This window comes from Pseudophryne corroboree, chromosome 8, assembly GCF_028390025.1.
Source record: "Pseudophryne corroboree isolate aPseCor3 chromosome 8, aPseCor3.hap2, whole genome shotgun sequence".
Taxonomy (NCBI): Eukaryota; Metazoa; Chordata; class Amphibia; order Anura; family Myobatrachidae; genus Pseudophryne; species Pseudophryne corroboree.
The window spans coordinates 202,732,873-202,877,051 of NC_086451.1; the positions used below are offsets into that span (position 1 = coordinate 202,732,873).

The 144,179-nt window shown below is 45.9% G+C and overlaps 1 protein-coding gene across 1 annotated transcript; it reads left to right on the plus strand.

The window, feature by feature from the left end:
- The first annotated feature begins 37,941 nt into the window (after positions 1 to 37,941).
- LOC134947613 (uncharacterized) lies at positions 37,942 to 85,173 on the plus strand. The gene is made up of 11 exons (XM_063935613.1): positions 37,942 to 38,087; positions 40,992 to 41,225; positions 42,807 to 44,243; positions 44,645 to 44,737; positions 50,651 to 50,755; positions 51,987 to 52,096; positions 53,209 to 53,400; positions 53,873 to 54,035; positions 64,623 to 64,788; positions 72,904 to 72,998; positions 84,243 to 85,173. The coding sequence occupies exons 2-11, from the start codon at positions 41,078 to 41,080 to the stop codon at positions 84,335 to 84,337; spliced, it is 2,604 nt and encodes an 867-aa protein (XP_063791683.1). The 5' UTR covers positions 37,942 to 38,087; positions 40,992 to 41,077; the 3' UTR covers positions 84,338 to 85,173.
- The last annotated feature ends 59,006 nt before the right edge of the window (positions 85,174 to 144,179 follow it).

The window sequence follows — 144,179 nt, forward strand, 5'->3', positions numbered from 1 at the left end:
CTATCACCTGGCCACTTGCTGGCATCGGAAGCAATGACCTTCTGACCAGTGGTGGGACTAGTGAGCAGTGGGCCCAGGAGCAACAAAATGCTTTGGGCGCCCACCCCCTCCCCTCATCCTGTTCAAGTCCACCCCTTCACCCCTGGAGAGGATCTGGTAAGGGGGACCTGCTCAGGGTCAGGGCAATGGATACCTAGCAACAGTGCCGTAACTAGACATTTTAGTGCTGTGTGCAAGAAACAGCATCAGAGCCCCCCTCTATGTAAAACAGGGGCAGTGCACGCCTTAGGCGCGCGCAAAAAATATAGGGGCATGGCTTCATGGGGAAGGGGTGTGGCCACAAAATATTACCAATTCATATAACGGTGCACAGTAGTCTGCATTATTCAAATTATGCGGCACAGTAGCGCCACTACACCAGGTAGAGCCCCTTTTACACATTACGGCGGACAGATTCCCCTTTTTACACATTACGGCAGACAGCGTCCCCTTTTTACACATTACGGCAGGCAGAGTCCACCTTTTACACATTACGGCAGACAGCGTCCCCTTTTTACACATTACGGCAGAAATGGTCCCCTTTTTTACACATTACAGCAGACAGTCCCCTTTTTTACACATAACAGCAGACAGCGTCCCTTTTTTACACATTACGGCAGACAGAACCCACAGCGTCTGCTGCAGCCGGGGAGCGGAGTGTGGGTAGGCGGCGGTGCATGCGGGGTGACTGCGGCTGCTCCCCCAGGCCGCAGCGCCCAGGGCGCAGGCACTGCTTGCCCGCACCAAGAACCGCTCCTGTCTGCACCCTATGCAAAGCTTCAGCCTAGCGTTCCCTAACCTGCAAACCCTGCCACCACCACCTCTCAGAGGGGAGATGCAGGTGGCCACTAGGTGGGCTGGGGTGAATTGCATCATTATATTTACAGAGAAAAGGGACAACACTTAAGTACTTTTAAAGTGAAAAAATATATTGTAAACAGAGTTACAAAATTTACTGCCTTTGTTCACAATACACTGTACTTTCACTTTCAAATCCTTTAGTGACGACAATCCTTTGTGTCTATGTATACATACTAGCTGCCATGTTAGGAATTGTATAGAACACTGAGGCCAATTTCACATTTTTGTTGAATGCCGGTATAATATATACATGGTCCAGTCACACTATTATGACCACATCCTACATTTGACGTTGAAAGCACGTAAACCACGAAGTAAGTCATGTGTCGTGCGCTGGCCCTGGTGACTATATAAGGTGTGCAATAAGTTATTGACATTTCTATAATGAATGCAATGTGTGCGGCGCACATGGGCCCCTTGGTCTAGGGTGCCCCACACCACACACACTGCACCCATATTTTAATACTTACCTTTCCGTGGCGCTGCAGCTGATGGAAAATCACACCCAAAATGGTGCCTGCACATGTGCAGTAGTGAAATTGGTCTCCGGAACATGACGGAGACCTGTGTATGTGCAGTAGACACCGGCACAATGCCAGAGACTACTGCGCCGTAAAGAGGTGTCTGCACAGGGGCCCCCTTCTCTGTTAAAACAACCCTGCGATAGGCTGTAGGCAAAAATATCACTCATTGCTGTTATGGGCAATCTATCCGAGTTGCAAAAAGGGATGATTATCAGCTTTCAGGCCAAGGGCGCCAGTTTTTCTGAAACAGCACAGTTTATCAACTGTTCGCGTGCTGCTGCAGTGAAGGTGTACTGTGACTGGAAAAATGGCACCATTGTGATAAACCAACGTGGAAACTATGGACCACCACGTGCCATTGATGTGAGATGTGAGAGGTGAACAAACTACATTTAGCAGCATGACGTGCAATATAATGTGTTGCCAACAAACAGTAATGCAAATTCATTTTACGCTATTAGTTCTTGACTAATGGCAAAACATTCTATGTGGTTTCATGATTTGTTATACTGCCATCTGTCTGTCAGGCGGTGCCGCCAGGTTTCATAGAAGTGCCATATTCTTTTAAACTGCTTTGTGTTTGTTCCTCTGCTCTGTCACTTAGTCAGCCAGCGCACTACAACCTTTGGCCAGTATGGTGAAAACAACATAATGAGCTGTGAGGTAACTTAGTAACATAGTTAATGGGGTTGAAAAAAGGACAAGTTGTCCATCGAGTTCAACCTGTATTATATTTCCTACACTATTCTGTATGTAACTATAATTTAACTATAATAACCCAGATGAAGTTATGTTTTTAGTCTAATTTATTAAATGCTATATCCTTGGATATATTTTTCAGTTAGGTATTTATCTAACCAATTTTTAAACATATTAACTGAGGGGGTAATTCAGACCTGATCGCTCGCTAGCGTTTTTTGCAGCACTGCGATCAGGTCAGAACTGCGCATGCGTATGTACCGCAATGCATAGGCACGTTGCACGGGTCCAAAGCGGATCATTGCTGTGCGATGGGTTTTACGAAGAATCCATTCGCACAGCCGATCGCAAGGAGATTGACAGGAAGCAGGCGTTTGTGGGTGGCAACTGACCGTTTTCAGGGAGTGGTTGGAAAAATGCAGGCGTGTCCAAGCGTTTGCAGGGAGGGTGTCTGATGTCAATTCCGGCCCCGGACAGACTGAAGTGATTGCAGCGGCTGAGTAAGTCTTGGGCAACTCAGAAACTTTCCAAAGTTTTTTGTACCACTCGGCTGCACATGCAATTGCACACTTGTTCAGCTAAAATACACTCCCCGGTGGGCGGTGACTATGTGAACGCAGGACTGCAAAAACCAGCTAGCGAGCGATCAGGTCTGAATGGCCCCCTGAGTCCGCCATTACTACCTTCTCTGGCAGATAGTTCCAAATCTTTACTGCCGTTACTGTGAAGAACCCCTTCCTTTGCTAGGTATGTCTTCTCCTCTAACCTCAGATGGTGTCCGCCTGTCCTGAGTAGAGATCTCTCAATAAACAAATCACCTGATAGCTCCATGTATTGTATTATATTTCATAGTGAGGTGCTCAGAACTGTACACACAGGCCCGGCGCTACCCGCTCAGCAAAGGGATGCAGTGCAAGTAGGCGCCGGGCAGGAGAGACGCCTTCACTGCTCTGCATCCCTGCTGAAGCGCCGTCCTGTCCCCCTGCTGCTGGCTGCTGCACCTGCCCTGTCACACTGACAGGCAGCCGCAGCAGCGCCGGCAGCATGACTCCTTCTCCTCTGTCCCATGTGACAGAGAGAGGAGTATCAGTGTTTGCTCTGACGAAAGGGGGCGGAGCTACATGAACCAATGGGGCGGAGCTACATGGACCAAGGGGGCGGAGCTACACGGACCAGGCTAGCAGACTGTGGAAGATCTGGCCAGCAAGATTGTGGTAAGGGAATGTAAAAAGAGTGTGAGAGAGAAAGTGTGTGTGTGTGTGTGTGTGTGTGTATGTTTGTTTGTATTTAAAAAGTGGTCACTCTCTGCCGTAATATGTAAAAAGGGGGACGCTGGCTGCTGTAATGTGTAAAAAGGGGGACGCTGGCTACCGTAATGTGTAAAAAGGGGACTCTGTCCGCCATAATGGGTAAAAAGGGGACTCTGTCCGCCGTAATGTGTAAAAAGGGGGACGCTGTCTGCCATAATGTGTAAAAAGGGGGACGCTGGCTGCCGTAATGTGTAAAAAGGGGACTCTGTCCACCGTCATGGGTAAAAAGGGGACTCTGTCCGCCGTAATGTGTAAAAAGGGGGACGCTGTCTGGCGTAATGTGTAAAAAGGGGGACGCTGTCAGCTGTAATGTGTAAAAAAGGGACTCTGTCCGCCGTAATGTGTAAAAAGGGGACGATGTCTGATGTTATGTGTAAAAAGGGGGACGCTGGCTGCCATAATGTGTAAAAAGGGGGACGCTGGCTGCCGTAATGTGTAAAAAGGGGACTCTGTCCATCGTAATGGGTAAAAAGGGGACTCTGTCCGCCGTAATGTGTTAAAAGGGGGATGCTGTCTGCCGTAATGTGTAAAAAGGGGGACGCTGTCAGCCGTAATGTGTAAAAAAGGGACTCTGTCCGCCGTAATGTGTAAAAAGGGGACGATGTCTGATGTAATGTGTAAAAAGGGGGATGCTGTCTGCCATAATGTGTAAAAAGGGGGATGCTGTCTGCCGTAATGTGTAAAAAGGGGGACATTGTCTGCCGTAATGTGTAAAAAGGGGAATCTGTTGGCTGTAATGTGCAAAGGGGGCTCTACCTGGCGCTACTGTGTGGCATAATTTGAATAATGGAAACTACTATAATATGTACTATGAATTGGTATTTTGTGGCCACACCCCTTCCCCACGAAGCCATGCCCCTATATTTTGGGCGCGCGCTTGCGGCGCGCACTGCCTCTATTTTACGTACAGAGGGGGTTGATACCCTCTCTTGCACACAGCGGTAAAATGTCTAGTTACAGCACTGTGTGCAGAGCCGTAACTAGCGCTGCACAGAGTGTGTGTGGGCAGAGAGTTCACATCCATAGGCTTGCACGGATCTCCTGCAGCTCAGGGGCCCAAGAGGCCATGGTAACCCCCCGGCCCTGCATGTATTTATATTTTGCAGGAGGGCGCCGAACACCCTAGCACCGTCCCTGTGTACACAATATTCAAGACGCGCCCGTACCAATGATTTATACAGTGAATGGATTACACTCTAATCCCTTGTCTCAATTCCCTGTTCATGCGTGCTAATACCTTATTTGCCTTCGTTGCTGCACTTTGACATTGGGTGCTGCTGCTAAGCCTGCTATCAATGGGGATGTAGTTATGTGACCGGCTGGTCACAATACTGACGCCTACATCCCGTCCCTTCACAATCCTGACAGTCGGCATGCTGACTAACAGGGACTATTCCCACTCATGGGTGTCCACGACACCCATAGAGTGGGAATAGACTCATCACTGAGGAGCCTGCAGCTTGGCGAGCGCAGCGAACCCACAAGGGGCTTCCTTGCACTGGGATACGGTCATTAGGTCGACCACACTTAGGTCGACAGTCATTAGGTTGAACACTATTGGTCTACATGCATTAGGTCGACACGGTCATTAGGTCTACATGGAAAAAAAGTCGACATGCGTTTTTCACTTTTTTGAATTTTTTTTAAATTTTCATACTTTACGATCCACGTGGACTACGATTGGGAATAGTACCCTGTGCCGTGCGCAGCGGTAGCGGAGCGAGGCACCTTGCCCGAAGCATGGCAAGCAAAGCCAGCCATGCGAGGGGACACGGTGCACTAATTGCGGTTTCCGATTACTTTACAAAGAGAACAACACCAAAAAAAGTTTAAAAAAAACCTTGGTGACGCTTTCCCATGTCGACCTTGTTCATGTCGACTTAATGACCATGTCAACCTAATGCATGCTGACCAATAGTGGTCGACCTAATGACTGTCGGCCTAAGTGTGGTCGATCTAATGACCCGTACCCCTTGTACTCACCCTTACCCCCCTCTGGGCATCTAAAAGCCCGGGATCTCCGAATCAGTATGGTGACCGCCAGTCACATGATACCAACCCCATCAATGAACACCCCCAAAACGTTTTCTATTACCGTTACCCAGGGCCGGATTGGCCATATAGGTGACCGGGAACTTCCCCGGGAGGCTGGCAGCACTGTGGGGCCGATTGATGCAGCTGGCCCGCCGCCAGTACTGAGTTACTCACATCCTTTCTGACAGGCAGAGGCAGCTGGCCAGTGCCTGTCAGCAGCCCCGTAGCCTGGAGGAGCTCTGTGTTTTTGACATCGCAGGAAGAGGCTGTTCTGACAATGCTCCTCCCAGCCAGCAGGGGACTAGATAGACCAATGTTTTTTTAAAATATTTGCTGACCGTAGCCCACTCGCGGCATTAGGCCACGCCCCCAGCTGCATTATGCCTTCAATTCGCCAGGCTGTTGGGAGGGGAGTCTTGCTGGAAGGTGCCCAAATGTTGGTTAGGAAGAAGGAGCTCATCACCAGGCTTCCCAGCAAGAGCCCGGCCCCAACAGAAGGACAGGAAATCCATCCAGCAGCACTGCAAAAGAACTGTGGCTCCTGGGGCTCTGTATGTTCTTCCTCCACAGCTACTGCAGGCAGTCTGACAATGGGCAAGACAGACCTTTAGTGACCAGGTAAGAGGAGTGCGCACCCACACCGATGCTACCACAACAGTGTTAAAAAGGGTTTGTTTTTTTACTGGTGTCAACATAATGAACGCAGGGCCGACACTTCCTTTAGGTAGCTTAGGGGCCTTGGGGCCTGAGAGGGCGGCCCGCTGTGGCTGCCTGGTGGCCCAAGTCTCCCCTCCGAGAAGGACAGCGCAACATAAATCCTTCCACACTGGGCCATCTCCCAACCCTCTCCCCCCGTAGCTTGCTAATAGCCGCCACCTCCGGGCCCACATAACCTCTACTGCAGCCGCGACTGGTGTATCCCATTGCAGGTGGGACTCACTCGTCGTGTAAGCAAGTAGCCCGGACTGTTCCCCCAGTGAGAGGAGGCCCAGGACACATTCAGCCTGACATCTGCCCGGAAATGGACCCACTTAAAACCATTCAGCCCAGCTTTCCGCTCACAGAGCCACCCTTCAAATGCTAATTTCTGGGCCCCTTACCCGGGGGCCACATCCTGGGAGGAGCTCCCCCCTCACTGCTGCGTTTCCCTGACGGGCAGAGTTTTTTTATTGACTCACTGTATCTTCCGCAGTCTTGGCAGCCCCTCAGCCTTAGCTCCGCGCATTAACAGGTGTGCAGATGGTGCAATGGTTGCCTCACAGCCAGGACCGGTAACAGAAATCATGGGGCCCCATACACTGATATTGCTGTGACCCCTATTTAGGGAAGCTCATACGGAAAGACAGAGACTGGTGCTCACACTGGGACTGGCGCGCACACACACTCAGATGGGGACTGGCGCCCACACAGAGACACAGAGACTTGCGCACATACAGATACACAGAGACTGGCGTACACACACAGAGACACAGAGACTTGCGCACATACAGATACACAGAGACTGGCGTACACACACAGAGACACAGAGACTTGCGCACATACAGATACACAGAGACTGGCGCCCACACACAGAGACACAGAGACTTGCGCGCATACAGATACACAGAGACTGGCGTACACACACAGAGACACAGAGACTTGCGCACATACAGATACACAGAGACTGGCGTACACACACAGAGACACAGAGACTTGCGCGCATACAGATACACAGAGACTGGCGTACACACACAGAGACACAGAGACTTGCGCGCATACAGATACACAGAGACTGGCGTACACACACAGAGACACAGAGACTTGCGCACATACAGATACACAGAGACTGGCGTACACACACAGAGACACAGAGACTTGCGCACATACAGATACACAGAGACTGGCGTACACACACAGAGACACAGAGACTTGCGCGCATACAGATACACAGAGACTGGCGTACACACACAGAGACACAGAGACTTGCGCACATACAGATACACAGAGACTGGCGCCCACACACAGAGACACAGAGACTTGCGCACATACAGATACACAGAGACTGGCGTACACACACAGAGACACAGAGACTTGCGCGCATACAGATACACAGAGACTGGCGCCCACACACAGAGACACAGAGACTTGCGCGCATACAGATACACAGAGACTGGCGTACACACACAGAGACACAGAGACTTGCGCACATACAGATACACAGAGACTGGCGTACACACACAGAGACACAGAGACTTGCGCACATACAGATACACAGAGACTGGCGTACACACACAGAGACACAGAGACTTGCGCGCATACAGATACACAGAGACTGGCGTACACACACAGAGACACAGAGACTTGCGCACATACAGATACACAGAGACTGGCGTACACACACAGAGACACAGAGACTTGCGCGCATACAGATACACAGAGACTGGCGTACACACACAGAGACACAGAGACTTGCGCACATACAGATACACAGAGACTGGCGTACACACACAGAGACACAGAGACTTGCGCACATACAGATACACAGAGACTGGCGTACACACACAGAGACACAGAGACTTGCGCACATACAGATACACAGAGACTGGCGTACACACACAGAGACACAGAGACTTGCGCACATACAGATACACAGAGACTGGCGTACACACACAGAGACACAGAGACTTGCGCGCATACAGATACACAGAGACTGGCGTACACACACAGAGACACAGAGACTTGCGCACATACAGATACACAGAGACTGGCGTACACACACAGAGACACAGAGACTTGCGCGCATACAGATACACAGAGACTGGCGTACACACACAGAGACACAGAGACTTGCGCACATACAGATACACAGAGACTGGCGTACACACACAGAGACACAGAGACTTGCGCACATACAGATACACAGAGACTGGCGTACACACACAGAGACACAGAGACTTGCGCACATACAGATACACAGAGACTGGCGTACACACACAGAGACACAGAGACTTGCGCGCATACAGATACACAGAGACTGGCGTACACACACAGAGACACAGAGACTTGCGCACATACAGATACACAGAGACTGGCGTACACACACAGAGACACAGAGACTTGCGCACATACAGATACACAGAGACTGGCGTACACACACAGAGACACAGAGACTTGCGCACATACAGATACACAGAGACTGGCGTACACACACAGAGACACAGAGACTTGCGCGCATACAGATACACAGAGACTGGCGTACACACACAGAGACACAGAGACTTGCGCACATACAGATACACAGAGACTGGCGTACACACACAGAGACACAGAGACTTGCGCACATACAGATACACAGAGACTGGCGTACACACACAGAGACACAGAGACTTGCGCACATACAGATACACAGAGACTGGCGTACACACACAGAGACACAGAGACTTGCGCACATACAGATACACAGAGACTGGCGTACACACACAGAGACACAGAGACTTGCGCGCATACAGATACACAGAGACTGGCGTACACACACAGAGATGCAGAGCTGTCACTGTCGAGATGAGTGCTGCTGTCACTGTAACTTACCACACGCTGCCAGTTAGTTGCTTTCACTCTTATGTAATGCCAGCCAGGGTGTCTGTAGCGAGTCGGATAGTAATGGGAATGCTGCAGCTGCTTATAGTTTCTGTGCCGGCGATTCACTTCCAAACCTGGCTGTTCCTCTTCTTAAGTGGCCGCGCTGCGAACCGCGGCAGCAAGGACAAGCAGTTAACAGCCGGCGCAATAAATTACTTCACAACGTCATTCAAATTATGAGCAATGGCCGGGATAGTGAATGAGGGAGGAAGAGGGTGGCGGAACAGTTTCACCTAAATTGCTGGCAGTGTGGATGTGTGAAATATACTATTAGGCAATGTGCTGCTGTTTTTCTGCCCCTGACCCGTGGGGTCCCTCTGAACCTCGGGGCCCAGCACGACTGTACCCTTTGACCCCCCCCCTGTCGGCAGGCCTGCTCACAGCACTGAGGTCATGGGTTTGATTCCCATGTCCATAACTGTATGGAGTTTGTATATTCTCCCCGTGCTTGTGTTGGTTTCCTCTGAGTACTCTAGTTTTCTTCCACAATCCAAAATTATACTGGTAGGTTAATTGGCTCCCGACACAAAGTTTAACCCTAGGGTGTGTGAGCATGTACATGGGTAGACTACATAGGCCAAATTCTTATCTGCCATCAAATTCTATACCTGTCATCTGCTGGATGCCTGACTGCTGCTGCTCAAGCCTCTAATAATACAGTAATGAGGTATGTCTCTCAATCAGGCAGAAATATAACCGGACATAGGGCCAGATGCATCATAGGTTGGAAAGTGATAAAATGGAAAGTGAAAAAGTGCCAACCAATCAGCTTCTACAGTAACTGCCATCTTTTAAACACAGCCTGTAACAGTACTTTTTCTTTCTCCATTTTATCACTCTCCAAGTGATGATACATCTAGCAAACAGTCTTTTCTGTTGCCAACGTTCCAACGTCTCAGGGATCTATTCCCTTTGGCAAGACATGACTAAGGGCCTCTTTCAGATCTGATCGCTGCAATCAGATCTGAAATAACCCCTTGGCCTGATTCAGAGTTGCAAGCAAAGCCAAAATGCACACAGCTGGGCAGGGAGTGTTTCAACTGAAATCTAAATTGCAGTGTAAAAATAAAGCTGTCCAGTATATGTGGGATACATGCAAAATCAGCCAGTATTTACCCTGCACAGACACAATATAACCCACCCAAATCTAACTCTCTCTGCACATGTTACATCTGTTCCCACCAGCAGTGCACATGGTTTTGCCCAGTTGTGTGCCTTTTGACTTTGTTTTCAAATCTGAATCAGGTCCTCTGTCTGTTTTTACTCTACCTGATTGAAAGACTCTGAGTAATGCCACCACTTCCATATACTATAGCATGCTAGGCCAACCTGTGGCTCTCTGGCTGATATAAAACTACTAGTTCCAGCATGCTTTACCAGCTGATTGGTAAGAAGGTATGCAGGGACTTGTAGTTTCACAACAGCTAGACAGCCACAGGTTGTCCAGGCCTGTACTATTGGATTCATTGGACGGACACCAGAACATGTTGGCCAAATATTGAGTAGTGCCAGACTGCATTTGTCTATATATAAAAATGTGAACGTATATATGTATGGATTAATGGTGTGCGCCGGACCATTTTTGCTGGTCTCGGTTCTAATTCATCATCCGGTTTTGGTTTAGCAAAAATGCTGTGACTGGTTATGGTTTTTTATTTTTCCCAAAAATTGAGAAAACCCTCCCACTGAATTTGGATTGTTTTGTTCCTAGAGTATTACTAACCTCAATAACATTAGTTTTAATTTATTAATAAACCATAGTTGTTTTTTTTGTTTTTTTTAGACAGGTGGTGTATGCTTTACATAAGCAAAGAGGGGAGGGTAAAGGAAGGTGGGTAGCTATGCCAACCATGGTGCTAGTCACACCCCATGGCATAGACCACACCCCCATATCAGTAGTCACACCCCCTGTGGCTGAGCACAATTGGCTCTTGATAAGTTTCTGCTCCAGGCCCATCAGGACCTTAATCTGGCACTGCCTGCATGGTTTTAAAATGTCAAAGTTGGAGGAGTCAGAACTAGGTTCGGACTAGAGGGGCGGAGCCAGGCATGGTTCGGGGGAGGAGCCTTTATCAGAGGCAGTGTATGATTCTCACTGAATGTGAATGGACTTTACAAGGTACTGAGCATGGAAGCTTTAGCTGTTAAAGACAGGTTAATTGGTGTTTAAAGGCTGTGCTGGGAATGGCAGACATTGAAAGTGGGGACAAGTGCTTGGAATGGCGGGCAGTGACAGTGGGGACAGGAGCTGGGAGTGGCGGGCAGTGACAGTGGGGACAGGAGCTGGGAGTGGCGGGCAGTGACAGTGGGGACAGGAGCTGGGAGTGGCAGGTAGTGAAAGTGGGGACAGGTGCTTGGAATGGCGGGCAGTGCCAGTGGGGACAGGAGCTGGGATTGGCGGGCAGTGACAGTGGGAACAGGTGCTTGGAATGGCAGGCAGTTACAGTGGGTTACAGGAGCTGGGCAAGGTGGGCAGTGAAAGCGGGGATTGGAATGGTGGGCAGTGAAAGTGGGGGCAGGTGCTTGGAATGGCAGGCAGTAAAAGTAGGGACAGGAGCTGGGAATAGCAGGCAGTGACAGTGGAGACAGGAGCAGGGAAATGGATGCATTGAAAGTGGGGACAGGAGCTGGGAATGGCAGGCAGCAAAAGTGGGGACAGGTGCTTGGAATAAAAGGCAGTGACAGTGGGGACAGGAGCTGGGAATAGCAGGCAGTGAAATTGGGGACAGGAGCTGGGAATAGCAGGCAGTGACAGTGGGGAGAGAAGCTGGGAATAGCAGGCAGTGACAGTGGGGACAGAAGCTGTGAATAGCAGGCAGTGACAGTGGGGACAGGAGCTGGGAATAGCAGGCAGTGAAATTGGGGACAGGAGCTGGGAATAACAGGCAGGGACAGTGGGGACAGAAGCTGGAAATAGCAGGCAGTGACAGTGGGGACAGAAGTCGGGTTAGCAGGTATTGAAAGTGGGGACAGGAGCTGGGAAAGGTGGTCAGTGAAAGTGGGGACAGGATCTGGGAAATGCATGCAGTGAAAGTGGGGACAGAAGCTGGTAATGGTGGACAGTGAAAGTGGGGAAAGGAGCTGCGAGTGGCAGGCAGTGAAACTGGGAACAGGAGATGGGACCGGCAGGTAGTGAAAGTGAGGACAGGAGATGGGTATGGTAGGTGGTAAAAATGGGAACAGGAGCTGGGAATGGTAGGCAGTGAAAGCGGGGACAGGAGCTGTGAGTGGCTCTCAGTGAAACCGGGGACAGGAGCTTGGGGTGGCAGGCAGTGAAAGCGGGGACAGAAGATGGGAATGGCAGGTAGTAAAATTGGAGACAGGAGCTGGGAGTGGCAGGTAGTCAAAGTCAGCACATGAGCTGGGTTTGGTGAAAGTGGGGACTTGATCTGGGAGTGGCAGCTAGTGAAAGTGGGGACATAAACTGGGAATAGCAGCTCTGCCCCTTCACCATCTCTCTCCTCTTCACCGTATTTCTTTCTGTTCTCTTCTCATACCATATTTCTCTCTCTCTCTCTCTCTCTCTCTCTCTCTCATTCTTATACTGTCTTTCTCACTCCTCTTTCCTATCTGTCCTCATCTTTTTTTCTTAATAATATGTCTTGAGGATATGCTATTTCAAATTGATGCCCAATCGTAGTTAATTGTAAAATGATATTACTATATTCTAAAATAATTACTAGTCAACATAAATATTAGGTCATGGAAAATTAACATGTTGCATCATAACATGCAGCATGTTAAAATGTCAGTAAAAATGCTGTCCGTAAATTTTAATAACGTGGTCAGTTGAAATATTTTTTAAGTGCTGGCAGAATGTTGTCCAAAGGAAGATAAACTATTCTCTTTAAGAGAGACTGCATGTACCCAAGTATAGAACAGTTTTAAAGGGATTCCATTTTTTTATTTGCCCTGTGTGCCATCAGCCCTAGCTATGCCTCTGCTTTCCTTACTTATATGCAGAGGATTTTATTTAAATTGTTACCCTGTTATGTTATCCTCCCTATATAAACTAGAGGAACCGAACCCCCCCGAACTCAACGTGTCAAACACGGGTCCGAGCCAGGCTCGGTTGTTCCCGCCTGACTTGGAAAACCCGAACGAGGCAAAACGTCATCATCCCGCTGTCGGATTCCCGCGAGATTCGGATTCCATATAAAGAGCCACGCGTCGCCGCCATTTTCACTCGGGCATTGTAGAAGGTACAGAGAGGACATGGCTACGTTCTCTCAGTGTCAGTTCTCAGTATCAGTGCTTAGTATCAGTGCTTATTGCTGCTCAGTAATACTAGTACAGTGTCTCTCTTGTGCTGCATCTTGCTGCTGTAGGGTGCTATGGTAGTAGTGTCCTGTGACTGTGCATCAGTCATCATCATTCCAGTCACAGTGGTATCTGGGGGGTGACAATTCCAGAGTGCTTTTGTGCTGTTCATTAATACTAGTACAGTGTCTCTCTTGTGCTGCATCGTGCTGCTCAGTGTCAGTTCTCAGTAGTATCATCAGTGCTCAGTGTCAGTTCTCAGTAGTATCATCAGTGCTCAGTATCAGTGCTCAGTATCATCAGTGCTCAGTATCACTGCTCATTGTCTGGGCAGCATAAAAGATCCTCATACAAGCTGGCAAAGTGGATAAGAGGTGCCAAGGCACAAAAACCTGACCCCCGCCAGCGTTGTTATATTATAAAATAGCGGGCTGAAGCACGCCATTAAGGGGGCGGGGCTTAGCCCTCACAGCTTTTAGCGCCATTTTCTCTTCACAAAAAAGCTGTAGAGACACTGGTCCTCGCCTCCACACTGTTGTAACATGTAACAGAGTGCAAAACGGGGGGGCACAGTTTATTTGGCTAATATAAGTTATAAAAGCGCTAGAAACAGGTCTGGGCTTTATATTAAGGCTTCAATACTGTGTTTGAGCACTAGGTTGTGAGCTGGCAAACTCCCTCTGTGTTTCTCTGACAGGCTTTGCTGTGGGTCTGTCCCCTATCTGCCCAGAGTGTCAGTGGGTGTCGGTACACGTGTGCCAGCATGTCTGAGGCTGAGTGTTCTTCCCAGGAGGAGACTGTGTTAGGGACAGAAACGGCTGTGGGAGTGACCATGTCGGCACCGCCGACTCCTGATTGGGTAAATGTGTTGAATGCCTCGAATGCTAATATGGCTCTTATTAATAAAATCTGAATCTCAGAACCAGGCATGGTTGAAATCTGTGGAGGATGTGTTATCACAGGTCCAGACCCCCTCGGGGTCACAAACGTTCATTTGCTCAATTAGCAGACAGATACCGACACGGACACTGATTCCAGTGTCGACTATAGTGATGCCAGATTAGACCCAAAATTGGCAAAGAATATTCAGTACATGATTGTGGCAATAAAAGACGTGTTAAATATCACTGAGGACCCTGCTGTTCCTGATACTAGGGTCTGTATGTATAAGGGAAAGAAACCTGAGGTAACATTTCCGCCCTCTCATGAACTGAATACTTTTTTGAAAAAAATGTGGGAAAATACTGAAGAAAAAAAAAAGTTTCTGATTCCCAAGAGGATTCAGGTGGCGTATCCGTTCCCCTCTGGGAATAGAGGAAAGTGGGAGTCTTCCCCCATTGTGGACAAGGCCCTATCACGGTTGTCTAATAAGGTGGCTTTACCGTCTCTTGACACGACAGCCCTTAAGGATCCTGCGGATCGTAGACAAGATAGTATGTTAAAATCCATTTACGTCACCACAGGTACACTGCTCAGACCAACCATTGCATCGGCGTGGGTGAGTAGTGCTATCGAAAAGTGGGCAGATAATTTGGCATCTGATATAGATACCCTAGATAGGGATAGCATCCTGTTAACTCTGGGTTATATCAGGGACGCTGCGGCCTACGTAAAGGAGGCGGCGAGGAATATTGGCATTTTGGGAGCAAAAGCCAATGCCATGGCAATTTCAGCTAGGAGGGCATTGTGGATTCATCAATGAAATGCTGATGCTGACTCTAAGAAAGCTATGGAGTCGCTCCCATATAAAGGTGGTGTCTTGTTTGGTGATGGTCTCACTGAGCTGGTATCTACGGCTACCGCGGGTAAGTCGTCTGTTTTGCCTTATGTTCCTCCACAACAAACAAAAGGCCATTTTCAGATGCAGTCCTTTCGGCCAAATAAATACAAAAAAGGCAGAGGTTTTTCCTTCCTCGCTAATAGGGGAAGAGGTAAAGGTAAAAGATCTCCGGCCGTCGCAGGTTTCCAGGAGCAGAAGTCCTCCCCGGCTTCTGCCAAATCCACTGCATGACGCTGGGGCTCCACTGAGGGAGTTCGCACCAGTGGAGGCACGTCTCAAGCTCTTCAAGCAATTCTAGGCTTGTTCGGCCGTGGACCCATGGGTTTTAGAATTATTGTCCCAGAGGTACAAACTGGAGTTTCAAGACGTTCCCCCTCACCGATTTTTCAAATCGGCCTTACCAGCTTCTCTTCCGGACAGGTATGAGATGCAATACAAAAATTATGCCTAAATCAGGTCATTATCAGGGTTCCCCAGTCTCAACAGGGAGAAGGCTTTTTTTCCAGCCTGTTTGTGGTCCCAAAGCCGGATGGTTCGGTCAGACCAATTCTGAACCTAAAGTCCCTCAATCTTTACCTAAGTGAATTCAAATTCAAGATGGAATCTCTCCGAGCAGTGATCTCCAGTCTGGAGGAAAGGGATTTCATGGTGTCGGTCAACATAAAGGATGCCTACTTACACATCCCCATATATCCTCCACATCAGGCTTACCTAAGGTTTGCTATTCAGGATTGTCATTACCAATTTCAGACGTTGCCGTTTGGTCTGTCCACGGCTCCGAGGATTTTCACCAAGGTAATGGTGGAAATGATGATTCTCCTTCGCAGGCAAGGAGTCACAATTATCCATTACTTGGATGATCTCCTGATAGAGGCGAGATCCAAGGACAAACTGGTCCAGGACATTACGCTATCCCTGACAGTTCTTCACAACATGGTTGGATCCTAACTTGCCAAAGTCACAGTTGAATCCGACAAAACGGCTGTCGTTCTTGGGAATGATTCTGGACACAGAATTACAGAGAGTGTTTCTTCCATAAACTCTGGAAATCCAGGGTTTGATCAAACAGATTCTGAAACCGGCGAGAGTGTCGATCCATCAATGCACTCGTTTGCTGGGGAAGATGGTGGCGGCCTACGAGGCCATTAAATTTGGTAGGTTCCATGCCAGAGTGTTTCAGTGGGACCTGTTGGACAAGTGTTCCGGATCCCATCTACACATGCACCGGAAAATAATCCTGTCCTCCAAGACCAGAATCTCACTTCTGTGGTGGCTGCACAGCTCTCACCTCCTAGAGGAACGCAGGTTCGGGATCCAGGACTGGATCCTTGTAACCATGGATGCAAGTCTCCGGGGCTGGGGAGCAGTCACACAGGGGGAAAACTTCCAGGGAAGATGGACAAGTCAGGAAGTTTTTCTACACATAAACGTTCTAGAGTTAAGAGCCATTTACAACGGTCTTCTTCTAGCGGAACGTCTCCTTCGAAACCTGCCCGTACTAATCCAGTGGGACAATATAACAGCAGTAGCGCACATAAAAGAGGCCACAAAAGTTCTCCGCTGGGTGGAAAGACATACAAGCGCTCTGTCAATGATCTTCATTCCAGGAGTGGACAACTGGGAAGCAGACTTCCTCAGCAGACACGATCTCCATCCGGGAGAGTGGGGTCTTCATCAAGAGGTCTTTGCAGAAGTGACAAGTCTTTGGGAAATTCCTCAAATAGACATGATGGCGTCTCGCCTCAACAAGAAACTTCAGAGATATTGTTCCAGGTCTAGAGACCCTCAAGCAATAGCAGTGGACGCTCTAGTGACACCGTGGGTGTTTCGGTCAGTGTACGTTTTTTCTCCGCTTCCACTCATTCCAAAAGTGATAAAGATCATAAGAAGAACAAAGGTTCAGGCGATCCTCATTGTTCCAGATTGACCAAGGAGGGCTTGGTATCCAGATCTTCAGAAATTACTCATAGAAGATCCCTGGCCTCTTCCTCTACAAGAGGATCTGTTACAGCAGGGACCGTGCGTATATCATGACTTACCGCGACTGCGTTTGATGGCTTGGCGGTTGAACACCGGATCCTAGCCCGAAAGGGTATTCCAAGTCAAGTCATTCCCTGACTTCTTCAGGCTAGAAAAGAAGTAACGGCAAAACATTGTCACCGTATTTGGAGAAAATATGTGTCTTGGTGTGAATCCAAGAGAGCTCCTACGGAAGAATTTCAGCTGGGGCATTTTCTCCATTTTCTGCAAGCAGGCGTGGATGCGGGCCTGAAGTTAGGCTCCATAAAAGTACAAATTTCGGCCTTATCAATTTCCTTTCAAAAAGAATTGGCTCCCTTCCAGAAGTTCAGACTTTCGTGAAGGGTTTTTGCGCATCCAACCTCCTTTTGTGTCCCCAGTGGCACCATGGGAACTTAATGTGGTGTTGCAGTTCCTTCAATCTCATTGGTTTGAACCCTTACAGAAGGTAGAGTTGAAATGACTCACTTGGAAAGTGGTCATGTTATTGGCCTTAGCAGCCGCAAGGCGGGTGTCTGAGTTGGCGGCTTTGTCTCACAAGAGTCCGTATTTAATCTTCCATGAAGATAGAGCAGAGTTGAGGACTCGTCAACACTTTCTGCCGAAGGTGGTTTCATCGTTCCACATGAACCAGCCTATTGTGGTGACGGTGGCTACTGACGTCTTTGCTGAATCAAAATCTCTTTATGTGGTCAGGGCTTTACAGATTTATGTCACCAGAACGGCTCCACTTAGGAAAACTGAAGCTTTGTTTGTCCTGTATGCTTCCAACAAGATTGGAAATCCTGTTTCCAAGCAGACTATTGCGCGCTGGATCTGTCATACGATTCAGCAGGCTCATTCGACGGCTGGATTGCCATTACCGAAATCAGTGAAGGCCCAATCTACCAGAAAGGTGGGCTCATCCTGGGCGGCTGCCCGGGGAGTCTCGGCATTGCAACTCTGCCGAGCAGCTCCTCGGTCGGGTTCAAACACTTTTGGGAAATTTTACAAGTTTGATACCCTGGCTGAGGAGGACCTCATGTTTGGTCAATCGGTGCTGCAGAGTCATCCGCACTCTCCCGCCCATTCTAGAGCTTTGGTATAAACCCCATGGTTTATGAAGTGTCCCCAGCATCCTCTAGGACGCATGAGAAAATAGGATTTTAATACCTACCGGTAAATCCTTTTCTCTTAGTCCGTAGAGGATGCTGGGCGCCCGTCCCAGTGCGGACTCTATCTGCAGTTATTGCTTCTTAGATATTGGTTAGGTTACACACAGGTTGTGTTTCTGTTATAGTCAGCCTGTTGCTGACATGGTTCAGGCCGTTGACTGGTTTTCTGTTAAATGCCATGTTGTATGGCGTGTTTGAGGTGTGAGCTGGTATGTATCCCACCTTAGTTAACAATAAATCCTTTTCCTCGAAATGTCCGTCTCCCTGGGCACAGTTCCTATAACTGGAGTCTGGAGGAGGGGCATAGAGGGAGGAGCCAGTTCACACCAATTCAAAGTCTTAACGTGCCCATGTCTCCTGCGGATCCCGTCTATACCCCATGGTTCTTGAAGTGTCCCCAGCATCCTCTACGGACTAAGAGAAAAGGATTTACCGGTAGGTATTAAAATCCTATTTTTCTTCCAGTGATTTGGACCAATAATTCCATTGATTAGAACAAATAATTCCAGTGATATTGCCTTATAATTCACATGATACTGGAGTCTAATTCTAGATGGGCAAGGTGTTTGTGTCGCTTAGCTTAGCCATCCAGCGACCTTGGTGCACCTCTTTTTTTCTTTGCATCATGTGCTGTTTGGGGACTATTTTTTTAAGTGCCATCCTGTCTGACATTGCAGTGCCACTCCTAGATGGGCCAGGTGTTTGTGCCGCCCACTTGGGTCACTTAGCTTAATCATCCAGCGACCACGGTGCAAATTTTAGCACTAAAAATAATATTGTGAGGTGTGAGGTGTTCAGAATAGGCTGAAAATGAGTGGAAATTATTGTTATTGAGGTTTATAATACTATAGGATCAAAATTACCCCTAAATTCTATGATTTTAGCTGTTTTTGAGTGTTTTTTTTAAAAATCACCCGAATCCAAAACGCATCTGAATCCAAAACCTGAAAGGGTGTTTTTGCCAAAACGCGTCTGAATCCAAAACACGACCCGAATCCAAAACCAAAACACAAAACACGAAAAATGCCAGCTGCACATCTCTAATATAAACATACCATTTCCCAGGTATAGTGAAGCATTAATCTCATCTACATTGATGTTGGCTCCGCCTACAGTTGATTTGGTTTTACCCACATGAGGCCACTTCCAGAAGTTTTTACAGGGCCACTTTTAGTCCCCAATCCGTCCCTGCCGTTACCCCTACATTTTCCCATTTAATTTGTAGGTTGCGTGTTTATTTTTAGTCCCAAAGTGCATAACTTTACATTTATCTATATTAAACCTCATTCTCCATTTAGCTAGCATCCACATCTGAGTTAATTACCCTACACATTTTAGTATCATCTGCAAAAACTGACACTGTGCTTTCTAGACCTTCTCCTAGGTCATTAATAAATATGTTAAACATTAGTAGACCGAGTCAGGACCCTTGCGGTATTCCACTGAATACTGTGGCCCAGTTGGAAAACATCCCATTAACCACCACTCGCTGTTCTGAATCGGGCTCTACAATCAGGCCCAAACCACAATGTCTATCAAAAAGTAGACACAATAATTTTGTTTTTCACAATGTCAGCATGTTTCAAATGCCCAATATATATGTATTATACACACATATATATGTGTATATATATATATATATATATATATATATATATATATGTATACACTGCTCAAAAAAATAAAGGGAACACTTAAACAACACAATGTAACTCCAAGTCAATCACACTTCTGTGAAATCAAACTATCCACTTAGGAAGCAATACTGATTGACAATCAATTTCACATGCTGTTGTGCAAATGGAATAGACAACAGGTGCAAATTATAGGCAATTAGCAAGACACCCCCAATAAAGGAGTTGTTCTGCAGGTGGTGACCACAGACCACTTCTCAGCTCCTATGCTTTCTGGCTGATGTTTTGGTCACTTTTGAAAGCTGGTGGTGCTTACACTCTAGTGGTAGCATGAGCCGGAGTCTACAACCCACACAAGTGGCTCAGGTAGTGCAGCTCATCCAGGATGGCACATCAATGCGAGCTGTGGCAAGAAGGTTTGCTGTGTCTGTCAGCGTAGTGTCCAGAGCATGGAGGCGCTACCAGGAGACAGGCCAGTACATCAGGAGATGTGGAGGAGGCTGTAGGAGGGCAACAACCCAGCAGCAGGACCGCTACCTCCGCCTTTGTGCAAGGAGGAACAGGAGGAGCACTGCCAGAGCCCTGCAAAATGACCTCCAGCAAGCCACAAATGTGCATGTGTCTACTCAAACGATCAGAAACAGACTCCATGAGGGTGGTATGAGGGCCCGACGTCCACAGGTGGGGGTTGTGCTTACAGCCCAACACCGTGCAGGACTTTTGGCATTTGCCAGAGAACACCAAGATTGGCAAATTCGCCACTGGCGCCCTGTGCTCTTCACAGATGAAAGCAGGTTCTCACTGAGCACATGTGACAGACGTGACAGAGTCTGGAGACTCCAAGGAGAATGTTCTGCTGCCTACAACATCCTCCAGCATGACCGGTTTGGCAGTGGGTCAGTAATGGTGTGGGGTGGCATTTCTTTGGGGGGCCGCACAGCCCTCATGTGCTCGCCAGAGGTAGCCTGACTGCCATTAGGAACCGAGATGAGATCCTCAGACCCCTTGTGAGAACATATGCTGGTGCGGTTGGCCCTGGGTTCCTCCTAATGCAAGACAATGCTAGACCTCATGTGGCTGGAGTGTGTCAGCAGTTGCTGCAAAACGAAGGCATTGATGCTATGGACTGGCCCTCCTGTTCCCCAGACCTGAATCCAATTGAGCACATCTGGGACATCATGTCTCGCTCCATCCACCAACGCTACGTTGCACCACAGACTGTCCAGGAGTTGGCGGATGCTTTAATCCAGGTCTGGGAGGAGATCCCCCAGGAGACCATCCGCCACCTCATCAGGAGCATGCCCAGGTGTTGTAGGGAGGTCATACAGGCACGTGGAGGCCACACACACTACTGAGCCTCATTTTGACTTGTTTTAAGGACATTACATCAAAGTTGGATCAGCCTGTAGTGTGTTTTTCCACTTTAATTTTGAGTGTGACTCCAAATCCAGACCTCCATGGGTTAATAAATTTGATTTCCATTGATAATTTTTGTGTGATTTTGTTGTCGGCACATTCAACTATGTAAAGAGCAAAGTATTTAATAAGAATATTTCATTCATTCAGATCTAGGATGTGTTATTTTAGTTTTCCCTTTATTTTTTTGAGCAGTGTATATGTATATGTATATGTATATATATATATATATATATGTATGTATGTAGATATGCTATTCCTGATGAAACAGTCGAATCAAAGGTAACTGATCCACTGATACGTTGAAGTATTTGGGAATTCTGTGCAGTGTCTTCATTTATTGTCCACAGAGCCACTGTTCTATTGAATCATGTATCAGCTGCAGCCAGAGCCGGCGGAACCCACTCAGCAAAGGGATGCAGTGCAGGGAGGCGCATGCCTGGAGAGGCGCTCTCACTGCTCTGCATCCCTTTGATGTGCGCAGTTGCTGCCGGTTGCGCCTATCACTGTAAATGCATACCGGCTCTTCAAGTCCCCACTCCCACGCTGCTGATGTAATATGCTCCCACGCCGCTGATGCAGTAGCGGCTCTTGCCATGGGCAATCAGGCTTTTTGCCCGGGGCGCCGCTATCCTGAGGGCGCCGCTGTGGCAAGAGCCGCTACTGCTCCTCCTTCCCTCCCCGCTCCCCGGCTGCAGCGAGCATTGTGTGCGCCCGCTACAGCCGTCATCACTGACTGACGCTAGAGGTCAAAATTGACCCCTAGTGTCAGTGCGGCGCTGCTATGGGAGAGACGTCATTACGTCTCTCCCATAGAGCGGAGCTCGCGCCCGGAGACAGCAGCAGCGGCAACAGCGGTCCGGAAACAGGAGCGAGGCTGGTAAGTATTTTCTTTTTTCTTTTAGGTTTTGAAAGCGTCGCTACTACTGGGGGCACATATAGGGGGCACAGCTACAAGGGGCCCTATCACTGGGGGCACAGCTATAAGGGGCACAACTACAGAGGGCACATACTGGGGGCACTGCAACAGGGGGAACAACTACTGGGGGCACTACTACAGGGGGCACATACTGGGGGCACTACTACAGGGGGCACATACTGGGGGCACTACTACAGGGGGCACATTCTGGGGGCACTACTACAGGGGACACAGCTACAAAGGGCACAGCTACTGGGGGCACTACTACAGGGGGAACAGCTACAGAGGGCACATACTGGCGGCACTGCTACTGGGGGCACTACTACAGGGGGAACAGCTACTGGGGGCACTACTACAGGGGGCACAGCTACTGGGGGCATATCTACAGGGGGCACATGCTGGGGCACTGCTACTGGGGGAACAGCTACTGGGGGCACTGCTACAGGGGGAACAGCTACTGGGGGCACAACTACAGGGGGACCAGCTACTGGGGGCTAATTAACTGGTGGCACAGCTACTGGGTGCAAATCTACAGGGGGCACAGCTACAGGGGGAAAATCAACTGGGGGGCACAACTACTTGGGGCAGATCTGGGGGCACAGCTACTGGGGGCATTATTGTGGCCACGACCCTCCCCTAGGAAGCCATGCCCCTATTTTTTGCAAAATAACTTTTGCCGCGGGGGGGGGGCGCCAGTGGAAACTTTCGCACTAGGCACCGCAAGGTGTAGAACCGGCCCTGCGCTGATGTAATCTCCTCCCGCAGTGGCGCTAGCAGTGGGAGGTGTGTGGGCGGGACTGTCGGACAAAGGATGGCCTCGGGAGCAGAGAGCTGCCCTACTGTACTTTCAGAACCACAAATTCTGAGTAGTCCACAAGCGCTACCAAAAAAAAAAAAAAAGGCTGAGCACAATACAAACGATTTTATATATATATATATATATGAGAATCTTTACGAGACTCAGAGTCCTCAAGGTGTTAAATGAACTCCTTCTTGCTGTTCGCACCTCTGGACTGACCTCCTCTCAGTGGGGGACGTTCATCAAAAGGTTTCTTTTCCGCACCCCTTAGTACGTCTGGTCCCTGGGATCTCACCCCTCCTAAATAAAGGACGCTCACCTCATATATGTGCCCTATGTGCCTTGAATGGTTTCTTTACTTTACTTCGTTTTCCATGTGACACTCTGCATATATATTATCTGAGCAGATCCTATCCCATATACACCGTGCTCACCTTGGAGTAAGGCCCTATGTGCCTTGAAAGGTTTCTTTCTCCGTGTGTCCTCAGGGTTCTCTTCAGCGCCCCAGGAAATCCTCATCCAGTATATCAGAAGGTAAAAAACCCCAAAGTCCAAAATTTCATAATTTTTTTTATTTCCAACATGACATAAAATTCCATAAAAAATGGTAAGAAGTATATACTATTAAAATGTACCCCTAAACAATGGTGGCCAAAGGTTCATCCCACAATATACCCCTCGGAACCCGTCAGGGAATGGTATATTGCCCTGAATCAAAAACGGATCTCAGGAATTCCTCCTAAAGTTCCGGTTCCTTACCCAGGGGAAAAGATGAGAAAAACCTTACCATTTGGGGTCAAAAAAGTAGTGCCAACGCGTTTCGGATAACAAATCCTTCCTCAGGGCATAATGTGGGACCAACCCAGTAGGCCTTTTATACTCTACTGAAGTCTCCCCTGACTCCCCAAACCAATCAGGAATCACAATAGTCTAATCTTCATAAAAAAACGCATCCAATTCCCAAACTTCCATTATAACTTTTCCCTATATTAACAACTTGCTCAATAAATCAAAAATGCTTGAAAAACATACATAATTCATATGATAAATGCATTTAAAAATTAATTGGTATAATCCAATATCAGGTCCAGAATAACGGATCTTAAAGTCCCAATGATTTTCTTTCATGGGCATGGCCCCGGATCCGAGTTCATTTATCCATATTTTTACCATCCGTTCTGATCGTATTGCAGCCTATAGTTTTCGGTTATTACATCACTTCCCGTGTGCGTGTCCGTCACTTTTTTAGTCCCCTCATACGACTACAAGGTTCCCATCCACATCGGAGGTATGATGTCCCCCGTCATTAGCGGCTGTGACGCACTTCCTGTCTTTGACACGCAAACAGGAAGACTGCCTGGAACGCAACGGTAAATCCTCATTGTCACTGCGCCGGGATTCTTGCACAGGGGTATATAAATAGATAGAAAACAATTTGTTAGGGAGAGATATTACCAAATGGCTTCATATCCTGTCTTATATACCATTCCATCACTTAATAATGCATATTTTTAAACAGGACATAATAATGGGTTCAAAAGATTTACAAGAGATGGCGCCCTGATGTACTTAGTATATTATATGCCTTAATTACTTTACCAAACCTCTCCTTTAACGTTTACCATTATTCCTTTAAATCCAACCCTATCAGCAAATATAGATAATATATAGGCAGACCTGTGGTTGAACCTTTATTATTAAATACCCCACAGTAATTGGGTCTAACAGTACTTGGATACACTTCCCCTATGTATTTCTTGCCATTCAAAGGAACCACTTGATCTCAAAATCAATATTCAGCCCTTTTGGGGCCAGGGTTCCCAATTCATAGATGGCTCTCATCTCCGTCCTTGCTAAATGTGCTTCTCCATTTTTTATTCTCCAACTTGGTGTTACTACTTTAATGCCACAGAACCTGACTAGATGACCAATACTACATTCGTGGGTTTTGCTGAAGTGAGATGAAACACTATGGGATTCGAGGCCTTTTTTAATGTTACGGACATGCTACGCCATTCTTACTTTGAGCATCCGTGTGGTTCTCCCCACATATTGCAACCCACACGAACACTCTAGTAGGTATATACAGTTCTTACTGTTACAGGTAATAAAGTCTTTAATACTGTAAACCTTATTAGTTTGTGTGGACCTGTATTGTGTTACTTTACTCTCTTTGCTTTTGCACGCCTTACACATAGTACACAGACCGCACCTAAAAAAGCCCTTGGATACATTTCTGGTGGGCATCCTAGGGGCCGTCACTACACTGCTCACCACGTTTTCTTTTAGGTTCTTTGCCCTCCTATAAATAAATCTAGGGGTCCGTGTTATTGATCCTTTCAAAGCAGGGTCCCTATCCAAGATGGACCAGTGTCTTCTTATTATACATTCAACCTGTTTATGTTGGCTGTTGTATGCTGTAATAAATGGTACTTCCCCAAACAACTTGTCTCCTTTCACTGGTTTTTACTTAACATATCGTTATAATTACCAGTGGTTTCCATACCCAACTGGACCGTTTTTTGATCATACCCCTTAGCCTTAAATTGTTCTTGTAAAATCTGCGCCTGTTCCCAATACACTTCAATATCCGTACAATTTCTTCTGACTCTTTGAAATTGACTAGCTGGAATACTCCGTAACCAGTTTTGATGGTGATTACTGGAGTAATCTATAAATGAATTGCAATCTGTCAATTTCGTATAGTTACTGGTTTTAATTCTATCTTCTTCTATGTAGATACGCAAGTCTAGGAAATTTACCTCTACTTCACTGATGTTAAAAGTTAAATGTATATTGTTTTATTAGCGTTCAAATGTTCACAAAAATTATCCAATGAAGGGCGATCCCCACTCCATATAAAGAGTACATCGTCAATATAACGATTCCATGACACCAGGCTGGCGCCAAGCTCATGGCCACTCCACACTTGTTGATCTTCCCAGTGTGCCATGAACAAATTTGCGTAGCTTGGCGCCAACCTGGTGCCCATTGCGGTACCCATCAGTTGTAAATAAAACGAACCATTAAACCAAAAAAAGTTGTTATGTAAGATTAATGATGTCCCTTCCAGTACAAAGTTACTCCTTTCGGGTGAAAAGCTCTCTTTTTCCATGAAATAAGCTAGAGCCTCCAAGCCTGTCTGATGGTCAATCACCGTATATAGAGACGTGACGTCGGCAGTCACCAGCAGATAGCCCGGCTTCCAATCCACCGTCATTAATTTATTAATGGTGGTGATGGTGTCCCTTAAATAGGAACGGGTGGTATTAACCATAGGTTGTAACATATGGTCTATGAAGCATGATAGGTTGGACAACCCAGAGTTAGTCCCCGCCACAATGGGACGTCCAGGGGGTGTCTCTCTACTTTTATGTATCTTGGGCAAGATATAGAACACAGGTATAGACGGGTTTTCTATAATCATATACCTGTGTTCATCTTCAGTAATTGTTCCCATTGCAAGGTAAAGCCCCCCAAAAAACTCAAATTTTTTATCTATACTGTCACTAGGATTTCCCCTTAGTTTCTGGTAGGTGGTGCCATCCACTAGTTGCCTCATGATCTCCTTATTGTAGTCATCGAGATTCATGATAATAATACTGCCCCCCTTATCGGCTGGTTTTATTACTATCTCCTTGTTGTTTCTCAAAGAGGAGATTGCTTTTCTTTCTTCCTTTGTGAGGTTAGTTTTCCTACTAGGTTTGAATGTAACACTCTCTAAGTCCGCTTTTACTGCCTTTTCAAAGGATTCTATAAAGCTTCCCTTCTTATGCTTCGGGTAGAATTTGGATCTTCTTTTAAATTTAGATCCAATACTGGTACCCCCTCCAGTGTCACCATCTGGTGTTTCACTGAAGAATCTCTTTAAAGTCAATCTTCTGACTAACTTCTCTACATCAATAAGTACCTCAAATTTATCACATCTATTTGTGGGAGCAAATTTGAGTCCTTTTTCAAGGATGGCTTTCTCATGTATTGAAAGTGTATACCCACTTAAATTATAAATCTTAGTAACACCTGATCTGCTCTCCTGTGGGACTTCCTGACTTGTTTCTATGCCGACAGTCGTGTTGCCTTCTATATTATCCTCATTCTGTTTTTTCCTATCTCTTCTTTTCTTATTGAGGGATCTGTTTTTACCTCCTCTCTTTCCTCATTTACTAGGTATTACCTTCTTCTTGGAGGTCTTTATGTACCCTTCTCTAAAAAAGATGAGGTGGTAGGGTTTTGTGGCCTATGGAATTCTTCATAGTGCCTGCCATTATCTTCCCTTCTCTGATCCTTATAGGTTATCCCCGATATATCCTCCCTTTCTCTACGTGCGTTCCTTCCCCATTCTGTGGACCTTAATTGTCCATCTTCATACTCGTTATGTTCAATCCTTCCTCCCAGGTATCCCTTATTTTTTCTATGTATATCTTCCTCTCTCCTAGGTATTGAATCCCTCTGTTTATCCGTATAGTCATTCCTTTGATTTATGGTATTGGGATTTGGCCTTTCTCTCATCCTATTGGATTCAAAGGAGGCGTCCCTTCTCCTAAAGTATCTTCTGTTATTCCTCCGTGGTGATCTTCTAGGTAAAGCTTGGTATGACACAGTGGTGTCAAACATCACTTCTCTAGGAGGTTCTCTCAATTTCTCCTCTTTATCTTTTTTATCCCTATTATATTTTTTCTGTTTTTTATTCCTAATCTCTCTCTCATTCCTCATAATTTTTGTAGTAATGACCTCCTCCATATCTTTATATTCCTTTGAACCTATGTATGGTTCTTCCAGAGACTTATAGGTTTCTATTTCTCCCTCAACTTTTTGTAATTCTCTTTTTTTCTCACAAATGATCAATTCCATTAATGAGAAAGAGCATGCATCAATGGTTTTTTGCCATGATTTAATAAATTCACCCGACTCCCTCTGGAAGGATGGGAGTTTATTTATCCTTAGCCCTCTGGGTATCTATCTATCAGTACAGTACCTCTCAAGGGAAACCACCTCCCACCATAATTTTCCCTCCTGAATCAATAGTTTTTCTAGTTTATACATGACTTTGTCTAAGTTAGTATCCACTAGATCATGGTTATTATCACTCCCAAAAACATCGTCCATCTGGGCTTTTCTCTGGGCCCTATGAACAAACATTCTATAATCAGGTTGCAAGACACACCCCAATCGGTGTATATAGAATACCAAACAAAAAAAAAACAAAGAAGGATGTAACTTGCGCCTATGGAGCCGCTTTGTACTAAAACTCTCGGATACACCACATCCAATTTTACATTCACAACCACCATTGTTTAGGGGTACATTTTAATAGTATATACTTCTTACCATTTTTTATGGAATTTTATGTCATGTTGGAAATAAAAATTTTTAGAAAATTTTGGACTTTGGGGTTTTTTACCTTCTGATATACTGGATGAGGATTTCCTGGGGCGCTGAAGAGAACCCTGAGGACACACGGAGAAAGAAACCTTTCAAGGCACATAGGGCCTTACTCCAAGGTGAGCACGGTGTATATGGGATAGGATCTGCTCCGATAATATATATGCAGAGTGTCACATGGAAAACGAAGTAAAGTAAAGAAACCATTCAAGGCACATAGGGCACATATATGAGGTGAGCGTCCTTTATTTAAGAGGGGTGAGATCCCAGGGACCAGACGTACTAAGGGGTGCGGAAAAGAAACCTTTTGATGAACATCCCCCACTGAGAGGAGGTCAGTCCAGAGGTGCGAACAGCAAGAAGGAGTTCATTTAACACCTTGAGGACTCTGAGTCTCGTAAAAATTCTCATATATATATAAAAATTGTTTGTATTGTGCTAAGCTTTTTTTTTTTTTTTTGGTAGCGCTTGTAGACTACTCAGAATTTGTGGTTGTGAATGTAAAATTGGATGTGGTGTATCCGAGAGTTTTAGTACAAAGCGGCTCCATAGGCGCAAGTTACATCCTTCTTTGTTTTTTTTGTTTGGTATTCTATATACACCGATCGGGGTGTGTCTTGCAGCCTGATTATAGAATGTTTGTTCATAGGGCCCAGAGAAAAGCCCAGATGGACGATGTTTTTGGGAGTGATAATAACCATGATCTAGTGGATACTAACTTAGACAAAGTCATGTATAAACTAGAAAAACTATTGATTCAGGAGGGAAAATTATGGTGGGAGGTGGTTTCCCTTGAGAGGTACTGTACTGATAGATTGATACCCAGAGGGCTAAGGATAAATAAACTCCCATCCTTCCAGAGGGAGTCAGGTGAATTTATTAAATCATGGCAAAAAATCATTGATGCATGCTCTTTCTCATTAATGGAATTGATCATTTGTGAGAAAAAAAGAGAATTACAAAAAGTTGAGGGAGAAATAGAAGCCTATAAGTCTCTGGCAGAACCATACATAGGTTCAAAGGAATATAAAGATATGGAGGAGGTCATTACTACAAAAATTATGAGGAATGAGAGAGAGATTAGGAATAAAAAACAGAAAAAATATAATAGGGATAAAAAAGATAAAGAGGAGGAAATGAGAGAACCTCCTAGGGAAGTGGTGTTTGACACCACTGTGTCATACCAAGCTTTACCTAGAAGATCACCACGGAGGAATAACAGAAGATACTTTAGGAGAAGGGACGCCTCCTTTGAATCCAATAAGATGAGAGAAAGGCCAAATCCCAATACCATAAATCAAAGGAATGACTATACGGATAGACAGAGGGATTCAATACCTAGGAGAGAGGAAGATATACATAGAAAAAATAAGGGATACCTGGGAGAAAGGATTGAACATAACGAGTATGAAGATGGACAATTAAGGTCCACAGAATAGGGAAGGAACGCACGTAGAGAAAGGGAGGATATATCGGGGATAACCTATAAGGATCAGAGAAGGGAAGATAATGGCAGGCACTATGAAGAATTCCGTAGGCCACAAAACCCTACCACCTCATCTTTTTTAGAGAAGGGTACATACAGACCTCCAAGAAGAAGGTAATACCTAGTAAACGAGGAAAGAGAGGAGGTAAAAACAGATCCCTCAATAAGAAAAGAAGAGATAGGAGAAAACAGAATGAGGATAATATAGAAGGCAACACGACTGTCGGTATAGAAACAAGTCAGGAAGTCCCACAGGAGAGCAGATCAGGTGTTACTAAGATTTATAATTTAAGTGGGTATACACTTTCAATACATGAGAAATCCATCCTTGAAAAAGGACTCAAATTTGCTCCCACAAATAGATGTGATAAATTTGAGGTACTTATTAATGTAGAGAAGTTAGTCAGAAGATTGACTTTAAAGAGATTCTTCAGTGAAACACGAGAGGGTGACACTGGAGGGGGTACCAGTATTGGATCTAAATTTAAAAGAAGATCCAAATTCTACCCGAAGCATAAGAAGGGAAGCTTTATAGAATCCTTTGAAAAGGCAGTAAAAGCGGACTTAGAGAGTGTTACATTCAAACCTAGTAGGAAAACTAACCTCACAAAGGAAGAAAGAAAAAAGCAATCTCCTCTTTGAGAAACAACAAGGAGATAGTAATAAAACCAGCCGATAAGGGGGGCAGTATTATTATCATGAATCTCGATGACTACAATAAGGAGATCATGAGGCAACTAGTGGATGGCACCACCTACCAGAAACTAAGGGGAAATCCTAGTGACAGTATAGATAAAAAATTTGAGTTTTTTGGGGGGCTTTACCTTGCAATGGGAACAATTACTGAAGATGAACACAGGTATATGATTATAGAAAACCCGTCTATACCTGTGTTCTATATCTTGCCCAAGATACATAAAAGTAGAGAGACACCCCCTGGACGTCCCATTGTGGCGGGGACTAACTCTGGGTTGTCCAACCTATCATGCTTCATAGACCATATGTTACAACCTATGGTTAATACCACCCGTTCCTATTTAAGGGACACCATCACCACCATTAATAAATTAATGACGGTGGATTGGAAGCCGGGCTATCTGCTGGTGACTGCCGACGTCACGTCTCTATATACGGTGATTGACCATCAGACAGGCTTGGAGGCTCTAGCTTATTTCATGGAAAAAGAGAGCTTTTCACCCGAAAGGAGTAACTTTGTACTGGAAGTGACATCATTAATCTTACATAACAACTTTTTTTGGTTTAATGGTTCGTTTTATTTACAACTGATGGGTACCGCAATGGGCACCAGGCTGGAGCCAAGCTACGCAAATTTGTTCATGGCACACTGGGAAGATCAACAAGTGTGGAGTGGCCATTAGCTTGGCGCCAGCCTGGTGTCATGGAATCGTTATATTGACGATGTACTCTTTATATGGAGTGGGGATCGCCCTTCATTGGATAATTTTTGTGAACATTTGAACGTTAATAAAACAATATACATTTAACTTTTAACATCAGTGAAGTAGAGGTAAATTTCCTAGACTTGCGTATCTACATAGAAGAAGATAGAATTAAAACCAGTAACTATACGAAATTGACAGATTGCAATTCATTTATAGATTACTCCAGTAATCACCATCAAAACTGGTTACGGAGTATTCCAGCTAGTCAATTTCAAAGAGTCAGAAGGAATTGTACGGATATTGAAGTGTATTGGGAACAGGCGCAGATTTTACAAGAACAATTTTAAGGCTAAGCGGTATGATCAAAAAACGGTCCAGTTGGCTATGGAAACCACTGATAATTATAACGATATGTTAAGTAAAAAACCAGTGAAAGGAGACAAGTTGTTTGGGGAAGTACCATTTATTACAGCATACAACAGCCAACATAAACAGGTTGAATGTATAATAAGAAGACACTGGTCCATCTTGGCTAGGGACCCTGCTTTGAAAGGATCAATAACAAAGACCCCTAGATTTATTTATAGGAGGGCAAAGAACCTAAAAGAAAACGTGGTGAGCAGTGTAGTGACGGCCCCTAGGATGCCCACCAGAAATGTATCCAAGGGCTTTTTTAGGTGCGGTCTGTGTACTATGTGTAAGGCGTGCAAAAGCAAAGAGAGTAAAGTAACACAATACAGGTCCACACAAACTAATAAGGTTTACAGTATTAAAGACTTTATTACCTGTAACAGTAAGAACTGTATATACCTACTAGAGTGTTCGTGTGGGTTGCAATATGTGGGGAGAACCACACGGATGCTCAAAGTAAGAATGGCGGAGCATGTCCGTAACATTAAAAGAGGCCTCGAATCCCATAGTGTTTCATCTCACTTCAGCAAAACCCACGAATGTAGTATTGGTCATCTAGTCAGGTTCTGTGGCATTAAAGTAGTAACACCAAGTTGGAGAATAAAAAATGGAGAAGCACATTTAGCAAGGACGGAGATGAGAGCCATCTATGAATTGGGAACCCTGGCCCCAAAAACGCTGAATATTGATTTTGAGATCAAGTGGTTCCTTTGAATGGCAAGAAATACATAGGGGACGTGTATCCAAGTACTGTTAGACCCAATTACTGTGGGGTATTTAATAATAAAGGTTCAACCACAGGTCTGCCTATATATTATCTATATTTGCTGATAGGGTTGGACTTAAAGGAATAATGGTAAACGTTAAAGGAGAGGTTTGGTAAAGTAATTAAGGCGTATAATATACTAAGTACATCAGGGCGCCATCTCTTGTAAATCTTTTGAACCCATTATTATGTCCTGTTTAAAAATATGCATTATTAAGTGATGGAATGGTATATAAGACAGGATATGAAGCCATTTGGTAATATCTCTCCCTAACAAATTGTTTTCTATTTATTTATATACCCCTGTGCAAGAATCCCGGCGCAGTGACAATGAGGATTTACCGTTGCGTTCCAGGCAGTCTTCCTGTTTGCGTGTCAAAGACAGGATGTGTGTCACAGTCGCTAATGACGGGGGACATCATACCTCCGATGTGGATGGGAACCTTGTAGTCGTATGAGGGGACTAAAAAAGTGACGGACACGCACACGGGAAGTGATGTAATAACCGGAAACTATGGGCTGCAATACGATCAGAACGAATGGTAAAAATATGGATAAATGAACTCGGATCCGGGGCCATGCCCATGAAAGAAAATCATTGGGACTTTAAGATCCGTTATTCTGGACCTGATATTGGATTATACCAATTAATTTTTAAATGCATTTATCATATGAATTATGTATGTTTTTCAAGCATTTTTGATTTATTGAGCATGTTGTTAATATAGGGAAAAGTTATAATGGAAGTTTGGGAATTGGATGCGTTTTTTTATGAAGATTAGACTATTGTGATTCCTGATTGGTTTGGGGAGTCAGGGGAGACTTCAGTAGAGTATAAAAGGCCTACTGGGTTGGTCCCACATTATGCCCTGAGGAAGGATTTGTTATCCGAAACACGTTGGCACTACTTTTTTGACCCCAAATGGTAAGGTTTTTCTCATCTTTTCCCCTGGGTAAGGAATCGGGACTTTAGGAGGAATTCCTGAGATCCGTTTTTGATTCAGGGCAATATACCATTCCCTGTCGGGTTCCGAGGGGTATATTGTGGGATGAACCTTTGGCCACCATTGTTTAGGGGTACATTTTAATAGTATATACTTCTTACCATTTTTTATGGAATTTTATGTCCTGTTGGAAATAAAAAAAATTATGAAATTTTGGACTTTGGGGTTTTTTCCTTCTGATATACTGGATGAGGATTTCCTGGGGCGCTGAAGAGAACCCTGAAGACACACGGAGAAAGAAACCTTTCAAGGCACATAGGGCCTTACTCCAAGGTGAGCACGGTGTATATGGGATAGGATCTGCTCCGATAATATATATGCAGAGTGTCACATGGAAAACGAAGTAAAGTAAAGAAACCATTCAAGGCACATATATGAGGTGAGCGTCCTTTATTTAGGAGGGGTGAGATCCCAGGGACCAGACGTACTAAGGGGTGCGGAAAAGAAACCTTTTGATGAACATCCCCCCCTGAGAGGAGGTCAGTCCAGAGGTGCGAACAGCAAGAAGGAGTGCATTTAACACCTTGAGGACTCTGAGTCTCGTAAAGATTCTCATATATATATAAAAATCGTTTGTATTCTGCTCAGCCTTTTTTTTTTTTTTTTTGGTAGCGCTTGTGGACTATTCAGAATTTGTGGTTGTGAATGTAAAATTGGATGTGGTGTATCCGAGAGTTTTAGTACTAAGCGGCTCCATAGGCGCAAGTTACATCCTTCTTTGTTTTTTTTGTTTGGTGCCCTACTGTACTTGACTGCAGTACTGCCAGGAGCAACTAGATGACCCCATATCCATGGAGCCATTTCATCACCTACCAGGACTGAGGAACAATAGAGAGACTGCCCGGGAGGCTGTGTCTATCAGAGGAACTAAGTGAGTATTTGGATGGTTTGATTATCTGTCTATCTGTCTCTGTCTGTCTGTCTGTCTGTCTATCTATGTGTCTAGTTTTTTTTCACTCTGTCTCTCTTTGTTGAAGGGGTCTCTGCCTGTTATAATGTGTAAAATGGGGACACCTGCCTGCTATAATGTGTAAAATGGGGACTCTTGCCTACCATAATGTGTAAAATGGGGACACCTGTCTGTCGTAATGCGTAAAATGGGTGCACCTTCCTGCTGTAATGCGTAAAATGGGGACACCTGCCTGCCGTAATGTGTAAAATGGGGACACCTGCCTGTCATAATGTATAAAATGGGGACTCTTGTCTGACGTAATGTATAAAATGGGGACTCTTGCCTACCGTAATGTGTAAAATGGGGACACTTGCCTGCCGTAATGTGTAAAGTGGGGACTCTCGCCTGCCGTAATGTGTAAAGTGGGGACTCTTGCCTGTTGTAATGTGTAAAATGTGGGTCTCTTGCCTGCCGTAAAGTGTAAAATGACAGTCCGAGTACCGACAGCAGTGAATCGAGTTCCCTCTGTGCGCTATGCGCGGTGTAAATGTTAACAAGATTGTGCTACTGTATGGAGTAATTTGAATTGGTACTATTGTGTGACCACGCCCCACCTGTTTTTTTGCGGCATGAGACTTCATACTGCATTGTCTCTTTATTAAGTATGGGAGAGAGGGCGCAAATTTATAGTTTGCAGGAGGGCGCCGAACACCCTTGCACCGGCCCTGGCTGCAGCAACTGGTACATCTAATGGAAGGCATAGTTATTCATATCTGTTCTTTTAAGTGTTGGTGTGGCTGCTGTTATATATATCTCTGTGACCTGTGGCTTGCGCAGGTATTAGAACCGAAAGTCAATTTGTAGCCAGGACAACTGTATATCGGAAGAGCTTTCTCTGTGGGTAAGAATTGCTGCATACCTGTGTTGACAACTGAGAGATATGCAAACAAATATAGGCTATATTGCAATGTATTTGACATACATTTGCATCCCACCCTTAAGCTGAGTACACACTGGCCCTCATTCCGAGTTGATCGCTCGCTAGCTGCTTTTAGCAGCAGTGCAAATGCTAAGACGCCTCCCTCTAGGAGTGTATCTTAGCAGAAGTGTGAATGAAAGATTAGCAGAACTGCACAGGAATAATTTCATGCTGTTTCTGAGTAGCTCCAGACCTACTTCTATCTTGCGATGACTGCAGTCTGTTTAGTTCCTGGTTTGACGTCACAAACACGCCCTGCGTTCGGCCAGCCACTCCCCTATTTCTCCAGCCACTCCTGCGTTTTTGCCTGGCAGGCCTGCGTTTTTTAGCACACTCCCTGAAAACGCTGAGTTGCCGCCCAGAAACACCCACTTCCTGTCAATCATACTACGAACACTCGAGCGACTGAAAAACGTCGCTCGAGCTTGGGTAAAACTACAAAGTTTTGTGTGAAAGTACTTAGCGCATGCGCGCTGCGTACCATGCGCAGATTTGCTGCTTTTTCACTTGATCGCCGCGCTGCTAGCGGATCAACTCGGAATGAGGGCCACTGAGCGATATGTCGGTCCAATCCGCCAGGCAACATATTGCTCAATTTTTTGCTTAATATCTCTACACATGTTACATCTGCCGCACCAGCAGCGCAGCATGGTTTTGTCCATTAGTGTGCTTTTTTGGTTTACTAACAAACCTCAATCACCCCCAATGCCTGCAATTTCCAAATTCCCAGAGCCAGAAACTGGTACTACACCTGAATGACCAATTTACCAGAACCTGGCACAATGCCTGTAATAATTAACTTACCACAGCCAGAAACTAGCATTACACCTGTAATTACTGCCAGGAACTGCTGTGCTGTCTGTGGTTATCAATTGCCCAAATCCAGGACTAGCACTGTACTTGTATGTGACAACTGCCTGGAGGCAAGAATTAGCACAGTGGTTGTATCCACGAACAATGACTGGATATTCCACTACTTTACATACCAAAGCTTTAACTGATTGTAAGCTCATTTGGGCACGGTCATCTTTATCTTCTGTTTCATGTCATTGTATGTTATTTGTTTATTTCACAATGCACAGCACTGAGTACTACTTTGTATAAAGAAAATAATATTTTTTCAGTGACTATTAATATATCATTGTATAGTATAAGCAGTGCTTTTTCTATGAGGACAAGGTGCCACTACTCATCTAAAGATACAAGTTGATCCATGATCCACTGGTGTATTTATAGTGAGTTCAGTGTGTGCGGTGCACACGGGCCGCCTGGAGTCCAGGGGGGGACCACCCCGCACACTCTGCACCCATTTTTTTCCCCTCCGTAGTCCCGTGGTGCAGCTGCAGCGGTGCAGAAATTACTGGGAAAATGGCGTGGCACCATGTTCCCGGAGATCTGCGCATGTGCTGTAGCCTCTGGGACAGAGCTAGGGTCCCCTAGGGACCCTAGTGCCCAGAGCTAAGTGCTGCCACTGGCTAGAGAGGAGGGAGTCCAGATGGAGCCTGCACATGGGACTCATCCTCTCTAGAAATTCCCCTGCCATAACCCATAGTAGGATGCACACCCTAGCTAATTATGCACATACATTTGTTATTCATTTCTGAAATGATGTCACAGAATATAATTTGGATCCCCCCAAAAAAGATCAGGCACTGTGTAACCCTGAGTACACCACCTAAATAGCATGGAGTATAACAGACAGGGAATAAGGAACAAGATTTTGGCCTAATACTCCTAATTCTGCACACAATTCAGTTCTAATTACAGTTTCCATGTATATGGTAGTACATACTTGCCGATATTCTAGCTGCCCCATCCGGGCAGCCATGTCAGGATATTGGAGGCCACGACAGGGATGAATGATAGTGTATAGGGGCAGAACAGGGGGCATGGCAGCGTATTCACGTCATCGTGGTCCGCAATTCAATGCCAAAATTACCGGTTTTGTGAGGCAGGGGGAGGGGCTACAATGATGGGATTAAGCTCAAATTGCATCATTGGACCCCTTGGACTGCAGCGTGAGGGTATTGTTGGGGATACCTCTATGTCTGTCTGTTTTTACCCAGTTTTGTTCTATTACTGTTGCTCTAATTGTAAAGCGCAACAGAATATGCTGCGCTATATAAGAAAGTGTTAATAAATAAATAATAAATGTCGCCCAGCTGGGAGACTTGGCCCCTCTTCCAGGAGGCCAGGAGCGCCACCCGAATTTCGGGAGGCTCTCAGCCACACTAGGAGTGTGGGCAAGTATGTGGTAGTTGTGATTACCAACACAGTTTATTCCTGTAATGATAAACATGTTAGGTTGAGAAATAAGTAAAGGAATGAAAGAAAAAAATCATATTAAAAATAAACCCATCATTGCCTCATTTAATTGCTGTCTCTCCCAGAATAAAACTATTATACTATAAAAAAACTCCTCAGATCGGTGATATCATAGATTAGCATAGTCACACAGTATGAGGAAATCTCTGGAGATATATTATTGAGTAAGGTTATCTGCAGCAGGAAACAATAACACTTTGGAAATTCTAAAGATTTGAGAAAGTCTCCACCCTCAGAGGTACTGTAGTAGAGACTATAAAACCTGTCTCTCCAGCACAATCACTCAGCAAGCAGTGGATGCTGTACAAGAGAAGAGAGCACCTGTTCCCTGGAAAACAGGTCCCAAATACATTTCTGCATCTTGCATTTTAAGGTAGGACTTTGCTCTTGGTGTATTGCTATGTATATATGTGCAATGTTCAAATTACATCACTGCAATATTTCCTGATGAATAGTTTGTATGACCTGGTTTGTCTGCCTTTAGTTTAGATTCAGTCATTGTTTTTATGAAAGAATTTGGGGATTAATGTTATCTCTAGATACCAATAACGACAAAAAGCATGCATGGTGTGGCAGAAACAGTATAGTGTGCCCCATTCTCAGGCAGTGTGACATGCCAGTGGTGCACGTGGGACCAAGGCCCCTTTAGGATTTTCATTGGTCCAAGGCAAATTAGTTTCTCCACAATTCAGAGGCAAGAACACATACACCTGCTGCAATGGTTTCCCAAAAGTAAGAAGTTCTGAGTTATATTGAGAGCAAAATTGATCCCACTGCCACAGATTATTCTGTAGTGAGAGATCAGAGCATTAGGGTTCCAGAAACATCCACAGTCTCAGTTAGGTTTATGTCATATGTATTTCTGTTAAGGCTACAACTGCACTTAGATATAGACCTATGGTTTTTAGCTACTGTTAGGGCAATGTAAGTGATAGTATTTATATTAAAAGCCACAGCCTATAATATATTTTGTTTGGCCTTTCTAGCTTTACATCCAGTGTGAAAGAGGAGCGTCTCCCTATTATCTGTTGTGTGTCTTTAACCATATTATTATTATTCCTAAATACTAGGAACAGTAATATTCCTAGTATGGGGAATGGAAGTTTGCCTCGTTTGACCTGTAATTAAAATGGGTGTGGATCATAGGGTCAACCACACTTAGGTTGACAGTCATTAGGTTGACGACTATTGGTCGACAGTGACTAGGTTGACACCTGAAATAGGTTGACCTGGTCTTTAGGTCGACATGAACAAGGTTGACATGGAAAGAGGTCAACATGAGTTTTTTTTTTTTTTTTAAATGGTGTCGCTTTCTTTGAAAAGTGACTGGGAACCCCAAGTTTCTTCACTCCCCCGTCACCCGGCTCCATAGAAGTGCAGGCAAATATGGACGAGCTCGTCCATATTGGCCTGCATGCACAGGCGACGGGGCACCCGCGATGAACGAGCGCGGGCCGCGCATCGTTCATCGCTGGTGCCTCCACACTCAAAGATATGAACGGTATCTCGTTCATTAATGAACGAGATCGTTCATATCTTTGAGTATTATCGCCCAGTGTGTAGGGTCTATAAGTGATTGCATGGACACCTGTCTTGTGAACAAGTTAGACAAAGGATCTGCTGATAATGAGTTAATATAAGATGATCTCGTAGCCCAGTGGTTTCCAAACTTTTTTGAATCACGGCGTCCTAGAATATCAGAATTTTTTTCACGGCACCCCTAGGCCAAAAATTTCTTATTGAGAAATTTAGAAAGAAATATTACATTAAGTAGATCGAGTTTATATGTCATCCTTAGGGTCAGTTGTGTGGTGAGGGACAAGATTTGCTTCTGTTTGGCCACATACTTTATGACTGGCAGCCACCAGCACTGGTTTTGCCTATTATATTGACCATGAATAATTTGACTTGGTCCTGGACCACCAACCCAGGGCACCTCTGCAAGTGTCCCGAGGCACCCCAGGGAGCCACGGCACACAGTTTGGGAACCTCTGTCGTAGCCAGTATATCACAACTGTACATAGAACAATCATTTCCTCCTGCCTTGTGTCCGTGTAACCATGGCTCCCAAACTGCGTGCTGTGGCACCCTGGGGTGCCTCAGTGCAGTTGCAGGGGTGGTCCAGAACTAATTCAAATTAATTATGGTCAATGTAACAGGCAAAACCAGTGCTTGTGGCTTCCAATCATGAAATATTTGGACATAAAAAAAACAATCCTGTCCCTCACCTCATAACTGAACCTAAGAATGACATATAACCACAACTTACTTTTAAATAGACAACTGCCTTGATTGATTGATTGATTGATTGATTGATTGAAGCAAGCTCCAGGTATGGATGTCTTTATTTATGCAGAATCGTTGATCATGCCCTGACCCTCTGCCTGGTCATGATTGCCTACCTTTTGTATCTTTTGTATCAATTACACTGCGACGCTGCCCCTCTACAGGCCAGTACTCACGGGCCGATGTGTGCTGAGTGTGCGGGGGGAGACGGGGGAAGAAGGGGGGCGCTCATTTCACCCAGCGGCATGGCAGGCCAATCTAGCACCAGCGATAGCGATGCGCGGGGCTGCGCATTGCTATCGCTATGGGGGGTACACACGGAGCGATCATGCTTAAAATCTAAGCAATCTAGTCAGATTGCTTAGATTTTAAGCAGCGATCGCTCCGTGAGTACCCCCCTTACCTCTACCACCCCTCCCCTTTATTTTTATTTGTCCCTGTTATGTCCCCATGTCCTGGTTTTGACATTCCTGTGTACTATTACTTTGAAATTATGGGATTTCTTTTTGATTTTATTTTTGGTGCTATAAGACCATCATTTGAAGTGGGACTAATGTTTTGTTTCCTAGATGGATTTCTTTAGCACTGACTATATAAGCATGTATGATCTTTAAATTTATCATTGCACAACCATTGAATGTTCTATTTTGATGTTTTTGACATCTGTCTGTAATAATTTTCCCTACTTGTTTAACAAAACAAAATAAACCAATCTTTAAAGAAAGCACAACTTTTTTAATTTAATATTTTTTTCTGAATTTCTCCGTAACAAAGTTTTGGCCTAGAGGTGCTGTGAAAAAAATTCTGATACTCTAGGGCGCCGTGATTCAAAAAAGTTTGGCAGCCACTGCCATATGGTATCACAGAAATGTAATATACTGATACAGTATTTTTTCCTGACTGTATGCACATAAACACAGTTCTAATATACAACAGCTAATATTTAATGCTGGCTTATGGTAATAATGATGGATCAAACCTTTTTTCCCAGGACATTTAATGGAATACATATTTGGATGAATACATATATTGGTGAAGAACAGTTTTCAGCAAGTCATTTCTATAGAGCATATTATCATGGAGGGATTTCCTGCAGTATTTTACAGTGAACCTGCTGCGCTGGGGCTCCTTGCAAATGCCGTTAGTGCTTTCCTCGTTTGTATGCAAAACTTCTCTCTGTTTAACACCTCTATTACTGCTGGAGGAGTGGAAAACATTCTCGCAGGTAAGGTTCCAGCAGGATGATTTAAATGAAATTTAAATACTAAAATGTAATACAGGTTGAGTATCCCTTATACAAAATGCTTGGGACCAGAAGTATTTTGGATATCGGATTTTTCCGTATTTTGGAATAATTGCATACCATAATGAGATATCATGGCAATGGGACCCAATTATAAGCATAGAATGCATTTATGATTCATATACACCTTATACACACAGCCTGAAGGTCATTTTAGCCAATATTTTTAATAACTTTGTGCATTAAACAAAGTGTGTGTACATTCACACAAATCATTTATGTTTCATATACACCTTAAACACACAGCCTGAAGGTCATTTAATACAATATTTTTATTAACTTTGTGTATTAAACAGAGTTTGTGTACATCGAGCCATCAGAAAACAAAGGTTTCACTATCTCACTCTCACTCAAAATATTCTGTATTTTGGAATATTCCGTATTTCGGAATATTTGGATATGGGATACTCAACCTGTATAGGTTTTTGTTCATTTATTTTTGTTTCAGAATCCTCCTAATATAGATTTTTTGTCTCTCACATATGATTTCGTGATTTGGTTCTTCTAGGCTACTATATAATTTTGTAAAAGAATGATTGCAATATTAATTTTAAGTACTGTGTATTAGATGGAGGGACAAATAAATCTTGGAAAGAGATAAAGTGGAGAGAGGTAAAGTCTCAACCAATCTGCTCCTGTCATTTTACAGGCTGTGTTTGAAAAATAATAGGAGCTGTGTGGTTGGTACTTTATCACTCTCCACTATATCTCTCTCCAAGCTTTGATAAATCTCCCTCACTGTGGCTTCAGTCGTGCCAAACACCCCATCTTGAAGCGCCAGGTCCTGGATTTTCAACCAAATTTCAATCTGGCATGAAAAGTCTGAGCCTCTCTACTCAGTATACACGTTTAGAGACTTTTCCGCATAGATTGACTGGGCCACATTTCATGATGGCATAGGCATTGTCTATATAGATCACTATCAGATTTACACTATCACTATAATCATGTTCTAGGTGCCTCTAAAACTAGCACTGAAAAAGGGCGGTGAACTCCGTGTTTAAAAAAATAATAATATTCAATAATTTCTGTGAGACTAAAGGTGCATACACACAGTGCGATTCTGCCTAAAGGCCGATTTTGACTTTGCGATTTCCCTTGCACTCCCTGGAGCCTGGTCTCGGTGTGACCACTCTCCTACCTAGCAAAACCATGCCTTTGACGTGCACTGGTTCTATTTAAAATATGGGGGGTGGGCGCTGATGCTCTTGGTGGCCGGCCCTCTCCTGGCAGGTTTGCTGAGGTACCATGTTCTTTCCACTAGATTGTACACAATATAGTCAAAATTGCCTATCAGTACTGCAAGCTGTATACACACGGTGTGATATGTGCTCATTTTTCATACGATTTTGACTATATAGTCAAACTCATAAGCACACATCGCACCGTGTGTATGCACCTTAAGGCGTTCTAGATTATGGAGTCTCTGAAAGACTTCAGACAGCATTAAGCATTTCATATATAATCTAAAATGTCATTTCCTTTCTCATTTAAACCTTGCAGGTGTTCACTTGATCCTAATTGGAGGTGTAACTCAGCTCATTGCGGGATTCCTGTCATTTCGAAAGTATGACCATTTAAGTGGCACCTCATTCCTGGCCTTCTCTGCCTTGTGGAGCAGCTATGGGGCTACTCGTATTATTGTGGGCTCAGAATCAGTTTCCCACAATAGCTCAGCTGTGCCAACTCTTCCTCAGATTCCAGTTAATGAGGGTGCAGTGGCCGGGTTGGTAGCTTATATTTTCATCGCGTTCATCCTGGCTTTCTGCTCAGCGACGGTCAACTATATTATGCCTTTTGTATTTGGGGCCATTACACTAACACTAGTTTTTGAGGCGATAGGGCTGTTTGGTCGCTGGGCCCTGGTAGTCTCTGGTGTACTGGAGTTAATAATAGTGCTATGTGGACTTTATGGTGCAGGAGCTCTTCTACTAAAAGGCATCACTCAGAAATATGTTCTTCCAGGCTTTGGCAATTCTCTTTTCAATGTCCTGCTTCTGGGTTCTGCCAATCGCAACTCTTCAAAAAATACTGGAGAAGAAAAGAAAAAAAATACAAAGTATGCTGAACCAATGGCACTAGGTTACCTGTGTGACACCATTTCTCCTTTCATTATGGCATTCTACTGCTTTGGATACATGAAGACATTCTATGTAGGTTCCATATGGATCAGCATCATTGTCCTCTCTCAGTTGTGTTCTAGCTACTACAGTTATCTACGGGATGATGTTTACCATGCTACGAAATTTGCTTTCCATGGTACCTTCTGGCTGGTGAAGTCATGGGAAGAGTTTACCGTTACAGTTGTCCTCACACCTGGAAATGTCTCCAATAGCAGACAGTTGATGGTTGGTGACTGGTTCTTTTTGGCTGCTGCATGTCTATTCTGCTTTTTATCATTAAATAAAGACATTCTAGAAGTGACTCACAATACTGCATTTGCCCTCATGACTATATCCACAATCCAGCAGATACCAAGTGCAGCTGCTTACATATTCTTTGGAGTGACTTGCAGCATATTTACTGTACTTTCCCTTTACACATCATTTGCCAGTCTTGTTAATTCAATTGCAGAGAAAGTACTAATACCCATTGGGAACATAGTGATATCAAGTGCCAAGTTTCAGGATGCCTTGGTTTGGTGCAGACGAAACCTACAAAAGTCTGAGCAGGAATTGGACATCAAGGAAAATCTCAGTTCTTGCTCCTCAGATCCCCTGTTCTACATCTGCAATGGATTAGCAGCACTGGCTGCTATCCAGAGTTCATTGGACCATAACATCCAAGCACATTTGTCTATTCCTTGGGTACTTATACCTGGTGCTATCATGCAGCTGTATGTCTGTAGAATTGATGTACAAGGAGGTCGAAGATTTGGCTCAGTTCTGCCATTTTGTTATGCTGCTATCTGGGCGACATGGGTATGGCTGCGTTTTGCAGGTAACAAATCTAATAAGTAAAGGCAGAAATAGACATTGCATTTTTAAGGTACTCAGATTAGACTCTTCTACATATAAACAGCCCATGGCAAAATGTATACATACTATAATATTTATATACTGCAATTCTATACACTAAATAATTTCCTTAAAGTATCAGCTATAAAGTGTTCCTCGTCCATAATTGCCAGCCAGTTTATCAACTTTCTGTGGAGAATTAATCAGTAATATCAAATATTATCAAAATACCATCGTAGTTTTCACATTTCATTGTAACTTTGTGGAGAAATTTCAAAAAGCAGATTGCTTTAGTATGAGTGTAATACGGATAATACTGCAAGGCCTACTTACAATGATCTTTCTCTGTGATTTATGTAGCCTGATATATATTATTTTTCCTAGGTTCTTTGCTCGGAATCGCTACAAATAATGATGGAGGATTCACAGTCGGTGCAATTGCTTTTTTAATTGTCAACATATTTTTAGTTGCCATTGGTAAGTGCAATTTAAAAATAATTAGCATCTGCAGGAAATTGTAAATTGGGGCTATGTTTAGAAGTAAGCAGGATATACTGTATATAGGTGAGGCTGGGATTATAGAGGGGAATATTTTTTGCCACTAGCAGACTTCCTGTCCATGGGAGTTCATTGCAGCCACTGCCTTCCTAGAGGTATAAAATACCTGGTAATGTAGAACAATAACTTTCACTGAAAACAACAGCAAATGGTAATAAAAATGACCCAGATGGGAAGTTCAAGTGGCTGCAAGGGCGCAGTTCCGCCTCCTCCGGCTCACCTAACCCGATGTAAGCCCGGCGCCGCAGGGAGATGTCGGGCGCCCGCTGAGATTGTGTTACCAGCTGGCGCCCGTCTCTCTCTCCACAGTGGAAGTCGGAGCTCACTACTGAGCTTCAGCTTCCGGCTCTGTCAGTGTGCGCTAAGGGAGAGACGTCATGACGTCTCTCCCATAGCGCACAAGTGCCAAGGAGCGAACGCCAGGAAGACTGCAGCGGTCGGACGCGGGAGAGGGTCTTGGTGAGTATGGTGTATTTCTCATACGTCCTAGAGGATGTTGGGGACCACATCAAGACCATGGGGTATAGGCGGTTCCGCAGGAGTCATGGGCACTCTTAAGACTTTTCAATGGGTGTGAACTGGCTCCTCCCCCTATGCCCCTACTCCAGACCTCCGTTTTAGAAATGTGCCCAGGCAGACTGGATGCACTCGGAGGAGCTCTACTGAGTTTCTCTGAAAAGACTTGTTAGGTTTTTTATTTTCAGGGAGATCTGCTGGCAACAGACTCCCTGCTTTGTGGGACTGAGGGGGCAGGAGCAGAACCAACTTCCTAAAGAGTTTCATGGCTCTGCTTCTGGCTGACAGGACACCATTAGCTCCTGAAGGGTACTGAACGCTAGCTGTGCCTAGATGCTCACTCCCACAGCACGCCGTCACCCCCCTCGCTGAGCCAGAAGTCAGAAGACAGGTGAGTATCAGAAGAATGAACTTCTATCAAGTAAGTGATGGCTGAGGTCCGGCGCGGCTGGCGGGAGCGCAGCGCACCATTGCTGCCCACAAATACAGGCACTGCAGGGTGCAGGGCGCGGGGGGGCACCCTGGGCAGCAAAAATATACCTCAAAACTGGCTAAAAGGGGGCATAAAGTGCCGCTGGCACAGCCCTACCCCCGCCAGTATAAATATTACTGTGATTACTGAGTGTAAGGACGCGCCATTGCGGGGGCGGAGCTTCTTCCCCAGGCAGCCAGCACACTGCTCAGCGCCATTTTCTCTTTGGCCTCTCCACAGTGCCGAGGGTATTCACCAAGGTGATGGCGGAGATGATGGTCCTCCTTCATCATAAAGGAGTCAATATAATTCCTTATCTGGACGATCTCCTGATAAAAGTGAGATCCAGGGAGCAGTTGTTACAAAAAATCTCGCTCTCTCTGTCGATACTCCAACAACACGGGTGGATCATAAATTATCCAAAGTCACAGTTGGAACCGACGACAAGGTTGTCTTTCCTCGGGATGATTCTGGACACAGAAGTTCAGAGGGTATTTTTGCCATTAGAAAAGGCTCTGGAAATACAGAAAATGGTAAAACAGATACTGAAACCATCCTGGGTGTCGATCCATCAGTGCATTCGGTTGTTGGGGAAGATGGTGGCGGCCTACGAGGCCATACAGAGTATTCCAGTGGGACCTGTTGGACAAGTGGTCGGCATCACAGCTGCACATGCATCGAAAGATAATCCTGTCGTCAAAAACCAGGATTTCGCTCCTGTGGTGGTTACACAGCTCTCACCTACTAGAGGGACGCAGGTTCGGGATTCAGTACTGGATCCTGGTAACCACGGATGCAAGTCTCCGAGGCTGGGGAGCTGTCACTCAGGGAGAAAACTTCCGAGGACGTTGGTCACATCAGGAAGCCTGCCTTCACATAAACGTGCTGGAGCTGAGAGCCATTTACAACGGCCTTCAACAAGCGGTACTTCTTCAAGACCGTCCCGTGCACATCCAGGCAGACAATGTAACAGCAGTCGCGTTCATAAACAGGCAGGGGGCGGAACGAAAAGCAGAGCGGCAATGGCAGAGGTGACAAAAATCCTCCGCTGGGCAGAAAAACATCTACAAGCTCTGTCGGCAATATTCATTCCGGGAGTAGAACACTGGGAAGCAGACTTCCTCAGCAGACACGATCTCAATCCGGGAGAGTGGGGCCTCCACCAAGAAGTCTTTGCAGAAGTGACAAGTCTTTGGGGAGTTCCTCAAGTAGACATGATGGCATCTCACCTCAACAAGAAGCTTCAGAGATACTGTTCCAGGTCGGGAGACCCTCAAGCAGTAGCAGTGGATGCACTAGTGATCTAGTCGGTTTTCCCGTCAGTGTATGTCTTCCCTCCACTTCCGCTGATCCCAAAGGTACTCTGGATCATAAGAAAAACAAGGGTTCGAGCAATCTTCATTGCCCCAGACTGGCCAAGGAGGGCTTGGTACCCAGATCTTCATGAGTTGCTCATAGAAGATCCTCGACCTCTTCCTCTTCGCGAGGACCTGCTGCAGCAGGGGCCGTGCGTATATCAAGGCTTACCGCGGCTACGTTTGACGGCATGGCTGTTGAGCGCCGGATCCTAGCCAGGAAGGGTATTCCCAAGGAAGTCATCCCCTCTCTTATTCAGGCCAGGAAAGGGGTAACGTCGAAACATTACCACCGTATTTGGAGAAAATATGTGTCTTGGTGTGAATCCAAGAAGGCTCCTACGGAAGAGTTTCACTTAGGACGTTTCCTCCATTTTCTACAGGCTGGTGTGGAAGCAGGCCTCCGATTGGGCTCAATCAAGGTTCAGATTTCGGCCTTGTCAGTGTTCTTCCAAAAACAATTGGCCTCTCTTCCAGAGGTTCAGACCTTCATGAAAGGGGTTCTGCACATCCAGCCTCCATTTGTGCCGCCAGTGGCACCATGGGACCTTAACGTGGTGTTGCAGTTCCTTCAATCAGATTGGTTTGAGCCTCTACAAGAGATAGAGTTGAAGTTTCTCACTTGGAAAGTGGTGATGCTTTTGGCATTGGCATCCGCGCGGCGGGTGTCTGAATTGGGGGCCTTGTCTCACAAGAGCCCTTACCTGATCGTCCATGAAGATAGGGCAGAGTTGAGGACTCGTCAACATTTTCTTCCGAAGGTGGTTTCATCTTTCCACATAAACCAACCTATTGTGGTGCCATTAGTTACTGACACATTCACTGAATCAAAGTCTCTAGATGTGGTTAGAGCTTTGAAAATCTATGTGGCTAGAACGGCTCATATACGGAAAACAGAGGCCCTGTTTGTCCTGTATGCTCACAACAAAATTGGATATCCTACTTCCAAGCAGACTATTGCACATTGGATCAGAAATACGATTCAGCAAGCTCATACTACGGCTGGATTGCCGTTACCAACATCGGTAAAGGCCCACTCCACTAGGAAGGTGGGCTCATCCTGGGCGGCTGCCCGGGGGGGTCTCGGCATTACAACTGTTCCAAGCAGCTACTTGGTCAGGGTCAAACACGTTTGCAAAGTTCTACAAGTTTGACACCTTGGCCGATGAGGACCTAAAGTTTGGTCAATCGGTGCAGCAGGGTCATCCGCACTCTCCCGCCCGTACTGGAGCTTTTGTATAAACCCCATGGTCTTGATGTGGTCCCCAGTATCCTCTAGGACGTATGAGAAAACAGGATTTTGATACCTACCGGAACAGGGCATACAGAGTTTCTCCCCCAAGAATGGCAGAGACACACAGAGATTGGAGCCAACCCACACACAGCGCTATACAGGTATAAGGAGACCCTTAACCAGCGCTGACTGTGTCCCTTAATAGGTGACACAGTCTATACACAGCCTCCCCTCCCTTCTACAACCCCCTGGTACCGTACAGATAGCTGGAGTTGCTCTGGAGGGACTGCTCTTCACAGGCAGCGTGTCTGCAGGCAGGAAAAATAGGATTGTAATACCTACCGGTAAATCCTTTTCTCCTAGTCCATAGAGGATGCTGGGCGCCCATCCCAGTGTGTACTTTTCATGCAGTTTTAGTTATTAGAGTTACACAAGTTGTGTTATCTTAGTTCAGCATGTTGCTGCAATTAGTTCATGCCTGTTGGCGTGTGTTATGTTAAATGCCATGTGTGTGGCATGGTTGAGGGTGTGAGTTGGTATGTATCTCACCACTAGTATTAAAGTAAGTCCTTCCCTCGAAATGTCCGTCTCCCTGGGCGCAGTTCCTATAACTGAGGTCTGGAGGAGGGGCATAGGGGGAGGAGCCAGTTCACACCCATTGAAAAGTCTTAAGAGTGCCCATGGCTCCTGCGGAACCGCCTATACCCCATGGTCTTGATGTGGTCCCCAGCATCCTCTACGGACTAGGAGAAAATGATTTACCGGTAGGTATCAAAATCCTGTTGTTTTTTTTAAATATGTGTGAGTGCTTCTACTGGGGGCAAACTACAAGGGGGCTAACTACAAGGGGGCTAACTACAAGGGGGAAAACTACTGGGGGTAAACTACAGGGGGGCATTACTACTGGGGGCATAACTACAGGGACATTACTTCTTGGGGCATTACTACGTGGGGGCATTACTGCTGGGGGCAAACTACAGGGGGCTAAACTACAGGGGGGTATTACTACTGGGGGCATTAATACGAGGGGGCAAACTACAAGGGGGAAAACTACTGGGGTTAAACTACTGGGGGCATTACTACTTGGGGGCTTAACTACAAGGGGGCAAACTACAAGGGGCAAACTACTGGGGGTAAACTAAAGGGCGGCATTAGTACTGGGGGCTAAGCTACAAGGGGGCATACTACAAGGGGGCTAAACTACTGGGGGCATGACTACAGGGGGCAAACTACATGGGGGCTAAGCTACAGGGGGCATTACTACTGGGGGCTAAACTACAGGGGGCATTACCACTGGGGGATAAACTACAAGGGGGGCTAAACTGGGAGGGACAAACAAGGGGGACGAACTACATGAGGGCTAAACTACAGGGGCTAAACTACTGGGGGCATTACCTTTGGGAGGCTAAACTAAAGGGGGGATAAACTACTGGGGTCATAACTGCAGGGGCATTACCACTGGGGGCATAACTACTGGGGCTAAATGACTGGGGCATTACTAAAGGTGACATTACTACTGGGGGGCAATACTATACAGGGGCATTACCATTAAGGGCAATACTAATGGGGGCACTACTAATGAGGGCATTGTAAAGGGGGCACTTCATAAGGGGCATTACTCCTGGGACATAAGGGGCACTACTACTGGGGGCATTGCATAAGGGGCACCACTACTATGGGCTCTATATAAGGGGCACTACCACTGTAGGTACTACCAGTACAGTGGACATTGCATAAGGAGCACTACTACTGTGGGCATTGTATAAGGGGCACTACTGCTGTGGGTATTATGTGTATTACTACTACTACTGTGGGCATTATGTGTATTAGGGGTGCTTCTACTGTGGGCATTATTACTATTGTGTGACCATGCCCCTTTTTGAGACCACGCTTCCTTGCATGGGCACCGGGGGGAGGGTGGGTGAGTTCCACCACCTCTCTAGGACCACTTTAAGCACTGATTACAGCTATATTACTGTTTCTCTTGTGATCATGATGTTGGGGAAGGGTCTTTGCCGCATATCATGTCATGAAACCCCCATCCCGCCTACTTCATTAGGAAGGAGAGGCAGGTGGGATCCGAGAATGTTTCCTGCTCTCCCAAGAATCGAGTAGAGTACGCAAATATAATATGAATAATATTAATGAATAGGTTCTCTGTGACAAGCAACTTGTGTTTCAATGTTAATGGCTATCATATGACCCTGTCTCTATAAATAGTCAAATCTGAAGGTTTTATTTTTCCCTTTATCCAGCTTCTTATGCTAATACAGTCCTGATTCTTCTAACCCTTATGATGGAGGCCGTGGTTGTCAGTTTCCTTCTCTTCACATTGGAAAGACTTCCTCTTGAGCTTGAAAGTAAGTGTTGAGTGTTTCCTTGGACTAATATAATTGTTAACATTTGAAAATAAATTCCAAAACGTTGCAGGTAAGCAGATTATGCAGAGTGTGGTGCAATCATGTAGTTCCCAACCATACAAGCTTCAGCAGAACTGTTTCAAGATTTCTTCAGATGGTGTAAACTACTTTAAGCCTATGGAGGCATATTCACAAGACTGAGATCTTCCGATGCCTCTTCTGCAGCCTCAGTCCAGCAGCAGAGACTGACTCTGTGAACAGGAGGGGTCATTAGAAAAAAACAAAGTAGGGGGATATGCTTTGGGAAGATATCTATATGGGGAGACAAATTTTCTTTTGGGGGGAGATTTTTTTTATACCCACGCACAAATTTTGCAGTTTCGTCCCGGTATATTGTCAGGTCGACATGGGTCGCTGTGCGGTGTTAAAGGGGCTATGGACGAATTCCCAGTTCGCCTGACCCGGTAATTCAATCCGGGTTATAAGAAGGGTTATTCCTGGGTAATTTTCTGGTCAGGCACAGTGTGAACGGGTTACCCGGGTCGATGCGACCCGGTACCCATTCACTGCATAGGGAGATGATGCCATCCCCAGCACCGCCTCCACACCCGTCCCCTATGCCGGCTCACCCGCCCCCATTGCCGGCTCAGGATTGCAGTGTGTAGGGTCTAATTTCGGGTCCCACCCGGGAAGGACCCGTTTCAAATTCCAGGGTGGGACCCAGCATTGCAATCTGAAAGCGGTATTAGTCTCAAGTAAATAGGGAGGTCTGTAAGTGGCCCTCCATACACTACAATCTCCATCATCACATGTTCTTTGATTGTAGTGTTAATCTCATATGTTGGCATATTAAATGTTGTATCTTTATAAACTTTTATTTACAAAACCAACAGAATAACAGCAGATAATGAAAAGCGCATTGGAATGCAGAATATGTTACATTGTATTGGGCCGTCAGTTTTGAAGAAAGAAGGACAATTCCAGGGACCAAAAAAAAACTCTTTATAATCTGGAATTTAGGGACAGTTGCGCTGCATGCTGTATTGAGACCAGATGTATGAGGACACATCTGTTTCATGCGCTTGTTTAGTTTCCATGGTATCAGGGTTCCATTGCCATGTGACTTGTCTCTGGTATTTGTCTGTGTGTGAAACTCATAACGGAGCCTTAAATGCTTTGATGTTAATATACAAAATGAATGACCTTACCTATTCATTTCCCCCTCCTGTAGTAACGGTGCTGTCCATCTTTAGCATTATTTGTCTCTACGGGTTACTGGCATCGCTGACAAACTGTTTGTTCAACAAAGAGCTAATCCCACTGGGACCTTCAGTGTTCAAGGTAAAGTAATAAATATATAACATTACTAATACAGCTAAAAATGGTCTAAAATCTAAAATGAATTATCTAAATCTTCACTGTATACGGCAATCCATGATTATATAATAACTCTTAAGCTTTGTGGAGCTACAAGTACCAGCAACCCTTGTCAGCGTACAGTAGCTGGAGGAGCCACATATTAGTTGCTGGTGCTGTACAGTAAATGAGGCTTATACAGGAGTGGATCTCGCCGCGGGCAGGATTTTTGCCCGGGGCGCCGCATCCTGAAGGGCGCTGCCGCCGCTGCGCCGCCTTAATCCCTAGCTCCCACATGCTGGCGTCAGGCACACTGCACGGCATTGTGGGAGCGGCTGCAGATGCTAGAGGTTCTAATTGACCTCTAGCGTCTGTGTGGCACTGTGGGAGAGACGTCATCACGTCTCTCCCATAGATCCAAGGAGCGGCAGCAGAGACAGCAGCAGCGGTTGGAAAGCAGGAGCGGGGCTGATGAGTATTGTTTTTTATATTATTATTATTATTATTATATTTTTGTAAGCGCCGCTACTAGGGGCATAACTACAGAGGCACAGCTACAGGGGGCACAACTCTACTGGGGGCACAGCTACAGGGGTCAAAACTCTACAGGGGGGCACAGCTACAGGGGGCAAAACTCTACAGGGGGCACAGCTAAAGGGGGCAAAACTACAGGGGGGCACAACTCTACTGGGGGTACAGCTACAGGGGGCAAAACTACAGCGGGCACAACTCTGCTGGGAGTACAGCTACAGGGGTAAAAACTCTACAGGGGGCACAACTACGGGAGCACAACTGTACTGGGGGCACAACTACAGGGGGCATAACTGTGGCCGTGCCCCTTTCCTATGAAGCCACGCTCCTATTTTTGAAGCGCACCTATGGCGCGCACTAAGCCTGTTTTGCCATGAGCGGCACGAGGTCTAGAACCGGCCCTGGGCTTATACCACAGATATTTTCAATGTGCAGTTGTCACAACACGGTCAATGCACTTGTCACATGCAGTGTATATAAGAAACAGTACACATATACTGACTCTTCAGTTTTATCTGATCAGACATTATCATCATAAGTGTAATTTGTGATCACTTTAACCACAGAAAGTGGAGCTAGAGAAGGAAGAAGTACCCAGCTCATGTCTCCTTCCTGAGTCTCGTCGTACAAGCGGATTGAGAACGATAGCGACAATACTGGAGAGTGGAGGTGTGTGTGGAATTCCCACAGACACAGTCTATGCACTGGCTGCTTCCTGCAAACACCCCGAAGCCATCAGTAGGATTTACACTATAAAGGTGAGACTAACATTTTCTATGCTATATTTATATGGGTCACCCAGGAATTGGAAAATGTCACCATGGTAATCAGAGCTGTGACAGGTGCCCATTTTCCACATGACCCAGTATATTCAGGCTACACCTCTGATACAAAACATTTTTCCTACACTTTGCAATTTTACAGTAATTCCCATAATATGTGTAATAACTGTAAAGTACATTTTACCTGCCAGTGTACAGTACTGTAGGCAGGGAGATTACCTACACACTGTTAGCATGGGAAAGCAAGGAATATAACAGATAAACGCTAAGATTTTGGTCAGCTCTTTTATTGTAGAAGATAAATGGAACATATTAAGGAAGATTATATGAAATGCCTATATATATTTATATATATATATTGTTGTTACTGTTTGTTGCAGTTATTAATCTGTATTGATTTGTACAAGAAGTTAGTAGAAATGTTATTATGTCTCCCCTTGTGCTGCAGGAACGTCCTTCAGAGAAACCCATCTGCATCTGTATTTCTAACTTGGAGCAGCTGCGGGTGTTAAATCCTCCATTCAGTCCTCTCTTGTGGCGGTTCATGGACTCAGTCTATCCTGGAGGGATAAGCTGCATTGTGAAGAAGGGGGAATGGCTAAAAAGATTAGGTAAGTCATGTATGTAGTACACTGCTATACTGCTACATATGCATAGAAAGCATACTTAGTATAATCCAATATAATGTCCAGGGAGTGGGACACATTGCTGCAGGTAGGTGCATCTAATAAGCACATGGTACAGGACAGGAGGGCATCATGACACAAGTATTATTTTCAAGTCTGTCATGAGAAAAGTCAGAATCCTGTACTATAGGAGTGAGACCAAGCATTGAAGGTCATGATAATGCCCCATTGGGAACATAAGGCTACCTCTGCTTACACTGAAAGTGGCATGGTGAATGCCTCTTGGCAGTGCCAGGTCCCTTTCTGTGCCCACATGCAGGCTCAGATACTTTGTACCTGTCCTGACCCACATTGGGACCCCTGATTATCTTATATTTCAAGAATAAGAAGAGATGGTGAGAATTACATCCAATCTGAAATAATCGCATTTGTATTTACACATATTTGAAGTGTAAAGATGTATCAAGAATTTGAGAAGCTACATAAGGGGTTTTTCTACAGATGGAAGAAAGCATTATGTCCCCTACAGACTTGGCGATCCGCCGCTGAGCTGCCCGACGGCAGATAGGGCCGACAGGCGACCCGGCGGCGGGGGGGGAGGAGTGAAGTTTCTTCACTCCCCCCATCACCTGGCTCCATAGCACTGCACGCTAATATGGACGAGATTAGCCAGCATGCATAAGTAACGGGGCACCAGCGATGAACATGCGCGGGGCTGTGTATCGTTCATCGTTGGTGTCTACACACTGCACGATATTCATTCATTAATGAACGAGAACATTCATATCGTGCAGTGTTATCTACCGGTGTGTAGGGCCCTTTAGAACATTGAACATACATTAAATCTGGAGGGTAGTAGGATTCAGAGTACTTTGAAGTAGTTGATAAAGCTAAATATTTATCTTATATATTACCCTTTAAGAGGTCTAAGAACACTGTACGCTATCTACGTAAGAAGTACCGTAAGGGTACGCAAGTTGCGTAACGATCGCTCAACCGTAGTCGAGACGCTCAAGCGTCACGTTCGCTTACGGCCCAGAGATCACAGGCAGGCACGCTATTGCAGACGCTTATAACGTTAAACCTTTATATCTATACCTTTAACAACGAAATATACAGTAAACCTTAGTGTGGTGATAGAGTGTAAATGCAACCTGGTGTAACCTGATTAACTACAAAGCTGCTTGGGCGTCACCGACGCTCAGGGAATACTTAACACTATAAGAAATACACAGATACCTGGGCTTAGGGTCCAAAACCTATTGTATGTATTATGACTATTATACTTGCAAAAGAATCACATTACAAAGCATACACTACAATATAACATAGACTAACTAACCAAATAACTACACAGGAAATACCATACAATACAATACAATACAATCAAGGGAAAATAAGGGAAAAAAGAGAGGAGAGAGAGATGGCTTACAATAACATCAAGACAATATGATTGCGGAGAAAACTTACGCACAAGGGGAAACGATCGCAAGCGCCTCTGGACATCCAGCTCCCGATTATCAGCAATGAGAACCGTTTGAAGAGAAGTGGGTCCTGGATGCCACAGGCTTGTCTTATTTATGCTCCACACACAATACAATTCAATGGTCCCTACAATCTCATTGTTCATTGGACACAGGAATTCGGCTTCGCATTATAACAAAAGGTCATAGGTTGATTCATACAGGTGGGCTGTGACTGTTTCCAACTGTTCAGGTGGGTGGGATACTGGGTTTCCCGCCGCATGACTAAGTAAGAACAAATAATAGTAAATGGACATAAACTTCTTATGTCCATAACTATTCGCACGAGCGACTAATCCGCTCCAAACCAACACCGGAATATTGCTATTTAAATACTCTTCCGATGGGTACCAAACACCACTGTATGACCCCTGTTAGACCCTTCGTACCATACAAAGAGGGATCTCTCTGTTCAGGAACATGCTATGTTAACTAAACTTTCAGAATCTATCAAAGGGACCATGATCTACAAAATACATTATTAGTGAAAATATGTAACGAATGAGTCGCACGCTACGATTACATAAACTCTACCGTAAATACGCATACCGTGCGCCTGCGGGTGCCCGCGACTGTGAGTATGCGCACACACGGGAGAGCGTACGCATGCGCAGCGCGGACCAGTATGAGGTGCAAATATGGCAGTGTGCATAGAGATATTTTTCTGACTTTGACAGTCCACCCTTTGGCAGTCAATAATAACTGCCACCTTCTAAAACATTTCAAAAGGAGAAAAATATATGTCAGGGGTTAATTCATTTCCATGGTTGGGTAAGGGAAGAGAGAGAGGAGTAGGTGTGAAGAGGGTATGACCTAGTGAGATAGTAGAAGCATGTGTGTATGAGTCCATGTTTGGGGGGGTCATGTATCATCGTGCCGTACGTGTTGTAAATCAAGCTTCGAGGTATTGCGAAGTATACATGTGAATTCCTTCTTATCCCGTGGTACGGGTCTGTGGATGGGCTGTCAAACTTTACCGAGCTCTTTTCGGCTTTGGTTGTAACAAAATGGGGGAGCACATTTTAGTTGATGATACATGAATGGGGGAGATATGTGACTGCTGATATCTGTGCCTGTATTCCCTATCGACTATGTGTGTCATTACCTGAGGGTTGTAGAGATGAAGATAAAGAACACTTATGGAAAATGCAGTGGTATTCTATGTCAGGTTAATGTACATCTGTCGGTTGAAGTTTTGTTCGGTATCAGTTGAAAGTCGTCTTCTTTGCGCTGTTTTGCCCATTAGGTGCGAGCAAAAAGCTTTGTCAATGCCATTAGATTTACAAAAAAAAATGTTGGGCTAGCGTAAGTTTAAGAATTCTAGGGAAACTGGGGATCCATGGCAAAGTTCATCAAATGTCCGTATCTACAGTGGTCAAAACTTCTTCTTTAATCCCTCTGTTGTCTGTATATCGGCTCATCAAATTCCTCGTCCAAGTGGGTCTTTTTACCTTGGAGGAAACGGAAAAACAGGTGAAAGAAACGGACCGTAGAAATCGCATTTTCATCACATCATTGTTTCTACATTTGGGTCATAAATCAAGTCCAGGTTAATTACAGTTTCCTCACTCCTTAAACTCATTACCCTAGTACGATGATTGCACTTCATTAAAGCCTGACCGCATCTAAATATCAATCCAATCGATATGACAACACCTAAGATACATAGGAGAAACTTCCCAACATCCATTATGACTCCTTGAGCCCAGTCTCCTAAACCAGAGAACCAATTTCGCGGGTTCAACCATGACACCCAACCAGTCAGCTCATTACCTACAGCAGCAAGAGTGAGATTGTGTTTTCGGCGAAATTCCCACTTCAATTGGAGAATATCGTCCATCTTTTGGTCTATGACCTCGACCGGATCCTCGGTGCTATTCGTGATATACGTGCAACACTTCACGCCATACTGTGTTGCCAATGTAACACAATATCCGCCTGTCACTGCTGTGAGGTAATTAAGAACCATTCTATGCTGCACCAGTTCTGTTTTATAAGCTTGAAGTTCCCTTCCAGTATATCTAAACGTGTCATCATACAATTCAGTGATATTATCTAACAAATTTGCGAGCGCCGATATGTATTTATAATTCAGCACTCCTCTAGCGGTGCAGGTGAAATCTAACGCGGTTAAGAATTGAATCCCGGTGGATTCACTTATCAGATCAGAGGCCGGATGCTCTGTCTTCTCTATCAGGTGCCTTTTAACAACGTGCTCGTAATGGGTGTGAGTATAAGGAGCTTGGGCACCACGGTGTATGTCTTTCATTTTGTCATGTGACACAGTCATTACTTCAGGCAATACTTTTCCAATATAACACAATCCGTCAGAGTTTGGGGCAAGCCACTTGTACGCCTTTCTCCCGCATATGAAATATGCATCATCGGGGAGAACATATGGGACGGAGTAGGACATAACCATATTACACACCTTCCATGTGAAATCTCCTAACCCTAATTCTTCCATCTGCTTAGTACACGTATCAGGTTGTACGATATGTGCACAGTATCCTGGTGATACTTCTCCAACTCTCGTAATTCTATTTCCTAAGGTGTCCCTATACCGGAAAGATTTTCCTCTACTGGCTATGTGGCGTACAAGCTCTGTATCTGTAGGCATTCTATCTGCTCTATGCGAAAAGGTCATGGTTTGGTTGCTCCATGACACTTCCCAATTTCCCGGCTTTCGGGGATTGGAGATGTTGAAACATAATAGGGACCTATCCACATGGTATTGGTGGAGCTTCAAACTAGGAGGGCTGGAGATATTAAACCTCCGGTCCACCGGTCTCCCACCATTTAACTCAAGTACCTCCCCTATCGTTAAAGGAAATGGTACTAGCCCTGATTTGCTATGACCCTGAGGTACTTGAGAGCATACCCAACAATCTGTTTTGTTTAACACACTACCCACTAAGGAGTGATAGTCACTCAATGGATGCCGGTCCATATGGATATTAAAACTGGATTGGCATTTCTTAATGCACCCGTCCTCAATGACATTGTTACAGAGCCTACAGATACAGTTTTCTTCAGCCAACAATCCTTAAAAGAAAAATGTTTACAGATAACATGGCTGCTGGATCGTTTCCGGTACTCGCCTTTGCTTGGTGATTGGGTTGCTCTTGGAAAACTACGCCTCCATCTTTATCATCAGAACCCATTCCAGAACCTCTCTCGACCTCCATGGTACTCTCACCGAAACAGACTGCTCTGGTCAACATCAGGGTCAACATGAAAATCCATATCACAGTCTCTTGGGGCAAGTCCATCTTACAGGAGGAGAAAAGAAGAAATTTGTGAAGGGGGTATAAGAAAACAGTTTGTGGGGGAGAGAACTTGTTACGATAATAAGTTCTCTCGTCTTGTTGTTCTTCTTGTTCTGCTGTCCTCTCAAAAGGTGCTGTCTCTTCAGTCTTCCAAATGAACATTCTGGTGATGCAATATTCCTTCCTAACCGACGATCTTTCTGTAAGGAGCGAAAATCTGGCATTACCATTGGTCCAACTGAGGGGTGACATACCATCTTTAAACCATGAAAACATGAGTGAGAAGAGAGAGAGAGAGTCAAAAAAACAAAAGAGAGGGAGAACGCTTCATGTTCATAACTCAACAACAAACAATAGGAAACGAGAAACGAAGCATTTTTATCAAACATTTTTCAACATTAAGAAAACATTGTTAGCATTATCAGGCTGTCATATCTACGTGTCTAATGGTCTCCTTGAACAGTCCCTCCCCACCAGCACCTGCATTACTCCACTGTTTGTATCTGGCCAGAAATACATTGTGGCGGATAGGTCATGCTGGGGTTTGGTAGACTTCTGCAAGGACCAAGTGGATATGCAATGTGTGAATTCTTACCAATATTCGTCAGAGATGGGGATAGAGAGAGAGAGAAAAACATTTTTCTTCACAAATACATTTACAACGTTTCACCTGGTCATTCCTGTGTCTTTAGTGAATGACCTCCCAATTTATTAACCGTTACCTCAGGCTTACCATCAGTCCTAATAATCACCTTTCCTGACTATATCTCATGGGTGTGGGCCAAAATTCTTCCTGTCTGATCTCTGATTATAATGGTGTGTGTTATAATTTTGCTCATTTCTTGGTCTAGGGGGTCTGACTTTATGTGGGTTATTACAGTTGCTGGCATAATGCCCTTCTCTTCTACAATGATAACAAATCCTTGGCTTTCTCCATGTGCTAGGGGCCTGGGATTCCGGTCGACTTGATGCATCCTCTAGTGCTTGGATGTTCAGTGCCATCAACCGCTCTCCCTGCGCTTCCCTGGTTCTTTGGATATTTCGGTCATGCTCGAAAGCGGACTCTCTTAATGCCGCCACCGAGATACCTCTCCAATGTGGTATGGAAGTTTGTACCCTAATTTTTAGTGTGTCTTTTAAGTTGTTCATTAATACGGACACAGCTACCTCTCTGTGGTGTACATTAGTTTCAATGTCATCTATACCAGTGTACCTAGCCATATCCTGCAGAGCCCGGTGAAAATACTCTGATGCGGATTCACCTTCTTTTTGTTTTATTGTAAAGATTTTATTCCACTTTACTACTGTAGGAAAATATTCTTTCAACTGTAGATTGATTCTTTTTACATTATCTTGGTTATACTCGTTTGTTAGTGGCACTTCCTCATCTAGCTTACAATCAGCGATAAATTTCAATGAATCAACATCGGGGGGTAAACATGCCCTCAAAACTGTCCTCCAATCTTTGTTATTTGGCTCTGCAGTGTGTCCTAGCACTCTAATGTATCTTTGACAAGCAACTAAGTCTTTCCTGGGATCAGGAAATTCAGACAGAATTGTTCTTAATTCTGTTCGGGAAAAAGGGCAGTACATGGCGATGTTCCTGACGGGGGTGACTCCTGAAGAGTCAGTTTTCCCATTTGGTACTGCAATTACCCTGACAGGATTAAGTCCAGTAACGTCATTCTGAATTGATTCTACAATATGAGGTACATTTGTTTGTGCGTAATGTATAATACCATACGTACCTGTGGACACGACCTCACCTGACCCTCCGTTAGGGGGTTTGATTACAGTCTTTACCGATTTGGTCGTGTCCACCTGGATGTCTTGTGTGATGGCTGCTGGAAAAGGTGCCGACATCGTTCTGGGCTCGCTTTCTTGTTGGTGTTCCTGAGGAAAGTTTAACATGGGGTGCGACTTGCATGGGTTAATAGTTGTACATTCAACAGTATTACAATTAGCATTGTTACATTTATTACACTTATTCTTATCATCTATACTACAGTTGCTAAGAGCGTTTTTATTGTTCACCCTTGTGCTTTTCTCCGCAACCACAATCCCCTCCATTGCCATGTCTCTCCTCTCAAGATGAAAGTTAGGTATGTAAGTTACATTTCTTTGCATTTCACCTTCCTGTTGCCATAACTGTAAACAATCATAATGCTTGATTCGTCTCTTTGCTGATTTAATGAGACATATCCTTCTCCTTAAATTATGCAACACCTCTGAGTTAAAACTACCTATCCCGGGAAATGGTGCCTTATCCCCCGCAGTCATTCGTGTCCATTCATCACAAAAGGTCTCAGTGTGGGGACCATATTTCCCCCACATTACTAACCGAGCAGACCCTCGGGGTCTGCAAGCCTCTGGAGTCTGAATCCTGACTGCCGACCGTCTCTGTGTTGTGCACTTGGCTGCCATTGTGGACCTCTTTAACACAGAAAAACTTCCTAAAATGCACCAAACACAGAAATTCGTTGGAAATCCTTAAAGCTCTTCCACTGAACTTCTTCTGCTCCGGGTATCTCCGATCCGCCTTCTAGCAGACACGTGTAGCCGTTGCAGGCCCTATCTCTAGAGATTTTCCTGAGAAAATTCCCTTCCTTTTTCTTTACACAAATCACGCTTGCATGTGCTCCCTACAACACGTATGAGGGCAAGATTTACGCATGGATATACGACCTCATATCACGTTGCGTTATTGGTCACACATACAACCGTGCGGTCCAATCGTACCACTTATAGACACTTGTTGCCCATAAATGGTAGGATCATTGGAGTCTCCCTACTGTGCTCCAAAACAGCCAGAGCGTAACACAACGAAAACTTTATCACACTCTGTTGCACGTTTTCACTTCAGGCCGTGCTCATAGATCACACAGATCACAAAGTCCACAAAGCGGGATTTAATACCGTTTTATCACATAGACCACAAAGTCCACAAAGCGGGATTCAATACACTCATACCGTTTTCAACCCACTATCATTCTTATAGTTTTCTGATCAGAAAAATCATTTCCCGTAGTCTGATAGCTCTCCCCAGAGGTATTACAGTAAAGTAAGGTATTTAAACTAAGTTTTGGAAAGCTGAAATCAATTTGTGCTATTTATCTCTTTGCGTTATTTACCATGTTGCTCTACTTATCGCCTGTTGTTTGAGTTACGTGGGCGTACCCAGACGCTCCGTTGCGTAATATACGCTGCGTGCGTCGGCCTTTGGATTGCGTACGCAAGTCTTTGTTAGAGACACGTGTACGCAAAGCAAAGATCCACCGTAACACAATTTATACTTTTATCAATGTAGATGATCCTTGATCATCTACCACACACCACACTGACTTCGCCTTATCTCCCAGGCAAAAACTGTGTGTTTGTCTACACTTTAACTATATTACCTCTATTCTTAAACTATGAAATAACGGCAAATCTCTTTTAGCACGTTTATCAACTATAAACCTGGCAAACAGGAGAGTGATATACGAAAATACACAAATGGAAAAGAAATGCAGATATATATGTGTGCGTGCGTGTGTACGCAAGACAGAAAAATAAACAGTTTTAAAAGACACTAGCGATTTGCTCTGACCTCCGGTTCCCGGATTCCTTCAGCACCCTTTACCTAAGCGAAGCAGACGCTTATCCCGTCAGCACTACGAGGGATACAACCTCCCGCCCTTTGCTGATGGATAATGTCTGCTGATATTACCTAGTGCAGATATGTGAAGGACTGGACGGCCCCCAATTGATAAAGCTAAATATTTATCTTATATATTACCCTTTAAGAGGTCTAAGAACACTGTACGCTATCTACGTAAGAAGTACCGTAAGGGTACGCAAGTTGCGTAACGATCGCTCAACCGTAGTCGAGACGCTCAAGCGTCACGTTCGCTTACGGCCCAGAGATCACAGGCAGGCACGCTATTGCAGACGCTTATAACGTTAAACCTTTATATCTATACCTTTAACAACGAAATATACAGTAAACCTTAGTGTGGTGATAGAGTGTAAATGCAACCTGGTGTAACCTGATTAACTACAAAGCTGCTTGGGCGTCACCGACGCTCAGGGAATACTTAACACTATAAGAAATACACAGATACCTGGGCTTAGGGTCCAAAACCTATTGTATGTATTATGACTATTATACTTGCAAAAGAATCACATTACAAAGCATACACTACAATATAACATAGACTAACTAACCAAATAACTACACAGGAAATACCATACAATACAATACAATACAATACAATCAAGGGAAAATAAGGGAAAAAAGAGAGGAGAGAGAGATGGCTTACAATAACATCAAGACAATATGATTGCGGAGAAAACTTACGCACAAGGGGAAACGATCGCAAGCGCCTCTGGACATCCAGCTCCCGATTATCAGCAATGAGAACCGTTTGAAGAGAAGTGGGTCCTGGATGCCACAGGCTTGTCTTATTTATGCTCCACACACAATACAATTCAATGGTCCCTACAATCTCATTGTTCATTGGACACAGGAATTCGGCTTCGCATTATAACAAAAGGTCATAGGTTGATTCATACAGGTGGGCTGTGACTGTTTCCAACTGTTCAGGTGGGTGGGATACTGGGTTTCCCGCCGCATGACTAAGTAAGAACAAATAATAGTAAATGGACATAAACTTCTTATGTCCATAACTATTCGCACGAGCGACTAATCCGCTCCAAACCAACACCGGAATATTGCTATTTAAATACTCTTCCGATGGGTACCAAACACCACTGTATGACCCCTGTTAGACCCTTCGTACCATACAAAGAGGGATCTCTCTGTTCAGGAACATGCTATGTTAACTAAACTTTCAGAATCTATCAAAGGGACCATGATCTACAAAATACATTATTAGTGAAAATATGTAACGAATGAGTCGCACGCTACGATTACATAAACTCTACCGTAAATACGCATACCGTGCGCCTGCGGGTGCCCGCGACTGTGAGTATGCGCACACACGGGAGAGCGTACGCATGCGCAGCGCGGACCAGTATGAGGTGCAAATATGGCAGTGTGCATAGAGATATTTTTCTGACTTTGACATAGTAGATAGAGAATTAATATCTTCCCAAAAACCTGGGGGCATTTGAGTACGGTGCAGACCTAATCTGCCCAGGAAAGGCGGCTGCTATAAGCGAAGTATTTGGCTACAGGAGGCTAAAAGACCGCTGGGCAAGAGTAATTGCATGAGCTTCACCCAGAACTATCGGATAGCCTATAGCACACTGTAGTCCACATAACAGTAATACACACAAAAAATGAGCAATTGGCCCACATGCAGTATAATATAGGCACATATAGGAATTCATTTATAGATGAAAGAAGTAAGATCATGATTATGAGCCAGTGACCTCGTAGTCTGGGACTGTATCACTTATTCTAGTCTCATCTCTTTTCCAGATTCTCGATTTTGTTTATCTCCATCCTTCCGTCCATCCCATTACTATGCATTTATCCTATTAAGCCTATTTCTTCCCTATTTACATTAATAAATTAATCTGATGTTTTGCATTTAGTTACAAATCCTTAAGATGCTGGTTGTCACATCCTGTGAGAGCAGAGACAGAATACAGATTATCAATGTAATGTAACATTGATATCTCACATTAATACCGAGATGAGGTTGATGGTAGAAGTTTTGCTAATGTAGTCAGTAACTGGAATGGAACAATCCTTACACATGACGTCTGTGCTTTATACTAGGTGAATGGTAGAACCTTAACAGTGCCGTTACCACAGTTTCTGTGTGTTCTAGGTGTGGGGCCTGCCTATGATTATGTTGGAACCCAAGACTCCATTATGATCAGAGTTCCTGATCACTCTGTCACAGCCCATCTTACTGACGTGACAGGACCTTTAGCAATCACCTCAGCCAATCCAAGTGGAGAAAGCGATAGTACTCACCATGACCACGTGATAACGTAAGTGATGTACATTGTTTGTTTCCAACTGAGCAATAGCAAAATTAAACATATTACTACTAATAATAATAATAATAATAATAATAATAATTATAAAATCATGAATCTACTTTGCAACTACCTGCACTTGCTCAGACCTGCTCTTTCTAATAATAGCCTCCTGTTACATTTTCTTACATATTGTAATGTTTAGTTTCCTTCAATGACACAGTTTTTACTTACTACCAGTCATCATCTTGGTCACTGGCTATAACCCCATCTCCACACAGCATTCTCCAGAGCTGACTTATTTTGACCTAAGTACTGCTCCATAATCAGCCATGATGTTTTGGGTCTATTTGTTGTATTTATCAAGTTATAATATTTGAAAGTGATTGAAACCCCCAAAAAATGTTAAACATGTTTTTTTTGGGAGCATTTCACAAAATCAATATATTGTAACAGGAGTCTTGCTAGAATGCACTCTGCTACAAAAATACCTTTTATTCAGGTAGCTCAAAACAAAGATATACATAGAACAAACATCACTGTCTTTAGTATAAACTACCAGGGAGGTTAGGCTCTGCCTCACTCCCTCTTACTACTAAATAAGGAACCCTTCAGGTCCTGGCATCCTGACACTAGTGGCCCAGCCCTCCGGATCCCACTGTCCCTAGCAGGCCTATCACCTGGACACTAACTGCCTTCAGGAGCCCTGACTCATGGGAGAGACTCTGCTTTAAACCCAGCACCCAGGTGTTTGCTGATGTAGCAGCTTCTTGGGCTAAGAAGCCTATAAGACCTGGTCTGGGCCAAATGGATGGGAACCTGGTCCATCCACACTTCCCATCCACCCCCAGGACCCTGTGTGTAGCTTACAGGTGGCAAAGTACCTCTCCTGCCACATAACCTTTCCCTTAGCTTTTCGTGGCTCAGAAAAGCGGCATGTGACATTGGCAAGGTTTCACCTTTGCCAATTATTTTGGGCTGACAAATCTTTTGGACATAACTTGGGCCCATACACGTGGGTCCCAAGTTCCTCTCCCAAGTACATGTCCGAGGCCCTTTTAACTGGCCTTGGAATCTATTTCCATTAAAGGTTGGTGGCACCAACTCCACTGTGCCACCTTCCCTTTCCCTCCACTTTGGCATAGTGGTCATTTTATTGGACAACTTCTCGTTGCCCACTAAACTTCCCCTCCTCTTCACCTTTCCACCTTTAGGGATGTTTCCCTTATCGGGCTCGGATTTACTGGCTACTGAGGAAGTCGCTTCATTCTTGTCTGGGTGTTTGTGACACCTGACCTTAACCAACTCTGGACTGGGGAAGGTTTTTAAGTTCAGTTTGGGTCTAGTAGTCACCCCGGCCCTCACTGGTCTTGGCCTAAATGGACCAATCCACCTTTTATGGCCCAGCTCTTGGCACCGGTAACACTTACTCTCTGCCCTGACTTTAATTGTTCTGAGGTCATGTTCCAACTTTGCCCCCACCCTTTCCCTCAGAGTGAGGCATTGGTCCCGAGTCTCAGAAAGTTCTTTCATTTGTTGAACTTTTAGTACTTCCTTCAGTCTTTCCAGCTTTGGTAACATTTTCTTCATTAACGTGACTGCTTCATCCTCCGATCTCCCATCTTTGACCCTAGTCACTGTCTCCTGCTGTTCTATGACCGGCACATAACCCATTTTGAGTATCTTGTCCAGGTCTCTTATTCGACTCCGTAGTTTAGGAATCTCCTTCACTACTTCTTTTAGCTGGCTATTATTTAGGGCCAGCTTTTGGAACTCTCCCCTCAAGTTTTCCAGCTCTCGTGTCTCATGTAGAGAACTCTCCCTGGGTAGAGCAACCTCAGAAATGGGATTCTGCACCGATTCCTCTGAGACAGGTTCTTGCTCCTTACTTAGTGTGTCCTTTATGAACTGTCCCAGTTGAGCAATTGGATCTTGAGACTCCTGTGGTGGATCATGCCGGGGCGCAACAACCCCAAGATCGAAATCTTGCACATTATCGTCCACATACACGAGTGGAACTCCTTCAGAAGCAGGTTCCCGGATGACTTCAGAAGTAGACTCCTGTATTGCCACTAGCTTAGCCATGACTAGCTCATGTGGGCGAGACACCGCCAAAGGTACGGTCTTTGTCTTTGATTCATCAGAGAAAGTCTCACATGTGCACTGGATGTCCAGATCCTGGGTTTCCAAGACCTCAACAGAAGCAATCTCCAGCTCAGATAAGACTTCCTGCTCTAAGATGGGCTCTTGAGTAGTCATCAAATTGCCATCTGTCCAGGTAGATTCCTGGGGTTCATCATTCTGCCACAGATCCAGCATATTAGAGGATTCTTGTTTTGGAGGTGGATGATCACTTGACATCAAGTAAACCTCTCACAGCTCCATTACCACTTCCTCCTCACTCCCTGTCAACTGAGGAGCAGCCGGGCATCCCACATCCCCATCTCGTGTCTCCATAAACACATCTTCTGTGAGCCCCTGTGGCTGCCATGCTTCATCTTGAACAGGTTCTACTGAACTCAGGGCTTTGTTCCACTCTTCACCTAAGCTACTACGACATTCTTTTTCCGGAGAATGAGGTGGTGCTGCTTCGGAGGAACTTCTCACTACTGTCCTAGGGGTTAACAACAAAACACTGCCATCTGATGTAGCTCTCTCTTGCTGCTTAAAAAAGTCCTGTGGATTTTCTGTGTGCTGCGCAATAATGGCTGCAGCTTCCTCCATGCTCTGGAACGGCAATACCAACTGAATGGACATTAGTGCCTGTAAATGCTCTACCTCTGAAGAAGGGCCCTCATTTCCACTTTCCAGGAAGATGGCCTTACTAGTGGCATAGCAGGGAGCCTTCCGGGGCTAAGGCACTGGCAGCTCTGGCTCAACTTTCCTGTTCCTTCTGGCTGGAACAGGGAATCCAGTATAGCTGGGTTCCAATACAGTATGGTACCATTCTTCCGCAGCCTGCACCACCGTTGGCATAATTTCCCCCTAAGATGGCATCTCCACTTCGGCTGATAATGTCTTTGACCCAACCTTCGGCATAACGTCTTCAGCAATTGGTGTAGCTACGCCTATGTCTGAACTGAAACTAGGCATAGCCAATGGTTTTAGCTTAAAAACCTCCTTCTGAAGCTCCGCCAAGTCTTGCGACAGAACCTTATTGGCTAGCACCAAACTCCCATATCGTGTCTGGTCACAGGAGATTTCCTCTAATCATCCTTGGCTATGTACTACAAAGTTTTCAGATCTGGGTTTAGCCTTTGCCAAGGTTTTCTGCAACTCTGACACCTGGCCTGTGAGCTTGGCAATCTCTTCTCTACTCCTTCCCAATTTGGCCAGAGAGTCAGTCAAAAGAGATTCCTTCTCCTCCAGATTTTGTGTAAAGGTGTTCACCAGGGCCGTAACTACGTGTGTGCCAGGTGTGCCTGGCACACAGCGCAGTTGTCCTGAGGGCGCAACGGCCAGCGGCATGTAATGAGTCAAATTGACTCATTACATGCCGCCTCTGCTGTGTGCCGTGCGCCGCGCTGGAGAGGAGAGAGCAGCGCCGGGCAGTGGAGAAGGAGGTTGGAGGGAGGGAGACTGGAGCCGCAGCACCGCTATGTAATTGGTAGTAGCGCTGCTGCAGCAGCCCCCTCTCCTTCTGTATTGGCTGCCCGGCACTACTGTGAATGCTGGGATGCGGTTCCTCCATCCCAGCATTCACTGCGGCGCCGGGCAGCCTATATGGAAGGAGAGGGGACTGCTGCAGCGGCGCTACTACCAATTACATAGCGCTGCTGCGGCTCCAGTCCCCCTCCCTCCTCCTCCTTCTACCGTGCCTGCACCGAGGGAGCTGCCAGCAAGAGGAGCCTGACTGCCAGCGGGGAGATGGTAAGTATCTCTCTCTCTCTCTCTCTCTCTCTCTCTCTCTTTCTTTCCCTATTCTTTCTTCCCCAATGTGTAAAAAGGGGGACATTGTCTGCCGTAATGTGTAAATAGGGGGATTGGCTGCCGCAATGTGTAAGAAGGGGGACACTGTCTGCAGTAATGTGTAAAAAGGGGGACTGGCTGCGCAATGTGTAAAAAGGGTGGCGCTGTCTGCCGTAATGTGTTAAAAAGGGACGCTGTCTGCCGTAATATGTAAAAAGGGGGACTGGCTACCGCAATGTGTAAAAAGGGGGACGTTGTCTGCTGTAATGTGTAAAAAGGGGACGCTGTCTGCCGTAATGTGTAAAAAGGGGACGCTGTCTGCCGTAATGTGTAAAAAGGGGGACGCTGTCTGCCGTACTGTGTAAAAAAGGGGACGCTGTCTGCCGTAATGTGTAAAAAGGGGACGCTGTCTGCTGTAATGTGTAAAAAAGGGGGACACCTTCTGCCGTAATGTGTAAAAAGGGGGACTGGCTGCCGCAATGTGTAAAAAGGGAGCATGTCTGCCGTAATGTGTAAAAAGGGGGACTGGCTGCTGCAATGTGTAAAAAGGCGGACGCTGTCTGCATTAATGTGTAAAAAGGGGGACTGGCTACCGCAATGTGTAAAAAGGGGGACGATGTCTGCCGTAATGTGTAAAAAGGGGGACTGGCTGCTGCAATGTGTAAAAAGGGGGACGCTGTCTACCGTAATGTGTAAAAAAGGGACGCTGTCTGCCGTAATGTGTAAAAAGGGGGACGCTGTCTGCCGTGATGTGTAAAAAGGGGGACTGGCTGCCGCAATGTGTAAAAAGGAGGACACTGTCTGCCGTAATGTGTAAAAAGGGGGACGCTGTCTGCTGTAATGTGTAAAAAAGGGACGCTGTCTGCCGTGATGTGTAAAAAGGGGGACGCTGTCTGCCGTACTGTGTAAAAATGGGATGCTTTCTGCCGTAATGTGTAAAAAGGGGACGCTGTCTGCTGTAATGTGTAAAAAAGGGGGACGCTGTCTGCCGTAATGTGTAAAAAAGGGGACGCTGTCTGCCGTAATGTGTAAAAAGGGGACGCTGTCTGCCGTAATGTGTAAAAAAGGGGGTCGCTGTCTGCCGTAATGTGTAAAATAAGGGGACGCTGTCTGCTGTAATGTGTAAAAAGGGGGACGATGTCTGCCGTAATGTGTAAAAAGGGGGACTGTCTGCTGTAATGTGTAAAAGGGGCTCTACCTGGTGTAGTGGCGCTACTGTGCAGCATAATTTGAATAATGGAGACTACTGTGCACTGTAGTATGAATTGGTATTATTTTGTGGCCACGCCCCTTCCCAATGAAGCCACGCCCCTATATATTTTTTGCAAACCTACGGCTCGCACTGCCCCTATCTTGCATGTGTGTGTGTGTGTGTGTGTGTGGGGGGGGGGCACCAATGCCGTTTCTTGCACACAGCACTAAAATGTCTAGTTACGGCACTTGTGTTCACCTGCTCTTGAAGAAAATCACATTTTTCCTTAAGCTCTTCTAGCTCCTGGTCCTTTCATTGGACATTGCTTTCAAGGTCACTTATCGTGTGACACCAAAAAAAGGTTCCATGATAAAATCTTCCCCAAGATCTGGATTACTCTCCAAAAATCTCTCCACTTCCCTCTCCAACTGTGGAGCTTTAATAGGGTCACATAAGTTCCTGAACTGAAGTGTTAGAGCTGTCACCCCTTTTGTTTTTGTAGCATGAATTCTCTTTTTGTTATCCATTTGAAGAGACACTTCAGAATATGCTGTATATCTGAAAATCTTTATTCACCGTTACCTTTGAAAACTGTAAGTGAAAGGGTAAATAAAAAGTCCTTTTTTCTTTTTAGCACAGATTAAGCTTTTAGCAAAGCACTGAAATGTAGCATGTACATAGTGGTCCCAAATACCTTACACTGGTAGTGCAAATAAATAATTTCTCCCTTCAGGCTCTTAAAACTAGAACTCAGGGATTGCTGGGACACATAGTGCCACAAAATTTCTCTATTTAAGTAGAACCACATTTATAAAAGGTTTCAACTTTGCTTGATTGGTCTTAAAGAGCTAATTAACAGGGACACCAGACTCCCATTACCAGATTTTGCAGGCACAGGTAAAAATAAGCTTGGAAAATAAATTCAGTCATAAATTATCAGCTGCTTGCAACCCCTTAGAGTAAATCAGCACAGCTACTTTCAATGAATGGTGCAAAGCATATAAGACAGAACAGGCCATGCACCCTGTTTAACCTCTTTGCTGCCAATGCAAACCTTTGCACCAAAATCAAACACATTCAGTTTAAACAAAACATATCATTATTTTAGCCCCGTGGGGTTGGGTTTAACCACTACTCACAACATCCTTGGTCTGGTACTGATGCCCACGAGTTCAGTTTGGTCTTGAGTTCGCTGGTATGTGTGCCGCTACCTTGCGGCTGTTGGGTCCTCTGCCACGTGTGACATGACTAGCAGAAGGGCCCCACATTGGGCGCCATTTGTAACAGGAGTCTTGCTAGAATGCACTCTGCTACAAAAATTCCACCAACGACCGACTCTAGGCTTGTGCAAAAACAACAAATACCTTTTATTAAGGTAGCTCAAAACAAAGATATACATAAAACAAAGATCACTGTCTTTAGTATAAACTACCAGGGAGGTTAGGCCCTGCCTCATTCCCTCTTACTACTAAATAAGGAACCCTTCAGGTCCTGACATCCTGACACTAGTGCCCCAGTCTTCCAGATCCCACTGTCCCTAGCAGGCCTATCACCTGGACACTAACTGCCTTCAGGAGCCCTGACTCATGGGAGAGACTCTGCTTTAAACCCAGCACCCAGGTGCTGGCTGATGAAGCAGCTTCTTGGGCTAAGAAGCCTATAAGACCTGGTCTGGGCCAAATGGATGGGAACCTGGTCCATCCACACTTCCCATCCACCTCCAGGACCCTGTGTGTAGCTTACAGGTGGCAAAGTACCTCTCCTGCCACAATATATATTGTACACATTGATCACAACTTTTCTTTGTAAACTATGGGGCTAATTCAGACCTGATCACAAAAGCAAAATCTTTCTCTAATGGGCAAAACCATGTGCAGTGCAGGTGGGGAAGATATAACATGTGTAGAGAGAGTTAGATTTGGGTGGGTTATTTTGTTTCTGTGCAGGGTAAATACTGGCTTCTTTATTTTTACACTGCAATTTAAATTTTCGTTTGAACACACCCCACCCAATTCTAACTCTCTCTGCACATGTTATATCTGCCCCACCTGCACTGCACATGGTTTTGCCCATTAGAGAAAAATATCTGAATTAGGTCCAATATTTGTAGTTTTTCCATCAGGGATTAACATAAAAAGATGCTTGGGGCTACAAACAGGAGACATTTGATATGCTGCCTGTTGGGATCTCGGCGTTCACCATACAATGCCGGAAACCCGACAGCCGGCATACCGACAACTATTCTCCCTCTTGGGGTGTCCATGGCAACCCTGGAGGGAGAATAAATAGCGTCGCCTGCCACGAGCCCGCAAGGGGCTCTTTTACGCTCACCCCCCTGTCTACATGATGGCGGTCGGGATCCCGGCGCCGGGATGCTGGGTGCCGGGGTCCCAAGCGCCGGCATAACATACTACACCCCTACTAACTTGTGGGCAAGCCACATAAAGCTGCTCATGGGAGGAGCAGCTGGTCCTGAGATCTACATCTGCAGCCCTGAGTATTTGTCCTTGTAACCTGGGCATTTTTCAGGGTGTGCAATTTATATGTATATATGTATATGTGTATATATATATATATATATATATATATATATATATGTGTGTGTGTATATATATATATATATATATATATATATATATATATATATATACACACATACATTCATTTTGGACTTGAGTAGCCTGCACACTGCACGCGCCGAGTGCCAAGCATTTTTTTTCCTTTGCTCCTCTCCCTGTCATATCAGTATCTTTTTAAGTCACTAAGCTATAGTATACAATAGTGACGGCACTATCCAAATTCATCCAGTAGTTTTTGTGTGATGGCGGAAAAAAAAAAATCTGTTTTTTTTTCATCTCCCTAGTTCATAAACAGTCCCTAGAAGTAGATTTCTCAAAAAAAAAATTGCTATGTACAGATACAACCCTCACAGTTTTATTATAAGTATTGATAAGAGAGACAATCTGCCAGTATATTCTATCATGTCTAATGCACTGTACAGTCATTCCTCTTGTAATTTTTTACAGACGTCTGAGCCACAAACTGGATGCGATTCTGTGTGATGGCTGTTCCAATGAGCTTGTGGGATCAACTGTAGTAATCTGTACCAAAATAGATGAAGGTAAATACTTTTATCTTACACAGACTTCAAATATCTTCAATTCTCTCTGAAAACCTATCACTATTACAGGTTATATTTCTGCATTAGATCAACAGACAGACCAGACAAATAACTTTAATTTTCTCTTACGTCCTAGAGGATGCTGGGGTCCATATTAGTACCATGGGGTATAGACTGGTCTACCAGGAGCCATTGGCACTTTAAGAGTTTAACAGTGTGGGCTGGCTTCTCCCTCTATGCCCCTCCTACCAGACTCAGTTTAGAAAATGTGCCCGGAGGCGCCGGTCACAGCTAGGGGAGCTCTACAGAGCTTCTTTAGTAAAAGTTTTTTTTTTACAGGGAGGCTGCTGGCAACAGCCTCCCTGCATTGAGGGACTGAGGGGGGGAGCAGTGTCCGCCCTGCGAGGTCTGAGCCACTGTCTCCACTGACTGGACACTGAGCCCCAGAGGGGATAGATCGCTCCCCGCCGCAGGGGAATGCTCACCCCGGCAGCATGCCACCACCGTCTTGCAGAGCTGAAGTGTGGCGAGTGAGTCATCGGCTCCCTGGCAAGCAGGGGAGCTGATGTGAAGATGGCGGCTACAGGGTAGGGAGTGCAGTACTGACAGTGCTCCAGGGGCTCAGCGGTACATAGTGCGGCGCTTTGAGGGGTGCCCTGAGCCGGTGCCTTAACCCTACACTGACCAGAAAGCCTGTCGGGGTCCTTGGATCTCAGCCAGCAGAAAATCCTCAGGCCAGTATAATCTTGGAAGAGCGGAAAGACAGCGCCATTAAGGGGGCAGAGCTTCTCCTCAGAGCGGACCCAGCAGCGTTCATCGCCATTTCTCTTACGTCTTAGAGGATGCTGGGTACTCCAAAAGGACCATGGGGTATAGACGGAATCCGCAGGAGCTTGGGCACACTAAAAGGACTTTGACTGGGTGTGAACTGGCTCCTCCCTCTATGCCCCTCCTCCAGACCTCAGTTAGACTTTGTGCCCAGGAGTGTCTGGACACACACTAGGGGAGCTCTCCTGGGTTTCTCTGGAAAGACTTTTGTTAGGTTTTTTTATTTTCAGGGAGACCTGCTGGCTACAGACTCCCTGCATCGTGGGACTGAGGGGAGAGAAGTCAGACCTACTTCTGCTTAGTTAAGGGCTCTGCTTCTTAGGCTACTGGACACCATTAGCTCCAGAGGGTTCGATCACTTGGTTCGCCTAGCTGCTTGTTCCCGGAGCCGCGCCGTCACCCACCTCACTCGACTACTGATTGGGTTGCTATGTTGAGTACACTTAATGCTAATGTTGCTTTGTTGTCTAAGAGGTTGGATAAATCTGATTCTCAGACACAGACATGGAGAAAATACATGGAGGATGCTTTCTCTCAGGTGCAAACCCCCTCAGGGTCTCAAAATCGTTCATTTACTCAGATGGTAGATACAGATGCCGACACGGACTCAGATTTTCGATGTCGAGTTTAATGAGGCTACTTTACACCAAGGGTAGTTAAGAGTATTCAGTACATGATTGTGGCTATTAAATATGTTTTACATATTTCTGACAAACCTACGGTTCAGGAAACAAGGATTTGCCTATTTAACGGGAAAAAACCTGAGGTGAAGTTTCCCCCCTCTCATGAAATGAATGCTCTTTGTGAAAAAGCTTGGAAGTCACCAGACAGGAGGTGGCAGATTCCCAAGAGAATTTTTATGGCGTATCCTTTCCCCTCTGATGACAGTGAAAAATGGTAGTCGTCTCCGAATGTCGACAAGGCTCTATCCCTTTTGTCCAAGAAGGTGGCGCTTCCGTCCCCTGACACGGCTGCTTTCAAGGATCCGGTGGATCGCAAGCTGGAAACGTCTTTGAAGGCCATTTTTGTTAATATGGGTGCATTGCTCAGACCTGCTGTGGCATCGGTATGGGTGAGTAGTGCTATTGCTAAATGGGTTGATAATTTAGCTTCTGATATGGATACCCTTGATAAAGAAAATATTCTTTTGACTCTTGGTTTTATCAAGGACGCTGCAGATTACCTAAAGGATGCGGCGAGGGATGTTGGCCTCTTGGGATCAAGAGCCAATACCATGGCGGTCTCGGCCAGGAGGGCGCTGTGGATCCATCAATGGAATGCTGATGCCAACTCCAAGAAAGCTATGGAAGCTCTCCTCTTCAAAGGTAGAGTCTTGTTTGGTGACGGCCTGGTTGACCTGGTGTCTACCGCTACTGCGGGTAAGTCATCTTTTCTTCCTTATGTTCCCACACAACAACAAAAAAGGCACCCCATCAACAGATGCAGTCCTTTCGACCTAATAAATACAAACGAGGTAAAGGCTCGTCCTTCCTCACTTCAAAGGGTAGAGGAAGGGGAAAGAAGTCCTGCAGGCGCCCAGGACCAAAAGTCCTCTCCCGCCTCTACCAAGTCCACCGCATGACGCTGGGGCTCCCCTGAGGGAGTCCGGGCAGGTGGAGGGCAGTCTCCGGATCTTCAGTCAGGTCTGGGTTCATTCAGCCCTGGATCCTTGGGTCTTAGACATAGTGTCTCAGGGGTACAAGCTGGAGTTTCAGGAGATGCCCCCTCACCGTTTTTTCATTTCGGCCTTGCCAGTGTCTCTTCCGGAAAGAGACGTGGTAATTGCTGCGATACAAAAGTTGTGTCAACAGAGGGTCATTGTTCCCGTTCCCCCGTCCCAACAGGGGGAAGGGTTCTATTCGAGCCTCTTTGTTGTACCGAAGCCGGACGGTTCGGTCAGACCGATTCTGAACCTAAAATCCCTCAATCCATACTTGAAAATTTTCAAGTTCAAGATGGAATCTCTTCGAGCTGTGATCTCCAGCCTCGAAGGGGGGGATTTTATGGCGTCAGTCGACATAAAAGATGCCTACTTACACATCCCGATATATCCTCCGCATCAGGCCTTCCTGAGATTTGCGGTGCAGGATTGTCATTACCAATTTCAGACGTTGCCGTTTGGGCTTTCCACGGCCCCGAGGGCTTTCACCAAGGTCATGGCAGAAATTATGGTTATCCTTCGCAAACAAGGCGTTACAATTATCCCATACTCGGACGATCTCCTGATAAAGGCGAGGTCCAAGGAACAGTTGTTAAGAAATTCTGCGACAACACGGTTGGGTTCTCAATTTGCCAAAGTCTCAGTTGATCCCGGCCACTCGGCTGCCCTTTCTGGGCATGATTCTAGACACAGAGCTACAGAGAATGTTTCTTCCGGAAGACAAAGCTCTGGAAATCCAGACAATGGTCAGGGAGCTTCCGAGGCCGACAAGTGTGTCGATTCATCAATGCACTCGGGTTCTAGGGAAGATGGTTGCGGCTTACGAAGCCATTCCGTTTGGCAGGTTTCATGCCCGGGTGTTTCAGTGGGATCTGCTGAACAAATGGTCTGGGTCTCACCTGCACATGCACCAGAAAATAAGTCTATCTTCCAGGGCCAGGATTTCTCGCCTGTGGTGTCTGCAAAGCTCTCACCTTCTAGAGGGATGCCGATTCAGAATCCAGGACTGGGTCCTGCTGACAACAGATGCAAGTCTCCGAGGCTGGGGCGCAGTCACGCAAGGAAGAAACTCCACATAAATGTTCTCAAGTTAAGAGTCATTTACAACGGCCTGCTGCAAGCGAAGAACCTTCTTCAGGGTCTTCCTATCCTGATCCAGTCGGACAACATAACAGCGGTGGCGTACGTAAACCGCCAAGGCGGAACAAGGAGCAGGGCGGCTATGGCGGAGGCCACAAGAATCCTTCGCTGGGCGGAACAGCACGTGAGCGGCCTGTCAGCAGTCTTCCTCCCGGGCGTGGACAACTGGGAAGCAGACTTCCTCAGCAGACACGATCTCAATCCGGGAGAGTGGGCTCTTCATCAAGAGGTATTTGCAGAAGTGACAAGGCGTTGGGGAATTCCTCTGATAGACATGATGGCGTCTCGCCTCAACAAGAAGCTTCCGAGGTATTGTTCCATGTCACGGGACCCCCAAGCCAGTGCAGTGGACGCCCTGGTGACTCCGTGGGTGTTTCAGTCGGTGTGTGTGTTCCCTCCGCTTCCTCTCATTCCAAAGGTGCTTTGTTCGACGAACAAGGGTTCAGGCGATACTCGTCGTTCCAGATTGGTTACGGAGGGCCTGGTATCCGGATCTTAAAGAATTACTAGTGGAAGATCCCTGGCCGCTTCCTCTAAGAGAGGACCTGTTACTGCAGGGTCCCTGCGTGTTTCCGGACTTACCGCGGCTGCGTTTGACGGCGTGGAAGTTGAGCGCCAAATCTTAGCTCGGAAAGGTATTCCCGGGGAGGTCATCCCCACTCTCCTTAAAGCTAGGAAGGAGGTTACGGCGAAACATTATCACCGTATTTGGAGAAAGTATGTTTCGTGGTGTGAAACCAAAGCAGCTCCTGCGGAGGAGTTTCACTTGGGTCGGTTATTCCATTTTTTGCAGGCAGGCATTGATGCAGGCCTGAAATTGGGTTCCATCAAAGTGCAGATTTCGGCTTTATCTATTTTCTTTCAGAAAGAATTGGCCGTCCTTCCAGAGGTTCAGACTTTTGTGAAGGGAGTACTGCATATACATCCTCCATTCGTGCCGCCGGTGGTGCCGTGGGATCTTGAAGTGGTGTTGCAGTTCCTTATGTTTCACTGGTTTGAACCTTTGCGTAAGGTTGAGTTAAAGTTTCTCACTTGGAAAGTGGTCATGCTTTTGGCTCTGGTGTCTGCCAGGCGAGTGTCAGAGTTGGCGGCCTTGTCTCACAAGAGCCCTTATTTGATCTTCCATTCGGATAGAGCGGAATTGAGGACTCGTCAACAATTTCTGCCGAAGGTGGTTTCTTCGTTTCACATTAACCAACCTATTGTGCTGCCTGTATGCTTCCAACAAGATTGGAAATCCTGCTTCTAAGCAAACTATTGCTCGCTGGATTTGTAATACGATTCAGCAAGCTTCGGCTGGGATACCGTTGCCGAAGTCAGTAAAGGCCCATTCTACCAGAAAAGTGGGCTCTTCTTGGGCGGCTGCCCGAGGAGTCTCGGCACTTCAGCTTTGCCGAGCAGCTACGTAGTCGGGTTCAAACACCTTTGCTAAGTTTTACAAGTTTGATACCCTGGCTGATGAGGACCTCATGTTTGCTCAATCGGTGCTGCAGAGTCGTCCGCACTCTCCCGCCCGTTCTGGAGCTTTGGTATAGACCCCATGGTCCTTTTGGAGTCCCCAGCATCCTTTAGGACGTAAGAGAAAATAGGATTTTAATACCTACCGGTAAATCCTTTTCTCCTAGTCCGTAGAGGATGCTGGGTGCCCATCCCAGTGCGGACTGTTACTTGCAGTAGTATTGTTACTGGTTATATTTGTTTACACGTGGATTGTGTATTAGTTATATTCAGCTTGTTGCTGTTGTTAATTCATACTGTTATCTGGTTACTGTTGTCCAGTTGTACGGTATGTTTGTGGTGTGGGCTGTATGTTTCTCGCCCTTAGTTTAAACAAAAATCCTTTCCTCTAAATGTCCGTCTCTCCTGGGCACAGTTTCTATAACTGAGGTCTGGAGGAGGGGCATAGAGGGAGGAGCCAGTTCACACCCAGTCAAAGTCTTTTTAGTGTGCCCAAGCTCCTGGGGATCCCGTCTATACCCCATGGTCCTTTTGGAGTCCCCAGCATCCTCTACGGACTAGGAGAAAAGGATTTACCAGTAGCTATTAAAATCCTATTTTTCCTACCTGCAGACACGCTGCCTGTGAAGAGCAGTCCCTCCAGAGCAACTCCAGCTATCTGTACGGTACCAGGGGGTTGTAGAAGGGAGGGGAGGCTGTGTATAGACTGTGTCACCTATTAAAGGACACAGTCAGCGCTGGTTAAGGGTCTCCTTATACCTGTATAGCGCTGTGTGTGGGTTGGCTCCAATCTCTGTGTGTCTCTGCCATTCTTGGGGGAGAAACTCTGTCTGCCCTGTACCCTGTGTGTATGTGGGGTGTGCAAGCAACTATGTCTAGAGACTCTGTCTCATATGCTGCAGAGGATATATCTTCTCAGGAAGATCCCATCCCATGTAATCAGGATTGCACTGTTGTAGCGCAGATCCCGGTTAGGGAACCGGAGTGGTTAGCCTCTCTTAGGGGGGCTATTTCTCAGATTTCTGAAAGGGTTGCAAGGACTGAGCATGCAACTCAGGTATTGCAGTCCTCTATGGCAGTATGGTCCAATACTGCTCCCCCGGGGCCTCCTGTGGTACATTCTCACAAACGTGCTCTTGCCCAAATTACACAGGATGACACGGATACCGATTCTGCCACAGCAGACGGTGATGGGGTTGTGTCAAGGGGGATGGCATCACTTGCTAAGGGGGTGCAGTTGATGATTGAGGCCATGCGGGATGTGTTAAATATTTCTGACACACCTCCTGAGCAGGTTGAGGAGGCTTTTTTCACAGATTGTAAGAAAGCCCTTCTCACCTTGCCTGCTTCTAAGGAATTAAATGCCATTTTTGAAAAGGCCTGGGAAAACCCAGAGAAAAAATTCCAGATCCTTAAAAGGGTTCTTTTTGCTTTCCCTTCCCGGAGGACGATAGAAAAAAATGGGAGTCCCCGCCTATAGTTGACGCCTCTGTTTCCAGGCTGTCAAAGCAAGTGGTTTTGTCTGTCCCAGGATCTATCGCGTTGAAAAATCCGGCGGATCGCAAGGTGGATGCTACACTCAAATCCATATACACGTCTTTAGGGGCGATACTGCGGCCTACTATTGCCTGTGCATGGATTTCAAAAGCAATAGCAAAGTGGTCAATCACTCTGCAGGTAGACTTGACTACGATGGATAAAGGTGACGTTGATTTGTTTTTACGTAACATACAGGATTCTGCAGGGTTTCTGGTGGAATCCATGAAGGATCTGGGTTCCATGGCAGTGGGGATCTCCTCCATGTACGTCTCGGCTCGCAGGGGTCTCTGTCTGCGCCAATGGTCTGCGGATGCGGAATCCAGGAAGAGTGTGGAGAGCCTACCCTAGACAGGACAGGCTCTGTTTGGGGAGGTGCTGGATGCGTGGATTGCCACAGCTACAGCAGGTAAGTCTCCTTTTCTCCCCTCAGCTGCACCGGCTACGAAGAAGCCTTTTTCTCCCAACACGTCACAGTCCTTTCGGCCCACTAGGACTAGAAAGAACAAGCCCTCCAACACCTTCTTTAGAGGTGGTCGTGCAAAATCCAAAAAGCCTGCTTCTGGTGCCTCAAAGTCCTCATCATGACAGTGGACCACACAGCCTGGAAGTAGGTCAGGTGGGAGCGAGACTCCGGCATTTCAGCCACGTCTGAGTGTCGTCCGGCCTGGATCCCTGGATACAAGATATTGTGTCCCGGGGGTACAGGCTGGAGTTTCAAACTCTCCCACCTCACCGATTCTTCAAATCAGGCTTGCCGTCTTTGCCGGCAGACAGAGCTATTTTACTGGATGCTATCCGAAAATTGGTATTGTCGAAGGTCATTGTTCCAGTTCCACCTCATCAGTTGAACAAAGGTTACTATTCGAACCTTTTTTGTGGTACCGAAGCCGGATGGTTCAGTCAGGCCAATTCTGACCTTGAAATCATTGAACCCTTATCTCAGGGACTTCAAATTCAAAATGGAGTCTCTGTGAGCGGTTATCTCAGGACTGACGGAGGGGGTGTTCCTGGTGTCCCTGGACATCAAGGATGCGTACCTCCACATTCCCATTTGGTCACCGCATCAGGCTTATCTCAGGTTTGCACTGTTAGACGATCACTATCAATTTCAGGCACTGCCATTCGGTCTCTCCACAGCACCGAGGATCTTCACCAAAGTGATGGCAGAGATGATGGTTCTCCCCCGCAAGCAGGGGGTGAACATAATTCCATATCTGGACGACCTGCTGATGGGCATAATACAGGGAGAAGTTGTTAAGATCCATTGCTCTCATGACACATCTGCTCAAGGAGCACGGTTGAATCCTGAACCTTCCAAAGTCTCATCTCGAGCCGACAAGGAGGCTGTCTTTCCTGGGGATGAGCCTCGACACGGAGGTGCAGTGGGTTTTTCTAACGGTGGAGAAAGCGTTGGTGATTTAGACAATGGTCCGGGATGTCTTGAAGCCGGCCCGGGTATCGGGTCATTAGTGCATCCGCCTTCTGGGGAAGATGGTTGCCTCCTACAAGGCTCTGCAGTACGGAAGGTTTCATGCTCGATCTTTTCAACTAGATCTCTTGGAGGATACGTCTGTCGCCGAAAGCAAGGATTTCGCTCCTCTTGTGGCTGCAACTACCTCACCTTCTGGAGGGCCGAAGGTTCGGGGTTCAGGACTGGATCCTTCTAACCATGGATGCAAGTCTAAGAGGTTGGGGAGCAGTCGCTCAAAGAGAAACCTTCCAAGGAAGATGGTCAAGTCAGGAATCCCTTTTTCTGATAAACATCCTGGAGCTATGAGCCGTATACAACGGCCTTCTTCAAGCGGCACACCTTCTACAGGATCGGGCTGTTCAGGTGCAGTCGGACAACGTGACAACAGTGGCCTACATAAACTGACAAGGCGGAACGAAGAGCAGGGCTGCAATGTCAGAGGTAACAAAGATCCTCCTTTGGGCAGAAAGGCATGCTGGTCAGCAATCTTCATTCTGGGAGTAGACAACTGGGAAGCGGACTTCCTCAGCAGATACGATCTCCATCCAGGAGAGTGGGGCCTCCAACCAGAGGTGTTCGAGGAGGTAACCGGTTGGTGGGGGTTCCTCACATAGACATGATGGCCTTCCACCTCAACAAGAAGCTGAGGAGGTACTGTTCCAGGTCGAGAGACCCACAGGCAGTGGCGGTGGACGCACTAGTAACGCCGTGGGTGTTCACGTCAGTGTATGTGTTCCCTCCACTTCCTCTTATCCCAAGAGTTCTACAACTTGTAAAAATGATATGCGGATCTGCTGGATCTACTGCTGGAAGATCCAAGGCCTCTGCCTCTTCGGGAGGATCTTCTACTACAGGGGCCGTTCGCTTATCAAGACTTACCGCGGCTACGTTTAATGGCATGGCGGTTGAGCGCCAGATCTTAGCTCGGAAGGGTATTCCGAGTGAGGTTATTCCTACCCTGATACGGGCTAGGAAGGGGGTAACGTCTAAACATTACCATCGAATTTGGAAAAAGTATGTGTCTTGGTGTGAATCCAAGAAGTTTCCTGCGGTGGAGTTTCAACTTCGACGGTTTGTCCTTTTCCTGCAAGCAGGTGTGGATTTAGGGCTCCATCAAGGTCCTGATTTCGGCCTTATCCATTTTCTTCCAGAAACAATTGGCTGTCCTCCCTGAGGTTCAGACCTTTTTGAAAGGGGTTCTGCACATCCAGCTCCCTTTTGTCGCGCCAAGGGCACCATGGGATCTTGATGTGGTGTTGCAGTTCCTGCAGTCGGATTGGTTTGAGCCTCTACAGGAGGCTGAAATCAAGTTTCTCACATGGAAGGCGGTAACTTTGTTGGCCTTGGCTTCTTCTTGACATGTCCCTATCTGGTCTTCCATGAAGATAGGGCGGAACTCAGGACTTGTCCACAGTTCCTTCCCAAGGTTATGTCGGCTTTTCATATCAACCAACCTATTGTGGTGCTAGTGGCTACTGACTCTTCAATTGCTGCAAAGGCCTTGGATGCTGTGAGGACTTTGAAGATTTATGTGAAGAGGACTGCTCGTCTCAGGAAATCTGACTCTGTGTTTGTCCTCTATGATCCCAAGAAAATTGGGTGTCCTGCTTCTTAGCAGTCGATTTCTCGTTGGGTCAGGTTCACCATCCAGCATGCCTATTCTACGGCAGGATTGCCATGTCCAGAATCAAGTTTGGTCAAGCAGTTCTGCAGGAGCCTGCACGCTCTCCCTCCCATTCTGGAAGCTTTGGTACATCCCCATGGTACTAATATGGATCCCAGCATCCTCTAGGACATAAGAGAAAATAGGATTTTAATTACCTACCGGTAAATCCTTTTCTCGTAGTCCGTAGAGGATGCTGGGCGCCCGCCCAGCGCTTCTTTATCCTGCAATGGTTATTTGGGTCAGTACTACCTGGTTCCTAGGTAAGTTCTGTGTTCATTCCTGTTTCAGTACGGTTTCAGCTGTTGCTGAGTTCTCCGGCCTGTTGGCCAGATTTGTCTTGTTGTGTGAGCTGGTATGAATCTCGCCACTATCTGTGTATTTCCTTCTCTCGGCGTATGTCGTCTCCTCGGGCACAGTTTCTAGACTGAGTCTGGTAGAAGGGGCATAGAGGGAGGAGCCAGCCCACACTGTAAACTCTTGAAGCGCAAATAGCTCCTGGTGGACCCGTCTATACCCCATGGTACTAATATGGACCCCAGCATCCTCTACGGACTACGAGAAAAGGATTTACCGGTAGGTAATTAAAATCCTATTTTTTCAATGCATAATATCTACGAAATGGATACATAAGGCCGTATTCAAATGTCACCCCCTCTCGCACCGCCGGCAGCTATTCAAATGTTGCTGCCAATGGGCACGACAAGTTCATTTCAGCTCACTATCCCCGGGAGTAGCAAGCTGAAATGCGCGTAAATACACCTGTTTGGGCGCCCAAACAGGTCTTTTCAAGCTTGCGCTTATTGCTTTCGTTGGGTGTAGGTGCTTAGCGCGCCTAAACCCGAGGATATTGGGTGCGATCAGCATGATAAGGGGGGGCATTTGAATATCACCACACAATCTCCCGTCACTTTAGATAGGAGATCGGGGTGCGATAATATTTGAATTCCCCCCAAAATGCTCTTCCAAATCTCAGTCTGTCTAATAACTTAGGGCCTAATACAGACCCTGCTATGAAGCGATTTCTGCACATCTGCACATGCGCGTATGTAGTTTAAGACCTGGAGGGAATGGGGCATCAATGCTGTATTTTATGGTCGATGCCTTCGTTTAAGGGACGCGGTCCGGACAACAGACGGCATGTCCGGACCGTTGCTGAGGCGGGTCACGGTGGCTGCGTGACATCATTCGCAGTCACTGCAACCCTTAACATGGTGGGTAGCCATCAGAGGGCTACCTGAAACATTTGAAGGCATTGCTGCTGTGCAATGCTTTTTCATGTCTGCGGGGAAGGGGGGGCTGGATCCGGCATGCAGAGTGGACTTGCCCTGTGTTGGGCGCCCCCCTGCATGTCAAAGAATTTGATTGTAGATGTTCATTTTTTTTCACACAGCTATGATCAGGTCTGAATTACCCCCTTAGATTTGATTATCATCACTCAATTACATTATGGTATTTGCAACATATATATTTATTCCTTTCCAGGGACTATCAGTATATTACGGGAAGGCTGTGTGCCGGCTGCTAGGATTATGCAGTTATTTGAGCGTGCTAAGAACATGGAGGAAGATGTGCTGTAGTAACATGGAAAGAAATGCTGCATTGGCCACCGACCTATTTACATAAATAACAAATCCTGCAGGCGGGACTCAAAATGTGTTACCTTGTTAATATGTTTACATATGTGTGAAAACATTGTATGCTCACTGTGTATAGTGTTTAAATTGAAAATGAAGAATTTGAAGCATTTATACTGTTTAACCTATTTAAGTCATTATAGCATATGACAAAGTATTATCAGCAGTCTAAATCAGTGAAATGCACTGCGGTGGGGCAGATGAGGCAGAGCCCTTCCTGTCATACTAATGAATGCACCAGAGTTCTGACTATATAAAGTATATGAAAAATACAAAGAATATATTAAAAATATCTTCTTTGTAATATACTAATTATTTTTATATTCAAGACTCTGGAGTAGCAAAAAAGACTCCTTAACAAGAAGAACAGGCGCTTAGTATAAAGTTGCTGCACCAAGCAGCTGGCGTAAATACGGGAGAGTCACTCCTGAGATAACAAACAAGAAAATATACACAAATGGCAGCACTACTGATGAAGTGATTGGATATAAACAATGTTTAAAAAATGTAACAATTTATTATAATAGAAACAATAAAACCATTAAAAATGGCAATTTCTCTCCTCAAAATACATAATATAAATGTATACACCACATTCAGTTAATTTCTCTATAGATCATTAGACCAATACGTGTCTGTTCCTATATGATATGCCCAGGTAAGTCCACTAGTCGATAGAGGATATATTGTATCAGCACAGTTCGGTTTGTAAATATTTACCGGTCACCAATTTAGAGGTGGAAAAGCTTCCATACATGAGAGTCCATGTTAGGCTTGTGATGTCCTCATTAGAAATGGTGAATTGCTGGAGATGTCCTCTTATTAGTGCACAGCAAGCTGGTAGTGGATCCGGGATTGGTTCAGACACGTAGAAATGGTCACCAAGATGGAAATGGTGTAGAGCAAAAATGGTGTGTGTGGCAGGGGGGTCCTGATGCGTTTCGCTGCTCCCCAAAAAGTTTTGCAGCTTTATCAAAGGAACTGATAAAGCTGCAAAACTTTTTGGGGAGCAGCGAAACCAATCCCGGATCCAGGAAGTGGGTGTTTCTGGGCGGCAACATGGCGTTTTCAGGGACTGTGCTAAAAACCGCAGGCGTGCCAGGTAAAAATGCAGGAGTGGCTGGAGGAACAGGGGAGTGGCTGGCCGAACGCAGGGCGTGTTTGTGACGTCAAACCAGGAACTAAACGGACCGAGCTGATCGCAATCTAGGAGTAGGTCTGGAGCTACTCAGAAACTGCAAGGAATTATTTAGTAGCAGTTCTGCTATACTTTCGTTCACTATTCTGCTAAGCTAAGATACACTCCCAGAGGGCGGCGGCCTAGCGTGTGCAATGCTGCTAAAAGCAGCTAGCGAGCGAACAACTCTGAATGAGGGCCAAAGAGAGGTGTGTTAAATTACACAAACTGAACTAGTTCAACTTTCCACACAAATATCTCCATGATTTCAGGGAATAAATGAGGCCAATTTCCTCCTGCTTGGTTGGGGATTGTGTGATGGGAGGGACACATAAATACAGTAAAAAGATAAATACATTTAGATTGCTTGTAATGGTTTTGCAATGTGAAAGTTATTTATTAAGCTTGCAAACAGATATGTGACATACTTTCCTGGTATACTTAGGACAATGCAAGCTCATGTTGTTCTAGACAATCAATTCAAGATTGACCATTTCTCCATTCCTTGTTATTGCATAAGGTGGTCACACACACAAGCCGTCATCTTCAGACCACACTTACTGAATACATTTTCAGACTTCTTTTGTTGTTTTAAATGTATTTATCATTCTGCAGATATGGTATTACTGTAGAAGGTGGATTATGCTACATTGTGGTGATAATATGTACTCAAGAAGGGAGGCAATCAGGAGACTGCCTTTTGGGATCCTGGCGGTCACAATGCCGATGCCAGAATCACGACAGGCGGTGAAATGCCGTCGCCGGCTCTCCCTCTGTGGGTGGGAGCCTGCAGTGTGGAGTGCAGCTAGATCAGAAGGGGCTTTTTAGCGCTCACCCCAGCACATACTTGCCTACCCTCCCGGAATGGCCGGGAGGCTCCCGAAAAACGGGTGACCCTCCCGGCCCTCCGGAAGAGCAGGCAAGTTTCCCGATTTACGGGGGTGGGGTCACCCCCTGCCCGCCGCCCACTTAACGAGTAAAGTGGGCAGTCCGGGCAGGCGATGACGCGATTCTTGTTGAATCGCGTCATCGTAACCACGCCCCCTGCTGTATAATGCCTGTAATCGCGGCATTACACAGCGGGGGGCGTGGCTTAAATGACGCGTTCCAAAAGCCACGCCCCGTTCCTCCTCCGCCCCGCCCCCCTTGCGCGTCACCTGACTGCCAGCCCCCCCTGCTGAGCCGACGGGCTGCTCTCTCCCGGAGAGAGCAGCCCAGAAGTCGGTAAGTATGGGTAAGACCCTTACAAATGTTTCAGTTACACTACACCACTCGACCAATTGCTTAAAGAGATTCCGTTGGATGTTGGGTGTATACATTTTTTATATTTAGTGAATTACAGGCTTTACAATTATGATACACGTGCATATACACACTACCTTTTTTTTTTTATATGGAGGCTGAGAATATTTTATTCAAATAAAATCTCCTTTCATATGGGGGTGATGCAGCAGGAGAACAGCTACTGGATATTTTCAGTCATACCCCTTTCAGACCGCCCGAGGCGGATCGCACCCGGGAGCCTGAAATGGGAGCTTCCAGTGTGCGACCCACCTCAGTCGCCCACATGATCTCCAAGCGCCGCCCGTCAACACATAGTGAAAGGGAAATGGGTCGCATCGACATGGCTCCCGTTCACACCGCACAGCAAGCCGGGTTGAACATGTTTTCAACTCTGCTCGCTACCTGAGTTGGAATACTGGGTCGCTCAAACCAGTATATCAACCCTGGTACCTTTCAAACCGCACACGAACGCGGGTTATGCGCGTCAATGTGCCAATAACCCGTGTTCGTAGCTGGCGGTCTGAAAGGGGTATTACTGAAGCTACGCAAAAAAGAGCCTGATTATTTTCTTAATGGATCACACTCAGGTTATTATTGCAATAAACAAATCTCACGTTTTTTCAGGGTGCAAAATATATCCACCATCGGACCATATACGCGATTACACTCCCTCTCCACCATGAAGATCTAGCACAGAGCTCCTACAGGTAAGAGCTCTGTGTAGCCACCATGGGATCAGTACGAGATCCCGGCGGTCCCGTTACCATTTTCAAAGCTCATCCACCAATATGACAAGTGTAGTAAACATGATATGGGGGGTAATTCCAAGTTGATCGCAGCAGGAAATTTTTTAGCAGTTGGGCAAAACCTTGGGGGTCATTCCGAGTTGTTCGTTCGTTAGCTTTTTTCGCAACGGAGCCATTAGTCGCAAACTGCGCATGCGCAACGTTCGCAGTGCGCCTGCGCCAAGTAAATTAGCACAAAAGTTTGTTATTTTACTCACAGCCTAACGAAGTTTTCATCGTTCTGGTGATCGGAGTGTGATTGACAGGAAGTGGGTGTTTCTGGGCGGAAACTGACCGTTTTATGGGAGTGTGCGAAAAAACACTGGCGTTTCTGGGAAAAACGCGGGAGTGTCTGAAGAAACGGGGGAGTGTCTGGGCGAACGCTGGGTGTGTTTGTGACGTCAAACCAGGAATGAAACTGACTGAACTGATCGCAGTGGCAGAGTAAGTGTCGAGCTACTCAGAAACTGCAAATAAATTTCTATTCGCAATTCTGCTAATCTTTCGTTCGCAATTCTGCTAAACTAAGATTCACTCCCAGTAGGCGGCGGCTTAGCATGTGCAATGCTACTAAAAGCAGCTAGCGAGCGAACAACTCGGAATCAGGGCCCATGTGCACTGCAGGGGGGGGCAGATATAACATTTGCAGAGAAAGTTAGATTTGGGTGGGTTATTTTGTTTCTGTGCAGGGTAAATACTGGCTGCTTTATTTTTATACTGTAATTTAGATTACAGATTGAACTCACCCCACCCAAATCTAAGTGTGTGTACACATGGGGGGTAATTCCAAGTTTATCGCAGCAGGAATTTGGTTAGCAGTTGGGCAAAACCATGTGCATTGCAGGGGAGGCAGATATAACATGTGCAGAGAGAGTTAGATTTGGGTGTGGTGTGTTCAATCTGCAATCTAAATTGCAGTGTAAAAATAAAGCAGCCAGTATTTACCCTGCACAGAAACAAAATAACCCACCCAAATCTAACTGTCTCTGCACATGATCTGCCTCCCCTGCAGTGCACATGGTTTTGCCCAACTGCTAAAAAATTTCCTGCTGCGATCAGCTTGGAATTACCCCCATGGTGAGATTCGGGCTATGCCCAATTCTCACTATGCAACAGGGGCCGGGTTGGCACATAGTCAGTATTGCAAGCACATAATGAGTGCGCTTGCGATACTGGCTATGTGCGATTTTGGCTAAGTGTCAATTTTGACTATCTCTTCTATAGAGATAGCCAAAATTGACTTGCCTGCACAGTCTATCTTTTCTTTCGATGCCGACCGCGCGGGACCACGCATCGGGATCGCAAGGTGACTGTCACCTTACGATCTGCACTAACTTTTCTTCCGATTTTGACTATATAGTCAGAATCGGAAGAAAAAATCTCACCGTGTGTACACACCCTAACTCTCTCTGCACATGTTATATTTGCCTCCCCTGCAGTGCACATGGGCCCTCATTCCGAGTTGTTCGCTCGCAAGCTGCTTTTAGCAGCATTGCACACGCTAAGCTGCCGCCCTCTGGGAGTGTATCTTAGCTTAGCGGAATTGCGAACGAAAGATTCTCAAAACTGCGAATAGAAATTTCTTAGCAGTTTCTGAGTAGCTCCAGACTTACTCTGCCACTGCGATCAGTTCAGTCAGTTTCGTTCCTGGTTTGACGTCACAAACACACCCAGCGTTCGCCCAGACACTCCCCCGTTTCTCCAGCCACTCCCGCGTTTTTCCCAGAAACGGCAGCGTTTTTTCACACAGACCCATAAAACGGCCAGTTTCCGCCCAGAAACACCCACACCCCGATCACCAGAACGAAGAAAATTCCTCGTAATGCCGTGAGTAAAATACCTAACTTTTGAGTAAAATAACTAAGCCCATGCGCTCTGCGAACATTGCGCATGCGCAGTAAGCGACTAATCGCAAAATAGAGAAAATCGTCAACGAGCGAACAACTCGGAATGAGGGCCATGGTTTTGGCCAACTGCTAACAAAGTTCCTGCTGCGATCAACTCAGAATTACCCCCATTGTCAGTGTATGGGTGCAGTATTTTTCCATTAAAATTACATTATATGTTGAGTATTAAATCTACCCAGCTCCCCTGCAAGGGCAGCAATGCAGGGAGGCGTCTTGCTGGAGACGCACTATTCCCTCTCAAGATGCATTCGGGATGCGGGCAGTCAGAATCTCTGCGTCGGAACCCCGACACACAGGCAGAAGATCGGTGGCAAAATGCCGACACTGGAATCCTGACACCCGCATCCCGAACAAATGTAAGTGTGCATACACTGTTAGTGTTATACCGTGGGGTGGGGGGTAGATTTAGGCACCCCCAGGGAGGGTTAGGTTTAGGCACACCTGGGAAGGGTTAGGCTGCGGGGGGAGGGAGGTTTAGGCTGCGGGAAGGGGGGTTAGGTTTATGCACCACCAAGGAGGGTTAGGGTAAGACTGCAGGGGAGGGGGTGCAGGGTTAAGAGGCATAAAGAGAGGGTTAGAGTGGTATTGGGGGAGGATAAGTTTAGTTACTTAGCCCCTGTTTGGATTCTCCTCAGCGGGATGCCTCGGTCGGAATTCTGACCGCCGACATCCCAAACACCAGTAAAGCCTATAACATCCCCCACACTGCTGCTATTCACTGCTGCTGTGCCTGTCAATCTATATGATGGGCAGCAGAAAAGCAGCAGCATCAAGGTGCTTCAGCTCCAATCCCCAAGTGCTGCTGCTGCTGCTGTAGATAAGATTTTTTTTCCTGCTAGCCTTCTAGCATCCAATGCCCCATGGCAGGCCCCACGGCTCCCCCTGGCATGGATAGGAAAAGATTCCTTTTTAAAAGCTTCTTCTTTTACCTCCCCTTTCTCCTATCTCTACACCTTTTTGTCCTCTTTAAGTTCTTTCCTTAACTGCTTCATCCCCTGTTCCATCACACTGTCCACTCCCAGTTGCACCTTTCTGCGCCTGTATCCCTGATTCTCCTACTGTTGGCATTATGAGTGTAAGTGGCATTACTACTGTGGGCATTATGTGTATAAGCGGCACTACTATTGTGGACATAATGGGTATAAACGCAAACGGCACTACTACTGTGGGAATTATGTGAATAAGGGGTACTACTACTGTGGGCATTATGAGAGTATAAGTGGCACTACTACTGTGAGCATTATGTGTATAAGGGGGACTACTACTGTTGGCATTATGTGTATATGCGGCACTACTACTGCGGGCATTATGTGTATAAGCAGCACTACTACTGTGGGGCATTATGTGTGTTAGGTGCACAACTACAGTGGGCATTATGTGTGACTACTGTGTGTCATAACATGAATGAGGGACACTACTACAGATGTGTCCCTGTACATCTTGGCTGTGGAAGGCAGCGTGTCTGCCTGCTGCTGCTGTCCCATTCTTTGCTATGGGGTGTATACATATATATATATATATATAATTTATTCAAAACGAGTACTGGAAATAAGGACTCGTGATGCAGGTCTTCCGGTTAAAACACAGTGTCTTTACTGGCATCAGACACTGTGCATAGCATACACAGGCTTATGCCTGGTCACACAAGTGCATAACTGAAAATAAGCAAATAAACACAAAAAGTCCTAGCACTCCCTGTGCTCAATCATCTGTCCACCATGTTCCCCTGGCACAGCTAATGTCATCAGTCCCTGGCGCTATCAAACTGCATCCCACTTGCTGGCCCCTAATGGGCATCAGTGCACAGAACTCTGGGTGAACGGGAGTTTTAAACTTTTCCTGTTCCCAGTGATGAGTTCCTGCTTGATCTGGGTAATCCACAAAATCCAGTGTTCCAAATCTCTACTGCAGCTGCAGAATGTGCAGGTCTTGTTTTCTTCTCCCTTGGAGCGAGCTGATCCCACCAGAATGTGGGCAATTGTGGTGAGACACAAGCCCTCTCACCACAATATAAACACACAATCCCGCACCAGTGCCCATAGATTTTCTATTTGTCCGTCCCTTTTAAAAAATGTACATGGTACATTAATTTATAGTGCACCTATGTTACTACACTTTTTTTTTCTTTCTTGCTGCTTTTAGTACTATGGCCCTCATTCCGAGTTGTTCGCTCGATAATTTTTTTCGCATCACAGCGATTTTCCGCTTAGTGCGCATGCGCAATGTCCGCAGTGCGACTGCGCCAAGTAAATTTGCTATGCAGTTAGGAATTTTACTCACGGCTTTTTCTTCGTTCTGGTGATCGTAGTGTGATTGACAGGAAGTGGGTGTTACTGGGCGGAAACTGACCGTTTTATGGGTGTGTGCGGAAAAACGCTACCGTTTCTGGGAAAAACGCGGGAGTGGCTGGAGAAACGGAGGAGTGTCTGGGCGAACGCTGGGTGTGTTTATGACGTCAAACCAGGAACGACAAGCACTGAACTGATCGCAGATGCCGAGTAAGGTTGAAGCTACTCAGAAACTGCTAAGAGGTGTGTAATCGCAATTTTGAGAATCTTTCGTTCGCAATTTTAAGATGCTAAGATACACTCCCAGTAGGCGGCGGCTTAGCGTGTGTAAAGCTGCTAAAAACAGCTTGCGAGCGAACAACTCGGAATGACCCCCTATAGCTTTCACCTACCACTGCAGGACACACCCCTGGGTGGCAATAAACACGCCCATAGGTGGAGTTATATACATCCTTTGGGCGGAGCATGACACGCCCCTGCAATGGTGTGTCATTTTGCTACCACTTGGAATCTCCCTGAAACTAGTTTTCAAAAGTAGGCAAGTATGCCCCAGCATACTGACAGCCGGGACACCGCTGTCGGTGTCTTGACAGCCAGCATCCTGGCTGCCGATAATTAGTATGTATTCCCTCAAGAACAGCGCTAATACACATTTATAATTCAGTATAGTATGCATTGCCATTATTGTCAAATAAAAAAAAAAAGAGTTATCTTAATTTGTGCTTTACAAAGCTATAATTTCATGATCTATAATTAGCATATAATGGTTTAAGTTATGCATTATCAGACTACATGTAGCTACATGTAACAGAAATGTAAAGTACATTCATTATGTTGTTTTTCTATGTAGAAATGTTGAAACTTATATGCCTGTCCCACTGCCAGCAATACCCTGGGTTATTTCACGTGAACATGCAGCAACCTGGAGTATTGTGCAGTGCTCACAGGGTCGGTTACAGAGGGGGCAAAAGGGTACAAAGTGCGTGGCAGGGATGTGAGCCACCTTGTCCAAATAGGGCAGCAAGCTGTAGGCAGTGTTAGCGCAGCCTCAGAGTGACAGGAGCCTCTCACACACAGTGTCTGTGTGGCGTGAGTGTGCACCCACTCGTCTGGCTCTGTTGCAGAAAGTTGTAATGCCCATTACACAATGACATACACCGTAATACCCATTTCTCATACGTCCTAGAGGATGCTGGGGTCCACTTCAGTACCATGGGGTATAGACGGTTCCGCAGGAGCCATGGGCACTTTAAGACTTTTCAAGGGTGTGAACTGGCTCCTCCCTCTATGCCCCTCCTCCAGACCTCAGTTTTAGAAATGTGCCCAGGCAGACTGGATGCACTCCAGAGGAGCTCTACTGAGTTTCTCTGAAAAGACTTAAGTTAGGTTTTTTGTTTTCAGGGAGAACTGCTGGCAACAGTCTCCCTGCTTCGTGGGACTGAGGGGGCAGAAGTAGGAACCAACTTCCTAAAGAGTTTCATGGCTCTGCTACTGGCTGACAGGACACCATTAGCTCCTGAAGGAAACTGAACGCTAGCTGTGCCTAGATGCTCACTTTCACAGCACGCCGTCACCCCCCTCACAGAGCCAGAAGTCAGAAGACAGGTGAGTGTTAGAAGACAGATCTTCAATCAAGAAAGTGACTGCTAAAGGTACCGCGCAGCTGGCGGGAGCACAGCGCGCCATGTTGCCCACACATACACAGGCACTGCAGGGTGCAGGGCGCGGGGGGTGCGTTCTGGTCAGCATGAAACCTATGAAAACTGGCATAAATAAGGGGCATAAGTTGCTCAGGCACAGTCCTACCCCTGCCAGTATAAAAAATTACCTCATAAAAGCTGAGGAGAAACATGCCATTGAAGAGTGGAGCTTCCTCCTCAGTCAGCCAGCACACTGCTCAGCAACATTTTCTCTCATTCCAGGCTGCAGAGAAGAACGCTGGTCCTCCTCCACTGCTGAACAAGTATCAGGGTGCAAAACAGGGGGGGGGGGGCACAGTGAATTTGGTGCTATATAATTGTGTGATTAACATTATAAAAGCGCTGCATGTCAGTGGGCATTTTGTGTTCACAGACATTGTGTTATTGGCACTGGGTTGTGAACTGGCAAATCCTAACTGTGTCCCTCTGACAGATTTTACTGTGGGTCTGTCCCCTATAAGTCCCGGAGTGTCTGTGGTGTGGTTGAGCACGTGTGTTACATGTCTGTGGCAGGGAACTCTTCCTCTGTGGGAGACATGTTAGGGACACAGAGGTGTATTATGACACCAAGAGCCTGACTGGGTGAAAGGTTACATGATAGTGAGAATCATATCAGTAAGAGGTTGGACTGAATCTCATACAGAAAACTGAAAATAATCTGTTGAAGATGTGATTTTTAATAGTTCTGCCTTTCATCCACAGGGACCCCTCTGGGTCACATACAGATTTGCACAAGCAGTACAAACTGATATCGACACGGACTCTGATTCCTGTGTTGACACTAGTGATTCCAGGGGAATAAGTCCTAAGTTAGCAAAAAAAGCATTCAAAACATGTTTTAGCTATAAAGGTGGTGTTAGAAGTTACGAAGGCCCCTCTTTTACCACAAGGAGAGGGTTTACTTTAGTAAAGAAGTAATGTAATTTTGCCTCCACCACAGGAGTTGAACAGTCTCTTGGAGGGAGTCTGATTTAACCTGAAAATAAATTTCAGATTCCCAAAAGGAATTCAGGCAGCTTACCTTTTTTCCAAAAGGTGGGAGTCACCCCGCATTTTAGACAGTGCCCTGTCATAAAAGAGAAAAGGTTCTCCCTGCGCCTGGAATGGCTTCACTTAAGGAGCCGACAGACCACAAGTGAGTGATATGATCTATTGATGTGGCCAATGGGACACTACACAGGCCTACCATTGCCTGTGCGTGGGTGAGTAGTGCTATTGAGAAGTGGTCAGAAAACTTGTCATTAGACATTGACACAATAGATGGAGACGAGATACTCCTAACGTTAGGTCATATCAAAGACGCTGCTGCGTACGTACTAGAAACCATGAAATATATTGGTCTCTTGGGATCAAGAACCGCTACCATGGCAGTATCGGCTTGGAGGGCGTTGTGGATTCGCCAGTGGAATGCTGATGCAGATTCCAAAAGAAATATGGAGGTTCTCCCGTATAAAGGTGAGGCCTTGTTTGGTGATGGGCTGGATGCGTTAGTCTCGGCGGCTACTGCAGGTAAGTCGACATTCTTGCGTTATGCTCCTACACCGGCGAAAAAGACACATCACTCTCACATGCAGTCCTTTCGGCCCAACAAATACAAAAAGGCCAAAGGTTCCCCCTTTTTTGCAGGTAGGGGAAGGGGAAAAGGAAAGAAATCCGCAGCGTCTCCCGGATCGCAGGAGCAGAAGTCCACCCCTGCTTCTGCCAAATCTGCAGCATGATGCTGGGGCTTCCTTGCAGGAGTCCGTTCGGGTGGGAGCACGTCTGAAACTTTTCAGTCAAATCTGGATTCAATCTGGCCTGGACCCATGGGTCTTACAAATAATGTCCCATGGGTACAAACTAGAGTTTCAAGACGTCCCCCCAAGCCGATTTTCAAATCGACCTTGCCAGCTTCTCTTCCAGAAAGAGAGGCAGTAACAACGGCAATTCAAAAATTATGTCAGGATCAGGTCACTGTCCTGGTTCCCTTGTCACAGCAAGGAGAAGGTTTTTATTCAAGCCTCTTTGTAGTTCCGAAGCCGGATGGCTCGGTCAGACCGATTTTAAACCTGAAAAATCTGAATCTCTACCTGAAAAGGTTCAAGTTCAAGATGGAATCCCTGAGAGTAGTGATTTCCAGTCTGGAGGAGGGGGACTTCATGGTGTCAGTAGACAAAGGATGCATGTTCCCATTTCTCCTCCTCACCAAGCTTATCTGAGATTCGCAGTACAGGATTGCCATTACCAGTTCCAGACGTTGCCATTCGGACTCTCCACGGCACTGAGGGTATTCACCAAGGTGATGGCAGAGATGATGGTCCTCCTTCGTCAAAAAGAAGTCAATATAATTCCTTATCTGGACTATCTCCTGATAAAAGCGAGATCCAGGGAACAGTTGGTGCAGAACATCGCACTCTCCCTGTCAATACTCCAACATCACGGTTGGATCATGAATTTTCCAAAGTCGCAGTTGGAACCGATGACAAGATTGTCCTTTTTAGGGATGATTCTGGACACAGAAGTATGGAGAGTATTTCTTCCAGTGGAAAAGGCTCTGGAAATCCAGAAAATGGTCAAACAAATTTTGAAACCAACAAGCGTGTCGATCCATCAATGCATTCGGTTGTTGGGGAAAATGGTAGCGGCCTACGAGGCCATACAGTTTGGCCGATTTCATGCCAGAGTATTCCAGTGGGACCTGTTGGACAAGTGGTCCGGATCCCACCTACACATGCACCGGAAAACAATCCTGTCCCCCAAAACCAGGATTTCGCTCCTGTGGTGGCTACACAGTTCTCACCTACTAGAGGGACGCAGGTTTGGGATTCACGACTGGGTTCTAATAACCACGGATGCAAGTCTCCAAGGCTGGGGAGCTGTCACACAGGAGGAAAGCTTCCAAGGAAGATGGTCAAGTCAGGAAGCCTGGCTTCACTTTAACGTTCTGGAATTGAGAGCCATTTACAAAGGCCTTCTACAAGCGGTACATCTTCACGATGATCCCGTGCAGATCCAGTCGGACAATGTAACAGCAGTCGCGTACATAAACAGGCAAGGCGGAACGAAAAGCAGAACGGCAATGGCAGAGGTGACAAGGATTCTCCTCTGGGCAGAAAGACATGTAAGAGCTCTGTCAGCAATTTTCATTTCGGGAGTGGACAACTGGGTAGAAGACTTCCTCAGCAGATACGATCTCCATACAGGAGAGTGGGGCCTCTACCAAGAAGTCTTTGCAGAGGTGACAAGTCTTTGGGGAGTGCCTCAAGTAGACATGATGGCATCTCGTCTAAACAATAAGCTTCAGAGATATTGTTCCAGGTCGAGAGACCCTCAAGCAATAGCAGTGGATGCACTGGTGACCCAGTGGGTGTTTCGGTTGGTATATGTTTTCCCTCCACTTCCACTAATTCCAAAAGTTCTCAAAATAATAAGAGTTTGAGCAATATTCATTGCCCCAGACTGGCCAAGGAGGCCTTGGTATCCAGATCTTCAGAAGTTGCTCATAGAAGATCCTCGGCCTCTTCCTCCTCGAGAGGACCTACTACAGCAGGGGCCGTGTGTGTATCAAGACTTACCGTGGCTACTTGTGACGGCATGGCTGTTGAGCGTCGGATCCTAGCCCAAAAGGGTATTCCCAAGGAAGTCATCCCCACTTTTATTTAGGCCAGGAAAGGAGTAACGTCTAAACATTACCACCGTATTTGGAGAAAATATATGTCTTGGTGTGAATCCAAGAAGGCTCCTACGGAAGAGTTTGAATTGGGACGTTTTCTCTCCATTTTCTGCAGACTGGTGTGGATGCGGGCCTTAGATTGGGGTCAATCAAGGTCCAGATTTCGGCCTTATCAGTTTTCTTTCAAAAACAATTGGCCTCCTTTCCAGAAGTTCAGACGTTCGTGAAAGGGGTTCTGCACATCCAGCCTCCATTTGTGCCTCCAGTGGCACCATGGGACCTTAATGTGGTGTTGCAGTTCCTTCAATCAGATTGGTTTGAACCTCTGCAGGAGATAGAATTGAAAGTTCTCACTTGGAAAGTGGTGATGCTTTTGGCCTTGGCATCCGCAAGGCGGGTGTCTGAGTTGGGGGCCTTGTCTCACAAGAGCCCTTACCTGATCTTCCATGAAGATAGGGCAGAGTTAAGAACTTGTCAACAATTTCTTCCAAAGGTGGTTTCGTCCTTCCACATAAACCAACCTATTGTGGTGCCAGTAGCTACTGACACTTTCACTGAGTCGCAGTCTCTAGATGTGGTTAGAGCTTTGAAGATTTATGTCGCAAAAACAGCTAGGTTACGGAAAACAGAGGCTCTGTTTGTCCTGTATGGACAAGATTGGGTGTCCTGCTTCTAAGCAGACTATTGCGCGCTGGATCAGAGGGACGATTCAGCACGCTCATTCCATGGCAGGCTTGCCGGTACCGAAGTCGGTGAAGGCCCATTCTACTAGGAAAGTGGGCTCATCCTGGGCGGCTGCCCGAGGCGTCTTGGCTTTACAACTTTGCCGAGCAGCTACTTGGTCAGGGTCAAACACATTTGCTAAATTTTATAAGTTTGACACTTTGGCCGATGAGGACCTCAAGTTTGGTCAATCGGTGCTGCAGGGTCATCCGCACTCTCCCACCCGTACTGGAGCTTTGGTATAACCCCATGGTACTGAAGTGGACCCCAGCATCCTCTAGGACGTATGAGAAAATAGGATTTAAATACCTATCGGTAAATCCTTTTCTCCTAGTCCGTAGAGGATGCTGGGCACCCGACCCAGTGCGTACTTTACCTGCAGTTTGTTCTTTATAGTTACACAAGTTGTGTTTCATTTGTTTTCAGCATGTTGCTGTAAATGGTTCATGCCTGTCGGCGTGTGTCATGTTGAATGCCATGTTGTGCGGCATGGTTGAGGTGTGAGCTGGTATGAATCTCACTATTAGTATAAAAGTAAATCCTTTCCTCGAAATGTCCGTCTCCCTTGGCACAGTTCCTATAACTGAGGTCTGGAGGAGGAGCATAGAGGGAGGAGCCAGTTCACACCCTTGAAAAGTCTTAAAGTGCCCATGGCTCCTGCGGAACCGTCTATACCCCTTGGTAGTGAAGTGGACCCCAGCATCCTCTACGGACTAGGAGAAAAGGATTTACCGGTAGGTATTAAAATCCTATTTTCACATTATGCCCCACACCATAATGCCCATTATGTAATATGCCACACACACCGTAATGCCCATTACCCAATGACGCACACCATACTACCCATTACACAATGACATTATTATAATTATTATTATTACCAGTGATTTATATAGCGCATACATATTCTGCAGTGCTTTATAGAGACATACATCCTAATGCCCATTTCACATTATGCCACACACTGTAATGCCCATTACATGAAATGCCACACACCGTAATGCCCTTTACATATTATGCTCATTGCCAAGGGTTTTATGCATGTTGACAAAGGTTTCCTGCTCTTCTCATGCCATGCTCCTTGCAAGGGGTCTCCTGCTCATTATATAGGGAAGGGGCCTACTTAATATTAATCAGTGATAGGTGGGGGAGAGGTGCCTCTCTAGGCTGAATGGGTCTCAAACCTTGAAGTGTACATACAAATACACAATATATAAAATATAGGGAAGGGGCCCTAAACTGCACACCCTAACTGCAAGTAATGAGAGGTGCTACCTTGCTGAGACCTGTAGTGCCACACACAAAGAGAAAGAATGCAGATGTACTATTCAAACATTACTAATTTGAATGGTAATACATTTTGCAATCAATTTTGCAATCAGAGGTTTGTTGCATAGTCTTGGCCAAAATTATGGGCTTACCCGCCACCTCATGGTAACCTCATAGTCGGGTATACCCCTAACATTCTAAGGGTTTAAGTCTAGGGCATGGGACACCCCCAAAAACAGCCAAGCCAAAACCACCCCAAGGCATCACACTAGTGAGGAAAATGAAGTGTGTGAGAAAGTTATACCCCTTTCACATTGCAATGCCGGACCGCACCCAGGAATTGGAAACGGGTCCTTTCCAGGTGCAACCCGGCATTGGACCCTTACACGCTGGCTTCCCGACCCGGCAATATGCCAGGTCTGGTTGCCATTGGGGACAGGGACTGTGGTGGCATCGGAGACAGATGTGGAGGCAGTGCTGGGAGATGAGATCATGCTTATACTGTGAACGGGTCCCTCGTCGCATCGACTTGGCAACCCATTCACACTGCACCTAACCAGAAATAACCCGGGAATAACCCTTCTTTATTCCCAGGTTGAATTACTGGGTCAAGTGACATGGGAACTTGTCAGTGACCCCTTTCACACCGCACAGTGACCCGCGTCAACTCGGCAATATACCCGGTCAATACCGGGTTATTTGTGCGGTATGAAGGGGTATTAGAAAGATAAGAGCATGTGTTAGGAGTGTTACAGGGGTAAAAAATATATGTGTGAAAACTGTTACATATATAAAAAACAAACAAAAGTGCTATAGGGTGCTAAAGTAAGTATTATATTATGATGCCATGGAGCAGACAAGTCAAAGCAATTGAGGGGGACCCACGCCCCAAAACTCACCCCACAACTGACATACTATATAAACTTTAACCTTAATTGTGCCTTGTTCAAAATGTGCAGTCAGATAATGCTAGGTTCCCTACTTAAGATCAATCAGTAACAGATGAGGAGGCTTCTCTAGGCGGAAGGGGTCCCATACCTTCAAGTGTACATATAAATACACAATATAGAATATATAGGGAAGGTGCTTTAGACTGCACACCCTAACTGCAAATAATGAGATGTGCTACCTTGCTGAGACCTGCAGTGCCACACACAATGGGAAAGAATGCAGGTGCACTATGCAAACATTATTAATTGGAATTGTAATAAATTTTGCAAGCTGAGGTTTTTCACAAAATGCTGGCCATGCCCCCATAGTGATGAAAATGTGGGCATGGTTCACGTTCCCAGCATTCCTGTGAAGCCAAGCCCCTTTTTCAGGGCCACAGTGTTGGGAAGTATGTTAATATACATTTTATATGAGTTTAGATGCAAATGCATAGAAGTGTGCTCAGAGTGTGCTTTTCTTTCAATGGAGGTAATTCAGACCTGATCACTCGCTAGCGTTTTTTGCAGCTCTGCGATCAGGTCAGAACTGTGCATGCGTTTGCACCACAATGCGCAGGCGTGTCACACGGATACAAAGCGGATCGTTGCTGTGTGATGGGTTTTACGAGGAATCCATTCGCACAGCCGATCGCAAGGAGATTGACAGGAAGAAGGCGTTTGTGGGTGGCAACTGACCGTTTTTAGGGAGTGGTTGGAAAAATGCAGGCGTGTCCAAGCGTTTGCAGGGAGGGTGTCTGACGTCAATTCCGGCCCCGGACAGGCTGAAGTGATCGCAGTGGCTGAGTAAGTCTTGGGCAACTCAGAAAGTGCACAAAGTTTTTTTGTACCACTCGGCTGCACATGCAATCGCACACTTGCTCAGCTAAAATACACTCCCCGGGTGGCGGCAACTATGCGAAAGCAGGACTGCAAAAAACAGCTAGCCAGCGATCAGGTCTGAATTACCCCCCAATGTGTGAGACATGCCATGAGAAGCATGACTATACCCTCTGTGATATTACCATGCACAAGGCCAGATTATTAGTAACATGGGCCTGGGGCAAAGGCGGCTTAATAAAGGACAGGGCTCATGTGCAGGCTCAGTGCCTAATGCCCTTATTTATACATGGGGCAGACATCAATGCTTTTTCTTGCACAAGGCACCAAATTGTCTAGTTGAGATTCTGTCTGTGCTCATTACACTGTTGAAGAGTGAGCCGGAAAGTTCTTAAGCTAAGTACACACTATACAATTATTGGTCAGATTTGCCAACAATCGAGAGAACGACCAAAGTTATTGTATAGTGTGTGCAAACGGTCGTTTCAGCGTTTTGCTTATAATTCTGAAAAATCTTACCCAAACCCAAAATCTCGGCCAAAACCCCCCAATATTGATTAGTGTGTGCGCATTGCCAATAAGCTCACCATATGTCGATTGTTCGTCCATACAGCATCCGCCTTGTGTGTGGCAATATACCACTCTTGTGTTGGGTTGCAAGTCAGCTGTCAGTAGTACCTTGGACAGCTCATAGTGTCCAAGGCCATGTGTAAACACTACAGTACATGCATGCTTCACTGCACAGCAAAGTTATATTGAAAGAACAGCACAACACACTATTACTACATTACTTTAAAATGTCAACTAAGTAGCTGTCTGATATACAAGACCATAATGTTTTGTTTTTAAAAGTGAAACACAAATTTTGCCTTATGCCAAGCAACACCTACTGTTCATCGATAAATATCTGCAAGCATCAAAGCTACCTACTGTATGACCATTCACACTTTCCACACCTACATTTCAGAATGCTTGCCTACACACAAAGGCGCTCATTCAGAGATGAACGCAGATCTGTGTTCATCTCCTCACATGCTGGGGGCTTTCCAGCACAGGGTAAGGCCGTCCAGCATGTGAGGCCACCTCCCGATGCATCCACAATTAGATTGCAGATGCATCGGAATTAAGGTATACCCCAGGCAGCACAGCCCTGTCTTCGCTGTCAGGTGGTCAGCTGGCATTTTATTAATCAGAGCAGCTGTATGTGATGACCTGGTATACCCCCATTTGCCCCACTCCCCCCCATGCCGCATTGCCATCCCATGAATGCCCGCTGCTTTCAATCACATTGCGGTCTCAATGTGTGTGCCCATGCCGCAGTTTGCCTACATCGCCAAGCCCCGCTGCAGCCCGCATTAGCAGCCTGGTCTGAATGATCCTTAAAGACATTTTTTCCCAAAATAAACCTACGAACAACAGCGGAAATAATTCTAACAACAGAGTGTTTCATCATACACCCCATAAACATAGGCACTGCCACCAGGTTACAAATGTTCACCAACTGGCTCCTCGAGGAACCCTAACAGGGCAGGCGTTAAGGATATCCATGCATAACCACACTTCCCTTAATTATTAAATTGCCCAGTTTGTTTCAAGCATGTTACACGAACTACAGTACATATGTCACGATCCGGGTAACTGGAGGCTGGCTCAGCGTTCCAGGGCCTGGTCTCAGTCGTGCTGCCGATATCCTCACTCCACATCTCCTCCCTGTCATTCCGCAGGCACTGTTACAGTGGTATCATAAAGTTAAGAATGGCGTCTCCAGTCCTCCGCGGCCTCCGCCGCCATTCCTGCGTCTCCAATGTACAACAGGTCTGCATGGCGTCTACTGTTCGCCGCGGCCTCCGCCGCCATCTCTGTGGTTCAAATGTACAAATAAGTTTGCATGGCATCTCCTGCCCACTGCAGCCTCCGCCGCCATCTCTGAGGATCAAGTGTGCAAGTTGGCATCTCCTGCCCTCCGTGGCCTCCGCCGCCATTACTGTTGATTCCTCACATGGCTTCACATGACTTTCCCTCCAAATGTTAGTATGGGCGCAGCCATGTTGGTTTCAATCGCATGACATCATTTCCACCAATCCGCTGTGCTGCTGGACTCTGCTTAATTGATCAGCCAATGCCTGCTCCGCTGCAGGTATAAATGTCCTGTTCCTGAACCAGGAAATTGTCAGTGCTTTGGTTGTCAACCCAGTGATACCAGTCTCCCTGCTTTGTGGTTGTTTGCTCTCTTCAGGTATTCCAGCTCCTGTCATCAACTGCACTAGAGACCCGCACCAGTTTAACACCCAGCGATGCAGCCTGACTCTGCAGTGTTCTAACATTGCTCCCTGCGACTGGCAGTGTCTAACACCGGCTTCCAGCATCCAGCTTCCCGCAGTGTTCTGTTTCCAGATACTATCAGTGCTCCGCCATCGAATACCAGATACCATCGGTGCTCCGCCATCGAATACCAGATACCATCGGTGCTCCGCCATCGAATACCAGATACCATCAGTGCTCTGCCATCAAATACCAGATATCATCGGCGCTCCGCCATCGACTTTTCAATTCCAGCGATCTCCAGTATCACCAGTGTTACTTCTTATTCTCCAGCTACATTGGTGCATCAGGCACTCCACTCTGTTCATCGTTGGTCCGGTTCCACCCGGCCTACCCAGCAGCTCACTCATACTCCAGCTAATACAACCAGCTTCCAGTGAAACACCTGCTGGTCAGTTTCTGTTAGCATTCCACTACTCAGCAGTTGGGTGCAGGTTAAGGACATTCCATCTCCTGGTCTGCCAAGACTGATCCCTGATATTACCACACCCAGAGGCATCCTCACCACTGCTGCATTTAACAGGAACTGTGTATTGTCTTTTCATTTACCATATCTGATACTGCTGCTGATGTACCATCTGAACTGTGCTTGAATAAAAATCCATTAACCATAATCCAGTTGTCGTGGTCACGCCTTCGGGCTTGGGTACTGCATGTCTAAAAGTCCCATTCTACCTCCCAGGTTCAACTACACCTCAGCCCCTACAACTGAGGCTTCCTCCAGTCAGCACCAGCCCTTAATTGTGACAACATATATCCTTTAAACCTGGCCTGTTGGGGTGGCTTAAGGACCCAGTTTGAATGCCCCATAACTATTGTGTAACTGCACTCCAACAAACGCTCACAAATGTGTTTCTGCAGCGGGGTACACTGGGTTCCACAGGGAATAACATCGGGGTGTGGAGTAGGATCTTGATCCGAGGCACCAACAAGCTAAAAGCTTTGACTGTTCCCAGGATGCATAGCACCGCCTCCTCTATAAACCTGCCTCCTTGCACAGGAGCTCAGTTTTGTAGCTGGTGCCATGCAGTGCAGGCATAAAACAGGCAGGGCTGCTACAGCAGCCCTCAGAAGGGCTTTTATAAGTGAATTTTGAAGACTTCAAGGGCTGCAGCAGAGATACCGTGAGTGTTAGATGTTAGACTCTCACAGATTTGTTCAAGGACTTGAGGTTGAGAATGGGCAGAGAGGACCCATTTGGTTTCGGGACTAGGAACAGCGGGGAATAGTACCCCTTGTCTCTCTGAGCCAAAACCACCTGTACTACCACTCCTGTGTCAAGGAGGGACTGTTCCATCAAGGAGGGACTGTTCCATCAAAGCCCAGGGATTATATGGTTTCCCTGGACATACAGGATGCTTACCTGCACATTCCTTTTGCAATGTCGCATCAGCAGTACCTGAGGTTTGCTGTGGGCAACCTCCATTATCAATTTCAGGCTTTACCTTTTGGTTTGACCACGGCTCCATGAGTCTTCACGAAGGTCATAGGTGGTAATGACGGCTGTACTCCGCCGTCAAGGGGTCAGGATCCTCCCATATCTGGATGACTTGTTGATCCTGGCAAATTCCCCAGAAATTCTCCTTCGTCATCTGGATTTGACGCTCCAGTTTCTGCAAGCCTACGGGTGGCTCATCAACTGGAAGAAATCTTCCCTGGTCCCTGCTCAGAGCATGGTGCACCTGGGGGCATTGTTGGACACTCACAACCAGTGGTTGTTCTTGTCTCAGGAGAAGGTTCTGAATCTTCAGTACAGGATTCAATGCTTCATATCTCGTCCGCAAGTGTCGATACACTCGGCAATGCAAGTGCTATATCTCATGGAGTCAGCTTTCGACATGGTGGAGTACGCCCAATTCCATTCCCGCCCTCTGCAGAAACTGATTCTTGCCAAGTGGGACGGCCTGTCTCACCGGATCAGGTCTCACATGATCTCCTTATCTCCGGAGGTCTGTCTGTCACTAAGTTGGTGGCTGCAGGACCAACGTTTGAGCAGGGGTTGTCCCTTCTGGATCTCTAACTCGGTCCTTCTGACGACGGATGCCAGTCTGAGAGGTTGGGGTGTGGTGTTGGAGCAACACTCCCTTCAGGGTCGGTGGACCAGGGAGGAGTCTGTCCTCCCGATAAACATTCTGGAACTGCAGACAGTGTTCTATGCACTGAACTTGGCCCTGCATTTAGTACAGAACAGACCTGTTCAAGTATAATAGGACAACGCCACCACAGTGGCGTACATAAATCATCAAGGCGGCACTCGAAGCCGCATGGCAATGAGGGAAGTATCAAGGATTCTTCAGTGGGCGGAACGCCATCTATCGGCCATATCGGCAGTGTTCATTCCCAGGGTCCTAAACTGGGAAGCGCACTTCCTCAGTTGTCAGGACGTACACACTGGAGAGTGGAGCCTCCATCCAGAAGTATTTCAACTCCTAGTGGACAAGTGGGGCCTCCCAGATGTGGACCTGAGGGCGTCTCGACACAATCACAAGGTTCCAGTCTTCGGAGAAAGAACAAGGGATCCTCAAGCAGCGTTTGTGGACACACTGGCAATTCCATGGAAATTTTGGCTGCCCTACGTGTTCCCTCCGGTGTCACTTCTGCCCAAGGTAATAAGGAAGTTCAAGCAACAAGGAGGACTCCTGCTTCTGATTGCCCCAGCTTAGCCCAGACAGCATTGGTTCTCAGACCTTCAGGGTCTCTCGATAGCGCATCCCCTTCTAATCCCGCAGCGCCCAGATCTCCTCATTCAGGGCCCTTGCGTATATCAGAATTTGTCCCGGTTGGCTTTGATGGCGTGGCTCTTGAAGCTTCGGTCCTGAGGGCCAAAGGTTTTTCTGAGGCGTTCATTCAAACTATGTTGAAGGCCCGGAAACCGGCTTCTGCCCGGATTTATCATAGGGTCTGGATTTCTTACTTTGCTTGGTGTGCATCTAACAATCATGACGTTTATAAGTTTAGTACGGCCAAACTTTTGGCCTTTCTGCAACAGGGCCTGGACTTGGGCCTTCGTCTGGCCTCCATCAAGGTTCATATTTCTGCCTTGTCGGTTTGGTTTCAGAGAAAAATTGCGACTCTACCTGATGTTCATACATTCCCTCAGGGTGTGTTACGGTGTGTTAAGGAGCCTGTGGCTCCTTGGGATTTGTCGGTGGTTCTGGAGGCGTTGCAAGGGTCTCCATTTGAACCTTTTGAATCAGCCTACCTTAAGTGGCTTTCTCTTAAGGTATTGTTTCTATTGGCTATTGCCTCTGCTAGACGGGTGTCGGATTTGGGTGCCTTGTCTTGTAGGTCCCCCTATCTGATTTTTCACCGTGACCGAGTGTTTCTTAGGACAAGTCCCGGGTACCTACCTAAGGTGGTGTCTTCTTTCCACCTTAATCAGGAGATTGTGGTTCTGGCCTTTGTCTCTCCTGAATTGTCTTCCAGAGAGCGGTCTTTGGATGTGGTTCGGGCTTTCTGTATCTGTCACAACTGAGGGCCTGAGCTGACGGGAGGCAGCCTCAGTTGTAGGGGCTGAGATGTACCGGAACCTGGGAGGTTGTATCAGACCCCTGGACATGTAAGTAACATGAATAATAACTGCCCGAAGGCGTGACCACGACAACTTGGATAAAAGTCAATGATGTTTATTATGACAACTCCGCAACACAGCAGCAGTAAAAGAAAACGTAAAAGTCAGCAAAGAATAAATACAGTTCCTGGGTACTACAGGATGGCAGGAGCCACAGGGCACTGGTAGTGTGAGATAGTTCTTATGATTTCCTAGATGGAAAGTCCTTACCAGGCCCGACTGTAGCAATGGAGATAACCCAGGATTGTGCCAGCTGGTGTTCCAGGAAAAGCTGGGTTGCTGAAGATAAAACAGCTGCTGTGGATACTGGCTGGAACCAGACTGTTGTTAGCACGGAGTGGATACTGGCTGGAACCAGTTAAATAATAAATGAACTTGGGAGCGATGAAATATGAACTGAAATGTAGAACTTGAGAGCGGAGAAATAATAATACCGGTGGAGAGTGGTAAAGTGTAGAAAGGACACCGGCCCTTTAAGGGAAGCTGTACTCTGCTGGAAGCTGAGCTGGAAGCAGGTAATGTTGTAGCTGGAAACAGATGAATCCACAATGGATTGGAGAGTCAGGCTACACCGCAGGTGGAATGCTGGTGCGGGTCTCTATGGTGGAAGTCTTGAGACAGGAGCTGGAACCTGGAAGACAATCACAGGAGAGAGACAAACAGGAACTAGGTTTGACAACCAAAGCACTGACGCCTTCCTTGCTCAGGCACAGTGTATTTATACCTGCAGCAAGGAAGGGATTGGCTAGGCAATTATGCAGATTATCAATACTGAGAACAGATTGGTGGAAATGATCAGCTGACAGAATCCAAGATGGCTGCGCCCATGCAGACACTTGGAGGGAAGTTTGGTTTGTAATCCATGTGGTAATGAAAACAGTAATGGCGGCGCCGGCCACCGGAGACAGGAGGCGCCAGGCTGACAGATGCACATCCAACCACGCGGACACAGCGGAGGCCGCGGCTGACATAATCGCCACTCAGACACTCTGCATGCAGAAGTTCAGGGACGGCGGCGGAGGCCGCGGGAGACGCCATGCCAGGTGTAATATGGCGTTTACTGTGACAGCGTCCCAGAGTGACAGGAGAGGATACAGGAATGTACACATCAGGATAACAGATGGGATCCGGTCCTGGAGCGCTGAGCCAGCCTTAGGAGGCATCTGATGGGTAAGAAATGGCGTCCAGATACCCGGATCGTGACAGTATCTATGTAAAGAAGACAGCTCCCATTAGGAAGTCTGATTCTCTCTTTGTACTGTTTGGTTTTCACAAACGTGGCAGGCCTGCTCACAAGCAGACCCTGGCCAGATGGATTAGAATGGTGATTGCAAATGCTTATGTACAGGCTGGTCGTCCAGTTCCTGCTACTATCAAGACCCATTCTACTCGGTCTGCTGGACCTTCTTAGGCAGCCCGACGTGGTTCGACCCTTGAACAATTGTGCAAGGTGGTCCTGAATGAACACGTTCATAAGGTTCTATGCCTTGTGATACATCCGCCTCCCAGGATGCTTCCTTTGGACGCTGAGTTCTTGTGCCCGCTACAGTGAGTCCCCTCCCTTGAGGAGCTGCTTTAGGACATCCCCGATGTTATTCCCTGTGGAACCCAGTGTACCCCGCTGCAGAAAACGAGATTTATGGTAAAAACTTACCATTGTTAAATCTCTTTCTGCGAGGTATACTGGGTACCACAGGGCGCCCACCCTGACGCACTTAGCTTCTTTGGGTTTGTATGGCATTAGCCACTGATACATTCTCCTGTTGTGAGAATGTGGTGTATGTGGCTACTAACTGTTGTCGTCTCTTTTACCTGCTACTGCATTGGACTGGTTAACAAAACTGAGCTCCTTTGTACGGAGGCGGAGTTATAGAGGAGGCGGTGCTATGCATCCTGGGAACAGTCAAAGCTTTTAGCCTGTTGGTGCCTCGGATCAAGATCCTACTCTACACCCCAATGTTGTTCCCTGTGGAACCCAGTGTACCTCGCAGAAAGAGATTTAACAATGGTAAGTTCTTACCATAAATCTCATTTTTTATGTACACCACTTGACTATATGTACTTTATATAAACAGGTGCAGTCAGTGTACACACATAATTTAGCTCACAAGATGGTTCATTTATAAAATAAACTGTATAACAATAACTAGCACATTATACTGTCCCTTTGGTAAATTGTTGCTACTAGACTCTGATGTAGTCACATTTAGGATATATTTTGACTCCACTTCACGAGTTTGTTCCTTTATGAGGATTATTTTAGCCACGCTCTCCTTCCCCAGAATGGCAATCTCTTCTGCTGGGCTGTGTTTGCTTATGTTTTGTTGCTGTCTGGACACCATTTCTTGTCTTCCATCCCCCATTTGTGTAGGTATGTCATCCTCAGTGCTGCCACCTGAGTTCACTATAGGATCTTTAGGAGAAGATATGTGTTAATACTAATTTTCTCTATGTGATTGTGTTTGTTCACAGTCACTATTTGAAATGCATTGCAAGGTATACTATACCTTTTGCAGTACTGGATATGGATACTGGTTCTATTTCCGAATGGTGGCAAGTTTAAACTTCTCCTTTCTTTGAGGTCCGACCATCTTTTTGGATGTGGTCCGCCTGGCATGTGTGCCCATATTTTCATTGTAGTAGCTGAATTAAGTGCAACATTATTTTTTTCACAGATTCACTCTTTTCTAGTATTTTTGTAGACTATCATAGTCCCATCTATAAAAGACTAACACCATGGTTTCTGTTTCTGCTGCTGTCATTGGTATGGCCCTGCTTACAGAGTGTTCTCTGGAATCTTCCTTGACAGCTTGCCCAGACCTGTCCTCTGGCTCTGCCATGATGAGTTCAGGTGTGGTGTTTTTTTGCCTAAATTGTGCCCTTTGGTAGCTTGCTCAGACCTGTCCTCTGGCTCTGCCATAATGAGTTCGGGTGTGTTGGCGTTTTGGTGCCAAACAAGTTGTTTGGCACCTTGCCCAGATGCGTGTCTTGTGTGTTCCATGATGAGGTGCAGCTGCGGAGCTGTTTGGCACCAAACAGTCATGGCGGCTTGTGCTGTAGGTGGTCTTTCTGCTTAAAACATTATCACTAATGAACGTTTGTTTGTGGGGAATGGTGACACATTCACACTGACCACTGTGGGGACTGCTCTTGCCAACATTCTGGTGTCTGTTTGACTGACTGCCTCCAAGGTTTCTGCAGACTGCTCGTGCCAACATTCTGGTGTCTGTTCAGCAGACTGCCTCCGAGGTTTTGTGGAATGCTCGTGAAAACATCTTGCAATCCTTCAAACCACTTTTCATCAGGTACTACAAAGTTAACACATATTTGTTTTGCTTTCTGCATATTCTTATACCCCAAATGTCCATTCGTTGGAGTAATTGAAGTGACCCTATTATTGTTATGTAAATGTAATCATTCCATAATATTTGTTTTAGTTGTTAAATGTGGTGTATTAATTGGTATAATATGTCCCCACTTGTGTTTATATACATTATACACACAATGTTGATAAGTACATTTATGATATTTACTCATCACCATTTGTTCTAACACACTGTTGTGGTGATTGCACTTAAAAAACACTGTGAGTACACATTCAAACATGGGGGTAAATTAACTAAGATGAAAATTCTATTTAAGATGGGATGTTGCCCATAGCAACCAATCAGATTCTATTTCTCATTTATCTAGCGTCTTCTAGAAGATAATACCTGGAATCTGATTGGTTGCTATGGGCAACATCCCATCTTAAATATAACTCCCATCTTAGTAAATTTACCCCCTGGGGGTATATTTATTAATATTCGTGTTTTAGCCATTTTTAAGGGTGTTTGAACTCGAATGGTATCGGGTGCATTTTACTGCAACTTTTTGAATCCTGATACGGTCATTTACTAAGCTGCCGAGTTTGCAACATTTGTCTTTTCCGATGTCGATGTGATTTGTAATGTCAGGCAGTGTTTTACGGGAGTGATGAGTAAAACACTGCCTGACAAAACACAAGGAATCCCGGCCAGATCTGTGAGATCCGTGCAGGGATTCATTGTGCACCTTTAAAAATAAAATAAAAGTGTTAAATATCAAGAAAAAAATTGCATGGGGTCCCCCCTCCTAAACACAACCAGCCTCGGGCTCTTTGAGCCGGTCCTGGTTGCAAAAATATGGGGAAAAAATTAACAGGGGTTCCCCCATATTTTAACAACCAGCACCGGGCTCTGCGCCTGGTCCTGGGGCCAAAAATACGGGGGACAAAAAGTGTAGGGGTCCCCCGTATTTTTAACACCAGCACCGGGCTCCACTAGTCAGAGAGATAATGCCACAGCCGGGGGACACATTTATATAGGTTCCTGCGGCCCTGGCATTAAATCACTAACTAGTCACCCCTGGCCGGGGTACCCTGGAGGAGTGGGGACCCCTTAAATCAAGGGGTCCCCCCTCCAGCCACCCAAGGGCCAGGGGTGAAGCCGAGGCTGTCCCCCCCATCCAAGGGCTGCGGATGGGGGGCTGATAGCCATGTGTAAAAATAAGAATATTGTTTTTTGTAGCAGTACTACAAGTCCCAGCAAGCCTCCCCCGCAAGCTGGTACCATGCACTGAAAGGGGTTGACCGAAAGTAACCTCACCGCTGACCACAAAGTTCCCACCATTGGTTACAATGGAGCGCATAGGCGCTACATTGTATCACTGCCGTGTGCTGCCTGACAGACACTACAGGAGCACACAGCCAATCAGGAGGGTGCCACGACGTGGCGCTCCCTGATTGGCTTAAGGAACCCTCTTAGACAGGAGTCAGGGGGGTGTCCTGGCAGTCGGGGAAAGGGGTCCCATGTGAAAACATGGGGCCCCTTTCAGTGCGTGGTCGGGTTTGCGTTTTATTTTTTTGACAAGTACGTGGATTATACAGAGAACAGAAGAGGACCGATCTACACTGGATTATGTGAGTATAATTTTTTCCACAGGTACCCCATGGATTCTACATGGAGAAGAGAACCGACCCTCGTGTGAACATAGGTAAGTATGTATGTTTGGAGGTGTGCATGTATGTAATAAACTTATACTTTCAAGGTGTGTGTCTCCTGTTTTTATTGGGGTATTTTTTTAGTAGTAGTACTACAGGTGCCAGCGGGCCCGGTTTTCCACAGCATGCTGGTACTTGTGGTTCTCCAAGTACCAGCTTGCGGGGGAGGCTTGCTGGGACTGCTACTAAAAACAATATTCACATTTTTTCGAAAAGGCTATCAGCCCCCCATCTGCCGCCCTTGGATGGGGGGGACAGCCTCGGGCTTCACCCCTGGCCCTTGGGTGGCTGGAGGGGGGGGACCCCTTGATTGAAGTGGTCCCCACTCCTCCAGGGTACCCCGGCCAGGGGTGACTAGTTGGGGTTTTAATGGCACGGCCGCAGGGACCAATATCAAAGTGTCCCCCGGCTGTGGCATTATCTCCCCAGCTAGTGGAGCCCGGTGCTGGTTTCTGAAATACGGGGGACCCCTACGCTTTTTGTCCCCCGTATTTTTGGAACCAGGACCAGGCGCAGAGCCCGGTGCTGGTTGATTAAATATGGGGGAACCCCTGTCATTTTCCCCCCCATATTTTTTCAACCAGGATCGGCTCAAAGAGCCCGAGGCTGGTTATGATTAGGAGGGGGGACCCCACGCAATTTTTTCCAGGATTTTAAAGACTTTAATGAGTCTATTTAAGGTACACAATGAAGCCCTGCATGGATCTCACAGATCCGGCCGGGTTTCCTTGTGTTTTTTCAGGCAGTGTTTTACTCATCACTCCCGTAAAACACTGCCTGATATTACGAATCACATCGACATCGGAAAAAACGATTGTGCAAAACTTGGCAGCTTAGTGAATGACCGTATCAGGATTCAAAAAGTTGCAGTAAAATGCACCCGATACCATTCGAGTTCAAACACCCTTCAAAACGGACAAAACACGAATATTAGTAAATAAACCCCCATGTCGGGAATTTACCCTTGTCGTGATTTTGACAGTCGGTCAATGGTTTTCGGGATTTCGACCGTCTGGATTTTGATTGTAGGTAAATTGACTGCATACCTATTAAATAAGCCCCCTCCCGCAGCCTGAGGGTCATTCAGGTGTGGATGTTAAAGCAATTGGTGCTGCTATTTTTTTGTCATGTGCAATTGCGATTATAGGCTAATATATGCACAAGCTGACCTGAGCATAGGGACGTCCAATGCTGCCTCCTCAAGTCCACCTGACAGCGTATAATTGCTGATACATTGGTACCATCATCGCAGATTAAGTCTTGATGCAGGTTCTAAGTGTCTCAGCTACCATTACCAGACACTGGCTGCATCAGCTCTGACTCAAGGCAGCATGTATCAACCACTACTGCTGGACTGTGACAGAGAGAAAACCTGTACAACTGTAATTATTCTGAAAACATGGGAGGTGGGGGGGATTCACTTACTTTGCCAGGGGTGCTCGGACACAGGGCCGTAACTACGTGTGTGCCAAGTGGGCTTGGCACACAGCGCAGTTGCCCTGAGGGCGCAACGGCCAGCGGCATGTAATGAGTCAAATTGACTCATTACATGCTGCCTCTGTGTGCGCCGTGCGCGGCTGGAGGGAGAAGAGACCAGCGCCGGGTTCAAGGAGGAGGAGGGAGGGGGAGCAGGGACCCGCAGCAGCGCTATTTGATTGGTAGTAAGCGCCGCTGCAGCATCCCCCTCTCCTTCTGTATTGGCTGCCCGGCGCTGCTATGGATGCTGGGATGCGGTTCCTTCATCCCAGCATCCATAGCAGCGCCGGGCAGCCAATACAGAAGGAGAGGGGGATGCTGCAGCGGCGCTTACTACCAATCAAATAGCGCTGCTGCGGCTCCCTGCTCCCCCTCCCTCCTCCTCCTTCTCATCTCACTGCCTGCACCGAGAGGGAGATGCCAGCACGAGGAGCCTGTCAGCGGGGAGAAGGTAAGTATCTCTCTCTCTCTCTCTCTCTCTCTCTCTCTCTCTCAGGGGGACACCGTCTGCCGCAATGTGTAAAAAGGGGTCCTGGCTGCCGCAATGTATAAAAAGGGGGTCTGGCTGCTGCAATGTGTAAAAAGGGGGGGGGGGGGGGTCCTGGCTGCCGCAATGTGTAAAATGGGGTCCTGGCTGCCGCAATGTATAAAAAGGGGGTCTGGCTGCCGCAATGTGTAAAAAGGGGGGGTCCTGGCTGCCGCAATGTGTAAAATGGGGTCCTGGCTGCCGCCATGTGTAAAAAGGGGGCCTGGCTGCCGTAATGTGTAAAATGGGGTCCTGGCTGCCGCAATGTGTAAAAAGGGGGCCTGGCTGCCGCAATGTGTAAAGAGGGGGCCTGGCTGCCACAATGTGTAAAAAGGGGGCCTGGCTGCCGCAATGTGTAAAGAGGGGGCCTGGCTGCCGCAATGTGTAAAAAGGGGGCCTGGCTACCGCAATGTGTAAAGAGGGGGCCTGGCTGCCGCAATGTGTAAAAAGGGGTCCTGGCTGCCGCAATGTGTAAAAAGGGGTCCTGGCTGCCGCAATGTGTAAAAAGGGGGCCTGGCTGCCGCAATGTGTAAAATGGGGTCCTGGCTGCCGCAATGTGTAAAAAGGGGGCCTGGCTGCCGCAATGTGTAAAGAGGGGGCCTGGCTGCCGCAATGTGTAAAAAGGGGTCCTGGCTGCCGCAATGTGTAAAAAGGGGGACTGGCTGCCGTAATGTGTAAAAAGGGGTCCTGGCTGCCGCAATGTATAAAAAGGGGGTCTGGCTGCTGCAATGTGTAAAAAGGGATCCTGGCTGCCGCAATGTGTAAAATGGGGTCCTGGCTGCCGCAATGTGTAAAAAGGAGGCCTGGCTGCCGCAATGTGTAAAGAGGGGGCCTGGCTGCCGCAATGTGTAAAAAGGGGGACTGGCTGCCGTAATGTGTAAAAAGGGGGACGCTGTCTGCTGTAATGTATAAAAGGGGCTCTACCTGGTGTAGTGGCGCTACTGTGCAGCGTAATTTGAATAATGTAGACTACTGTGCACCGTAGTATGAATTGCTATTATTTTGTGGCCACGCCCCTTCCCCGTGAAGCCACGCCCCTATTAATTTTTCACACGCCTACGGCGCGCACTGCCCCTATCTTACATGGTGGTGGGGGGGGGGGGGGCGCCACTGTCATTTCTTGCACACAGCGCTAAAATGCCTAGTTACGGCACTGCTCGGACAATTAGATACACACCTGCATTACAGAATGTGTCACCTGCCAAAGGGACAGAATGTACGGAAGGCAATACAAACAGCAGTTTGCAATAGCCAAGAATATGATACTAAGGGGTACATTTACTAAGCAGTGATAAGAGCAGAGAAGTGAGCCAGTGGAGAAGTTGCCCATGGCAACCAATCAGCACTGAAGTAACATCTATAATTTGCATACTATAGAATGATACAGAGCTGCTGATTGGTTAATGTGGAAATTTCTCCACTGGCTCACTTCTCCGTTCTTATCACTGCTTAGTAAATGTACCCCTAAGGGGGACATTTACTTTTAGCAGTGATAAGAGTAGAGAAGTGAACCAGTGGAGAAGTTGCCCCATCAACCAATCAGCAGCTCTGTATAATTTTATAGTTTGCAAATTATAGATGTTACTTCAGTGCTGATTGGTTGCCATGGGCACTTCTCCACTGGCTCACTTCTCTGCTCTTATCACTGCTTAGTAAATGTCCCCCTAAAGCTCTATTATTAGAATTACAACTGTGGCTGAGCTGCTCTCCTGGGAAGCAGAGGGCTCTCCAGTAGCATGTAAGAGCACAACTGCCAGTTTATGCATGCAGAGAAAATGCTGTCTGTATGTCCATGACACCCCTGCGTTTACCTGACCACTCCCCGTTACCACCCCAAAATGCTGTCTACCTGTCACTCACTTTGCGGCTAATTCCTCGGTGTAACTGCCATCACAATGCAATCACTGAGCATACGCACTGCGGCTCATACACATGCACAGTATGAAAACATCAACCGATTTGCATACAATAGCCGCATTGTGACCACATCTAATGAGTGTCCCTAAACGTAAACCCCACTGCGGCCTAACCATACCCCCACCCCCACTCCATAGCCTAACCATCCCTTACCACAACCTAACCCTCTCTCCCAGCTGCAGCCTAACCCTAACCATCCCCCCAGTGTGCTAAATCTGTCCCCTCATGAGGAGGTGGGTCACAGGTCATAGTGTTTTGACATCCTCACCCACTTGGATCTAGCAGCTACCATTACCAGACACTGGTTGCATCAGATCTGCCTCAAGGCAGCATGTATCAACCACTACTGCTGGACTGTGACAGAGAGAAAACTTGTACAACTGTAATTATTCTGAAAATATGGGGGGGGGGGGGGGGGGGACGGGACAGTCACTTACTTTGCCAGGGGCGCTCGGACCTTTAAATACACGCCCGCATCACAGAATGTGTCACCTGCCAGAAGAACAGAATGTACGGAAGGCAATACAACCAGCAATTTGCAATAGCCTGGATTATGACTCTAAAGCTCTATTATTAAAATTACAATTGTGGGAACATACTGTTTTCGCTCTATTTTCCCAATAATAGGGGGAATGTAATAGGGTGTGTAGGGAATGTAAAATCAAAACCAGGGTTTGCCATGTAAATGATTGCCACTTTATAAAAACCAGAACTCTCACAAAATCTCTCACATTCTGATTCTCCCGTCCTATTACATTACCCCCAATAAATTTTGTTCATTTAATGACAATTACATTTTTACTGTCATTTTTCTGCCACTAAAAGTGGGAATCAGATCTACAGTACAATCATCTCTCGTTATATGATTGTACTACTCATTCTCCAACTACTGAAAGTCTCTGACAAATGTAATTTTAGATGTTCTTCATTTTCACCACTGCTAGGACCTTACATAGGGGGCGATTCTGACCTGATCGCTAGGCTGCGTTTTCTCACAGCCTGCGATCAGGTCTGAATTGCGCATGAGTGTGCACCACAATGCGCAGGAGATTGACAGGAAGAGGGCGTTTGTGGGTGGCAACTGACCGTTTTTAAGGAGTGTCCGGAAAAACGTGGGAGGGACCAGGTGTTTGGAGGGAGGGTTTCTGACATGAGCTCCGGCCCCGATCATCGCAGCAGCAGAGTAAGTCCTGGGCTGAGCAGAAACTGCACAAACTTATGTTTGTGCAGTTCTGCTACAAATGCGATCGCACTCCTGCACACATCCAATACCCTCCCCCTGTAGGCGGCGACTACATGATCGCAGGGATGCAAAAAATGCACCCTAGAGATCAGGTCTGAATTACCCCCATAAAATCCAGGAAGTTATGAGTAAATAAAGGAAGCTCTATGTCACAACTTCAGCAAGGGCTCGCCAGCCTCTATCCTGATGTGTTTGACTCCTCTACCTAATGTCCACTTTTTGTTTTGAATACTCTTATTCAAGCAAGTCTTTTTATCTGTAACGTTAACAGACATCACAATGACAAAGGCACTTAATTATTGAGTTTGATGGTTAGATACAGGGGTGTATCTTTTTATTGGCCAGGATGGCACTCGCCAGGGGCGCCAGCCGGGGAGGGGCGCCGTCCAGAGTTGCCACCCGCGGGCAGTAGGTAGATTCACTTTTAGAGGCAGCAGCTATCCCCCCACCCCTGTGTAGTTCCTCACCAGCAGGGATGCCCAGTAATGATCACAGCATGCAGCAGCGGCTGCTGGGAGGTGTAGTTTATGTAGAGTTTCTTGTCTGTATTGTGGTGCGGTGCTGGACCCCAGCGCCAATTATAGTGGCTGCTGCACTCTTTGATCATTAATGGGCATCCCTGATGTTGAGGAACTACATGGGAGTGGGGGGATAGCTGCCGCCTCTAAAAGTGAATCTACCTAAAAGTGCTGCCTTTAATAGTAAAATAAACATGGGGGCATACGTGTGTCTGGCACTGTGGGGGCATACGTGTATCTAGCACTGTGGGGGCATACGTGTGTCTGACACTGGGGTGGCATACGTGTGTCTGGCACTGTGGGGGCATACGTGTGTCTGGCACTGTGGGGGCATACGTGTGTCTGGCACTGTGGGGGCATTTGAGTGTCCGGCACTATAGGGGCACATGAGTGTCTGGCACTGAGGGGGCATATGTGTATCTGGCACTGTGGGGGCATATGTGTATGAGGCACTATACTCGGAGGCATTATGTGTATCTGGCACTGCACTACTGGGGTCATTATGTGTAAGGAGAACTATTGTGGGTATTGTGTGTAATTGTCTAATTGTGTGTGTGCATGTGTCGGAGGTGTGATTATATATTTATAGTTTGATATCATAATATAAAATTGTGAGGCCACGCCCACATTCCCTGGAGCATGCACGCCTTCCTATATGTATATTCTCGCGAGATTCGTATTCTATATAAGGAGCCGCGCGTCGCCGCCATTTTCACTCTTGCATTGGAGATGATAGCGAGAGGACGTGCAGCGTTCTCTCAGTTTCTGTGTTCAGTGTGCTGCAAATATCTGCTCAGTGTGCTGCAAATATCTGTGCTCAGTGTGCTTGCAAATATCTGTGCTCAGTGTGCTGAAAATATCTACGTTCTCTGCCTAAAAAACGCTCCATATCTGTGCTGCATTGTAGTATATAGTAGGAGTACAGTGCAGAATGTTGCTGTGACCACCAGTATATATATAGCAGTATGGTACAGTAGTCCACTGTTCTACCTACCTCTGTGTCGTCAAGTATACTATGCATCCATACCTGTGCTGCATTTTAGTTGTGCGCAGTATATAGTAGGAGGGGACGGTGCAGAATGTTACTGTGACCACCAGTATATATATAGCAGTACGGTACAGTAGTCCACTGCTCTACCTACCTCTGTGTCGTCAAGTATACTATGCATCCATTCCCCTGCTGCATTTTAGTTGTGCGCAGTATATAGTAGGAGGGGACGGTGCAGAATGTTGCTGTGACCACCAGTATATATATATAGCAGTAAGGTACAGTAGTCCACTGCTCTACCTACCTCTGTGTCGTCAAGTATACTATGCATCCATACCTGTGCTGCATTTTAGTTGTGCGCAGTATATAGTAGGAGGGGACAGTGCAGAATGTTGCTGTGACCACCAGTATATATATATAGCAGTACGGTACAGTAGTCAAAAGAAAATCAAAAGAAAAAAGGTGGCCATTAATTAATTATATTAGTGTGTGATTTATAAACACAATACAATTAGTATCCAACATTTAACCTTTGCAGATGTCCCCACAATATAGGTCTGGAAGTCTATAGCAACAAGAGAACAATATAAAACAGTAATGGGGCACTCACAAAGGCTGCTGGTATAGAAATTGATTATAAACAAATTGGAACATTGAAAAGGGACTGCTGATTTGATAAGTAAGAATAATTTCATGAGTTAAAATATCATCATATGAATAAAATAGTAATACAACATTCAGGTCACACAGGACCATTCCAAACCAATCTAGAGTGTTTTAAAATAGTATTCTGTGGCCACAGATAATAATTAAACCATAGACTGAAACCAGCTATAATTCAATATAATTAATACAGTATATACCAGTGTTTTTGTACTCCTAGATAGCTAACAGCACTATTGTCAAAACCGCAAAAATGCGCACAGTTATCCAGCAGTTGGTGTGCTGTAGTGAGGATTTACATATGTAAGAAAAAATGGTAAAAGAAAACAGGGAGACAATAATGCAGTTCTGTTTACACAGCTATGTAGTAAGTGGATGTACAGTGACGTAGTCAGGGCTAATTATAGTCTTGGTCCCATAGAGCAATGTATTCTTGTATAGTTAAGGATTAAGAATGAGTATTCAAGGGGAATTATTTTTATTTCATAAAACTGTAGCATGTGTTGATATTTACCGATTGGCGTTGTGTATTCCTTCCCTGTGATTGGCCTGTTAGCCCAGTGTGTGTTTATTATTGGCTAATATTTTGGTAAATCAAGACTCTGACAAATCAATTCAGGAAACAAGTTTGGTTGCTGCTTCAAGGTAATTACCGTAAATTCAACAATTCCGACTAAATAAGAGGGACATTTACTAAGCAGTGATAAGAGCAGAGAAGTGAGCCAATGGAGAAGTGGTCCCATCAACCAATCAGCAGCTCTGTATCATTTTATAGTATGCAATTATAGATGTTACTTCAGTGTTGATTGGTTGCCATGGACAACCTCTCCACTGGTTCACTTCTCTGCTCTTATCACTGCTTAGTAAATGTCCCCCTAAGTTTCTTTGATGAATTCCAGATTATTGTACAGCAGTCCATGGGTCAACAGGTTTATATTTTTCCAGTTATCTAAACTTAATATTAAGTTTCTCTACTACAGTGTAAAGACTGACTACATAACAGACAAATACACATGCACTAACGTACTCAAGGCAGTAAAAATAGTCTTTAATTACTTTCCACACAGACCAGGAAAATTGTCTTACACAAGTACAGTATACGTATCCATCCCCATTGTTTATGAGCTTGAAACTCTTTAAGGAAAAATGTAATAATGTCTCTAACCATAACACATCAAACATGAATATTCAGTTGCTCTATGACCGTATGTTACACAGAGAGTTGAGAGCAATGACCCACCAATTTACTCCACATGAGAGAATCCTCTTTGTATTTCCTGTATGTTATACATGTAAAAAGCAATGACTATGGGGCATATGAATCAAGTTTTTTCCCCCATAAAATTATATATGGTTAAAAATAAAATATTTTTTGCTTTTAAAATTGTGTCAACTTTTTCTGTGTCGACCATTTTCTTGTCGACCTTTTGTACCTGTTGACCTATTTGACTGTCAACCAAATGTTGTCGGCCTATTGACTGTAGACCTGTTCACTGTCTAACTTTCCAATCACACCCCAGATGGTATAAACTGCTTTAACCTTAAGGAGGCATAGTAGCAGGATAGATATCTTCCAATCCCCCAACAGTAATTTTCCGGTCCAATTCCAGAACCTGACACCGTACGCATGTGCAATATCAGATATCCCAGGAAGAGTGATCATTTTGGGTGTGCTGTTCATGGTGGTTCTCCTTTACTTCTTATATGTATATATATATATATATATATATATATATATATATATGTAAAAAACTCCTGTCGGTCTGGCACTCCCTTCATCAAATGATATCACCTGCACCGGTGCCTTCATGTAGATATAAATACAGTCCCGGAGATGCGGCACTCTGGTTCACTTAGCAAGCAAAAGGCGGGCGTGGATTCCCAGTATGAATCAATGGGAATCCACGCCCGCCTTCTGCTTGCTAAGTGAACCAGAGTGCCGCATCTGCGGGACTGTATATATATATGTATGTATATATATATATATATATATATATATATATATATATATATGTATATATATATATATATATATATATGTATATATATATATATATATATATTCATTTGTGTGCTCTCTTGCTCTTGTGCAAGATTGTTTCTGCTGGTCGACATTTTTTATTTATGTTATTTTTATTTTCACATGGATGTCTGTGGATTGTTGTAATTGTGTACATGGTGGTATGCAGTCACTTAGAGTTATTTATATCATCAAATGACGGCACAACATCAACTTTCTGGCTTTATATTTTGACTGTACACATATTATATAAAATCAAATTTGTGGGTACTCACAGAGCCCCGCATTTATAAAGGAATCCGTAAATTGAGATAAATATATAGCTCCTTGGTTCTTATAACAACTTGAATATTATTTTTGCATTAGTACCTTTATTAAGAACCCCGATTGTCTCATATCCAATCATATGCTAATCTCTTTAGCTAGTTAAGCCAATATAATTCAGAGATTCTTATTGTATAGCCCCACAAGTATCTAACTCCTTTCTGAATTGTCTCATTTCCCCATATACAGTAAACTATCAGGGATTTCCATTAAAAATATAAAATAACTAATATTTGCAATGACCACTGTACAACCCTCTGAAAAGGCAAAACAGTATATATTAAACATTGCAAAGTAATCTAATGTATACATACTGTATGTAATGTTTTGTGTTTGGTTATTTTATGTATATAAATTTAATAAGAAAATGAATGTACAATAATGAAGAACACTGTTTATACTAATTTGATATTCAACACCTACTGTATAAGGAGTGTATACATTTATTGAACATGCGTATGTTGTATGTATAGCCCTTTGATGATGTGTATAATGCTTATTAGTACATTAGCTAACAAGGGAAAGAAAAAAGGCTGGTGGTGGGATGACAGAGGCAGGAGCAATGTAGAGTAACTACCTGACACCCAGGAAACAGCAAGAAATTAGCTGTTGTAGAAATTCCTATGACATCACAGAATGTGTTACATTGCCAGAGGAACGGAATGTAGGCAAGGCAATACAAACAGCAATTTGCAATATCCTGGAACACGACACTAAAGCTCTGTTATTAGAATAGTGACATCATTTTGTTTCAAAGTGAGTATGAAAGTTGATATTAATGTATGTAAAGGTGCTAACATATGTGCATATATAAATTAGAGATGTGCACCGGAAATTTTTCGGGTTTTGTGTTTTGGTTTTGGGTTCGGTTCCGTGGCCGTGTTTTGGGTTCGAACGCGTTTTGGCAAAACCTCACCAAATTTTTTTTGTCGGATTCGGGTGTGTTTTGGATTCAGGTGTTTTTTTCAAAAAACCCTAAAAAACAGCTTAAATCATAGAATTTGGGGGTCATTTTGATCCCAAAGTATTATTAACCTCAATAACCATAATTTCCACTCATTTTCAGTCTATTCTGAACACCTCGCACCTCACAATATTATTTTTAGTCCTAAAATTTGCACCGAGGTCGCTGGATGACTAAGCTCAGCGACCCAAGTGGCCGACACAAACACCTGGCCCATCTAGGAGTGGCACTGCAGTGTCACGCAGGATGGCCCTTCCAAAAATCACTCCCCAAACAGCACATGACGCAAAGAAAAAAAGGCGCAATGAGGTAGCTGTGTGACTAAGCTCAGCGACCCTAGTGGCCGACACAAACACCTGGCCCATCTAGGAGTGGCACTGCAGTGTCACGCAGGATGGCCCTTCCAAAAAACACTCCCCAAACAGCACATGACGCAAAGAAAAAAAGAGGCGCAATGAGGTAGCTGTGTGAGTAAGCTAAGCGACCCTAGTGGCCGACACAAACACCTGGCCCATCTAGGAGTGGCACTGCAGTGTCAGGCCGGATGGCCCTTCCAAAAAATACTCCCCAAACAGCACATGACGCAAAGATGAAAAAAAAAGAGGCGCAATGAGGTAGCTGTGTGACTAAGATAAGTGACCCTAGTGGCCGACACAAACACCTGGCCCATCTAGGAGTGGCACTGCAGTGTCACGCAGGATGGCCCTTCCAAAAAACACTCCCCAAACAGCACATGACGCAAAGAAAAATGAAAGAAAAAAGAGGTGCAAGATGGAATTGTCCTTGGGCCCTCCCACCCACCCTTATGTTGTATAAACAGGACATGCACACTTTAACCAACCAATCATTTCAGTGACAGGGTCTGCCACACGACTGTGTCTGAAATGACGGGTTGGTTTGGACCCCCACCAAAAAAGAAGCAATTAATCTCTCCTTGCACAAACTGGCTCTACAGAGGCAAGATGTCCACCTCATCATCATCCTCCGATTCATCACCGTGTACATCCCCCTCCTCACAGATTATCAATTTGTCCCCACTGGAATCCACCATCACAGCTCCCTGTGTACTTTGTGGAGGCAATTGCTGCTGGTGAATGTCTCCATGGAGGAATTGATTATAATTCATTTTAATGAACATCATCTTCTCCACATTTTCTGGAAGTAACCTCGTACGCCGATTGCTGACAAGGTGAGCGGCGGCACTAAACACTCTTTCGGAGTACACACTTGTGGGAGGGCAACTTAGGTAGAATAAAGCCAGTTTGTGCAAGGGCCTCCAAATTGCCTCTTTTTCCTGCCAGTATACGTACGGACTGTCTGACGTGCCTACTTGGATGCGGTCACTCATATAATCCTCCACGATTCTTTCAATGGTGAGAGAATCATATGCAGTGACAGTAGACGACATGTCCGTAATCGTTGTCAGGTCCTTCAGTCCGGACCAGATGTCAGCATCAGCAGTCGCTCCAGACTGCCCTGCATCACCGCCAGCGGGTGGGCTCGGAATTCTGAGCCTTTTCCTCGCACCCCCAGTTGCGGGAGAATGTGAAGGAGGAGATGTTGACAGGTCGCGTTCCGCTTGACTTGACAATTTTCTCACCAGCAGTTCTTTGAACCCCTGCAGACTTGTGTCTGCCGGAAAGAGAGATACAACGTAGGTTTTAAATCTAGGATCGAGCACGGTGGCCAAAATGTAGTGCTCTGATTTCAACAGATTGACCACCCGTGAATCCTTGTTAAGCGAATTAAGGGCTCCATCCACAAGTCCCACATGCCTAGCGGAATCGCTCAGTGTTAGCTCCTCCTTCAATGTCTCCAGCTTCTTCTGCAAAAGCCTGATGAGGGGAATGACCTGACTCAGGCTGGCAGTGTCTGAACTGACTTCACGTGTGGCAAGTTCAAAAGGTTGCAGAACCTTGCACAACGTTGAAATCATTCTCCACTGCGCTTGAGACAGGTGCATTCCACCTCCTATATCGTGGTCAGTTGTATAGGCTTGAATGGCCTTTTGCTGCTCCTCCAACCTCTGAAGCATATAGAGGGTTGAATTCCACCTTGTTACCACTTCTTGCTTCAGATGATGGCAGGGCAGGTTCAGGCGTTTTATGTGTTGCTCCAGTCTCCTGTACGTGGTGCCTGTACGCCGAAAGTGTCCCGCAATTCTTCTGGCCACCGACAGCATCTCTTGCACGCCCCTCTCGTTTTTTAAATAATTCTGCACCACCAAATTCAAGGTATGTGCAAAACATGGGACGTGCTGGAATTTGCCCATATTTAATGCACACACAATATTGCTGGCGTTGTCCGATGCCACAAATCCACAGGAGAGTCCAATTGGGGTAAGCCATTCTGCGATGATCTTCCTCAGTTGCCGTAAGAGGTTTTTAGCTGTGTGCGTATTCTGGAAAGCGGTGATACAAAGCGTAGCCTGCCTAGGAAAGAGTTGGCGTTTGCAAGATGCTGCTACTGGTGCCACCGCTGCTGTTCTTGCGGCGGGAGTCAATACATCTACCCAGTGGGCTGTCACAATCATATAGTCCTCAGTCTGCCCTGCTCCACTTGTCCACATGTCCGTGGTTAAGTGGACATTGGGTACAAATGCATTTTATTAGGACACTGGTGAGTCTTTTTCTGAGGTCTGTGTACATTTTCGGTATCGCCTGCCTAGAGAAATGGTACCTAGATGGTATTTGGTACCGGGGACACAGTACCTTAATCAAGTCTATAATTGACTCTGCAGTAATGATGGATACCGGAACCACGTTTCTCACCGCCCAGGATGCCAAGGCCTCAGTTATCCGCTTTGCAGCAGGATGACTGCTGTGATATTTCATCTTCCTCGCAAAGGACTGTTGGACAGTCAATTGCTTGGTGGAAGTAGTAAAAGTGGTCTTACGACTTCCCCTCTGGGATGACCATCGACTCCCAGCAGCAACAACAACAGCAGCGCCAGCAGCAGTAGGCGTTACACGCAAGGATGCATCGGAGGAATCCCAGGCAGGAGAGGACTCGTCAGAATTGCCAGTGACATGGCCTGCAGGACTATTGGCATTCCTGGGGAAGGAGGAAATTGACACTGAGGGAGTTGGTGGGGTGGTTTGCGTGAGCTTGGTTACAAGAGGAAGGGATTTACTGGTCAGTGGACTGCTTCCGCTGTCGCCCAAAGTTTTTGAACTTGTCACTGACTTATGATGAATGCGCTGCAGGTGACGTATAAGGGAGGATGTTCTGAGGTGGTTAACGTCCTTACCCCTACTTATTACAGCTTGACAAAGGCAACACACGGCTTGACACCTGTTGTCCGCATTTCTGTTGAAATACTTCCACACCGAAGAGCTGATTTTTTTGGTATTTTCGCCAGGCATGTCAATGGCCATATTCCTCCCACGGACAACAGGTGTCTCCCCGGGTGCCTGACTTAAACAAACCACCTCACCATCAGAATCCTCCTTGTCAATTTCCTCCCCAGCGCCAGCAACACCCATATCCTCCTCATCCTGGTGTACTTCAACACTGACATCTTCAATCTGACTATCAGGAACTGGACTGCGGGTGCTCCTTCCAGCACTTGCAGGGGGCGTGCAAATGGTGGTAGGCGCATGCTCTTCACGTCCAGTGTTGGGAAGGTCAGGCATCGCAACCGACACAATTGGACTCTCCTTGTGGATTTGTGATTTCGAAGAACGCACAGTTCTTTGCTGTGCTTTTGCCAGCTTAAGTCTTTTCATTTTTCTAGCGAGAGGCTGAGTGCTTCCATCCTCATGTGAAGCTGAACCACTAGCCATGAACATAGGCCAGGGCCTCAGCCGTTCCTTGCCACTCCGTGTGGTAAATGGCATATTGGCAAGTTTACGCTTCTCCTCCGACGATTTTATTTTAGGTTTTTGAGTCCTTTTTTTACTGATATTTTGTGTTTTGGATTTTACATGCTCTGTACTATGACATTGGGCATCAGCCTTGGCAGATGACGTTGATGGAATTTCATCGTCTCGGCCATGACTAGTGGCAGCAGCTTCAGCACGAGGTGGAAGTGGATCTTGATCTTTCCCTATTTTTGGAACCTCAACATTTTTGTTCTCCATATTTTAATAGGCACAACTAAAAGGCACCTCAGGTAAACAATGGAGATGGATGGATACTAGTATACTTATGGATGACGAGTGACTGACGACACAGAGGTAGCTACAGCCGTGGACTACCGTACTGCGTCTGCTAGTATAGAGATGATAATGATATAAAAAATATATATATATCACTACTGCAGGTATATATAATATAATGACGGACCTGCTGGACACTGTCAGCAGACTCCTAAACTACTAGTATGAAGAAGATAGAAAAAAAAAACCCACCACAGGTAGGTATACAATTATGGACGAGCACTGACGACACAGAGGTAGCTACAGCCGTGGACTACCGTACTGCGTCTGCTAGTATAGAGATGATAATGATATAAAAAATATATATATATCACTACTGCAGGTATATATAATATAATGACGGACCTGCTGGACACTGTCAGCAGACTCCTAAACTACTAGTATGAAGAAGATAGAAAAAAAAACCCCACCACGGGTAGGTATACAATTATGGACGAGCACTGACGACACAGAGGTAGCTACAGCCGTGGACTACCGTACTGCGTCTGCTAGTATAGAGATGATAATGATATAAAAAATATATATATATCACTACTGCAGGTATATATAATATAATGACGGACCTGCTGGACACTGTCAGCAGACTCCTAAATTACTAGTATGAAGAAGATAGAAAAAAAAAAACCACCACAGGTAGGTATACAATTATGGACGAGCACTGACGACACAGAGGTGGCTACAGCCGTGGACTACCGTACTGCGTCTGCTAGTATAGAGATGATAATGATATAAAAAATATATATATATCACTACTGCAGGTATATATAATATAATGACGGACCTGCTGGACACTGTCAGCAGACTCCTAAATTACTAGTATGAAGAAGATAGAAAAAAAAACCCCACCACAGGTAGGTATACAATTATGGACGAGCACTGACGACACAGAGGTAGCTACAGCCGTGGACTACCGTACTGCGTCTGCTAGTATAGAGATGACAATGATATAAAAAATATATATATATCACTACTGCAGATATATATAATATAATGACGGACCTGCTGGACACTGTCAGCAGACTCCTAAACTACTAGTATGAAGAAGATAGAAAAAAAAACCCCACCACAGGTAGGTATACAATTATGGACGAGCACTGACGACACAGAGGTAGCTACAGCCGTGGACTACCGTACTGCGTCTGCTAGTATAGAGATGATAATGATATCAAAAATATATATATATCAGTACTGCAGGTATATATAATATAATGACGGACCTGCTGGATACTGTCAGCAGACTCCTAAACTACTAGTATGAAGAAGATAGAAAAAAAAAACCACCACAGGTAGGTATACAATTATGGACGAGCACTGACGACACAGAGGTAGCTACAGCCGTGGACTACCGTACTGCGTCTGCTAGTATAGAAATGATAATGATATAAAAAATATATATATATCACTACTGCAGGTATATATAATATAATGACGGACCTGCTGGACACTGTCAGCAGACTCCTAAACTACTAGTATGAAGAAGATAGAAAAAAAAACCCCACCACAGGTAGGTATACAATTATGGACGAGCACTGACGACACAGAGGTAGCCACAGCCGTGGACTACCGTACTGCGTCTGCTAATATAGAGATGATAGAGATGAACAAAAAAAATATAACACTACTGCAGGTAAATATTTATATAATATAATGAATGACGGACCTGCTGGACACTGTCAGCAGAATGCGTTTATAGAATAAAAAAAAAAAACACCACAGGAGTGTTTAACTTTTTCAGGCAAACAATATACTGATGGTCACTGGTCAGTCACACTGGCAGCAAAAGTGTGCACTGTACTCCTGCTATAACTGCACCCCAGTCTCCCCCACAATTCAGCTGTGTGAGCAGTGAGCACTCAGCACAGTCAGATATACATAGATATATCATGCAGCACACTGAGGCTGAGCACAGATATGGTATGGAGCATTTTTTTCAGGCAGAGAACGGATAAAAAAAAACTAGCAAAACTCTGCACTGACTGTACTCCTCCTAACAGCTCTCCCCAATCCTCCCCACAATAAGCTAAGCAGCAATCAGATCAACTAACTACTAACAGTAACTATAAACGGTGAGGACGCCAGCCACGTCCTCTCCCTATCAATCTCAATGCACGTGTGAAAATGGCGGCGACGCGCGGCTCCTTATATAGAATCCGAGTCTCGCGAGAATCCGACAGCGGGATGATGACGTTCGGGCGCGCTCGGGTTAGCCAAGCAAGGCGGGAAGATCCGAGTCTGCCTCGGACCCGTGTAAAAAGGCTGAAGTTAGGGGGGGTTCGGATTCCGAGGAACCGAACCCGCTCATCTCTAATATAAATGTGGTTTCAGATTCAGTAACTTTCTTCATACAATTGCGTTCCCTCCATCTGTACCTGCCAAAATGGGCTTTGTACCGGGTTCAGCTTCTCCGCAGTCCCATAGAGTTATATAGCAGTGCCGTGGGGACATGCCCCCTTTACCCGATGTGCTCTCAGCTAAAGTGCACTGTGTGTAAAGCTTAATAAAAGTGCAGCTTTTCAGAATAGCCATGCTTGGGCACAGCTGGCTTATTTAGTACATCAGTCAATTTGATTCAATCATCTGTGCTCAAGCATAGATATCCTGAAAACCTGAATTGTTAGTGTGCATTGAGAACTGAGTTTGGGAACCACTTCTCTAAAGTAATCAGAGAACAACACAGCTGCTAAATAATGTGACCAAGCAGCTCCAGCCAGGGCCGGATTAAGGGACAAAGGCGGTCGTCCTGGGGCCCCCACACATTAGGGGCCCCCACATACAGCTGTCGAAAGGCAGAGTATTCCTCCTCCAGTGGCTGAGCTGTACAGCCTCCAAGGAGGTCCTACGTGTCCAGCAAGTGAAGACAGCAGGAGACGACAGCAAGGGGTGCTTCAGCGATCTGGTCTTAGCGCCGGCTGCTGTTCCGTGTCCGTGTGGTCCCCGCCTCACCCGCGGATCAGGAGTTCACACTGTCCGGCCACCGCTGGAGAGATCTGGCTGCCCTCCCTTCTCCTCCGGCCCGTGGATCATGTAAGTGGGCTGCAGCCCTCCCTCCCCTCTCCGCTGCAGCCACCCTGTCCCCCTCCTCCCTGTGTGGCGGTGGACCCATTTGCAGCACCAGAGCTGTGTACTCCTGCTGTGGGGTGTAGGGGGGGCGTTGCGTGCCGTGTTCCTGCTGTGGGGTGGGGGGGAGAGGGTACTGTGTGCCACTGCTTTGTGTGCAATTAGTGGGGCCCCCACAACTTTGTCGCCCTTGGGCCCCCACAAGCCTTAATCCAGCCCTGGCTCCAGCTATAGAAATATGTCTGGTCAGCAGACATTATTAGTATAATTGGTACCCTTGAGCTACCCTTTACACAGCAGATAATCAGTTGCTGACTATCAAGCTTTCCTTTAATGCATTTAAGAGTCAAAATACCTATGTCTCCTTTACTTCTGTTGCTTACGGGTTAACCTCTGATAATTGAGACACTATCTCTCCTGACTGGAAATAGGTTGGTTAAATACTTATATCTGAAATCTATATATGTAAAAGGTTAATACCACTGACTCAGATTTAGAGCAGTCCATTATTTAAATAGAGACACACTCAGCAATGTTTGGCAGTGTTTAGAGGTGGCAGTTGATGAGGTTCCCCTATTTGAATAATGGAGTGCTCTGCAAATGCCACTGCAAGTAAGTCCAGGAACAGAGCATTGTGTCCTTCCACCTCCGCGACTTGGTATCGCCTGCATCATGCATTCCTTATAGCCCCAACTGGGTGACTGTCTTAACTCTTTTCTGTGAGGGGGGAATTATCTTCTTAGTGGGTGCCTACGTCATAAAAGCAAGCTACTATCCAGATTTCAAGTTCCTAGTCCTTATGGTTCAGGAAATTTTGTAATGTGTCAGCAGTATTTGCCTTTTATATATATAGATTTATCCAAAACGTGGTGCACTACACATACCAAAGTTTCATTGGGGTTACAAAAACTTTCCTCCCAGGGTGCAAGAGGTGGAATAAATGTTTTGGAGCTGATGGTAAACTGGTTTAACCCCACTGAAATGTCAGTATGTGTCAGTATTATTTACTAAGAGGTCCTGATTGCTGTCCATTTCCTATCATTATTTCTAAAAGTATCCTCCTGCATGACTCGCACTGGGGCACATCAAAGCACATCTATGGGAACCCCCAGAAGAGATGGACACATATTACAAACAATAAAATGCTTCTCTATTTGTATAATAGTACAATATGAGAAACGAAGAATCCTTATTTTCAATCCAGATTTAATTCTAAAGTATCTTTACAGTATAGCATATTTCATATTATTCCAAAGGTGATTACAGACGATTAATTTCTGTTTTCTAGTATATGGACACGACTTTATAGAATACCAGTTTTGTCTTGTGATAGTAATACACCCTTTCTTCTTTTTATAGGATCTTGCTTTTTTTTTTTTTTACTAACATACAAAAAGAGAGCAGGTGCACCATACAACCACTGGAATTATAATAAATTTAATAATTATACATCATATCTGAGGTGGTTTGGCCATTTTATGACCCTGGTACCAATCATCAAGGTAACCTCATGGGGCAGGTGCCTATCATTATAGGGACCAGCCCGATGAGCCATCGGCCAAACCACCCCATGGTACCGCACAAATAAAGAATAGCAGTGATAAATCAGAGTGTTGGGTAAGGGAAAGTAGCTGCTGAGTGTTAGAGAGAGGACAGCAGTGACGCATCACAGTGTTAGGTAAGGGAAAGTAGCTGCTGAGTGTTAGAGCGAGGACAGCAGTGATGTATCAGAGTGTTAGGTAAGGGAAAGTAGCTGCTGAGTGTTAGAGCGAGGACAGCAGTGACGTATCAGAGTGTTGGGTAAGGGAAAGTAGCTGCTGAGTGTTAGAGCGAGGACAGCAGTGACGTATCAGAGTGTTGGGTGAGGGAAAGTAGCTGCTGAGTATTAGAGAGAGGACAGCAGTGATGTATCAGAGTGTTAGGTAAGGGAAAGTAGCTGCTGAGTGTTACAGCAAGGACAGCAGTGACGTATCAGAGTGTTAGGTAAGGGAAAGTAGCTGCTGAGTGTTAGAGAGAGGACAGCAGTGATGTATCAGAGTGTTAGGTAAGGGAAAGTAGCTGCTGAGTGTTAGAGCGAGGACAACAGTGACGTATCAGAGTGTTGGGTAAGGGAAAGTAGCTGCTGAGTGTTAGAGCGAGGACAGCAGTGACGTATCAGAGTGTTGGGTGAGGGAAAGTAGCTGCTGAGTGTTAGAGAGAGGACAGCAGTGACGTATCAGAGTGTTAGGTAAGGGAAAGTAGCTGCTGAGTGTTACAGCAAGGACAGCAGTGACGTATCAGAGTGTTAGGTAAGGGAAAGTAGCTGCTGAGTGTTAGAGAGAGGACAGCAGTGATGTATCAGAGTGTTAGGTAAGGGAAAGTAGCTGCTGAGTGTCAGAGCGAGGACAACAGTGACGTATCAGAGTGTTGGGTAAGGGAAAGTAGCTGCTGAGTGTTAGAGAGAGGACAGCAGTGACGCATCACAGTGTTAGGTAAGGGAAAGTAGCTGCTGAGTGTTAGAGCGAGGACAGCAGTGACGTATCAGAGTGTTAGGTAAGGGAAAGTAGCTGCTGAGTGTTAGAGCGAGGACAGCAGTGACGTATCAGAGTGTTAGGAAAGGGAAAGTAGCTGCTAAGTGTTAGAGAGAGGACAGCAGTGACGTATCAGAGTGTTGGGTAAGGGAAAGTAGCTGCTGAGTGTTAGAGAGAGGACAGCAGTGACGTATCAGAGTGTTAGGTAAGGGAAAGTAGCTGCTGAGTGTTACAGCAAGGACAGCAGTAACATATCAGAGTGTTGGGTAAGGGAAAGTAGCTGCTGAGTGTTAGAGAGAGGACAGCAGTGACGTATCAGAGTGTTAGGTAAGGGAAAGTAGCTGCTGAGGGTTACAGCAAGGACAGCAGTGACGTATCAGAGTGTTAGGTAAGGGAAAGTAGCTGCTGAGTGTTAGAGCGAGGACAGCAGTGACGTATCAGAGTGTTAGGAAAGGGAAAGTAGCTGCTGAGTGTTAGAGAGAGGACAGCAGTGATGTATCAGAGTGTTGGGTAAGGGAAAGTAGCTGCTGAGTGTTAGAGCGAGGACAGCAGTGACGTATCAGAATGTTGGGTGAGGGAAAGTAGCTGCTGAGTGTTAGAGAGAGGACAGCAGTGACGTATCAGAGTGTTGGGTAAGGGAAAGTAGCTGCTGAGTGTTAGAGAGAGGACAGCAGTGACGTATCAGAGTGTTGGGTAAGGGAAAGTATCTGCTGAGTGTTAGAGAGAGGACAGCAGTGACGTATCAGAGTGTTAGGTAAGGGAAAGTAGCTGCTGAGTGTTAGAGAGAGGACAGCAGTGATGTATCAGAGTGTAAGGGAAGGGAAAGTAGCTGCTGAGTGTTAGAGAGAGGACAACAGTGACGTATCTGAGTGTTAGGTAAGGGAAAGTAGCTGCTGAGTGTTACAGCAAGGACAGCAGTGACGTATCAGAGTGTTAGGTAAGGGAAAGTAGCTGCTGAGTGTTAGAGAGAGGACAGCAGTGACGTATCAGAGTGTTAGGTAAGGGAAAGTAGCTGCTGAGTGTTACAGCAAGGACAGCAGTAACGTATCAGAGTGTTGGGTAAGGGAAAGTAGCTGCTGAGTGTTAGAGAGAGGACAACAGTGATATATCAGAGTGTTAGGTAAGGGAAAGTAGCTGCTGAGGGTTACAGCAAGGACAGCAGTGACGTATCAGAGTGTTGGGTAAGGGAAAGTAGCTGCTGAGTGTTACAGCAAGGACAGCAGTGACGTATCAGAGTGTTAGGTAAGGGAAAGTAGCTGCTGAGTGTTATAGCAAGGACAGCAGTGACGTATCAGAGTGTTAGGTAAGGGAAAGTAGCTGCTGAGTGCTAGAGAGAGGACAGCAGTGATGTATTAGAGTGTTAGGTAAGGGAAAGTAGCTGCTGAGTGTTAGAGAGAGGACAGCAGTGACGTATCAGAGTGTTGGGTAAGGGCAAGTAGCTGCTGAGTGTTAGAGAGAGGACAGCAGTGACGTATCAGAGTGTTAGGTAAGGGAAAGTAGCTGCTGAGTGTTAGAGCGAGGACAGCAGTGACGTATCAGAGTGTTGGGTAAGTAGCTGCTGAGTGTTAGAGAGAGGACAGCAGTGACGTATCAGAGTGTTGGGTAAGGGTAAGTAGCTGCTGAGTGTTAGAGAGAGGACAGCAGTGACGTATCAGAGTGTTAGGTAAGGGAAAGTAGCTGCTGAGTGTTAGAGCGAGGACAGCAGTGACGTATCAGAGTGTTGGGTAAGGGAAAGTAGCTGCTGAGTGTAAGAGAGAGGACAGCAGTGACGTATAAAGAGTGTTAGGTAAGGGAAAGTAGCTGCTGATTGTTAGAGAGAAGACAGCAGTGACGTATCAGAGTATTCGGTAAGGGAAAGTAGCTGCTGAGTGTTAGAGAGAAGACAGCAGTGACGTATCAGAGTGTTGCGTAAGGGAAAGTAGCTGCTGAGTGTTAGAGAGAGGACATCAGTGACGTATCAGAGTGTTAGGTAAGGGAAAGTAGCTGCTGAGTGTTAGAGAGAGGACAACAGTGACGTATCTGAGTGTTAGGTAAGGGAAAGTAGCTGCTGAGTGTTACAGCAAGGACAGCAGTGACGTATCAGAGTGTTAGGTAAGGGAAAGTAGCTGCTGAGTGTTAGAGAGAGGACAGCAGTGACGTATCAGAGTGTTAGGTAAGGGAAAGTAGCTGCTGAGTGTTACAGAAAGGACAGCAGTAACGTATCACAGTGTTGGGTAAGGGAAAGTAGCTGCTGAGTGTTAGTGAGAGGACAACAGTGCCGTATCAGAGTGTTGGGTAAGGGAAAGTAGCTGCTGAGGGTTACAGCAAGGACAGCAGTGACGTATCAGAGTGTTGGGTAAGGGAAAGTAGCTGCTGAGTGTTACAGCAAGGACAGCAGTGAAATATCAGAGTGTTAGGTAAGGGAAAGTAGCTGCTGAGTGTTACAGCAAGGACAGCAGTGACGTATCAGAGTGTTAGGTAAGGGAAAGTAGCTGCTGAGTGTTAGAGAGAGGACAGCAGTGACGTATCAGAGTGTTGGGTGAGGGAAAGTAGCTGCCGAGTGTTAGAGAGAGGACAGCAGTGACGTATCAGAGTGTTGGGTAAGGGAAAGTAGCTGCTGAGTGTTAGAGAGAGGACAGCAGTGACGTATCAGAGTGTTGGGTAAGGGAAAGTAGCTGCTGAGTGTTAGAGAGAGGACAGCAGTGACGTATCAGAGTGTTAGGTAAGGGAAAGTAGCTGCTGAGTGTTACAGCAAGGACAGCAGTAACGTATCAGAGTGTTGGGTAAGGGAAAGTAGCTGCTGAGTGTTAGAGAGAGGACAACAGTGATATATCAGAGTGTTAGGTAAGGGAAAGTAGCTGCTGAGGGTTACAGCAAGGACAGCAGTGACGTATCAGAGTGTTGGGTAAGGGAAAGTAGCTGCTGAGTGTTACAGCAAGGACAGCAGTGACGTATCAGAGTGTTAGGTAAGGGAAAGTAGCTGCTGAGTGTTATAGCAAGGACAGCAGTGACGTATCAGAGTGTTAGGTAAGGGAAAGTAGCTGCTGAGTGCTAGATAGAGGACAGCAGTGATGTATTAGAGTGTTAGGTAAGGGAAAGTAGCTGCTGAGTGTTAGAGAGAGGACAGCAGTGACGTATCAGAGTGTTGGGTAAGGGCAAGTAGCTGCTGAGTGTTAGAGAGAGGACAGCAGTGACGTATCAGAGTGTTAGGTAAGGGAAAGTAGCTGCTGAGTGTTAGAGCGAGGACAGCAGTGACGTATCAGAGTGTTGGGTAAGTAGCTGCTGAGTGTTAGAGAGAGGACAGCAGTGACGTATCAGAGTGTTGGGTAAGGGTAAGTAGCTGCTGAGTGTTAGAGAGAGGACAGCAGTGACGTATCAGAGTGTTAGGTAAGGGAAAGTAGCTGCTGAGTGTTAGAGCGAGGACAGCAGTGACGTATCAGAGTGTTGGGTAAGGGAAAGTAGCTGCTGAGTGTAAGAGAGAGGACAGCAGTGACGTATAAAGAGTGTTAGGTAAGGGAAAGTAGCTGCTGATTGTTAGAGAGAAGACAGCAGTGACGTATCAGAGTGTTCGGTAAGGGAAAGTAGCTGCTGAGTGTTAGAGAGAAGACAGCAGTGACGTATCAGAGTGTTGCGTAAGGGAAAGTAGCTGCTGAGTGTTAGAGAGAGGACATCAGTGACGTATCAGAGTGTTAGGTAAGGGAAAGTAGCTGCTGAGTGTTAGAGAGAGGACAACAGTGACGTATCTGAGTGTTAGGTAAGGGAAAGTAGCTGCTGAGTGTTACAGCAAGGACAGCAGTGACGTATCAGAGTGTTAGGTAAGGGAAAGTAGCTGCTGAGTGTTAGAGAGAGGACAGCAGTGACGTATCAGAGTGTTAGGTAAGGGAAAGTAGCTGCTGAGTGTTACAGAAAGGACAGCAGTAACGTATCAGAGTGTTGGGTAAGGGAAAGTAGCTGCTGAGTGTTAGTGAGAGGACAACAGTGACGTATCAGAGTGTTGGGTAAGGGAAAGTAGCTGCTGAGGGTTACAGCAAGGACAGCAGTGACGTATCAGAGTGTTGGGTAAGGGAAAGTAGCTGCTGAGTGTTACAGCAAGGACAGCAGTGAAATATCAGAGTGTTAGGTAAGGGAAAGTAGCTGCTGAGTGTTACAGCAAGGACAGCAGTGACGTATCAGAGTGTTAGGTAAGGGAAAGTAGCTGCTGAGTGTTAGAGAGAGGACAGCAGTGACGTATCAGAGTGTTGGGTAAGGGAAAGTAGCTGCTGAGTGTTAGAGAGAGGACAGCAGTGACGTATCAGAGTGTTGGGTAAGGGAAAGTAGCTGCTGAGTGTTAGAGAGAGGACAGCAGTGATGTATCAGAGTGTAAGGGAAGGGAAAGTAGCTGCTGAGTGTTAGAGAGAGGACAACAGTGACGTATCTGAGTGTTAGGTAAGGGAAAGTAGCTGCTGAGTGTTACAGCAAGGACAGGAGTGACGTATCAGAGTGTTAGGTAAGGGAAAGTAGCTGCTGAGTGTTAGAGAGAGGACAGCAGTGACGTATCAGAGTGTTAGGTAAGGGAAAGTAGCTGCTGAGTGTTACAGCAAGGACAGCAGTAACGTATCAGAGTGTTGGGTAAGGGAAAGTAGCTGCTGAGTGTTAGAGAGAGGACAACAGTGATATATCAGAGTGTTAGGTAAGGGAAAGTAGCTGCTCAGTGTTAGAGCGAGGACAGCAGTGACGTATCAGAGTGTTGGGTAAGGGAAAGTAGCTGCTGAGTGTTAGAGAGAGGACAGTAGTGATGTATCAGAGTGTTAGGTAAGGGAAAGTAGCTGCTGAGTGTTAGAGAGAGGACAGCAGTGACGTATCAAGAGTGTTAGGTAAGGGAAAGTAGCTGCTGAGTGTTAGAGAGAAGACAGCAGTGACGTATTAGAGTGTTCGGTAAGTGAAAGTAGCTGCTGAGTGTTAGAGAGAAGACAGCAGTGACGTATCAGTGTTGTGTTACCTAACACTCTGATACGTCACTGCTGTCCTCGCTCTAACACTCAGCAGCTACTTTCCCTTACCCAACACTTTGATACGTCACTGCTGTCCTCGCTCTAACACTCAGCAGCTACTTTCCCTTACCAAACACTCTAATACGACACTGCTGTCCTCTCTCTAACACTCAGCAGCTACTTTCCCTTACCTAACACTCTGATACGTCACTGCTGTCCTCGCTCTAACACTCAGCAGCCACTTTCCCTTACCTAACACTCTGATACATCACTGCTGTCCTGTCTCTAACACTCAGCAGCTACTTTCCCTTACCCAACACTCTGATACGTCACTGTTGTCCTCGCTCTAACACTAAGCAGCTACTTTCCCTTACCTAACACTCTGATACGTCACTGCTGTCCTTGCTCTAACACTCAGCAGCTACTTTCCCTTCCCTAACACTCTGATATTTCACTGATGTCCTCTCTCTAACACTCAGCAGCTACTTTCCCTTACCCAACACTCTGATACATCACTGCTGTCCTCTCTCTAACACTCAGCAGCTACTTTCCCTTACCTAACACTCTGATTCGTCACTGCTGTCCTCTCTCTAACACTCAGCAGCTACTTTCCCTTACCCAACACTCTGATACGTCACTGCTGTCCTTGCTCTAACACTCAGCAGCTACTTTCCCTTACCTAACACTCTGATACATTACTGCTGTCCTCACTCAGCAGCTACTTTCCCTTACCTAACACTCTGATACGTCACTGCTGTCCTCGCTCTAACACTCAGCAGCTACTTTCCCTTACCTAACACTCTGATACGTCACTGCTGTCCTCGCTCTAACACTCAGCAGCTACTTTCCCTTACCTAACACTCTGATACGTCACTGCTGTCCTCGCTCTAACACTCAGCAGCTACATTCCCTTACCCAACACTCTGATACGTCACTGCTGTCCTCGCTCTAACACTCAGCAGCTACTTTCCCTTACCCAACACTCTGATACATCACTGCTGTCCTCTCTCTAACACTCAGCAGCTACTTTCCCTTTCCTAACACTCTGATACGTCACTGCTGTCCTCGCTCTAACACTCAGCAGCTACTTTCCCTTACCTAACACTCTGATACGTCACTGCTGTCCTTGCTCTAACACTCAGCAGCTACTTTCCCTTACCTAACACTCTGATACTTCACTGATGTCCTCTCTCTAACACTCAGCAGCTACTTTCCCTTACCCAACACTCTGATACGTCACTGCTGTCCTCTCTCTAACACTCAGCAGCTACTTTCCCTTACCCAACACTCTAATACGTAACTGCTGTCCTTGCTCTAACACTCTGCAGCTACTTTCCCTTACCTAACACTCTGATACATTACTGCTGTCCTCACTCAGCAGCTACTTTCCCTTACCTAACACTCTGATACGTCACTGCTGTCCTCGCTCTAACACTCAGCAGCTACTTTCCCTTACCTAACACTCTGATACGTCACTGCTGTCCTCGCTCTAACACTCAGCAGCTACTTTCCCTTACCTAACACTCTGATACGTCACTGCTGTCCTCGCTCTAACACTCAGCAGCTACTTTCCCTTATCTAACACTCTGATACGTCACTGCTGTCCTCGATCTAACGCTCAGCAGCTACTTTCCCTTACCTAACACTCTGATACGACACTGCTGTCCTCTCTCTAACACTCAACAGCTACTTTCCCTTACCCAACACTTTGATACGTCACTGCTGTCCTCGCTCTAACACTCAGCAGCTACTATCCCTTACCTAACACTCTGATACGTCACTGCTGTCCTCGCTCTAACACTCAGCAGCTACTTTCCCTTACCCAACACTCTGATACGTCACTGCTGTCCTCTAACACTCAGCAGCTACTTTCCCTTACCCAACACTCTGATACGTCACTGTTGTCCTCGCTCTAACACTCAGCAGCTACTTTCCCTTACCTAACACTCTGATACGTCACTGCTGTCCTTGCTCTAACACTCAGCAGCTACTTTCCCTTACCTAACACTCTGATACATCACTGCTGTCCTCACTCAGCAGCTACTTTCCCTTACCTAACACTCTGATACGTCACTGCTGTCCTCGCTCTAACACTCAGCAGCTACTTTCCCTTACCCAACACTCTGATACATCACTGCTATCCTCGCTCTAACACTCAGCAGCTACATTCCCTTACCCAACACTCTGATACGTCACTGCTGTCCTCACTCTAACACTCAGCAGCTACTTACCCTTACCCATCACTCTGATACATCACTCCTGTCCTCTCTCTAACACTCAGCAGCTACTTTCCCTTTCCTAACACTCTGATACGTCACTGCTGTCCTCGCTCTAACACTCAACAGCTACTTTCCCTTACCTAACACTCTGATACGTCACTGCTGTCCTCACTCTAATACTCAGCAGCTACTTTCCCTTACCTAACACTCTGATACGTCACTGCTGTCCTCTCTCTAACACTCAGCAGCTACTTTCCCTTATCTAACACTCTGATACGTCACTGCAGTCCTCTCTCTAACGCTCAGCAGCTACTTTCCCTTACCCAACACTCCGATACGTCACTGCTGTCCTCGCTCTAACACTCAGCAGCTACATTCCCTTACCCAACACTCTGATACGTCACTGCTGTCCTCGCTCTAACACTCAGCAGCTACTTTCCCTTACCCAACACTCTGATACATCACTGCTGTCCTCTCTCTAACACTCAGCAGCTACTTTCCCTTTCCTAACACTCTTTTACGTCACTGCTGTCCTCGCTCTAACACTCAGCAGCTACTTTCCCTTACCTAACACTCTGATACGTCACTGCTGTCCTCGCTCTAACACTCAGCAGCTACTTTCCCTTACCTAACACTCTGATACATTACTGCTGTCCTCACTCAGCAGCTACTTTCCCTTACCTAACACTCTGATACGTCACTGCTGTCCTCGCTCTAACACTCAGCAGCTACTTTCCCTTACCTAACACTCTGATACGTCACTGATGTCCTCTCTCTAACACTCAGCAGCTACTTTCCCTTATGCAACACTCTGATACGTCACTGCTGTCCTCTCTCTAACACTCAGCAGCTACTTTCCCTTACCCAACACTCTAATACGTAACTGCTGTCCTTGCTCTAACACTCTGCAGCTACTTTCCCTTACTAACACTCTGATACATTACTGCTGTCCTCACTCAGCAGCTACTTTCCCTTACCTAACACTCTGATACGTCACTGCTGTCCTTGCTCTAACACTCAGCAGCTACTTTCCCTTACCTAACACTCTGATACTTCACTGATGTCCTCTCTCTAACACTCAGCAGCTACTTTCCCTTACCTAACACTCTGATACCTCACTGATGTCCTTGCTGTAACACTCAGCAGCTACTTTCCCTTACCGAACACTCTGATACGTCACTGCTGTCTTCTCTCTAACACTCAGCAGCTACTTTCCCTTACCTAACACTCTTGATACGTCACTGCTGTCCTCTCTCTAACACTCAGCAGCTACTTTCCCTTACCTAACACTCTGATACGTCACTACTGTCCTCTCTCTAACACTCAGCAGCTACTTTCCCTTACCCAACACTCTGATACGTCACTGCTGTCCTCGCTCTAACACTCAGCAGCTACTTTCCCTTAACTAACACTCTGATACGTCACTGCTGTCCTCTCTCTAACACTCAGCAGCTACTTGCCCTTACCCAACACTCTGATACGTCACTGCTGTCCTCTCTCTAACACTCAGCAGCTACTTTCCCTTACCTAACACTCTGATACATCACTGCTGTCCTTGCTGTAACACTCAACAGCTACTTTCCCTTACCCAACACTTTGATACGTCACTGCTGTCCTCATGATAAAGCTAAATATTTATCTTACTTAAAACCCTTTAAGAGGTCAAAGAACACAGTACGCTATTGGCGTATGAATTACCGTAAGGGTACGCACGTTGCGTAACAATCGCTCAGCCGTAGTCGAGACGCTCAAGCGTCACGTTCGCTTACGGCCAAGAGATCACAGGCAGGCACGCTATTGGCTGCCGACTAACGTAATGGATCGCTATTAGCGTAGCGGACGCTCGGGACCACGAGGAGATCACCAGCGGCGCAGACGCTCACAAAGTTAAACCTTTATAACTATACCATAAACAATGTATTGTGCAGTAAACCTTGGTGTAGTGGTAGAGAGTAAATACAACACAGTGTAACCTTATTAACTTTAAAGCTGTTCGAGCGTCTCCGACGCTCTGAGTGTACTTAGAAATATAAGAAATACACAGATACCGATCTTAGGGTCTAACGCCTTATATGAATGTTATTTGCAAAAGAATAAAACAATACTAGTCATACACTACCAATATAACATAGACTAACTAACCAGATAACTACACATGAAATACAATAATGGTACAATAATACTTTAAGAGGAAAAGAGAGAGAAAAGGGGAGAAGAGAGAGAGAGAGAGATATGGCTCACAATAACAATAAAGACAATATGATTGCAGAGAAGCTTACACATGTGAGGAACAATCGCTGCGCATGTTAGTCAATGCTGAGAATCTTTGTGGAGAAAATACTTGAGCTTACCCATACTGGCTGTCCCTATATACACAACCCTACAATACCGCATGGGACAGAAGCTAGACTCCATTTTGGGAAACCTCCCATGATTCCAAAGACTGCAACACATGGTTGAAAGGGGGAGGGGAAAACACCCAGCAGCAGCCATTTTACTCAAACCAACTAATCTTATTCCACATTCCAATCCAACTTCCTAGAACCATTTTATTCAATTTCACATTCCAAACAATCTTCCTAGAACCATCTTATTCAATTTCACATTCCAAACAAACTCAGTATCTCAATAACCATAGCATATGGTATGCTGGCTATGCGATATGAATCATCACAAGACCAGATCACAATGTAACCACACATATCAGCCTGCCATTGCTACAAGCACATGACTACAGTAACAAAAGGAAGTATGTTTTGACTTCAAACCTTCAGCAAGATGCATCATGTAAAACTACTATAATCTGTTATAAATCACCATCCATAAATGTAAACCAGGAATGCTATGCTACAGATTGTCTACTGTTCCAATTCATTACAGATTTCATAGAGTATTATCACCAACACATAACAATCCCACAACTGCACAAGCCTCCTTAACCTTAAGCCATTTGTATCTCCAAACCAAACCACTCTATACCAATCACTTCACAACTACTCTACCTCAAACACATATCTAAACAATTCTATGCCATTAAGCCATGTGAATTCTATACTTAGCCTTCCGCTTGGTAGTCAGTCCTGGGGATAGGCCAGCCATGCTTCTGGGTGCCATGTAGCTGTGGGAGTAGCTACAGTATATCTGTCCTCTCAGGCCCCCAGCAACTGAACACCTCTCTCTCTAGCCAGCAACAACTTTCCTGTTTTTCCTAGTTCCTGGGGGAGGGGTCTCTCTTGCTTTGTATATGCTGATCAGGTTCAGCCCTGAAATCTGGCAAAAGGGTTGGCTTGATCATTCATTGTTCTAACAAAATGATCTTAGCTTTTATACATATAATCATATCTATCCGCTGCAATGTCCCACAACTTCACAACAAGTATCAAATTAATCTACACATCAATCTGCTTGTTTCAATATTGAACATGACGGGTTTATCTGGTTCGGTTCAAATAATACACATTCATTACATTAATTCATTAGCTAATTTTAAATCTCCATGATGTCTGGTGCTTGATATTATTATAATTATGTACTGTATGAAATAAGTGTCGAATCCATCTCTGTGCCATGTCCGAGTAAATGCGTGTGTTACCATATATTGCTGTGCTCGCTGCGCATATTTGCAAGTATAGCGACTTAAATGTGTGCAGTTTGTATGTTCTCTCTATGTAATATTTTTGACTTTGACACTCGCTCTAACACTCAGCAGCTACTTTCCCTTACCTAACACTCTGATACGTCACTGCTGTCCTCGCTCTAACACTCAGCAGCTACTTTCCCTTACCCAACACTCTGATACGTCACTGCTGTCTTCTAACACTCAGCAGCTACTTTCCCTTACCTAAGACTCTGATACATTACTGCTGTCCTCACTCAGCAGCTACTTTCCCTTACCTAACACTCTGATACGTCACTGCTGTCCTCTCTCTAACACTCAGCAGCTACTTTCCCTTTCCTAACACTCTGATACGTCACTGCTGTCCTCGCTCTAACACTCAGCAGCTACTTTCCCTTACCTAACACTCTGATATGTCACTGCTGTCCTCGCTCTAACACTCAGCAGCTACATTCCCTTACCCAACACTCTGATACGTCACTGCTGTCTTCGCTCTAACACTCAGCAGCTACTTTCCCTTACCCAACACTCTGATACATCACTGCTGTCCTCTCTCTAACACTCAGCAGCTACTTTCCCTTATCTAACACTCTGATACGTCACTGCTGTCTTCTAACACTCAGCAGCTACTTTCCCTTACCTAACACTCTGATACGTCACTGCTGTCCTCGATCTAACACTCAGCAGCTACTTTCCCTTACCTAACACTCTGATACGTCACTGATGTCCTCTCTCTAACACTCAGCAGCTACTTTCCCTTACGCAACACTCTGATACGTCACTGCTGTCTTCTCTCTAACACTCAGCAGCTACTTTCCCTTACCTAACACTCTGATACCTCACTGATGTCCTTGCTGTAACACTCAGCAGCTACTTTCCCTTACCGAACACTCTGATACGTCACTGCTGTCTTCTCTCTAACACTCAGCAGCTACTTTCCCTTACCTAACACTCTTGATATGTCACTGCTGTCCTCTCTCTAACACTCAGCAGCTACTTTCCCTTACCTAACACTCTGATACGTCACTACTGTCCTCTCTCTAACACTCAGCAGCTACTTTCCCTTACCCAACACTCTGATACGTCACTGCTGTCCTCGCTCTAACACTCAGCAGCTACTTGCCCTTACCCAACACTCTGATACGTCACTGCTGTCCTCTCTCTAACACTC

Excerpts from the sequence above, each read along its gene's own strand:
- LOC134947613 (XM_063935613.1), top strand. The coding sequence starts at position 41,078 with ATGGAGGGATTTCCTGCAGTATTTTACAGTGAACCTGCTGCGCTGGGG. Across the intron at positions 44,738-50,650 it reads CATATTTTTAGTTGCCATTG|CTTCTTATGCTAATACAGTC; the intron begins GTAAGTGCAATT and ends CCCTTTATCCAG. Across the intron at positions 54,036-64,622 it reads GGAATGGCTAAAAAGATTAG|GTGTGGGGCCTGCCTATGAT; the intron begins GTAAGTCATGTA and ends TGTGTGTTCTAG.